This window comes from Alligator mississippiensis, chromosome 3 (assembly GCF_030867095.1).
Source record: "Alligator mississippiensis isolate rAllMis1 chromosome 3, rAllMis1, whole genome shotgun sequence".
NCBI lineage: Eukaryota > Metazoa > Chordata > Crocodylia > Alligatoridae > Alligator > Alligator mississippiensis.
In genome coordinates this window covers 238,447,893-238,592,071 of record NC_081826.1, presented here as the reverse complement: position 1 = coordinate 238,592,071, position 144,179 = coordinate 238,447,893, and the positions used below count along the sequence as shown (strand labels likewise).

Genomic DNA, 144,179 nt, shown 5'->3' with positions numbered 1-144,179 from the left:
GCCAGGGGAAAAACAAGTTTCTGAGCAGCAGGCAAACCAGTAACCACTCTCACAAGCAATGAGCTTTATTTTGTTAAGTCTAAGGGAAGGAGAAGAGGCAAGGACACCTGCATTGCCTTTGTTCTTTCATTTGGAGATAAATCACTAAATGAGCCTGCAACACTGCAGTATGGTATTTTTGTGGCGCTGGTCCAGCTATTTACTTTAAAGTTTTGTATATGTTGGCATAGATTCAGTTTTTACTTTTTAACTAACCATAGGGGAAATCCTGCCCTTGATGCACAACCTTGTAATCATCATATCCACTGCAGGAGTTATTTATGAGCAGGGTGGAAGGAATCATTCTCTGACTCAATTGCAGAGGGGCAGCGGAGCCCCACATTTGACAAAATGACTGCAGACATACATTTTTGATTGGCCATGTAGAAATGCTGTCCCTGCTTCATGAGGGGAAATGGCTCATGGGAATTTGTATCAATCAGGAAAATTTACAAAGCTCCAGACCAGCATTTCAGGTGTGCTCTAACCCCTATGCATATATAGTCATTCTCATCAATAGTAATTTTAGCTAAACACAGACATCTAGGGAAGGTTATATATTTTAGCTGCTACATAAATATTAAATAGGAAAACTATCTGAAATTCCCTGAGGAGTCTAAGTCAAATGGAGATAAAGGAGTACTGATATTGCTCTCATACAAATTTAAAGGACAATAACATTTTTAGTTTGCTAAGCGTGTTGATTGTTTTCTCAGTGTTGTGTCAATAAAATTCCCATTTGCCTTAGGTGGAATACTCATTTCCTTGTAGTTTGTTGCCAATTACTGGGGAAAGCTGATCAATAAAGTAATATGATAGGGTACATTAATTTTAAAAAGCCGTACATAATTTACAGACTATTCTTAATTCTAATATCTGAAGAAACTGGCTGCTATAAAACTGGACAACTTCCACACACAGCAGACTTTAGGACAAGCAAGTCAATCTACTGTAGTTGGTTAAGTATGGAAATGCTACCATTCTGATTTTTTAAGCAATCAACAGTGGTGGACATGGCCTAAGATTTATGACTGTGATTATCTTTTTGCTTGCTGACGTAAATTAGCCTTCTGGGAAACCTAAGTTATTTATCAATATGCTCTTAATGGTCTGAGTCAGAACTGCAGATAATCTCTCTTCTGCAAAGGATTTATAGTAAAAACAAATGAGAAGTTTGAGAGCTTCCGTTGCAAGGGCTATAGAAATTGGGCACAGAAATATTTCATGAGTGTGAGGTCATCCTCCAGCATGTTGCAGGTGCTGCTCAGTAAACGGGACTCTAGAGAGTTGACTTTTCCAGGTGGTTCAGACTAATGATCTCTCTGTAAAGAGGGAATTTTACTAGGCTGCAGGTTGACAGTTCTGACAGAATCCTAACAGGTTAATGAAAGCTTCCTTTGTCTAAGAGCATGGACACACATAATGCTTAGAATGGTTTAAACACTGTTTAAACATCAAGCTGACATATACAAGCTTGTTGAATTGGTTGACATCACCCTGGAATAGGTCAAAAGTGTACCTGGAAAGTCTGGTAGGTCCTCCAGGTGTCCCACCCTGCATGGCTCCTCACTGCCTCCAAATACTGCTGCAACTGGCTGCCCTGGTACACGGCCAGAAATCTACTGGCCATTTTTCCCCTTTTGCTGGCACTTTTTACCAATGAGCTCTCTTGCATTGCTTGTTCAATAAAAGCCATCTTTCTAACAACCAGCTACAACCTCACTCCCTACTCGACCACAGCCTCTCCTCATGCCCCCCTAACCCCTGGGAACCAGAAAATGTGGGTCCAAGCACTTTCCCCCTTAATTTAGGCAAACACACTGCAGACTTTACATAGTTGCAAGCTACTGAAGTTCACTGAACTCACGTTTAGGTGAGGAGAAAACAGAAAAGTTGAAATGCTGACAGGTACATGTCACTCATCCCCTGGGACCTCCAAAGCATTTGTGCAAACCATCCCCTCCACTTGACCTCTGCAAGGCAAACTGGGCTGTTTGCTTACTCCCACCCCACTTGTCAGAGCCACAGCACACAGCACACAGCACACAATGGTAAACCAGTTCCCCATGATGGTCATTTGGGAACAGCTCAGGTATGTTTGGCTGCACCAATGTCCCACAATTGTGACCCAACTCCCCAGCGGTGATATTCTGGAACAATTCAACTGTTGTATGTGCCTGCACCCTTAGGCATTACCTGTTCCATACTAATTAATCTAAGGGGCAGAGTAGGTGATGTGCTTTCATATCCTTTCTGGAGATTTTAGTATGCTGAATCTGCTCCATGAGTTTCTGATCTCAGAGGCAAGAATTCTTGTGGGTGATATCTTGTACTGGACCAACTCTGTGGCTGGGATAAATATAAGCAAGCTTTCAGGTACCACAATACCCTTCTTCAGGCTGAAGGGTATTGCGATATGTGTGTTTATGTCTACATAGTCCAACAAACGATAGCATCCACAAGAATTCTTGCCTCTTGCATATTTCCTGGACTATCATAGCAACAACATCACTTAAACACTACTAAAACATGGATGATATTTGACCTCAGGGCATTTCCTAAGAAGCTGATGTCCACATCACACAGAGTACCACCACAACAGCTACTAAATAACATACTGCTGGCAATTTTAATAGACAGAGAAAAAGACCCTAACTAATCCTTTCTTCTTCAAAAGGTTTTTCTTCCAAGTCAGGATGATTTTTGTCTGCACTGATTCTCATAAGAAAAATCTGGTAAGTAACCTCATTTTCCAACTCTGTCAGGCAGATATCTTTCCCAAACACCAAATTAATTGTTCTCTTCCTGTTGCAGGAGAGGTGGATGTTGCACTAAAGAACGTAACATTGTTATGGGGTGCTTTGTGGCTTTGTTGTCAGAGGGACTAAAATGGATGTTCTTGTGGACCCCTTTAGACAAATTTTTACTACTGGTTTGCCTGGGATGGATGACTCAGGTGGTTACTTCTTGCCCTATGTCCCTAGGAACAATGAAAACCAATACTACGGTGTACTTATTTAGTAGTGTCATCTTTTTACCAGTCAGCAACTGACCACAAGGGGAAAAAAACACCTAGCTAGTAGACTATATAGGGCCTTGTTACACAGTGATTTTGGGTGGCTCCTGGAGCTCTTAGTCCCTGGATTGTCTGCACATTAACACCTTAAAGTGGTTTTAAGCACTCATTATGAAGCTCAAAATTATGCCACTCCAGGGCAGGGTTATATCTGATCTGCACTATCCAGCTTCTGTTCCATAAGGCATGGCCACTCTCCATGGATGTGCCGCCCAAGTTGAAATTCTCCAGTCTTCACACCCGTGTCCATGGAGCAGGGATAGACCTGTAGCTGTGAGTTGCTCATCAGTCCTCTGTTGGCAACTCACAGCTACAGCACCTAGTCCTGCCCCTGCTCACCAGGCCTTTAGCAGCAAGTCACAGCTGTGCAGTCAGACAGTCAGAAAAGGTTTCTAGGCTACGGGTGTAACTGCACCAGACTCCAAGTTAGCACTAACTCCAATTAGCATTTGTGCATCTCGCAGCATAAGGTGTAACAAGGCCCGTAGGGTGCCTATACACAAGCAGTGCGGCTGCTCTGATGCACTGGAATTCCAGTGCATCAGAGCAGACTCGATTAATTGAATAATCTTGTGCATCAGCATCCCCATGTTTCAAAATGGCAGCAGGAGTGCTTGAACTAAAGCTTGTTTGATGAGCTTTAGATCAAGCGCCCCCATCACCATTTTGAAGCACGGGGACATTGATGCATGAGAGGTGGCAGAACTTTAATTAAATATGCTCTCTGAGCTGTTCTAATTAAAATGCCACTCCTTGTCCCCAACCCCCCAAACATGTGTAAAAGTGCCCATAGTCTCTGCTCAGGGAAGAAATAGCCTGTAAAAATGACTCTGCCCATCAGATGCAGAACTGAAATGGCAAAATTGCTGGGGTAGTTTCCAGAGCATTTGTCTAATTTATGCTTCAAACCAAGCAGTACTGTTAGTCTCTTGCTTCACACCATCTTTACAAAGAAAAGGTTAATGGAACATTTTCAAGTCTCAATTTGAGGCCGGGCAATCTGTGAGTCCACTCCCTCACTGTATTGCCACTGTGGAGTTTAAGGTCAGCTAAATTGCTAATTGGTTAACTCTTCAGCATAATCATTTGGACTATGCATTGGGAGCCCTTATATTTGGGATGCCATCTGCTAACCACACCATAGCAACAATACAACAATGAGCTCTCTCACCTGGCAGCTGGTTTCTTGGGAAAGCTACATTTTCTTTACCAGTGATATTGTTGCACCAACTCTTGAGATACTTGCATGCATCTGGCTGGCATATTGTAGTCCCCTTCAAGATCATTTTTCTGTGATTCATGCTGGAGTGAACTGTAGGTCTCTAGATCTGCCACCCAGAGCAATATAAAGAATTTCCTTCTTTCCCATCTCCCTGTTATATGGCTTACTTCTAGGAAAATGTGGAAGTGTTACATCCAGCTTCTCTAGTTCCCTGCTGTATTGCTTTTCAAGCTGAAGATTCACAGGTGCTTTCCTTGCCCCCTGTCTGTGAAAAGATTCAGTTTCCTTCTAACACCATATAATAAAGATATGAAGTATAGGCATGCTGAGAAGAAGCTGAAATTTATGTCCTGGCCTCAGTTACCTTGCTTGATTCAGGGTTATAAGTTAATACCTCTTTCACATGGAAGCACTCATTATCTGCTGAACTCAGGGCTTACTGTTACAGAAATGGATTCTGCTATGCTTCTATTAAACTAACAAGGATTAAATAAGGCATTCATATGCTTGTACTCTGGATTCTTTCCCACTCTGTAATAATATTCTCCTTTCCTGTTTCTTGTTTTTAATTTTGTTCTTAGAAAACCTTTCAATTACTTCAATAGCATCAAGATTGGGTTCATTTTAAAACTTTAGAACATTAATTAACCAATTTCTAAAATGTGTCAGGAGGTTTTTTTTGTTCCATGTATGAGGTGTGTAGCACTTTTTTGTGCAGCTGACCTCCTGTTGTTCTGGCAGTTTTTCCCTGTAGACAAAGTCTGCATGTGTGATACTGCTGTAAAGCGAACAGCTGATATGCTCCACAAATGGAAAGAGGTCACATTTAATAATTCCAATGAGTAAATGTATGTGGTAGCTTACTACTCCCCCTGATGGCCACTAGTATTATTTATGATTTTTTTGAATGTTGATTATTATTTATATGAATAATTAATCATATATTTAATAATATTTTCATGATTATTTATTATTTTTTCAAGTTTGCAAATAACTCACAAAAAGCAGGAAATTTAATGAATAATTGGAACTTAAGTCTTGACAAATAAGCTGTATAGGAAAATTCTTCCTACATAAGAGACAAATTTCTAAAATTGTCCTAAATTATTGTTATAAATAGGCACTTATTATATACGTTCATATACAGGCAATATATTGTATCAATGTAGCATTCAGTCTCACTAATGTGGGTATTTTAATCTAAAGACAGACAAAAAAATCATAATTTAGTGGGGATTTTGTGAAATCAGAATAAATCCTGTAATAAGGACTGCCTGTGCTAATTAAAACTAATTTTAAATAGTCAGTAAACTCAGCAGATATGACTTGGAAGAAATATCCAAAGAAATAATTGCTCTGGCAAGGTAGCGTTGTTACAGAATAATGTTTCTGATCACAAATATAGATAGGCTTTTATCACAGATAGTAAGTGCTGGAAAAATGATAGCTAAATGAAGAGGGGCCTAGTATAATACAGCATAAAGCCATGGATTTTACTCTGACAAGAGTAAAAATGACAAAAGAACTAAGCACTTTCAGAACTAAATACAAAGCTTATTTGGGTATTTAGCTAGGCATCTACATCTCAGTGTGCACATCTACACATGCAAATGCTGCTGGATGGGTTTACTCCACAGTAATTTACTCATGGGTGCTAGCCTAGGAGCTGGCAAGGGGTACAGGGCCAAGAGACAGATGTCTCCTGGCAGGGGCTGGGAAATTGCTCCCTGCCCTCAGGAGCTGCCTGCTGCTTGGGTAGGCTCTTTTGGCACAGCCCGGGCTGGGACAACGTCCCCCTGCCCTGGCAGCAGGCAGCTTCCAGTCCTTGCTCCCCAGTCAGAGGCAGGGGGCTTGGAAAGAGCTGTGGGGGAGGGGCAATCCCAGTCCCCTGCTCCAATCCGCCAGTGGGGCAGCTAGCAGCGAGCCCCAGCCGCTCAGTGCTAGCTGCCCCACCAACAGATCAGGCAGGGGGCTGGGACCTTATCTCCCCTACAGCTCCTTCCAAACCCTGTACCCCAATCGCCTCAAAAGAGCTGTGGGGTGGGACCTGCCCTAGACTGGGAAAGTTCGTGGCCAGCCCCGGGCTGCACAGGGAAGTCTACACATACAGTCCAGAGCTTACTGGGAACTGTCCCATTTTGGGCAGATAGCAAATTAACTGGGGAAGACGGTAAACCCTTGCCATTCGTGGCTTCGAATATTTGCGATGTGAATATTCGAACCCACGCTCTCTCCCCGCATGCTCTCCCCGACTCACTCACTCTCCTTATAGCTTTCATTAAGCTTTCATTAATTAACTGCCTTGCCGCCACAGTAATTGAGGGAGCGCAGCGGCAATTAACACTCGTTGTGGATCAGGAGCTCCTCCGAGCTCGCACATTAATCGATCTGCTGCCCCGTTTCAAGGGAAGTTTTTCTCTCAAGATTAGTCTTCAGTGGGTCCATCCAGCCCACTCCTCCTCACTCTTCCCTCCCCCGCCACCGACAGCACCAGCGGTGTCTGTGGGAGCTCTGCGCTTGCCACTGCCAGGCTCCTGCCGCTGCTGCTGGGTTCCTGACATATTCGTGGATTTCACCATTCGTGGGGATCTCTGGACTGTGAGTGCAAGGATCTCCTGTACAGCAAATTACTGTGCAGTAAAGGTCTGCATGTATAGATGGTGATGCTTACTGTGCAGATTATCCCCAACACCAGGGAAAGAATACTACTCATCCCTGCTTCACTATGGAATTGGGATGCCTAGTACTTTGATCTATGCAAGACTTGGAGAATATATGGAAGCAAACAAATTTTGTTTATCATTAGGCATTTGAAACACTTGAGGCAAAAGAGCATCAGATAGGGCCAAAAGCAGAAGGCACAGCAAGAGATCAGGCAGAGGAAAGGGATCAAAGTGGCACTCAAGGGGCGCGTCTACACATGCAAGCATGTGTGCTTGCAGCAGCTCAAATAGAAGCGGTGCAAATTTGAGCCAGGCCTTTTTGCCTTAGCGCACATGCTCGGACATGCACTTTGTTGTGGAGCAAATAGTGCCACTTGGGGCAAAATAACCCTGTCTGACTCCTCCCATGCCAGGGGGAACTAGAGCCTGGGGCCAGCACCTGTCCTGTCCCCAGCAATACAAAAAGCTGCTCTATCCTGGCCCCAGCAGTACAAAAAGCTTCCCTGGCAAGTAGCTCAGGGCTACTCGTTCTCGGGAGCTTCTGAGGCCCAGCCATTTGGTACCTGGGGACACTACCCCTTGTGCCAACCAGACTGCTGAAGCAGCCCTGAGAGTTTCCTGCACCCTTTACCCACTGCAGCAGTCTGGCAGTGAGGGCTGCTGCCTGGCTGTGACCTGCTGTGCACCTGCCAGACCGGGATGAGGCATCTGCCCCTCTGGGTCAGCTGCCAGTGGGCTGTGGCTGCAGGGTTGGCTTCAGTGCAGCACTACTGCCATGTGTGCCCCCTGCCACCTAGGCATCTATTGCCTGGAAGATATTCTGGGTGTGGTGGCCTGCTTTGAACTGTCAAAGCATGTCCTCCTGGCCCCATTTGGCCAGGAGGTCAGCCACAGCCAGCTGGGTCCAAGGTGCCAGCTCTGAGCAGGCAGGGCCCTGCCACTGACCTCCCTAGCAGGAATTCTGGTGTTCCCTATTGGAAAACTGAAAAATACCTAATAAAAAAAGTCCCGAAGTCACTCTGTAAAATACCCCAAAATCCATGTTCCTTCATAAGTAAAACAAAAGAAAAGAGAGAGAGAGTGAGACAGAGACAGCAATCAGTTGGGCAATGTTTTATTGATATATCTACAGTGTTAAAGCACTGGCTGTTGGGGGACTATGGCCACACAGGGGTTATGGCCCCGATAAAGGGGCTATGGCCCCCCAACAGGGGCTACGGCCCTGCAAGGGCCAAAAGGCCCCCACAGGGGCTACCACCACCCCCACAAGGCCTACGTGCCCCACCCAGCCTCACAATTGCTACCCCATCTGGCCCCATCCCCTGCCAGCTGCTGCAGCCCCCCCAATGGCTGCCCCACCCAGCCCCACCCCCCAGTGCCCCAGACCTCCCCAATGGCTGCCGCACCCAGCCCCATGCATCCCCACCCCACACTCGCACCCCCAGACACCCATGGCTGCCCCCCCAACCCCAGCCACCATCACTTCAAAAAAAAAAACAAAAAAAAGAAAAAAACTCAGAAAAAAAACCTGGAAAAAAGCCTCACCCTAGAAGCAGGGGCTGGTGGGGGGCTCCAGGGCCTCCTGGCAGAGCCCCCCCCCACACAGAACAGGGCAGGAGGGCCTGGGCTGGGGCCACTGGGGCTGTCCCTCTGCACTGTGCTGTGTGGGCAGGGCCCCAGTGAGCCAGATGGCAGCTCCAACTTTTTTTGTTTATTTTTTAAATTGAGGATGCTAGGGTGGGGGGGCAGGGAGCGGGGGCCTTGGGGGGCTGGGAGGGATGGGGCCAGGCAGGTCAGGGGTCGGGGGCAGGCAGGGGGTGGAGCCAGGCACTGTGGGGATTGGGGAGGTTGGGTGGATAGGTGGGGGAGGTGGACACTGTGGGGATTGGTGGGGGTTAGGGGGCAGGTGGGGGGAGGGGCTGGGCACTGCCGGGATCAGGGGCCTCGGGGGTAGGTGGGGGCTGGGGCTAGGCAGAGCACGGCTAGGGCGGCTGGGGGTTTCATTCCCACACATGCCTCTTGCCCTGTCCCAAAGGGTTTGAGACAGGGCAAGAAGCACGTGCACGCTTGTCTGGATGCGCCCAAGGAGGGTATAGGGCTAACTTGTTGCATGCTTGCTCAGACCCTACATAAGGTACCTTGGGTTCCTTCAACCCATCCCTGGTCAAAGTGAGGCGTGTTGAAAGCCAATGGTGGTGTACCTGCTTACACCACTACTGATTCTTGTCCTGAAGTTTTGATCAAATCCATGGAAGGATCAGTGTTATAAAACTGCCAGTGCTGGCTGGATAAATTCTTTTCATCTGTCTGATTTATTTTCAGACATTTGGCTGGACATATGATGAAAGAGAAGCAAACACAGCTGCCCTTTTCTAGCAGAAAAGCTGTTTGCTCATTATCACGTCTGAATTCAAGGATGTCACAATGATTTTGAAATAATTGTGTTCCTTGACTGATTTAAAATAGAAAAGTTAATCATATAACCTTCAGGCCAGTTGGCCAACCTGATTAAACAGAGAGTGGTTTGTGGGAAATAGTTGGGAAATAAACCTTTGGGTTGAGTTGGCATGTTCCAGAATGCTGGTGTGTGTTCTGTTACACGATGAAAATGCCTGCTGATTAGAAGAGGAGAGAAAAAGGAAGACTAAAACTACTTTTGTTCTTAATTTGTTAACATGACTTGATTTCGCTTTGAAGTAATATCTTCCTGAAACTGAATAAACAACAGCAGCCACAACAACAAGAAAATATATATTTCTTCTTGCTCTCCAAGGAGTTTGGGACAGTCCAGAGCAGTATAAAGACAAATATATCAGAATACAAAAAGGAAAGGACTTTTGTGGATGATAGATTTTATTGGACCAACAGCATGGTTGGGATAGATTAGAAAAGCTTTTGAATACGGTGCATTCTTGTTCAGGTCTGTCTTATTTTTGTATTCTTTGAATACAAAGTAATAGATCACGAGCAACACATGAAAGGAGCTTACATTAAAAATGGTGTGGGACAGCTGAGGAGGAAGTACATTAAATATAAGATGAAGGAGTCATTTCAAAGAAGCCTTTGGGGGAAAAGTAGGTACAGTAGTCATATTTTAGGACAGGGTAAAGAATAAAACAGGAATTTCCAAGTCAGATGCTCAATTGACTTCAGAGTTGGTGGAAGCATCCTAGGGTCAGTCTGCAACTGGGATGCTTCTATGAATTGCAGAGGATAGAGCACTCCTAACCAGAACTTTGAATTGGCAAATTCAGTTATTCTACTTCATGGTCAAGACTAAATGCATTGCTACTGCAACAGCTTCATAGGAAAAGTGCAGCCTACAGACCATATACTTGTAAAAACAAATTTACCATGCTTGTCACCTTGCTTTCCACCACTGAAGAAGAATCGTGAAGAATTCTTAATCTGGTTCTGTACAAACTGCCTCAGCAAGCTGGGTCACAAAGGAGTAGTGGATTTCTTTATCTTAATGTCCTCATTCCAACAGCTAGACTTCTGCCTTTCATGAGTGAGACTCTACTGCCGTTGCCAGGTAGCAATATCACTCAACCATTGCCCCTGAAGGGAGAATATTCAATAGATATATAAATGCACACCATCAGCATGATACCGCAATGACAATTTATTGTGTTTAGAAATGGGCTAAAAAAGACCCCGTATATACTTAAACGACAAGGGAAAGGCAATATAACCTTTTGCAGATGACACATGTTCTTCCTTACTAGTTTCTGTCCACTGACTATGATGGAAGCCACTGGAATGACCTGGACCCAAGAGCAATATCCTCTAGTGTAGTAGTTCTCAACCGTTTTTGTACCAGGACCCATTTGAAAACATGAATGACAAGTTCTGACACAGTAAATAGTTTAAATAGAAAACAGTCCCCTGGTCCTGTTGGTGCCCCTCAGTCCCAACCCACTGCCCCCCACCCCCCACAGTGTGTGGAGCAAGAGGTGGGGGGGGCAGGGGGCTGGGGGGTGGGCATGGGGGGGGCATGTGCCTTTCCAGATCTGTGCACCCACAGCAGACATGGGGCTGCAGATTGGCCAGACTGGCATGGGCAGGAGCTGCCTCTGCAGCCCAGTGGGCAGGATTTGGCATGGGAGGGCAGAATGGGATGGTGAGACTTGTTGCTGTTTCCACCGCCATCAGGACCCCTGCACCAACGATGCTGCCAGTGATATGAAAAGTAAAGGGGGGAGAGGGGAGGGGATCCATGATGTCCTCACTTCCTCCTTCCGCCAGCTGCTTGCATGCTGGGCCATGGCTCTACCCACTGCCATGGCCTGGCTGTTGCCACCATCACCAGTCCCCTCAGCCTGCCCATGCTGCCTGCCAGCCCACATCCCCTCCAAGGTAAAGCCAGAACTCTGCCATCCTACAAGGGAATATCCATGGTTTCTCACATTTTTCTCCTTTAAAGGAGAAGATCACGGATCCAAAGAAAAACTTGGATTTTCTCCTTTAAAAGAGAAAATCATAGATTGTAGCCTTTAAAGGAGAAAATCCATATTTTTCTGTGGCAAACAGAAAACACAGATCCCTGTTTATTAGTATGTGCAGCACTAACATATGGTGAAGCACAATACGCAAAATAGGATCCATTTTTAAAGTTTGTTTATGACCCTTTCATATATTCTCGTGACCCACTTTTAGGTTGCAACCCACAGGTTGAAAAACACTGCTCTAGTGTTCATGAAACAACAGTTCATGGCCTATCATGTTACATGGCAAGGAGATATCCAATATGACCAAAATACCACTTGATCCTAATCTAAAACCTCCCAAAGATAATTATAACTTAAACTAGTATAGTGCCAAATACAGGCAAGGAAATAAAGGGTGCAGAGAGAAGAGCAGCTCGTGCTGTCACTGAGAATGCTTTGCAGGAAGTGTACTGAGTTACAACAATTCCCCGGACCAAACAGAAGTTCACTGTGGGTTCAGGGGTGGGGTAGTAACTAGTTGCTGCTTGCCAGCCTGCAACCAATTTCCTCTAGCAACAGCCCCACCTCCCTGCCACACTGCGCTGTTTTCAGAATGGGAGGGGGGAAATGGGGCAGAGCAAGCTTGTTTTTGGGATTCCCCAGCTGACGACGAAGGGTGGAGTTGGTGAATTGGACCCCCCCACACACCTCAGGGGGGCTTTAATTTACCCGCCCCACCTTCCAGCCAGGGCTGAAAAACCCCAGACCAAACTCCCTCTGCTCCCTTTCCCCCCTCCCATTCTAAAAACAGCATGGAGGCAGGCAGACACAAGTTACAGATGATGCTATGTTTTGAAATGTCTTAATCTTTTTGCCAGATCAGTCATTTTTTAAGCTGTCTGCAGCTGTGCACTCATGGTTGTTCATGGCTATAGACCGCTTTCTGTGGTCAGATTGGGCGAAAATTGTCACTTCTATTGGCACCCAAACTGGATCCTACCTATGTTGACAGTTGTGTCTAAGTTACTCTTTTTGGCTGGCCACTGCTTAAAATGTTCCGGCCAGAAATATGTTACTTTTGTGTTAGTGCCACCATCAACTTAAAATTATTAAGTCTTCTTATTTGAAAATGAGCCAGTTAAAGTAATTGCAGGTACTACACCTCACCCTGAGACCTCTCCCCAGTCTTTGTGGATCACAATAATATAATTCTATCTATCTGCCAGGAAAGTTCTACACTGACATAAGAAACTGCCTATGCAAGAAAACCATGATGATAACTCTTACACAGCATTTTTTCAGATGCATGTAGCAAGCAAAGAAATAAATTAATTCTTTTCCTCTCTTATCCCTTAGTTATTATAATAATGTATGTAACATGTAGTAATAATACTTAAAATTGATTTCTGACTGAAGTGTGGTGTTGACTGAAGAGTTCCCTTAAAGGTACATAATGTCATGGCAGTGAATACAGCAATTGCAGTTTGTCAGGGAAGAGTGAAACATGTTTCCCCATCCAATTCATGCTAATGAAACATTCCTACTGAAATGACAACACAGCAATCAGAATGCTGCCATTCTATTTGCCATAATATTGAAGCCAGAGCCAACCTAAAAAACACAGTGACCGGCACTGAGTGCTCTCCAAATAAAAGTTCACTGCCTTTAATTTTCCTAAGAAGCAAAGAAGGGAAGGAAAGGAAAACCAATGACGAGGAAACTGTACTTGTTCTGTTTTGCCACTAAGTGTCACCCCTTACTCTACGTGTTACTTTGCTAGACAGTATTTCTAAGGAGCTAGAAAACTGAAAGCAGGAGCCAGGTTCAGAACTGATAATGCAGCATGGAATGTATTGAATCTTAGTGTAAACTAGTTTTAATCTTCAGTGTGTCTTCTCCTTTCTGCTCCCTATCAAAAAGCTTGCCTAGAAAGATATACAAACATTAGGAATGTAGGTTGTAGCTGTGTTGGTCTAAGGACATAGGCAGACAAGGTTCCTTGGGTGAATCTGATATCTTTTATTAGACCAACCCAAATAGTTGGAAAATAATTATTAAGCAAGCTTTCGGGTTCAAAAATCCTTCGTCAGGCTAAGGAAGTTTCAGCAGTTGGTGTGTGCTCTTCCTGCATGGAATGAAAAGTAAAGAAGCCAGGGGCTGGGCTGGTATGCATACAAGACAGGTAGTCAGTGAAAATGTAGATTGAGGAGTCAATGGGTGTGAGACAGGCGGGGGGGGGGAAGAGAGAGAAGGGGTATGAAAGTGGAGAGATACCTGGGGAGTCAGATGTCAGGCAGGTTATAATGTGTCATAAATCCAATGTCTATATTTAGTCCATGATTTTTACTATCCAGGAGGCTGATGAAGTGGAGTTCATAGGCTCGTCTCTGGGAAATGTTTTGTAAGTTTCCTTTGAGGATCAGGACTGAGAGATTGAAGAGAAAGTGGTTTTCTTGTGAGAAATGTGCCCCCACCGGTATTTGGGTATTTCTGTCTTTGATAGATTTCCGGTGCGCATTCACTCTGGTGCGCAGTTGTTGCTTGGTCTCTCCTACGTATTTTCCATCAGGGCATTTGGTGCATTGGACCAAATGCCCAAACACACCAAAAGCCCAGAACACACGAAAAGGATCCAGACTGTGCCATGACAAGAAATGCAAAACCTGCCAACACATCTCCACCACCCCCACTATTACTACACCCCACAACAGAGCCATCAGCATTCCTGGATCTTACACCTGCACCTCCAGAAATGTAATATATCTCATCCAATGCACCAAATGCCCTGATGGAAAATACGTAGGAGAGACCAAACAACAACTGCGCACCAGAATGAATGCACACTGGAAACCTATCAAAAACAGAAATACCCAATTACCAGTGGGGGCACATTTCTCACAAGAAAACCACTCTCTCTCCAATCTCTCAGTCCTGATCCTCAAAGGAAATTTACACAACACTTCCCAGAGATGAGCCTATGAACTCCACTTCATCAACATCCTGGATAGTAAAAATCATGGACTAAATATAGACATTGGATTTATGACACATTATAACCTGCCTGACATCTGACTCCCCAGGTATCTCTCCACTTTCATCCCCCTTCTCTCTCTTCCACCTCCCCCTCCCCCCCCCCCCGCCTGTCTCACACCCATTGACTCCTCAATCTACATTTTCACCGACTACCTGTCTTATAGATTCATAGATTCATAGATGTTAGGGTCGGAAGGGACCTCAATAGATCATCGAGTCCGACCCCCTGCATAAGCAGGAAAGAGTGCTGGGTCTAGATAACCCCAGCTAGATACTCATCTAACCTCCTCTTGAAGACCCCCAGGGTAGGGGAGAGCACCACCTCCCTTGGGAGCCCGTTCCAGACCTTGGCCACTCGAACTGTGAAGAAGTTCTTCCTAATGTCCAGTCTAAATCTGCTCTCTGCTAGCTTGTGGCCATTGTTTCTTGTAACCCCCGGGGGCGCCTTGGTGAATAAATACTCACCAATTCCCTTCTGTGCCCCTGTGATGAACTTAAAGGCAGCCACAAGGTCGCCTCTCAACCTTCTCTTGCGGAGGCTGAAAAGGTCCAGTTTCTCTAGTCTCTCCTCATAGGGCTTGGTCTGCAGGCCCTTGACCATACGAGTTGCCCTTCTCTGGACCCTCTCCAGGTTATCCGCATCCTTCTTGAAGTGTGGCGCCCAGAATTGCACGCAGTACTCCAACTGCGGTCTGACCAGCGCCCTATAGAGGGGAAGTATCACCTCCCTGGACCTATTCGTCATGCATCTGCTGATGCATGATAAAGTGCCATTGGCTTTTCTGATGGCTTCGTCACACTGCCGACTCACGTTCATCTTGGAGTCCACTAGGACTCCAAGATCCCTTTCCACCTCTGTGCCACCCAGCAGGTCATTCCCTAGGCTGTAGGTGTGCTGGACATTTTTCCTCCCTAAGTGCAGCACTTTGCATTTCTCCTTGTTGAACTGCATCCTGTTGTTTTCTGCCCACTTGTCCAACCTATCCAGGTCTGCCTGCAGCTGTTCCCTGCCCTCCGGCGTGTCCACTTCTCCCCATAGCTTTGTGTCATCTGCAAACTTGGACAGAGTACATTTGACTCCCTCGTCCAAGTCACTGATGAAGACATTAAAGATTATCGGTCCAAGGACCGAACCCTGCGGGACCCCACTGCCCACACCCTTCCAGGTCGAGACCGACCCATCCACCACGACTCTTTGGGTGCGACCCTCTAGCCAATTCGCCACCCACCGGACTGTGTAGTCATCCACATCACAGCCTCTTAACTTGTTCACCAGTATGGGGTGGGATACCGTACCGAAGGCCTTTCTGAAGTCTAAGTATACGACATCCACCCCTCCTCCTGTGTCCAGGTGTTTCGTAACCTGGTCATAGAAAGAGACTAGATTGGTCAGGCACGATCTGCCCACCACAAACCCGTGCTGGTTTCCCCTCAGCATAATTTGCCATGCTGGGCTCTCACAAATGTGAGCCTTGATAATTTTTTCAAAGACTTTGCCAAGGATGGAGGTGAGACTGACTGGCCTATAGTTGCCCGGGTCCTCCTTCCTCCCCTTTTTGAAAATGGGAACCACATTAGCCCTTTTCCAGTCCTCCGGGACTTGGCCTGTGTGCCACGAGCGTTCGAATATTCCCGCCAGTGGCTCTGCAATGATGTCGGCCAGTGCCTTCAGCACCCTTGGATGGAGCTCATCCGGGCCTGATGACTTAAAGGCATCCAGTTCTTCTAAGTGACTCTGCACCATCTCAGGATCTACACATGGAAGTCTGGCACCTTGCTGCTGCCTCTCTACAACCCCAGTGAGAGACTTGTCGTGTCCCTCACTTAGGAACACTGAGGCAAAGAACTCGTTGAGGAGTTCAGCCTTGTCCCCCCTGTCCGTCACCAATTGTTTCTGCCCATTTAGCAGGGGTCCTATTCCTCCCTGGGCCTTCCTTTTACTCCCTATATATCTAAAAAACAATTTCTTGTTGTCTTTTACTTGGGTTGCCATCCTCAGCTCCATGGTAGCTTTGGCCCGCCTAACTGCCTCCCTACAAGCACGAGCAGAGGAGGTATATTCATCTTTAGTGATCTCACCCTGTTTCCACTTTTTATGTGCTCCCCTTTTGGCCCTTAGGCTGCCCTGGATTTCTCTGGTCAGCCATGGAAGCCTCCTGGCCCCTTTCCCTTTTTTGCCTCGCTCGGGGATCGTCTTGCTTTGTGCCCGAAGGATCGTTTCCTTAAGGCACAGCCACCCTTCTTGGGCTTCCATCTCTTCAAAACTCCTACTCTGCAGTGTGTCCTTGACTAATCGCCTGAGTGCATTGAGATCAGCTTTCCTAAAGTCTAGCACTTTCACCCTACTAGTTACCTTCCCCACTCGACTTCTTATGTTGAATTCTATTATTAGGTGATCACTGTCTCCCAAATGGCTACCGATCTGGAGGTCCCCTATCATGTCATCCCCTGTTGCCAATACCAGATCCAGTATGGCATTCCCCTTAGTGGGACCATGCACCTCCTGTGTCAGGTGGAGGTCCTGTACACAGGTTAGAAACCTGCGTGAGCGATGGGACCTTGCTGTCTGCGTCTCCCAGCAGACGTCTGGGTAGTTTAGGTCCCCCATGATTACCGCCTCTTTAGCTTTTATGGTCTCCGAGAGTTGCCTCAGGAGCCCTGCATCTATTTCTTCCCCTTGGTGTGGGGGTCTGTAGCAGACCCCTATCACCAAATCCCTTTCTCCTTGCCCCCCATGTAGCCTAACCCACAATCCTTCTACTTCCTCAACCTCGGATTCTGTCTTGATGAGGGTTGATGTATATTGCTCACTGAAATAAAGTGCAACCCCCGCCCCCTTTCTTCCCCAACCTGTCCTTTCTGTACAATCTATAGCCCTCAATATGTACCGCCCAGTCATGGGATGAATCCCACCAGGTCTCTGTTAGCCCCACTAAGTCATAGGTGTTTAGTGCAAGCAGGAGTGCTTGTTCATCCTGCTTGTTCCCCATGCTCCTAGCATTAGTATATAGGCACTTGAGCCCTGCGACTGGTGCCTTTGCTGCCCCCCCGCTCCGAGTCCCAAGGGGCCCATTGTTTCTTACCTTCTTGTTTCTTACCTGTTCTGTAGTGCTGGTCTCCCCATGGCTTTCAGGTTTCCAATGTTCTCCACCTTCAGGCTGGGCTGTCCTTGTGGGTGCCACATGGTTTGGTGGTCCACAGCTTCCCCTGCCCTCGTACTCCCCTCCCTCCGACGAGCCTAGTTTAAAGCCCGCCGGAGGAGATCCGCCAACCTAGTAGAAAACACACGCTTACCTTTGGGGGACAGGTGAAGCCCATCCCAGCTGAGCATGTCCCTTGTTGTGATGTGCGGTTCATTGTCCAGGAAGCCGAAGCCTGCCTCGAGACACCTCTGCCGAAGCCACCAGTTGGTTTCTCGGATGCAGTTCTCCTGCCGTCTTCCTCGTCCGGTCACTGGTAGGATGGAAGAGAAAACCACCTGTGCACCGAACTCCTTCAGCACGCTGCCCAGAGCACTGTAGTCCGCCATCAGGTGATCGGGGGTTCTCCTGGCCGCATCATTAGTACCCACATGGACTAGGACCATGGGGTAGTAATCGGTGGGCTTGATCCTGGCCTGGATTACCTCCGTCACATCCCGAATCTTTGCTCCAGGGAGGCAGCATACCTCTCGTGCTGAGGGGTCCTGGCGACAGATGGGTCCTTCCGTACCTCTCAGGATGGAGTCGCCTATGACGAGCACTCGTCGCCTCCTCCTCTGGGTCCTCGTGGATCTCTTGATCTGTTCGGAGTGTGAAGAAAGTGGTGTTTCTTCTTGCCCAAGGGTTTCCTCCTCCCCTTCCATCTCCTGCAGGGTCGCCAGGGCCTCGTACCTGTTCACCAGTCGGACTGGAGAAGCTGGTACCGGTTCGCTGCGAGCTGCTCCGGTCCTGGCTGTGACCGTCTGCCACTCTGCTGCGGAGGGCACTCCCCGGGCTGCTTCTTCCTTGGGTGCCTGGGCCTGTATCTTGTATGCATACCAGCCCAGCCTCTGGCTTCTTTACTTTTCATTCCATCCAGGAAGAGCACACACCAACTGCTGAAAGTTCCTTAGCCTGATGAAGGGTTTTTGAACCCGAAAGCTTGCTTAATAATTATTTTCCAACTATTTGGGTTGGTCTAATAAAAGATATCAGATTCACCCAAGGAACCTTGTCTGCCAAACATTAGGAAAGCACTCAAAATCTCTGACAGAAATACAAGCAACGCTCCCCAAGTCATTCAATGGAATTTTAATAAAACACTGGGGACAGGAGGGATGGTGGTGGGGGTGGAGGGGAGCGTTAATATTTTGGGCCACTGCAAATTTTCTTCTAAAAGTTCTAAACAGAAAAACTAGCATCTGACTGCACCAAGATGGCTGGACTGCCAAATATATGCAGCTTATAGTGACACATAAATTTTATGGTCATGGCACACCCAAATCTGTAGTGGTTCATATTGGAGGGCACTGTTTCCTCACATACAGATATTTCGCACAAGTCATACTAATTCCTATCATGCTTGGTCTCTATCAACAGCTAACGGTAAGTTCACTGGTATAACATATATGTTTATGAAATGTGGTATTTGATATAAATGCATCTTTATATTTTTTTGTATTCTGACTTCAAATATTATCAGTCTGTTTATGGTCAGCTCTGATGACAAAGTGCTTCTCAGTGGCAAAGTACATATCCAAGGGAACATATTAAAGGAAGCTCTATTAATATGGGTAAGAAGCAAAACTCTGGGAATGTTTACATGGAATAGAATGTGTATGAAACAATGGTCTGGTGCATATTAAAGAACATAACTGGTGCACTTAAGCAAATGCCAGATCTTAGAGGGAAACCATATCCCAGAATAAACATGTACCCCAAGAAATGGAATGGAGAATGATAGATTAGGAGATTATAGATACTGGGCATGTCTACACATGACACTACTGTACAGTGGTTACTTTACATTTATTTAGTACATGTATAATCAAGTACTAAATAAATGTGCAGTAACTGGAGTTACTGTGCCATACCGCTGACCAATGTCTTCCAAGTGATACTCCTGCATAATAGCCTAATAATACTGTTCAGTAGCGTACTGCCACTATTAGTGCTTTGATGCTCTACTGCACAGTGTTATTAGGCTACTGCACAGTCAGCATCTCATGTAGACACGTCTACTAATGAGTACATTTAAAAGAAGGCTTTTGGGGAGAAAAGAGGAAGATGAAACCCAGCCAGCAAGACTGGAGGGTCATTGGAGAAGTTAGCAGGATCTAGCTGCTCAAAACAGGGAATATGGGAAAGCTGTTTCAAAACAAAAATACTTCACTGCTACTTTCTGTCTCTATGCCAGGACAGCTGGCAGAATCAGGCATTCCATTCCCATGAGGATGGCAGCTGACTTTCTTTTGCAAACCCAAAGAACCCTCAGGCTGTGTCCCCACATGCAGAGGCATGCACTTGCAGCAGCAAAAAAGTAGCCGAACAAATTTATGCCACTACTTTTTCATAGATTTCGTAGATTTCATAGACATTTGGGCTGGAAGGGACCCCGGAGGATCATTGAGTCCAGCCCCCTGCCCCAGGGACAGGAAGTCAGCAGGGATCATAGGATCCCAGCAAGATAAGCATCCAAATGTGTCTTGAAGGCGTTCAAAGTGGGTGCTTGAACCACCTCCAGTGGCAGTCTATTCCAAACCTTGGGGGCTCAAACAGAAAAGAAATTTTTTCTTACGTCCAGCCTGAATCGGTCACAGTGGAGTTTGTGACCGTTCAATCTTGTCATCCCTTGGGGCGCTCTGGTGAACAGACGTTCCCCCAGATCCTGATGAGCACCCCTGATAAACTTATAGGTGGCCACCAGATCACCCCTGAGCCTGCATTGTTCCAGGCTGAATAGCCCCATGGCTCTCGGCCTCTCGTCATAAGGTCTGTTTTCCTGACCTGTGATCATGAGTGTGGCTCTCCTCTGCACCCTCTCAAGCTTCTCCACATCCATTTTGAATTGTGGAGCCCAAAACTGGATGCAGTACTCCAGCTGCGGCCCCACCAAGGCCAAGTACGAAGGGAGAATGACATCCCGGGATTTGCTTGAGAAGCATCTATGGATGCAAGCCAGCGTTTTGCTCACTTTACTAGCCGCAGCATCACACTGAAGGCTCATGTTCATCTTGTGGTCAACCACGACCTCCAAGTCCCTTTCATCTGTAGTGCTAGCCAGCGTAGCACTACCAAGCCTATAAGCATGCTGCAGGTTTTTTCTCCCAAGGTGCAGAACCTTGCATTTTTCGGTGTTGAACACCATCAGTTTCTCATCTGCCCATTTCATGAGTCTGTCCAGATCCACCTGTATCACCCTCCTGTCCTCAGGTGCGGATGCTTTACCTCAGATTTGGTGTCATCGGCAAACTTGGCCAGTCCGCTTCTGACACCAATGTCCACATCATTGATGAAGATGTTAAATAGTATAGGCCCTAGGACAGAGCCTTGTGGGACCCCACTGGTCACAGCGCACCAAGACGATTGGCTCCCATCGACCACCACCCTCTGGGTCCTACTGCGGAGCCAGTTCCCCAGCCAGTGGATCGTGATGACGTCAAGGCCACAGTTAGCCAGTTTAGCCAAGAGGTGATCGTGGGATACCAGATCAAAGGCCTTTTTAAAGTCAAGGTATACAACGTCGATCACTTCCCCCTTGTCCAGGTGATAGGTCACCTGGTCATAAAAGGAAATGAGACTGGTCAAGTAAGACCTACCCGTAACAAACCCATGCTGGGTATCCCTCAGGATATTGCCTTCAGCTAGTCTGTTAAGGATGGCCTCCTTGATAATCTTTTCCAAGACCTTCCCCAGGATAGACGTCAGGTTGATAGGCCTATAGGTTGCCGGATCTACTTTCCTCCCTTTCTTGTAGATGGGCATGACATTGGCCCTCTTCCAATCATCGGGCACTTCACCAAAGCACCAAGAGCTCTCAAAGATCCGTGCCAGGGGCTGAGCTATGATGCTCGCCAGCTTCCTGACTACCCTTGGGTGTAACTTATCAGGGCCGGCTGACTTGAAGGTATCTAGCCTGTCAAGGTGTTCCTTCATGAGGTCAGCTTCGATGGAGGGCAAGGAATCTCCCTCACCTGGGCCTCCCTGACCCATAGTGGGGAGGGCTGTCCCATGGAACTGGTGAAAAACTGATGCAAAGTACCCATTTAGCAAGTTCGCTTTTTCCTGGGCATCAGTTGTCAGTTGTCCTATCTGGTTTAGCAGGGGTCCAATGTTGCCTTTGCTTTTCCTCTGGCTCCCCACATATCTAAAAAAAGACTTTTTATTTTCCTTGATATTTGTAGCTAGCTGGAGTTCCATCACAGCCTTGGCTTTCCTGATTTGCTCTCTGCAGGTCCGGACCAGAGCAGAGTATTCCTCCTTGCTGGTGGTTCCAGTCCTCCACTCTTTGTAGGTCTTCCTTTTATGACGCAGGAGGTCCGCCAGTTCCCTGGAGAGCCAAGGGGGCTGCTGCGCCCTCTTGCTGCCCTTCCTCCGAGATGGGATGGACTTTGCTTGTGCATCCAGGATCACTCCCTTGAGGAGCAACCACTTGTCCTGAACTCTCCTCTCAATTAGGTTGTTGCCTTTTAGGGCCTCTCTGACAAGCCTCTTTAACTTGTCAAAGTCAGCTTTCCTGAAGTCAAGGACTTCTGTATTACTGACTGACTTGCCAGCTTTATGGCAGATGAAGAAGGTGATCAGTTCATGATTGCTGTCACCCAGCTTCCCTTCGATTGTTAGGTTGCTGATTAGGTCATCCCCGGTTGCCAGTACGAGGTCGAGCAGCGCTTTACCTCTTGTTGGCCTGTAGACTTCCTGCATCAGATAGAGGTCATCCACACATGAGAGAAAGCTTTGTGACCGCTCTGATTTGGCCAAGCTCTCCTCCCACGAGATGTCTGGGTAGTTAAAGTCTCCCATGACAACCATACACTGGGATTGTGCGGCCTCAGCCAATTCCCTGGTGAACTCCTGGTCAAGGTCATGACTCTGAGTAGGGGTTCTGTAGTAGACCCCCACTGTAGTATCCCCTGTGCCGTGTTCCCCACGGATTTTAACCCAGAGGGTCTCAAGTTGTCCACCATGGGTGCCAATGTTGGCTTGGAGGGACGCGTAGCTTTCCTTGACAGAGAGAGCTACGCCTCCACCCCTTTTGTCCACTTGATCCCTCCTGTACAGGGTATAGCCATTTATACCCATGGTCCAGTCATGGGTGAGTCCCACCAGGTCTCCATTATCCCAATGACATCATAGTTATTTGCATTTAGCAGGAGAACAAGTTCCTACTGTTTGTTCCCCAGGCTCCTGGTATTTATGTATAGACACGCAAGTCCTTAGGGGCCCTTAGGGGCCCTTGCCTTGCCTCCATTTTGTTCCAGGGCTGGGGCTCGGGTGGGATCCCTTATGTGCCTTGGCCTGCTGGCTTTGCAAGGGCCACTCAGTGGGGCCAGCAGTGGCAGAAGTCCCCCCATCCCCCGGCAGGCTTAGTTTAAAGCCTGGTGAAGCAGGTCAGCCAGTCTAGCTGAGAAGAGCCTCCTCCCCAATGGAGAGAGGTGGAGGCCATCCCTTCCCAACAGCTTGCTGCCTCTCTCTCTGAAGAGTGGATTGTGGTCATGGAAGCCAAAGCCTTCCCGATGACACCAGTGCCGTAGTCTTTGGTTGACTACCTGGATCCTCCTCTCCCTCCTCAGCCCATAGCCCAAGACTGGGAGGATCAAAGAAAACACCACCTGTGCCCCCAGACCCTTTAGCCTCGCACTCAAATCCCTGTAGCACCTCATGACCCAGCTAGGAGCACTCCGAGCCATATCATTGGTGCCCACATGGATGAGGAGCATGGGATAGTGGTCTGTGGGCTGGAGAAACTTAGGGATCTTCTCTGCAATGTCTCACATGCGGGCCCCCAGGAAGCAGCAAAGTTCCCTGGCTAAGGGGTTGGGGCAGCAGATTACCCCCTCAGTCCCCCTCAGGATGGAGTCTCCCATGACAAACACTTTGTGTTTGGTCTCGGGGAGAGCAGGGATGGTAGCTACAGTGTTCTCTGTGTTGCCTGCGGTAGCTGGCAACTCAGCAGGCTCTGCTGGGGCTGCAAGATGTTCGTACCTGTTGCAAAGCTCCAGCAGGGCAGGGGCCTTGATGCGGCGGGCCCTGGGGCCCTTGACCACCTTGGTCCAACCCCATGGCTGGACAGAAGGGGAGGTCCTTGGGTCCTCTCTTGTCCTGGAGGGAGACCGTGGTTTACCCTCTGCTTCCTGGGGGAGAAGGGCCTGGCAGTAGGAGTCTATCTCCTGCTCACAGTCCCTGATGGCATGCAGTCTCTAGACTGTGTCCTGGAGCTCATCCAGCTGGTGCGCCAGAGACCCCAGTAGGGAGCAGACCTCACAAGGGGAGGTGGCCATTCTCCCGGGCCCCAGATCCTGAAAAAGGGACAGGCAGCCCCCACAGCCGAGAGCTAAAGGCTCTGTCTGTGTGAAGCCTGGAACCATGGTCTCCGTCTGGGTGGCGGTCTCTGAGGTGCCAGAGTGGGGCACTGCAGACTCCTTGGGGACCCTTGGGGTGCAGTGCATGCCCACCCGTGTCATGCTGCTGGTGGGCTGGCTAAGCCTGGGACTGTCTATTCTGGGGGGCTCACAGGCAGGGCCTCGGGCCATCCCGCTCGCCCTCCTATGCAAACTCCCGTGCTAACTCGCGCACCGGACCCAGGAGCATGCCTGTTTGCGTGGCCTGTTCGCGAGGCTCTGGTCACACGGCTCCCTGGGGGGTTGGGCACAGTAGGAGCCGGGGGGGGGGGCGTGACCCTCCTTGGCCCACTTAGCCTGCTCCCAGCTGACTAGATCCCTCCCCCCACGGGCCCCTGCTTATCTCCCGGCTGGCCAGGGCTCATCAGGGGGTCCTGGGGTCGCTGCTAGGGTCCCTGGGCTCGTGGGGGCGCAGTGGGCTTACACTGCAGCTCATTTGCATGTTTGCTTTGGTGTAGTGCAAACTGTCCTGCTCAGGCAATGTGCCCTTTCCCCACTCCTCCCAACTCCCAGTGTTCTGGAGAAGCAAGGGCACAACTAAAGGAGTGGAAATGCACCAGCTGGCAGCCAAAGCATCTCCTTGGAGGACCAAGCCTCTGTGTCTGCTGGTGCACACCCCTGTCATGTACACAGTGGTGCTTTTTTTCTTACTGGTTTTATTTTTGCTACCAGAATTTTCTGGTTGCAAAATTTGCCCCTGTGCTGCAAATTTGCAGCACAGGTCACATTTTAACACTCTGGACATGCGGTTTGTGGTGCCACAAACAGTACTTGCCTGTACGTCCAGATGCAGCCTAAGAGTCTATAAAATTATCTTGCAGTAATCTGTAAGGTCTGGTCAAGATGCTGGTTAGACTGAAATTTGCTGGGGGGAGAGGAGTCTCTCAGGAGCATGATCTAATCCAAGACCCAAGGATATGCAGGAAAATAGCAAGGAGAGCTCTGGGGTCAGACAAGGGGATTGCCACACCTATCTTGTGGGCCCTCTGCTAACAAACCAGGGGGAACTCCTAACCAAAGATGCAAAGAAGGCAGAGCTGTTCAACAGCTACTTTGCCTTAATCTTCATTAAAAAAAAAGCTGCAGCTAGACACCTATTAAGGATTATCTAGATAAGGAAGTGGGCAAGCTGAGGGAAGAGATAACAAAAGAGGCAGTCAGAAGCTTTTATTGGGTACAAATTAATTGAAGTCAGCAGGGCCAAATAAGCATCATCCCAGGGTCCCGAAGGAACTGGCAGAGTTGATCATGGAGCCCTTGGCAATGATCTTTATGATGTCATAGCATACAGGCCAGCTACCAAAAAACTGGAAAAAGGTCAACACAGTATCCCTCTAAAAACAGAAAAAAGGAGGATCCAGAGAACTATAGACTGGTTAGCCTAACCTCAATACCTGACAAGTTACTGAAGCACTCCAGTAGCCTAAAGAAGACTATTTGCAAGCATCTGGAAAGGAAAGGCAGATCACAAGCAGCCAGCATGGGTTTATGAAAAATGAATTACGTCAAACAAACTTGATCTCATTCTTTGACAAAGTAACTACTTGGGTGGATGAACAAAATGCTGTGGATATAGTGTATCTGGGCTTCAGCAAGGTTTTTGACAAGGTCCCACACAACCTTCTCATAAACAAATTGGAGAAATGTGGACTAATTGAAACTACTACAGGGTGGATAGATAACTGGCTCAATAGCCGCAAGCCGCAGGTAATTATTAATGGGTCATGTCAGAATAGCAGGTGGTTTCAAGTAGAATCCCACAGGGGTCTGTCTTGGGCCCAGTGCTATTCAACATGTTTACTAATGATTTCTGTGCTGGCATAGTAAGTTTCTAGAGCAAATTTGCAGATGAGACAAAACTGGGAAGGACTGTGAACATGGTGGATGCCAGGGCAATTCAGAAGGATTTCGACAGAGTGGAAAGTTGAGCTAGAGCTAACAGGATGAAGCTCAAAGTAGACAAATGCAAGGTGCTACACCTTGGGAGGAATAATCAAAAACACAAATACAAAGTGGGGGACACCTTGCTGGATGGCAACACTATGGAAAAGGATTTGGGAGTCTTAGCAGATCTCCAACTCAATAACAGTCTGCAGTGTGACGCAGATGCACAGAAGGCAAATGAGGTTTTGGGATGCATCAACAGAAGCATTAAGTGCAAAACACAAGAGGTGATAGTGGCTATCTACTTGCTGCTGGTTAGGTTTTATCTGGAGTACTGCGTGCAGTTCTGCACTCTGCATTTTAAACGGGACATGGAGAAGTGAGAGAGGTTCTAGAGGCAGGTAACATAGATGATCAAGGGCTTGGAAGGCAAGTCTTTTGAAGAGAGGCTGAAGAAGCATGGCATGTTCAGCTTGCAGAAAAGGCACCTAAGTCTTCAAATACTTAAAAATATTTTAAATACTTAAAGGGCTACCATAAACAAGAGGGAAAGTACCTTTGCTCTCTTGCTGCTGAGAGGAAGACATAGACCAATGGCTTGAAGTTGCAGCAAAGTAAGTTTAGACTGGATATCTGGAAAGGTTTATCAATGTGGGCACGTCTACATGAGATGCTTTGCACAGTAAACTAATTCTACTGAGCATTAGTGTGTCACGGTAAAAACAGTGCCAATGCACAGTAGAATTACTCTACTGTGTATCAAGCATCACAAGAAGACTGTGCCATGGTTACTGCGCATTAGCACCACCTACTTCTCATTATCTATTACCTTATATTAGAGGTACTAAATTTAATGTGCAGTAACAACAGCTCATTAATGCACGTGTACATGCACCCTGTTAGAATAGTGAGGCAGTGGAATAGACTGCCTAGGGAAGTTGTGGATTCTATCACTGTAGGTGTTCAAGAAGAGGTTGGACAGCTACTGGTTGTGGATGATCTATCTGTAGCTATGTCTATGTTCTACTATGGGTAATTCCCATGCTTCTTGCCTTTGCTTGTTGCTCCCACCTCGCTCCCTTTCTGTTTCATGTGTCAGAATATTTTTAAGCCTCCGTCAGAGGCATTGGGTGTCGGTTACAGGCAAGCCTGTGGACTTTGATTTGGGAGTGCCAATGCTCCTGCTGGGGCCAAAAGCTGGAAGTTCCTGGCTAGAGAGTCCTGCCCCTCCACTCAGGGTCAGACCGATCACCATATGTGGGGCCAGGAAGCAGTTTTACACAATGGTCAAACTGGTATGGACTATTGGGGGTTTTACTCTGTAGAGGTGTGACCCTCTACCAGGGATCTGTTGAGCATATATTGACAACTTTTCATAGAAGCAGGGCATTGGCTGTTGTGGTGTCCCTGCTTTACCTGTGGCAGGTTAGGGTGTTAGGGCTGTGTTGGGTCAGGGTTGATGGTAGTCTTATGTAGAGTTTAGAATATAGTTTGTATGGGGTGGTTTGGATAGGGATGATCCTCCCTGAGGCAAGGGGTTGGACTAGATGACCTCTGGAGGTCCCTTCCAGCCCTACATCTCTATGTTTCTATGATCTGTGCTACAAATGCAACCATAGTATAATCTGGTCAAGAGGCAGTGCCATCATTAAAAGGTGAAGCATTTGTAATAGAGATTGAAATGGCCACTTTGAACACAATGGTCAAAACCACTGTAGTTTTAAGAAACGACTAACTGCAAATATACATTACCTCCTAGTATACAGCATCCAGGACTTTCTGTCATTCAGGCTTCTATTTTGTTTGGACATAAAAGGAAATGGATGTTGGCAAGATTTTCTCAGAGGAATGTCCTTGGGACAGATGGGAAGAACTATCTTGATAAGATTTGGTTTAGGAAATACTTCCTTTTTATGTATTATCTAATGGTGATGCTGCCTCAGTATGCAATATTCTGTTTCTGAAAGAGTGCATACATGCTTGTAGCAAGTAAAGTGAAGAGCTCAAACGTCCCTCCTGGAAAACACATTTTCTCTTTGATTTTGGAATGCTGCCCTTTGAAACAGGGACAAAATATCTGCATTGTGTAACCTCTTGCAACTATATTTTCTTTAAAGTAGTCTTTTTACAAATAGCACATTTTGTGCTGGTGAAACTGAAGACTTTTTCAATGGCATCTGGCTTGCAGCTATTGGAAGTTAAGGCTATTTCATAGATTTTATAGACATTAGGGCTGGAAGGGACCTCGGAAGATCATCGAGTCCAGCCCCCTGCCCCAGGGGCAGGAAGTCAGCAGGGATCATAGGATCCCAGCAAGATAAGCATCCAAATGTGTCTTGAAGGCATTCAAAGTGGGTGCTTGAACCGCCTCCGATGGCAGGCTGTTCTAGACCTTGGGGGCTTGAACAGTAAAGAAATTCTTCCTTATGTCCAGCCTGAATTGGTCTTGCAGTAGTTTATAACCATTCAACCTCGTCATCCCTTAGGGCACTCTAGTGAACAAACATTCCCCCAGATACTGGTGGTCACCCCTGATAAACTTATAGGTGGCCATCAGATCATCCCTGAGCCTGCACTTTTCCAGGCTAAAGAGCCCCCTGGCTCTCAGCCTGTTGTCATAAGGTTTGTTTTCCCGAGCTCTGATCATGCACGTGGCTCTTCTCTGGACTCTTTCAAGCTTCTCCACATCCTTTTTGAATTGTGGGGCCCAAAACTGGATGCAGTACTCCAGCTGCAGCCTCACCAAGGCCGAGTAGAAGGGGAGAATGACATCCCAGGATTTGCTTGAGAAGCATCTATGGATGCAAACCAGTGTTTTGCTCGCTTTACTAGCCGCAGCATTGCACTGCAGACTCATGTTCATCTTGTGGTCAATAAGGACCCCCAAGTCTCTTTCTTCCATAGTGCTAGTCAGTGTAGCACTGCCGAGCCTATAAGGATGCTGCAGGTTTTTCCTCCCAAGGTGGAGAACCTTGCATTTTTAGTGTTAAACACCATCAGGTTCTTGTCTGCCCATTTGCTGAGCCTGTCCAGGTCAGCCTGGATCACCCACCTGTCTTCTGATGTGGATGCTTTGCCCCAAAGTTTGGTGTCATTGGCAAACTTGGCCAGTCCGCTTCTGACTCCAATATCCACATCATTAATGGAGATGTTGAACAATATGGGTCCCAAGGACAGAGCCTTGGGGGATCCCACTGGTCACAGGGCACCATGATGGTTGACTTCCATCAATTACTACCCTCTCAGTCTGACCACAGAGCCAATTTCCCAGCCAGCGAATCGTGGTGGACCCAAGGCCACAATTGGCCAGTTTCGCCAAGAAGCAACCATGGGATACCAGATTGAAGGCTTTTTTGAAGTCAAGATATATGACATAAATCTCTTCTCCCTTATCCAGGTGATAGGTCACCTGGTCATAGAAGGAAATGAGATTGGTCAAGCAAGACCTACCCGCAACAAACCCGTGCTGGCTATCCCTCAGGATGTTGGCGTCAGCCAGTCCATTAAGGATGGCCTCTTTAATAAACTTTTCTAAGATCTTCCCTGGGATAGATGTCAGGCTGATGGGCCTATAGTTTGCCAGATCCACTTTCCTCCCTTTCTTGAAGATAGGCATCACATTGGCCTTCTTCCAGTCTTCGGGCACTACACCAGAGCACCAGGAGTTTTCAAAGATCCATCCCAGAGGTTGGGCTGTGATGCTCAACAGCTCCTTGAGTACCCTGGAGTATAGATTGTCAGGGCCGGCTGACTTGAAAGTATCCAGTCTCTCACGGTGTTCCTTCACAAGGTCAGCACTGATGGAGGGCAAGGGATCTCCCTCACCCAGACCTCCCTGTCCTGTAGTGGGCATGGGCGTCCCATGGGACTGATGAAAGACCGACGCAAAGTACCCATTTAATAGGTTGGCTTTTTCCTGGGCATCAGTTGCCAGTTGTCCCATCTGGTTCAGCAGGGGTCCAATGTTGCCCTTGTTTTTCCTCCGGCTCCCCACATCTCTGAAAAAGGACTTTTTATTGTAGCTCTGAAACGTCTTCAGATTGCTACAGGTGTACTTGACAGCAGTAATGATACTTATGCAAGGCACTACTGCTAATGACTATAGGTTGATGGGAAATGCATCCTTTTTAATTATCTTTACATGGGTCAATGAATATCTTCTGAAGACTGAGACTATATGAAAAATGAGCAGTTCTGTGACAAGGGCAACATTTGCCTGTAGTTGGTGTAATAAAGATGTGATACACAGGAGTTCTAGTAAGATACTAGAAGATACTAGACCATTTTGTAGCCTCTGTCATGTAATATAGTTACAGAATGTTTTATGCCTGTCACAAAGACCAGCTGGTCTTTGACTCCTGTGGCTACTGGCTCAGATATGAGCTAGTTCATTTGTTTACTTCATGAGAATTAAGCAGCGAGATGACAGAAAACATGAACATCTTCTGCTATGCATAGTAACACTGACACCCACATCATCTATAAAAAGACACTTCTGTTTTGAATAATATAACATAACTCAATGAATTTTGATCTATTTGTTTTGCTAACACCACCTGCTCTTACCCAGACTGCCCCCTGTTTTGCTGAGGGCATGTAGATCTGGAGAGATTTGTCTGTTTTGTTTTTATTAACAGAAAAAACAGAATTTGGTGTCAAATCTGGTACTTAAACAGACAAAAACAATTTGTACACAGTGAACAGTGTAGATCTGAGCTTACCTGAAAGCTCTTTACTTTATTTTTGTTAAATCACCTCCCACAGACAAAATTGACCTCTTTAGCAAAACTTAAACGGCTGTAACTTCACTAGGAACCCGAGTTATACAACACTGAAAATGTTTTTTGAACCAAGAGGAGGTCTGCATATTTCCTAGTTTCATAGTCGTTAGGGGCTGGAAGAGACTTCCAGATCATCGGGTCCAGACCCCCTGCATTTGGGCAGGAAAGACTACTGGGATCAGATGACCCCAGCAAGATGGGTGTCAAGATGCTTTTTGAAGATCTCCAGGGTAGATGACTGTACCATTTCTGGGGGGAGCCTGTTCCAAATCCTCGGTACTTGACTTGTAAAGAAGTTTTTCTTTATGTCTAGCCTGAAGTGATCCTCAATCACCTTGTGCCCATTATTTCTTGTCTTCCTCTGGGGGGTCTTGGTGAACAGATGCTCCCCCTCCAGCTTGTTACCTCCTTCAGATGTCTTCAGAGAACACTTCCATGTGATTCTACATCATTTTATATGCAAAACCTGTTCTGTTCATCTCTTATTAATGAGGAATGATGACATATTTGGAATCTTAAGCTGAACAATTCCATTAGAGGAAGGCTATCACGGTAACACAAAAGATACATTGGAGAACAACTAGAATCATATGGGAAATAGCAAGCAGTGCTAGTCCTCCAAAATTGTTAAAAACACCCAAGTTCTCAAGTCCATACCCATTGAAATTAATGAATTTTCTCTTGAAGCAGCCCTCTGCAGCTATTAAATTTAAAATAGACATTTTGTCTAACTTAGTCACCTAATATGTGACCCAGATATAAATGTCACAGCAATAGCTTATGAGGTGTTGTTGTAATTTATACTAGCTGCAAATCAGCAAGGGAGAAACAGTTAACATGGTATGCTTGCTACTAGTGGGAAGTTGCCATGGCTACAAGGTGAGTCACTTATGAAAAATAAAAAGATGAACTATGACTAGACTGACATTCTGTGATATTCTTTTATTTTAGTTTAAACCACAATGCTATCTTGCGCAAGACTGACAAAAAGGAAAGAGGCCCTGACCTCTTTATTTATAGTTGCAGCAGAACTGCAACTCTCACTTGGCAAAATTTGAATTTCTGCATGCAAATTGAAATCAGATTTTCTTTATTCCAAGTTCCTTTATATACACTTAGTAGGCCTTGAAATAAGGAAAACAATTTAGTAAAATGAATGGAAAAACAGCATATTAGCAGCAAGGCTACAGAATTTTCCACATGATGAACTACAGAAGTTATGCTGTAAATACCCCAAAAACGGCTCCTGTGCTCTCCCAAGGGATACAGATTTCTAAGGTACAATGAAAGTTTTCTAATCTGAAAAACTGCCCCTAATTTTCTCTCACAGAAATTTGAAGATAAAATTAAAAAAAAAAAAAGAAAGTTTTCCTCTTTTCACCAAAGCATAGATATTTGTTATTTCTCTCCTGGTGAGATTTCTTTCCACAGTTCCAGTTACAAATTCTGATTCTGACCTCGGAAACATTTATATACATGCAAAACTACTTCCCGTTGATGAACGTAGGACTGCTTATAAGAATAAAAATATGCATGTCAGCACATAGAAATTATGCTGTAAATACCTCCAGAATAGCTTCTATGTTTTCCTCACCAGGTTACTAAAAAGATAACTTTACTTTCAGCTTCTAAGCAGTTCTTCAGTGTTGTACTGTTAGAGTTTTGCAGGTTTTCAAACACTTTTTCCCTGAATTCAAATGATCTCCTGTAAGTGTTTATGTTGAGTTTAATGCCTCTTCAGTGCAGAGCCTTCAAACTCTGTATTCTTTTCTAAGCAATGTCACTCACACGTTAAATGCCATAGGTGCAAGTAGGACATCAATTAAAGCTGATGGAGTCCCTATCAATTATAAATAAAGCTACAAGCCTGAAGGGTATAGTGGCCTGAAGAAGACTGCCTTATATTAAAAAACTTGTCTAGCTTTATCCCAACTATGCAGCCCAATAAAAGATACCAACCCCTCAAAAAACCCTTGCCTCAAATATAGCTTATAGTAATTTTAAAACTGTACTGTATGCCCACCCTAGCATTGCCTCTGCACCATACCAGAGCCCCTTCCTTTGTGACCTTTGCATCTCAATTCCTTGCTCCTTCTGCTACAGGGTTGAATCTAATGAGCCACAGTTGCCCCCTTAAGTCAGCACTAATTAAGCCACAGTTCCCTGCAGGATTCGAGTCCCCTCCTGATAGAGTGGAGAAACCAGCAAATGCAGTCATTTGGTCACAGCAACAGATCAGTAATTAGAAGAGAAAAAAAAATACAGCCACCGATAAATGGCATGTAAGGGCCAAGAAACCATACAAGGTTGCTGAGATTAGAAAAGGTTTGCAGAAAAGGATCTCAAAGCCAATTACCTACCAGAATCAAAGTGGACAAAGCTTTAGGAAACCACTTCTAAGGAACACATGTCCTAAATCAGATCCAATGTAGTCCAGAACTGTGTCCAGTGGCCAGCACCAGATGTTTCAGGAGAAGTAGCTAGAATAAATCAATCAAATCAGTCTTTTCTCCCCCTCCCAACTATACAGGAACTTAAGACAGCCATACAATTTGGCACTCATATGTGATCAAGTTGTTATCAAAGGCACCTACTGTTTGTGTGCCTCCCTTCTAATCAATTTCTTCAAAAAAGGGAACCTTTCAGAAGCAAAACAATACTATGATTTTTCTAGCAGCCAGTGGTCAAATAACCATGTACGTATGGAAAAACCTTGCCCAACAGTTTTGTCCCGTTGATTGAACATATCATGATTGCTTTCAACTGACAGCAAATTCAATAGGTGTTGAGGTGGCTCAGTCAACCCCACCAAGTTTTAAACCCCAACTTTGTCACTCTTCTTTTCATATTTGCTGGCTTGGATAAGTTATCTTTCTCATAGGCTTTAATTTGCATATTCAATTAATCATACGCTGTCTTACTGGTCTCACTTGAAAAGCTTTATTATGTGTCAAATTAAGAGCTATGTAAATTTGTGTCATGCTCAAGAACTTTTCAAACAAGATGTATTTAATTTTTCTTTCTACAAGAAACTAAATAGCTCTTACTGAATACAAAATGGACAGAAACAAATAAATTATCATATTAAGAGACATGATGGCAGGCAATGAAAGAATTAAGCTTGTCATCCAAGAAAACAGAATCTTAAAATATTAAATTGCATGTGATTCAATTGGATATCAGTAGCATTTTTGAACCATCCACACTTAGAATATGTTAAAAGCACACACTATATCAATGCAAGATTAAAGTAGTACAGTAAAAAAAAGGTCACAAGGACTCACAAAATAAGGAGTTTAAGATTCAAATATTACCTTTGTTTAGGACACAATCTTTAAAATATTAAGAGAAGATTAAGCAGAACAAAGGGAATAGAAACTACTACTTATGTTCATATGGACACAAAACACAATAAAATACAGTAAAAATTGCAGATATACTATAGAGGCAAGCACTGTACTGCTTTCTCTCTCCTTAAACATTACAGGCAATACATGCAAACTTTCCCTGATGTACCTGCCAGTGTGGAGGGAGTTTGGGTTGCTGGACTTTATCACACTTAACAGGAAATCTCAAGAGATTAGTCTTTGTAGGATTCTAGGTAACTCCCGGTTTTGGCTAAGGCTCATCATTAGTTTCTAATGTGTTAGTATGCTAACTTTCCGGCTTTTTTTAAATGCTCTGGGTCCACCTTCACTATAGACTTAAGGACTCAACTGTTGCTCCTAACCTCCCTCTATCTGTACACAAAACCTTTTATCTGAGTGCTCTAGTGCTTTGGCTCTAGACTTGGCTTGCCCTGAGATATTAGCTAAAGTGCAACTACCACCTATGCTCAGGTTCATAACCAATCCACTATGGAGCAACTGAGTGCTGATGGTCCTCCAATGTCTTCTCACAATTCTCCTGCATGGCCTAAGAAACTGGACAAGTTTTCCACAATCCACTGAAAAAGTATTATAGAACAGCTTAAGTTATTGCAGTACACAGAACCATGAGATATGCACCTAGGATACCTGCTGACACAATTGGTGACTAGAAGTGGAGCCTGTCTGAGAATATAACTGGAACAGAACTACAAAGGACAGCTGCCTACTCCTGGGTGAAGCTGACCTGAGTGCAGATCACTTGAATAACTACCCTCTGGGCACCTCTACACATGTAATGAACGTGAAGCAATAAACTTCATTTATTGCTCCTGGGCATACTGTTTGAATGTACACCCAGGACTGTAGCATGTTGAGTTGGGTTGGAACAGTCCCAGCTGGCAGGGGGACCCAGGATTCAGCCTGTCAGCCCAGAGCTGTTCCCCACCAGGGCTGTGGAGGGACTGGCTGCGGCACGAGAGTGCTCTAGTGCAGGGTTAGTCAGCAGGCAACCCCTGCACTAAAGCACCCTCATGCCCCAGCCAGCCACATCAGCATCTACACGCCAGGGATAGTTTTTAACAATGCATTTTATAATGCACCTCAAAAAATACCAAATAGCAGCAGCATCTGTAAAATCAGTATACTTTGTAAGGAAACTCAATTTGACATAGAAAATTCAAGTAATAATAATAATTAGGTGCTATCCTCACTTCACAAGATCTTTTCTTTGATTACATAATGCTAAAATCAGTACTTCACTTTGGCCAAGTGCTCTTTGCTAGAAGAATGGAAAGCTGTGATCATGTAAAAATGTTATTTTAAAATAGAATCAAGAGTGCTTCCAAGAAGATAATGCCACATATCTAACATAACATAATTGATTCTAATCAGTTAATCAAATGAATTCAGTAACATCACATGCAGCTATGCACTGGAATTTGCAGTCACATTTTAATTAAAATCATACTTTTTAAGTCTCAAGTGTTTATGGCCTCATCTACATTTTACACTTAAGGCATGATTAACCAGTTAATCATATCTAAAGTTTCGACCCAGACATATATTCAGTCAATTAATGGCATGATAAAACAAGGAATAAGTCACAAAGTTATTCCACAAAAAATGTGGAATAACTTTGTGGCTCGTTCTTATCGCACCATTAATTAACATGTGGCCAGATGTTACCTTGTGACTGGGAGCCCCATCAGCTAACAATGCTACCAGTCACAGGGGCGCACCACCTGCTGCCCTGGCTGTGAGCCCTGTTGTGATTGCAGGCTCCCCCTGCATTGGCATTAAGAAGTAATTGGATCTGATGCTGGATCTTACAATCACGCTCCTATCACACAAATGTGGCATGGCAGGAGGCATGACTCTGTGGACCATGAATCAGATCCTATCACACCTTTATCTGAATATCTAGAGGGGCCCTATGTCACATATTAAACAAGCACAACATGGTCAATTTATTTTTCAAATTACATGTCTTTGTCAAATAAACAAAACCTGAAAATAAAGTAACCTGTACCAGAAATTGAGAAAAGGATCCCCGATTTGGTTCTCGTAATTATCAGCTTTCTTTAACATTTGCAAACCCTGGAACTTACTGGAAAGCCATCTTCCTTTAATGCTGTCAAGTGTTATAGCACTACCAGGGGCAACTAGATATAGGTGATACAAAATGTCAAAAATTGTTTCTTCCAGGAACAGACAAGAGGCTTGCTTGTATGAAAGCCTGGTGCATTGCTTATGAATAGTGTTCCGCATTTTTGGGTTTTAGTTAAAAAAAAATCTGGGAATTTTTCAGGGTTTATCTTCGAAACACAAAAACTGGGATGAAATCATGGTAAAAGGAAGAAAGGGGAAAAAATCAGTTTAAATCAGGGAAAAAATTGGTGGTGAGGGAGGGAGTAAGACTGGGACTAGGGAAGGCACGGGGGAGGGGCGTGGCGCAGCCCACTGGCTGCTCCCAAGGCTGCAGCAAGAAGCAAAGCAGGAGAACTGTCAGTGAGTGCGGGATGTGGGGCGGGGGGCTGTGGCTCTTGTTACTATGCACCCCCTGGGAGGGCTGTGGGCTGGGGGGGCTGTGCCAGGCTCTTCCCAGCACTCAGGACAGGGGGCAGCACCAGGAAGGGGGGGACCTGACACCAGTCCCTGCACTGGCACCTCCTGCCCCACCTGTGGTCAGAGCTGGGAGCCCCGCGGCCCTGGGCAGAGGCTCTATTCCCCATGGCCCATGCCAAGAGCCCAGGTGCAGCTACTACTGGGAGCAGGGCTGGGCTTTCCCGCCAGCTCCTGCCCCCAGCAGGGGTCGGGGCTCGCAGCTCCCAGTGCCTGGGTCCAGGCCAAAGCCAGAGCTACCAGGGTGCAGGTGGGACCCACCTGCCCCGGGAACAATTCCTACAGCCTGTCCCGCCCTGCCCAGGGTCAGAGCCGGGGGTCCCATGCCCCCAGGCAGCAGCCACCCTCCCCCAGCCCCCACTACCCCCTTACCCCATGCACCTGCCGCCACCCCTCATGTCCAGCTGGAAACCTGTGCCTCAAGTAACTGGCACAGCTGCACTTTTAGCTTACTGGCACCACCAATGGGGCCATTCCCCACTCATGCTGATTAACAGGGATTTGAACTGAAAAATGGGTGTAAATCAGTAAAAACTGAATGACTTAAAAAAAATCAGGGAATTTGTCAGTGAAAATCAGTAAAAACTGAGAATGTGGAACACTGCTTATGAACAAGGGCTTCTGGAAATAGAAAGTTGAGTTTTTATAGACATTTTGGTTTGCATCCACATTCCATTATTTCAGTGCAATGGGAATTTATTTCTTTGTAAAGATATATTGAAATGTGGTTATTGTATTACATAGTTCCAGCCCGTACCTTTCCTAAATCCCTAGTTTTCTCATCCGTACAAAGGCTTCAGCTCTTTAAATGGAACAGTGCAGGTTATTAGTCATAAACACCACTACCACCCAGAAGGTTTGGTCAGGAAGTAATGAATGTCTTGTCCAATTAAAAGTACAGAACTACTCCACAAGCTGCAAAGAGGGAAGAAGGAAGGAACTTTGAGGCATTTGGAAAATATCCCATTGTCAAGAAAAGATGTGTTTTTATGAACATTTAGTATGAGAAGAATATGCGAGGGGGAAAGGAACTGACATTTTTTGTCCTCAAAAGTCTTCAAATAAGAATTATCCTAGAGTTCCCTTAGGCCAGGTTTGGCCAACCTGCAGCATATGTGCCACAAGTGGCACAGGAAGCCTCCGTACATGTCATACAGCAGATCAGGGAGGGATCAGGCCGCACACCAACAGATAGGGCACAGAGCAGAAGCTGCATAATAGATAGAGTAGAGAAGAATACTAGAGTGACAGCTGGGGAGGGCTTGGGCTTAAGTTGAATCACTCCTGCCAAAAAGGCTAGCTTACACTGTCCTAGACCCTTTTCAAAAGGAGTCATTACTTAGCAAAGGGGGAAGATTAACCTAGCATAAATAGGGTGTGCCTTATTATCATATTATCCCTTCTAGTGCTAAAAGACCAAATACATCTTAACAGGGCAGCTGGGGCTTCCACAATATAGCTAAGACAATTTACTCTGCTAGAAGGACAGTCTTGATATTTCACTTATCTAAAGCAGATTTTTGCCAAATTTTTCTCCTTGCAGCTCCCACTCAGGCCTCCTAGCTGGGAAAAACATGCTGGCTAAGATAGTGAAGAGTTGACAAGAAATTTAAATTATTATGTTTGCATATCAAGAGCAAATTGTATCAAAACATTTAGGAATTTGTCTGTCTACTTTAGTTTTGTGCTAGTAGATATTTGTCCTCACCAGGGGAAAAGAACCCCAAACAAACCATGGATTAGGAGGCTAAGACCGAAACAGTAAACATTTCACAGCTGAGGTTGTTTCAACATACCTTAATTTTATCTCTAGCCCACACTGCTACTTTCTTTGTTATCATCAAAAGTTTAAACTTCACCTCACAATGTAGGGGTTGTAAAATGCACTGTCTCTGGTTTGGGACAGGATCTTGATATTCACACTGGAACACTACAAAGAGAGATTACAGGATTTCCAGCCACTGAACAACAGTCTTGTTTAGCTCTGCATTCAGACATTTGCAGGGTCACACCACAGGACAAATTTAAATAGACATCACCCAAATGCACAGATTGCTTTTTGCACATTTTACACAGCCTAACATCAAAAAATCAAAACGAGATTTGCTCACTTCAAAAAAACAAATTACAAAAAAATATAATTACTGTGCAGTGCTGGAAATGTGACAGCAATTTGTGTTGTCATTTCATACACAATGTCAGAAACTGCCTCTTACCCTGTGCTGTATTCCTGATTGTAAGCAGCACCGAAACTGGGGCACTCCAGACAGCCAGTCCACATTTTGACCTGCAAGTCATGGTTTTATGACTGCAGTGCATGCACACTAAGGTTTTATGCTAATCCAGTTACATTAGAAAGCTACACTAATACAAAATCTGCCAATTCCCCCTACTGGCAAAAAAAAGAAACAAAATAAAGCAAAACAAAAACCCTATGTTGTAAACAGGGCCTTGGCCTATTGTTCCTATATAAGGTTGTATGCTGAGTTGCTGGGATGCAGGAAAAGTAAATGTCTCACACATCACTCAACAACTCTCTGGCCAGCTAATGAGCAGCACTGAGAGACTCTGAGAGGTTCTCTCTAATCCAACATTTCTAAAGGCCATAATTGAAAGCCTAGAGGAAGGAGATGAAAAATGAGGATTTCCCCCATTCCAGATTTCTACAGAACCAAGTCTTCTTTCTAAGAAGAAAAACATCCCAGCTAAGACACAGGAACTGGAATTTTAGCTTCAGTGCTTAATAATACTAAATGATTACAATAATTGTCCTAATAACCATATTGTATTGTAGTCAAATGTATTAATTCCCCAATTACACACGTACACAAAACAAAACGCAGCACCAGATACAGCTGCAAAGAACAATACAGTTGCAAAAGAAGTTCATTACTCAGTTTTATTCCTGTCAGTGAATAAATAGGTATTCCTGTACTGTGTTAATGCTTGACCCGAACTACACCTATGGTATGGTTGTACATAATTGTGGTGGAAAGGAACGCCTATGTCCACTCGAATCCCCAAGAGCCCCATTGAACTCTGAGAGGATAGGGTAGAGAAAACTAGGGGATTGGGGAAACTTGCTGGCAAGGGAGAGCGAGCCCAGACCCATGTAGGGCATGACACCACTGCTTTTTAAGCATGCTGTTGGTCTGGCTCAGCAGCACCTGACTGATGATGTCAGCCCCAGGCACCACTGCAGGAGATTTAAAAGGCACAGATGATGCCGAAGAGAAGGGGGAAGAGGTAGGGACCTGGCACTGGGTAGACTGAGCCTGGGTGCAAGAGATGCCATGAGGCGTCAAAGCTCTGGGGCACCTAAGCTGCTGGGTCCCCACTGAGATATGGACAGGAGAAGGCAGGGCGCTCCTGTTTTCCTCTTTACCCTCCCTCATCTCCTTTGCTTCTGCCTGGAAGAGAGACTCATATGGGAGCTGGTCTGCTGGGGTTTGTCTCAGCTTTTGAAGATAGCCCCTTTGTTGTTTTATTTTCCTTTTGCCCATGGTGTTTTTTGTTTGGAGACCCACTGGGTCAAGAAGGAAGGGCTGCTTGCCAATAGGGGAAGGCCCAGAGCTGTGAGCCCAGGGACAAGGGTTGATGCCAAGGGGCAAAGAGAATGCCAGGCACACCCTCACCGTACCCTGAGTCAGCCCAGCGGAGGGCTGAACGTTGGAGTTCCAGCCAGTAAGAGGCAAATGGGGCTGGAAAACCAAAGCAGCTACTGCAGACCATAAAGTCTTGACATCAGTGGTTGGTGAGGGGACAGGGTGTAGGGGAGGCGGGGCCCCAAGTCAATCACAACCATACTGTGAGTACCCCTATAGGCGGCCACTAATTATAACACTGAACCCCCCTTTTTTTCTTTTGTAAATCATCAAGACGTGGCAGAAAAGTTGGGGAAGGGCCCTGCCCAGGGTATTCATGTGGTCATTCACCAGCCAAACCATGGCATAACAATAATCTATTAATGCTCTATTAAATACAAAGGTGTGTGCACCTGATTGTGCTTTTTCTGGAGGTTTTAGAACTAAAGAGATTAACTGGTTTCTTAATGAATGCTTCTTCAGTTTATGCAGAAGCTAGCCTGAGCTCTGCTTTTTTATTGTTATTAGTTTCTATTATGGCCCAAACTGACAACAGACCTCTAAGTCTCCTGCTAGAATATTTATGGGTGCATGTGCAAGATCTGATATTTGTGCATGAAAATGAATACATGTTTGCTGACCACATGTGGAGTATGGCAAATAGATGTAGTAGTACATTTTCTAAGGAAAATAAATATTTCTTGTACCAATAAAAAGCCAAAAGCCAAGGTTTAAAAATATTATTTATGTCAAATCAATTAATACTACTTAATTTTAAACTTCCTACACTATACATGGTTTACTCTCACTATTAACGTGTGTCCATTTTAGGCCTTTGACAACTGAGAAACTGAAGCTGTGTGACATGCCAAATATGATTTTAAAAGGATAAAGTTAATAAATACAGCCCTTTTGCTTTCAGCTTTAAAAACAGAATTTGACCTCAATTGTTTATGTTGCTAATGTGCCTTCAAAAAGACATATATATGCATTACTGCCCAGTAGATGGCACCAAAGACCATTGTTTTGGTTTTGAAATAAAGTTTGTAATCCTAATCATAAACTAGATTTTAATTTATATTAATTGTTGATGAATGCAATTTTAGTCTGTTCTGTTTCTTTTGTGGCATTGTTCATGTTGCCTTTCTGCATACTTATACATCAACAGCTTTATGTGGCATTATGTGGGAATCATTGTAATCTTGGAGTTCTATTTCAGCCCCTCTATATTCTCCCTGTAGAGCATCACAAAAGCATTTTGTGGAGATAGATGTTTGCAAGCTAAAAAGAAACATCAGGATTTAAGGTGAAGCAACTTTTCAAGATAATTTTTAATCATCTGAAACAAACACTAAAGCTCAGGCTGCAGAATACAGGATGAAATGAGATTACAAAAGGAAATGACTCACTGGCCTACTGAGAGAGGAAGGGAGTTCCAGAGAGCTGGGACAGTAGAAAAGGAGTTACTTATGACTACAGAGAGTCCTGTGAAAAATGAGCCAGTGGAGTACAGACAGAGAAACAGGTAGTTATAAACTTAAGGAGATACGGTAAAGTCAGTCATGGAATTTAGAAAATACTGATGAGATTTTAAATGGCATTCATAAATTAGGAAAATAGTCTGAAATTAATCAAATGAAATTTAGCAAGGACAAGTGCCAAGTTGTACATTTAGGAAGCAACAATGCCATACACAAATTCAGCATGGTAATTGAGCAGTTAGGCTGCACTACTGTACTGCAGAAAAGCATCAGGAAGCATATGGAGGTTACCAGCTAATAAAACAATGTTATATTGCTGCAAAAAGAAGCACTAATGTCATATTGGGATGCATCGACAGGTGCATTTATGCAAAGCCCAGGGAGCAATTCTTCCACTCCATTCAGTGCTGGTGAAGGTCTCAACAGGAGTACTTTCATGTTTTGTACTTCAAGAAAGATGTGGCCAAATAAAAGAATCCAAAGGAGAGCAACAAAAATTACTGAAGCCTAAAAAAGTGACATGATGAAAGGCTGGGGAAACTGGGTTAATTTAGTCTAAGTAAGATTGAGTGGAGATTTGATAGTCTTCATACACAAAAAATACTGTTATAAATAGGATGGTGATCAATGTCAATCTGTACCCACGGGAGACAGAACAAGAATTAATTTGCTTAAATTGCAACAAAGGAAATTTAGGTTACATGTGGGAAGAATGTTCCAGCTATCAGGGTGGTTAAGTACTGGAACAGATTACCTATCAAGCTGGTGGAATGTCTGGCCTCACAAGTTTTTAAATGCACGGTAAATAAACACTTGATGTTTTACAGAATGATCCTTCCTTCAGCAGGAGGTTGGACAAGATGACCTCCTATAATCCCTTGCAGCCCTATTCTTCTAAGATTGCATAAAGTAAAAAGTGGCACTCCAGGTATCTCATTTAATTTTACAACATTATCAGTATTCTCTTTACTAACATTCGGCCTATTTCTGAGGAAGTCTGTCTAGAACACACTAGATCATAAAGCCGAACCCAAGCCTAAATGGGTGGGCTGCATTTGAAAATGTTAAGAATGTGTCCAAGAGGAAGAAAATTACACATAGAAAACACTGTTAACATTGAACTTTCTGGAAGAATTTATACAAGGTACTACCAAATGTTTTTACAAGCTCCTTCATCAGCTGTTCCTCTCCACTCATATACCCATTAACAAACAGAAACTGGACAGAGTGGAGAAGACTTGATTTTCCAACTTAGGGTTGAGTGTTTGTATCCACTATCAGACAGGAATTTGTTTTCAGGCGGGATTATGCTCTCCACTCCATCACATCTTTTGGGAATCTCTTTCAGGACTTAAAATGCATAGAAAAATTGGTCTTGTCCAATAGTAGTTATGGCTTCCTAAGGAAAAGACCATTATTCCATTATGGAATGTGAAGCATGTTCAGTGCCCTCAAGTATTAAATCACATGCTTTGGCAGTGGAAACTGAGGATATGGAAACAGTATTCATTCTGGCATCACAAACTTTGATGCGGGCACACCAGCACTTAACTGTTTGTTTCCCATAAATATCAACATATTATCTATTGGTTGCAGACATCTTTCTTTGAGAAATGGCTTAAAAGGTGTATCAATGGAAACTATTGTCCCCTCAGCCATCTGTGTCATATACACCATTAATGGGAGTTATGTTTATGTCAATACATCTTCATTGATTTATTTCTTCACATCAGGAGTTCCCAAACTGTGAGCTATATGAGCTGAAATGATGAAATTCCCACAAAATAGGTTAGATGGTAGCTGCCCCATCCTTGGGGTGTATAGAAGACAGGTTGGAGGTGTCAGCACATAGTACACCCTTCAGAACTGTTCAGAACAAAATGAAAAATTTCCTGCTGGAAGCTGTACTCCATGCAAGGCCATAATAAGGATGACAGCAGCCTTCACCTATGTTGTAGGATACTGTATATGATGTGCTGCTTACCCCTGCCTAATATCTTCAAAGAAAGGAAGCCCTAGCCCATATCTGAATTCTGCTTGTGTATTCACAAAGGTCTGAAACAAGGGCTTTTGTTGCATCTTATGGATAATGTTTGGTGCCTGATGTGAAACTCCCTCAAGTCAGTAGAAAGCCATTGACTTCCTCTGCCTTAAACAGGTCTTTGGCATCCACCAAGCAGCCAAAACCTCCATGTTACTATGTCAGCAGTCCTGGTGAGAGTTTTTGCACATATCAAAACCAAAACACCATTATGCTTGGAATAGATGCTCATAAAACCAGGAATTAAGCACCATCATTTGATTTATAAAGCACCCTTATTTCAAGGGCTAGATACAGACAGTCAAAAAGCCCAAGGCTGAATCATAGAATCACAGAAAGTTAGAGTTGGAAGTGACCTCAGGAGGTCATCTAGTCCAACTCCCTGCTCAAAGGAGGATCATCCCCAACTAGGTCATCCAAGCCAAAGCTTTGTCTAGCTGGGTTTTGAAAACCTCCAGGGATGGAGCTTCTGTCAACTCTCTGGGTAACCTGTTCCAATGTTTTACTACTCTCCTAGTGAGAAAATTCTTCTTAATATCTAAACTTCCCTTGCTGCAACTTGAGACCATTGCTCCTTGTTCTGTCATCTGCCACCACTGAGAACAGTCTAGCTCCATCCTCTTTCAAACTCCCCTTCCTGCAGTTGAAGGTAATATTAAGTCCCCTCTCAGTCTCCCTTCTCTAGGCTAAATAAGCCCAGTTCCCTCAGTCTTTCCTCATAAATCATGTCCCCTAGCCTCCTTATCATTTTTGTTGCCCTCTGCTGGACTCTCTCCAATTGGTCCACATCCTTTCTGTAGTGAGGGGCCCAAAACTGAACACAATACTCCAGATGTGGCCTCACCAGTGCTGAATAGAGGGGAATAATCACTTCCCTTGACCTACTGGCAACGCACTTACCAATGTAGCCCAGTATGCCGTTAGCCTTCTTGGCAACAAGGGCATACTGCTGGCTCATATTCAGCTTATTATCCACTGTAACCCCCATGTCTTTTTCTGCAGAGCTACTGCCAGCCAGTCAGCCCTCAGCTTGTGCCGGTGCATGGGATTGTTCCGTCCTAAGTACAGGACCTTGCACTTGTCCTTGTTGAACCTGTTGAGATTCCTTTTGGCCCAATCCTCCAATTTGTCTGGGTCACTGTGAATCCTAGCCCTAACCTCCAGTGTATCCACTACCCCCAGCAGCTTGGTGTCATCTGCAAACTTCCTGAGGGTGCACTCTATGCCATCTTCCTGGTCATTGATGAATCAATTCAGTCTTTGCAGGTTAGTCTAAACTGCAGAGATTAAACTGAGAAACAACTGGACAGACATTCACTTTTGAGTCAGGAAATGCAGCCACATACATGCAGTGGCTCAAGTGAGAAGCCAGGGGATGCTAGAGCATGGCTCTCCAACACATAGCCAGCATAGGTTGTGTGTTCACTTCCTCTTCCTGTTGCCCCTGAGGTCTCTAGGATTTGCAGTCCAGACTCACAACAGCAGGACTCTGCAGAGTTGTTCATTACATCCTGTTTCCAGGTGCCTCTGGGATTTGTAGTCCACAATTGCAGCCAGCAGTAAGTTTTCAGCAGAGCAGGGCAAGGCAGGGCAGCTCTGTACTCAGCGGAAGGGAAGGTTAATCCCCCTCTCTGGTTCCAAACCTCAGCTGGGTTTTGCCCAACCTCCAAAATCTTCTCTGCTGGAGCAGACAGCACAACCCAGCCCAGGGCTGGAAAGCATGCTGATGTGCTGGGGTACTGTGATTTAGCTTGAACTAGGAAGGGGTTTGGGATAGAAGTTTCATAAACCAGTTTGACCCAAATCAGTTACGTCTGATAACTACATTTAGCCAGGTTTATCTTAAACTAGTTTCAGACATTTTGAAACTGGTTTATGTGCACTAAACTTCTGTTCTGTTACAGGTTTAAACCAGTTTCTGATCATTTAAACTGATGTAACCCAGGTACACCCAAGGGTGTGCTCTATTTTCAATTGAATAGGATGGGTAGGCAGGAAGGGGTGCTGTGAGAGGGATGTCAGAATTTCAAGCAGATCCCTCTTTCCTCTATAGAGTTAGCGCAAGCCCAAAGTTCTTAACTATATACAATGTATTAAGTAATAATATACATAAACATAAAATTAAATATCATATATATATATATATATATATATATATATATATATATATACACACACACACACACACACACACACACACACAGAACACTAACCAATAGCCAAGGTCAAACCCTAAGTAATGCTATTTACATCATCACAATACAACATTTCAATTACAAAATATAAGGCGCAAACATGAACAATCTTAATAACATCTATTCCTTAATATAATCCCTGACCCATGGCAAGAGATAGTTCTCCTTCCATGAGGTCCCTTGGGGGAGTGTCCAGGAAGCACCAGGGACCCCTCCCCTTAGGGCCTTGACTAGGCAGGGGGCTGCTCACCCAGCCCCTTCTCTGGGTTTGCTCGCCCCAAGAGTCTTTCCCCCGTGGGACCCAAGGGCCCAATGACTCATGCTCCCTCAGGTGGCAGTGGTCAGGGAGCAGCTCGATGGGGTCTTCTCTGCTGGAGCGCCTCTCCAGGCCACTCCTGCACCGCTGGGCTCCTCTCCACCCTGTGCCCCGCTCTGGGCACTGAGGGCTCAGCTCCTCTCAGCTGCTGCCCCACTGCTGCTGGCTCCTGGGTGCTGAGCCTCACACTGCAGCACTACTACTTCCCTGTGCCTTGGCTCGGCACTGAGGCCTCTCTTAGCACAGGCTGGGCCCTTCAGGCTCCAGCCAGCCATTTTCACTCTGGGTGGCTAACCCAAGCAGACTCTGCTGCTCCGTGGTTCCCAAGGCTCAGGCCCCTGCGCCACCCTGCGCACCGTGGGACCTGGCCACTTGCTGGGAGATGGAGCCTGAGCTGCCTCAGTGCAGCCCCCAAGGCCCTGCTGGGGTTGTAGCCTCAAGCTGCTGCTTGCAGCTCCCAAAGACTGGGCTCCGTGCACTAAACTGTGCACCGTGATGGGCTCGAGCAGTCTCACACCGCTCCCAGGGCCAGGTCTCTGCACACCGTCCCTGTGGTCTCGCACTGCTCCCAAGGCTGCTCCTCCAGTGACAGCTTCAGGAGCCTTGGGTCTATTGCCTGCTGGGGGAGAGCTCCCCAGCTTTTCTTGGCTCCACTATTAAGTCCCTCACTGCTTCTGCCTCTCATGCTGGCCATGCAGCTCCTTTTATACACTCCAGGGCTCTGCCCCTGAAGTCTTCTGGACCTGACCGCTTACAGTCTTCAACCAGGTCCAGAAGAGCTCTTCTCCCCCTCCCCTCAGGAAAAGGGTGTGACTTTATTTCTCCTGCTGCCTCCTAATTGGTGGGTGGGCTCCACCAATCAAAACAGCAGGATCTCAAGCCTGAGACTCAACCCAAGCTCTGAAAGGTGAGCCCACTACACTGGTTTGTGTGTAAGTTCTGTCCCTAGCCCTGGTGCTCAGTAGTGCTGTCCAATTAATAAAATAAAAATCAACAGGAACAACTAGACAGGTATTTGGTATAAATAACCCACAACAGTCTATCAGATGAGAATGTTACTCGTGCTTTTCTTCTGTGGGCAAGGGCAAGGGCAAGGGCAAGGGATATGCTTTTGTACTAATATAAGATTTGTATTTAATGTTTTAGGATGAGAGCTCTTGTCTTACTTCCCTAGTGTTTACAATGCTCCTTTGGATGGGTGAGTATTTACTTCCTCACTTGGGGCCATCAAAATTTGCCATGTCAAATAATTATCCACTTATTTTTTAGATTGTTTCCCAACCCCCTAACACTGTTTTGCAATTGGCCTGTGGCCTCTCAAGAGCAGTGCAGAGCAGAGCAGAGCAGATTTCTCAGCCAGCATTTGTTGATGATTCAGAATAAAGGTATGAAGTGACTAATATGCTTCTAACATTGCAGGCCATGCTGTATAAGGGTGGGGGAGTTTAAAACAAATGAAAACAAATCTAGGTCCTCTAGATTAGTTTCTATACTATATATTGAGGTTCAGATTCTGGAAATCAGTGACCAGGTTGTCTGTTTAGAAAGAGAGACACAGATATGAAATCCAAGGCCCTGAAATATCTGAGGTAAACAAACAGGTCACAGCTTCTACAGGTAAAGAGTTTGTCAGCATTGTCTACAGCTTCATTCATATAGGTGGTGGGATTGTACAGACAATGCCCAGTGGTGACTTCACCACCACACACGCAACAAACCCATTTCCTCCCTTCTTCCTGCACAGAATGCAGCATTCTGCCCAGATTCTTGTCTACATTCTTCCTGCTGCCAGTGCACTGAAAATATGGCATGTTTGCTAATTAAGACTGCCCCTGAGAGTACAGTGTAGCACAATGTTTAGGTTGCAAGCTTTTCCAGACAAAAATTGCCTGTATTTTGGGCCTTAGGCTGCACCAAGCATAATGTGGTTTAGAAAATAATAATCTATACCTTGACTGCAAGTAAATTGTCTACGTGTTTGCTCTGTTAAGAGAATTCAGAGCAAACTACATTTGGTATATCTCAGTGAGCCAGTGCCAAGTACTGACTTAACCAAGTTCCTATACTTAGTGGAAACATGTCTCCCTGCAATGCAGGGCTATCCCATAATATGGCTTAGGAAGCATGTGAAAGCAATAGGCAGTTTGCAGGCTCAAAATAGAAATGAGAAGTACTTCCAGGAGAGAGTTCAACAAATTAAGGGGCTCTAATCCATTATTTAAATCCATGTATGCTGCAGCAGTTTACACAGGAACATAACCAGAGCAGAAAGATCCTAAACTCTTGGACATACTAAAGAACCGGGCTGCTGAAACTGTAACTTCCAAACAGTGCACGGGGCTGAAACATTCTAAGCAGAGAAAAGCAAGAGCCAACAGGCCTTCTGCAGAAAACAGAGCTGGTATGTTGGAAGCATTACTACATGCTGAATCATCCTTTGTTGGAGCTGCAAGCAGAAACGGATGCAGCAGTGCTGTAGTCAAAGAGACATTGCATTACTGGGCTATGTTGTGGCTACAGAATAGTGATGTGCAATCATACATTGCAGTATATGTGATTAATATGGAGCAGAGTGAAACTTGTCATCAAAGGCACAGTCAATGTTGGTTGCTTAGATACCTTTAAATGTTGACTAAACCTGTACTGGAAAACCTCGGAGCTACTTTCTAGCATTGGCGTAAGGTAAAGATTTGATTACTGAAGGTAGTACCCAGTGCTTCTTATAGGTATTACATTTTTGTATTTAGATTTCATAGGCACTAGGACTGGAAGGGACCTTGCTAGATCACTGAGTCCAGCCTCCTGCCCAAGCAACAGGAAGTCAGTTGGGGTCAGATCACCCCAACAAGATTTTCAATTAAATAACATGTCTGCTTCTAATCCCAAGGGGCCAAGAAGTATTTAATGTTAAACCTATCAAGGATCTTATACTTACTATTGCCTATCACAAATCTCAGTTGGAGTAACGTGGGAGGAGTTCAGTATTTATCCAGACAAGAATAGAACATTTATCTGGTAAATGAAGATCACAACGAAAAAAATAGTGTTCAGGGATTTGGAATGTTAGAATTAATCCCAGTGGAGATGGATTAAGTAGGTAAGTAGTAGAGTGGTCAAAAGTGCATGAAAAACACTTTCAATTGGATTTTACTATTGCACACAGGCTCTTACCATGTGTACCTATTGTACTCAATTTAGAGTGTGGATAAAATACAAAATGTTTCAGAAAGATCTTTGTTCTAGTGCTAATGATTTTTTGTTGAGTTTGAGAACTGAAACTGCATTCATAAAATGTCACCTTCCCATTCATCTCTTACACTATCCTTAAAAGATTCTCTACCTGAAAAGTATTCATATATACAACTAATGTAAAGCTCTCTTAGAGAAACAGGCCCAAATTTTGTTCTTACTTATACGATCACCAGTTTTAAATGCATGAAAGTTTTCCTCAGTTTATAAAGATATAATTTGGCCCACCTTCCTTTCTATTTAACAGGATTACTCTATCCTCTTGAGAATATATTTCATTACAAGGGGTTTTTTTTTCTCCTTTTTTAAAATAAAACAAAAGTTGAGCAGAAGGTTTTCCAGTTGGTATAATAAAATGTATCATTTTGGAACCAAGAGTTCTAGTTTTTTGTACAGTAGAAGGATAGACACTCCTTCATGATTACAATGTTTGGAATTTTTTGGGTGACACCCAGCTTGTCAAATCAAACATCCTTTTTAAAACCATCTTGCAGCCTTAACTCTTTAATTGTTTGCCCCTGTATCACAGAAATCCCATTATTTTGTCAAGAGCTGCATTCAGATAACAAAAAACCCTCTTAACTCTTGGATATGAACAATGTTTCATAGTCCACAGTTGCAGCTATTCTTGGCAAGTTGTGGTTTCATTCACAGTTTCTCTTGGTAGCTCTACATTGCTCCCAAAGTACTCTCCAGTCTTCCCCATTCTGCACTGGTTCATTCCCACAATAGAAACCAGTTGGAGAAGAGAAAGGTAGCCACAGTGGGGAAAAAGAAAGATCAATTCTGCAGAAGTTGTACTACTATTCCCCCCATATCCATGGAGCAGAGGTGTAACAAGCAGGATTTGTCCCCTGGGCAAACCCTGTGGGAGGGCAGTGGGCCATATGGATTCCAAGAGCATGTGGGGGGGGGGGGGGGGGGCAGAAATCAGGAGTCTAAGCCATGCTGGGCGCTCCCAAGCAGTCCCTGGTTGTGCTGCTGCTGCTGCTGCTGCCCCATGCTTTGTCTGCCCTGGCTCTTACTCTTAAAGCAACAGCAGCAGAGAGTCTATGTTGCAGGGCTGCTCTTGCTGCTGGGTCATGAACTCCATGGGAGGGAGGGACAATTCTGGTACCTGTTCCTACATTAGCATCCAGGCCTAGAGTCCCTCTTACCTATCCCTACCTACACTACTGTCATGGAGCCTTGTTATTTGGCCTGTGCAACTCCCCATAGGTCTGGAAACCTGGCAACATGGCAGGCAGTGACAATGCTAATTGTTGCGGCTCCCAAACCTAGAGTGCAGAACTGCATCATCTGCCCCCCAGGCCAGAACTTTGGCAGTGGGAAGAGTGGTGGTTGTCATGGCTCCAGAAGCAGTGACATTGCTGCTGCCACCAATTTTCAGCCCCCCAGGTCAGATGACACGGCCCTATGCTCTGGATTCAACCCACAGACCAGCATCTTGTTTCAGATCCAGCCTGCTAACTGCCCCCATGTTCCAGATGTGGGACTGGGTGAGTCAGACACTGCTGTGTTAGATAGCAGGATGGAGTCAAGGGGATCCTGTAGTCAAAGGAAAAGCGGATGTGTAAATTAAAAAGAGATACAATTTCTGAGATCAAACATAAATTTATAGATGCTAAAAATACAGGGTTGGAAACATTGTTTAACAGCTGCATGGATAATATAAAATACTTTGTCATTATCAAAAAGTGATACTTTTACAAAGAGCATATCATTTTTTGTTTCCTGAAGACTTTGTAGAAAATAGTACACAGAAGAACAGATTAAATGCTCTTACTTACCTCAGTTGCTGTTGTATTTGGGTGTGGTTGTATACTATGTGCCAAAAACCTATGGGAAGGAAATAAAAGTTAAAAACAAAGGAAGAAAGAATACCTTCTGCAGTCTGTCATAAATCAAACATTTTACATGGGAGGTAAGTCTTGGAGCCTGTACACAGAAGAGTGTTCAGTAAATGCAGAGGGTGCAGAAGCACTTAGAATAATGCTTTGATATCAAAATAGGGCAATGGCAATCTCTTTCCCAGACTCAAATATTGTTACAACTCAAAATTATTTAGTAGGCTGTCTGTCTACCCATCCATAGACCTAGTACAACTGCTTGTCTACTTTTGAAGATGAATATGTAAATGTTAGTCAGTTCCATAACAATCAATTCTTTTGGTTTAGCCCAGCATAAGACTGATGCTAAATGTAATTTGTTCACTGATGTGTTAGAAGATAAACTGATAAAAATTCAGTTAATACAGCTAAAACTTCAGTTAAAATTATGTTCAAAATTCAGACACAGTATATGCTGCTAGTAAGGAATAACTCAGGAAAGTAATGAAAAGTCTTGGAGAAACCGCAAATGATCAAAAAGTCTGTATAATACTAGATAACTTCAAATCTTACTGGCCTATGTTCAAGGTCCACATAAGAGTAGCTACCACCCAATTTCTGCCTTTCAGAAAAAATCCTTTGGTACTAGTTTAAATTCCTTGGAACGTTTCCCACTGACTTTGTATCTGATCCTGCCCCCACCTACCCACTGTAAGGTACTATATTTCCCCAAATCCAGGATGACATTGTGCAATGGCTCTGGCTCTGACTCCAGCTGTACTCCTGGCAGGACAGCAGTGGCAGGTCAGGGACACAGCCACAGCATTTTCCCTGTGATTAAGTGGACTCCCCCACATTACCCCTACACTGTAAAGTTTCCCCACGCTTCTAACCATGAATGCCACATACTCCCAGTGGCTGGGGGGGCACGGCGAGCTCCCACAGGTGACTGTGGTGCTGTCAGCAGTGGGAGCGGGGCAGAGGCAAGTGGGGAGCTGCCACAGTGCAGTAGGCAGTGGGGGAGAGGGGTGGCAAGTGCTGACCAGTGGTTGGCAACCACGCGCAGACACTGTTGGAATTGACCAGCGGTGATTGTGGACTGCCCGCAGGTGCTGCCAGCAGTGTTGGCAGCGAGAGGGGAGTGGCAAATGGCGACCACCCACAGGCGCCACCAAGTGTGGATGCCTTTTCGCAGGGGGTGCTCCACCACGCTCAAGGGGTTCACGTTCACCTGCGTGCACCCCCCTATATATTGCCAATGCTTCTACCACTGCATGCTCCCTCCTCTGCCACATAAGCCCCCTCGAGCCACTATGGCTTTGCAGCAACAGTGACAGATCTGACCCTGGCTTGGGGCAGATGGTGGTGTTGGCTCCAGCTCTGCCTCCTGCTCCAGCCCCAGAATAGGGCTGTAGCTGCAGGCACCACTGCCCTAGGCTAGTAGTTGAGTCCAAGATGAGGCTTTCTCCCCCATGTTGAATGGGGGAGAAAACCTCATCTTGGAATCAAGTAAATACAGTATCTCAGCCAAGAAGTAGGGTTATTGATTAAAATGTATTAGGATAGGAATATTGATTACCAGTATATATGCTACTATAGTGGATGAACTAGAATTTGCAAAAAGCCCAACAGCCATAACACTATACAGTCTTTTTAACTATTACCTAAGTGGAATGAAAATTCTACTGCTTTATGTACTTACTAGTGGCTGCACTAATGTACTGGCTGACACTTGGGACACATTCGGAAATAAAACTGTGCTGCCATCATTGTTCAGTCTTTGTACAGAGAGTAATTTTTCCTACAAGAGTAAGAACACAGGGCATGGTAAAGCCTGTCAAAGAGCATAATGACTCTTATCATGTCTGAATGTCTAATATCCAGGTACTAGAAATGTTAGCACTGTCCTGACCCAAAGGGTATGATTTTGTGTGTGCTTCGGCACTGCAGAATTATTTCCCGCCACGAGGAGCTTTCTTTGCACGGTGCAATTTTCAGTTGCATAGAGACAACCCCGGTGCAAAGGAGTTCCCGCCACCCGTATGTAAATTTGTGTCCCACTATTGGCTGTTTCTAAATTATTCCCACATGGCGGCTAGCAATTGGCTTGCTAGCCGTTTAAGAGGCTTGAGCGGTTTCCGCCCAAGTTGGAGGAGGAGAAGGAGGACTTCACATCTCGTGAAGAACTCTAAGCACGCTGTGGAGCTTAACGAACCCAGCGTGTGCCTTAAGAAGGATATAGGGGCCTGATCAACCTCTAGCCTCTCCCCGTCGCCTCCTGATTCCTCGATGTACCCTTCCCTGCGCGCTTTCGTGGAGAGTCACCTTTCGGACTCTCATCGTGGTATCCAGAGCTCTTCTCGGGTTATTTCATCTGGTTGATTTGACGGGCTCGTGGTTCTAGAGCTCTCAGCCGGCCTTGGACCAGAGTTCGTGGTTAGAACTCTTGTCCGCTCTTCTTCTTTTCTATCTGTAACTGCAACGCAAGCAAGTTTTCCTGCCTGCACCGCGACCATCTACGGTGTAAGTAAAATAATCTTTAATCAACCGCTACACATCCGTGCCTAATTCTAGTCCGCCGTGCCGAATTCCCCGACCCAAAGCCTCGGACTGCTCCCAGCCCGCACAAGCACCTGCAAATCTGGATTTTTGAGGCTTTTGGAACTATATTTTCATAAAGTCTCTCTACCACCACCCTGTTTTTATACCTAACATACCTATTTTTTCAGTTGTCTAAGCTTTTGTACACTTATGGGTATAAACTGGCTATGAGTAAATTTAGGCCAGTAACTGAAAGGTCTTTAACCATTAAAGTACTGATACTCTTTAAGAGCCTTCCTGTACTAGTAAGGACAATACCACCTAACTAGTTTGAAGATTGAACTTGATCAGTGTGACAGGGCACCTAGCATCCTGTCACTTCAAGAAGAAAAGAGGCTGTTTGGGAAATAGTCTTCAGGCTATTTGGCATGGGCCAATTAGAGTGTTACCTGACCAGGAGGGGGCCAGGCTTGCATATAAACAGCATATAAGCCCAGGACCTGAGCTGGACAGGGATTCTGGCCCTGAGAGCCACAGAGAGAGGAACTGCTGGGTAATAGCTGAGCTGGGGGTAAGCAACTGGTGGTTTGTGCAAGGAACTAAGGGGAATTACGGTGGTCCCAGCTGGCCCAGAAGGGAGAGAGGAGCCAGGGGGCCAGGGAGCCAAGAGGTTTATACTCCCGAAAGGGACAAGTATCAGTAGGGCCAGGGAGCCCAGAGGGCTATAGCCCAGGAGGGGTGAATGTGAACCGGACCAGGGCCTAGAAATGGGCTGAAGGCTGAGGAGGGCCATGGCCAGAGACTGGCAGGGCCAGGGGATCTTGTAGGGATCCTAGTTTTCTCTGTTTAAAAATCCCAAAGTCTCTGATTTTAAAGGGATCCAAAATCTGCATTTCCCTGTGATTTAAAATGAAATGCCACTATAAATATACAGATAGACAAAATGTTTTACTGATATATTTACAACTTTAGAGCAATTTCGAAACCTACCAGTGCCTCAATCATTATAGTGAAATAGATTTGAAATGCCTATATATTTTGTTTTTTTATCATGGAAAATCAGAGCTCCCCCTACCCCCTTTGCTCACTAGGACATGGGTCCAGCTGCAGCTGTCCTTCCCTCCCCCAGCTTTCTGGTGCTGAGCAGCCTTGATATGCTGGTGCCTCTCACTCCCAACTCACAGCCCTGTGTCCCTGCCAGCACTCTCAACCCATAGCTACACCAGCCCTGCTGGTGCCCCTCACTCCTGACCTGCTGCTCCCTGCCCCCAGCCCCCCTCAGTGTGTGAGGAAGGGAGTGGGTGTGTGGGGAAGGGGGTGTGTGGACACAGGCGATGCGTTGAGGGGGTGGTGGTGCCCCCTGCAGATTTCTGTGCCCTCAGCAGGGTGTAGGGCTGCAGCCAGGCCAGGCCATACCAGAGCAGGGCAGGAGCTACCTCTGCGTCCCAGCAGGAGGGACTCAGTGCAGAAGGGAGCTCAGCTCCACCATAGCCACCAAGGTGAGGCGCAGCAGTGGCAGCAGTGTGGAGTTGTGCTCCCCACTGCTGCCAGGTGGGCAGGGTGCACCTCACCTTGGTGGTCAGGGTGGTATGGCACTTCCTCCTATGCTAAGTCCTGCTCACTGGGCTGTGGAGGTAGCTCCTGCCCAGACCTCGTCCAGCCAGGCTATGACCCCATGCCCCACACCTCGCTGTGGGCACAGAAATCTGGCAGAGCACATGGTCCCCCCCTGGCCCCTGCCACATCGTCTATGCCTCTATGCTGAGTTGCCTATAACCGCTACCCTACTTCTGCCTCCCTCCCACCATGTTGCCTGTGCCCCCCTGCCCCTCTACACATTGTCTGTGTCCTCCCACTCCTGCCTGCTTAGACTTACCTGGAAGGAGCAGCTCTCCACCAGACTGCCTGGCTGCCACGTGCATGTGTGTGTGTGCACATGCACATAGCACTCCCTGCCCCCTGCATCCTGCTCCCTCCAGCTCCAAGAAGCCCCTTGCAGACTGGAACTCTGCCAGCCTGCAAATGGAAACCCACAGTTTCCTGCATTTTTCTTCCTCAAAGGAGAAAATCTGCGCTTTTCTCCTTCAAAGGAGAAAATCTGTGTTTCCCCAAAGCAAACGGCAAACCCAGGTCCCTGCTCATGAGTCCTGACTGGCCTAGGAGTAGGGCCAGGGCCCAGAGAAAAGGGCCAAAGACTAGGAGGTCACAACTGGGGACCAAGGGGGCCAAGGTACTTCTAGTATGAGAGGGGTGAGAACTGGGGCTGGGATCACATAGCCCAGGAGGGGCACGTGACACTCATTCCTCCTGACATATGCTAGGTGTGAGTGTGGTGTAAGGGGAGGTTGGAGCCATGTAATTAGCCCTTAAGCCAGTAAGCACAGAAACCTAAATTCATGAGATGAGATCAGGCTTGGGAAGCCCTGGGGCAGCCTCCCTTTTTCTAAAAGAGAATAACATCAAGGTGTGGCAGGAGAGAATACCCAAAGACAGCCAGACTACACAGTGGCTAAGAGGGCTCCAGGGGCATTGCAGCCACCCCTAGAGTGGAACCCTGTTACAATCAGCATATGAAAGAGTTTCTAGGTTGTATTTGCTTGCAACAGCAAGGGATTAGATTTAATCATCAGAACCTGTCCAGTTATAAGCATAGTTAGGGATACATAACTGTACTTAGAAAATATACATTTGTATTGTGCATATAAATACTGTTTTACCCAAACACATAAACAAACGTATGAATACCATTTTAGTTATACAACTTTGGAGGTAGGTTGAGATCTATTTGAGTAACTATTTAATGAACTGGAAGGCTCCATGGGCTCTCTGAGAGATGTCTGACTATTTACATACACATCTAACTTGTCAATGGGATTGCTCTAATGCTTAGTTAGGCATGTGCCTAAGGGATTTGCACTTACATTGACCACTCATCAATAATTGATAGGCTAATGACCTCAATTATTGGGGTTTCTCATAGTCTTGCCTTATCACATGGTTTCAGTCCTAGAGCTCAAATTTCAGCTATCAAGAGCAGGGCAATACAGGGTGTGGAACTGAAGCAGGTTCTGTCCTCTTCCTGTAGTACTGTGCTAGCAGGGAGTATCCTATGCACTGCAGCCTCAGGAATGCAGTACAATCTGTTAGACCTGTTGCTGTGACCAGTTATTTTTTCGATGAGCACACAAAAGATTTATGTTAAATTCATATATTAAACTACTTATAGACATCCCCTCACCTTTATCTTCTCCTTTCCATCCCACCCACCATCCTATCTCTGCTGCATACTCAAGCTGTCTACAGTTTAGACAGGGCATAATTCTTGCTTGTGGCTAGTTTTTACTATGGGGTGCGGTCAGAAGAAGGCCCTCAGTTTATTTGTACATGGGACTTCCCTGTCGACCCCCCCCCCCACTTATATTTCCGCCAGTATGGTTTGGTTTTTTGTGGACTTTACTGACAGCCATTTTTAGCCTGATGTTTTACTGACAGTTGGCAACCCTGGTTAGCAGCAGCTTAACTGCAGAAGCAGGGGGTGAGAGAGATACTAACCCCAGGATCTAATTTAGATGGATTTGGTGCTGGAATGGTAACTTCTCCCCAAGACTTTGCTGGCAAGAGCAGTCCATGCCCCTGGCTGTAGGGGCTAGGTGCAGGGACATGGCAGCAGCAGCAGCAGCAGTCTTTGAGTCCCTGGAGTAGGTAAGACTGACCTTTTTCCTTTCTTTTCTCCTCCAACCTCAATTTCTGGTGCTCAGAATCTGACAGCCACCCAGGGACGTTTTGCCCAGTGTGCAAAACTTGTTAGTTATGCTCCTAAATGTTAATCAAGCTTTAAGACTCCAAGTGCCAAACTTCAGATCTGAGCAAGGAGGTTGAAGGATCACCCCAGAAGTTGGCAGATTGCTAGCTGTTTGAAGCAGAAGACCAGGCAGCTATTTCAAGTTAAAAGGGAATAGTGAGGCATTTCTGTTTTATTTCTGTATTTTTGTGTCCAGATCTTTTCCCTATGTTTTTCTCTTAAGCCCCTGCTACACATTACTTATATTATGCAATTAACTGGTTAATTGCCCAATAAATTTAGACTGGTCACCTGTGCAAAGCAAGACTGGCCACAAGTGCAAAGCAGTTATCACACAATTAACTGGCAAATGGCACAATAAATTTAAACTAGCTACATGTGTAAAGTACTAATCACACCATAAAAATGAGTCTCCACCTATAAAAAGAGCCAACCAGCTATAAAGATAGTGCTTGAAACTGTGTGACAGCTCTGTAGTTAGTTTCTATCTGGCTTTAATTTGAATGTGTAGTAGGACTTGCAGGCAATAAACCTGTGGTTTCAGGGGTGTAGGTTGTAGCTGTCTTGATCTAAGGACATAAGCAGACAAGGTTTTATCAGACCAACTCAAATAGTTGGAAAAATTCTTCTTAGTTAGCTTTTGGGCACAAACCCCCTTCGTCAGGCTGAGGCAGTATGTGCAGATGGTCTCTGCTTTTCCTGGATGGAGTGGTAAAGTGACCTCTTCATTCACTTCATCCAGGAAGAGCACAGACCATCTGTAGATGCTTCCTCAGCCTGGTGAAGGGGGTTTGTGCCCGAAAGCTTAAGAAGAATTTTTCCAATGATCTGAGTTGGTCTGAAAAAAGATTTTGGATTTACCCCAAGAACCTTGTCTGCCTATAAACCTGTTGTGGCCTTTTCCTTTTACATTTTGTCTCGAGAGTGATTCTGCAGCAGCAGCTGGCAGCAGCAGATGTTTTGGTCCCTTGGGGCCAGCAGACCTATTTTCACAAACCCAGGGAACCCCAAGGCCTTGCTGGATCTCCTTCACAAACTATAAGGTCTGGTCAAAGTGCCTGTGAGCAGTGACAACCCTAGAAGGGTGCAGGACCTAGGGAATAGCAGTCTGCATGGGACCTAGATGTGAAGAAGCTGGTGGTGGCAGCGGCGGGGGGTGGCAAGCAGCCGGACATGAAGCAAGTGGCGGCGTGGAGTCACTAGCACTAGGCGGGCCCTGCAGGAGGAGCCATGGCTGCTCAGCTCTGCGTGGGCCCCCCAAAGCATGGGGCCCCAGGCAGTTGCCCCGATTTGCCCCCCCTAGGGACGGTCCTGCTGTGAGATTGAGATGTGCTGGCAGGAGAGATCTCCCACGACCAAGAGCTGGTTCAAGCTCTAGCAACACAAAGCAGAACAGCGCGGAGACAGCCTGGAGCTGTGGGGTTACCCCACAAGTCTGAAGTTAGGGGCACGTTATGCTTGAAAGCTTGTCCAGCATCTTCCCCCAACTACTTTCCAGCCAATCCAATAAAAGGTACCTGCAAAAAAACTCCTGGCTTCTCACAAGAAGTTTTATGTCAGGATTTCCACTGGGAACTAAATCTGGAAAGTGCGCAAGAGATGTAAAACCTGAAAGAGTAACCCTCTCAACATCTTTTTTTTCCCTTCGAAGTCTTGAAAAGAGTCCAAGTTCGGTCTGAACTCTGGGCAGAGATCTAGTTTTCCTCCTGTTTTTAGAGTGATTTTGGTACTTTAAAAAAAAACACGGACATTTGGGGAGGTGGGATAGGAGGAAGGAAAAGCGATCTTCTCGGCAACGTTTCCCTAAAACTAGCCAAGATAAGTTTCTTTCCGAGGTGAGGCCAGGCCTAACACAAACCAGCCGATCGGATCCGACTTCTAGGTTGGTGAGTTGGGGGCGGGGGTGGCCTTGTGTCATGAAGCCGGAGCTTTGTCTCAGAGAGAGGAGGAGAAAGCAACAACTCCTGTCCCGTCTCTGCTAGCGACTGAGGCCGGCTCTCAGGTCGCCTAGCGGGGAGCTGGTGTCTTCGCCAAGACAAACCGCCAGCGGGCATCTTGCCCTCAGCCACATCCCTCCCCCCCCCAGCCTGGTGCGGGCGAGGCCCCGAAAGAGGAGTGGTGCGGAGCACCCGCAGGAAGAGGAGGGACTAGCGGGGAGCTCTGGCTCGGGGCGCATCGGAAAAACCGCTTCACGCCCGGTGGAGCCAGCCCGCCGCTTCCTCCTGCCTCGCTCCGCCAGCGCCGAGACATGTCCCAGCCGGGCCGAGGGAAACGGGGGCCCGCCGCCGCGCGGCCGCCGGGGGTGAGCGGAGCGGGGCGGGGCGGGGGGCGCCGCGGCGAGGGGGCGTGAGGCGAGCCCGGCGACGCCCCCATGCAGCCGGCGCAGGGCGTGAGGGGGAGGACGACCCCGGCCCGTGGGGCGCGGGCAGCTCCGCCCCTCCCCTCCCGCAGCCATAGCGACGCGCGCGGCCCCACCCTGTCCGTGCCCTTGCGCCTGCCCCTGCCCTGCATAGCTGTGTGAGGCGGGGCGGGGCGGGGTAGCGCCGCGCCGCCCGTAGCTGCAGGGCAGGGCAGGGCAGGGCGGGGTGGGGTGGGGTGGGGCGGGCCGGGGCTGGGCCTGGGCTCCGTGCTCCCATTGCGGCTCCAGCTGCGAGGACGATCCGGCGGGCGGCGATGGCTTTCGCACGCTGGTGGTACGCCACGGTAAAGACCCGGGCTGCGCTTTGCGGGCTGGGGGCGGAGGCCGCCGGGGCACACCTAGGCCGCAGGGGAGGCGGCTCCGTGCCAGGAGGCTCGCGATGCGGCGCGGCGCGGGCGCCTAGTGCCTGGCTCCGGACCTGCGCCCAGAGGAGAGGCCGCTCTCGGCTGTCTGGAGCCCTACAAAATGAGGGCTGGAAGGGACGTCGGGAGGTCTAGTCCAACCCCCTGCTCTCAGCAGGACCAGCCCCAGCTAGGTCATCCCAGCCAGGGCTTCATCTACTCGGATCTTCAAAGCCTCTGAGGATGGAGACTCCCAAGCTCTCTCTGGGTAGCCTGTTCCTTCGTCCTCTTGTCTTTCAAGCTAAAAGCCGATGTTGAGCGGGATATCTAGCAGCTCGGAAAGGATCCTGCGGCTCCAGTGCCACCGTTTTGTCAAGCGTAAAAGGGGCTCAGGTGCAGTTTTCTCTTCCCCCCCACCCCCTTTTGTATTTGCCATGGCTTGGTTTTGCCAAAGGTCCTGCACCTATTTTGGGTAGAAAACCTGTTAAAGTTGGGTCTTGTCTTTTCAGAGCCCATGAAGTCTCACGTGAGACTTTGGCAAAGACCTGTCACATGAAAAAGATTTGTCTTTACAAGTTTTGCTGCTGCTTTTCATAGCTTTATAACAGAGCTTGCATTCATTCTCTTTTAGCCCAAAACATTTGGGAAGCCGAAATAAATGAGAGATCTTGTTGTTAAGGCAGAGTTAGTTTTGGGTGGCTTTTTCTGAGTAAGTTCCTGCGTGATAATAGGCTTCGTAAACTTGTTCCTAACTGTGGGGAGTTCCTTGATCTACAATGACTCTTTCTATCTTTCTGGGACCTCCCTAGGTAAACCACAAGTTTTTGAGTTTTGGCATAATCTGTATTCTGTACTTAAGCATCCAATGATTACTCTGACTAAACCTTCAATTACATCTTCCAAAAGGCCTGCTTTTTCTAATTTGATGTCAGTCACAGAGGGAAGCAGTTGTAGGGTGTCTGTGCCATCAAACATTCAATTCACTAATTTCCTAAAGTAAAACCTGCAACCATTGCTGATCCTAGGACACATTAGATGTGCTTTGCGAAGAGTTTGCTGGAACATAAATATCTAATTATACAGTTATAACAGTTTTCAGCCTCAATCCTAATTGTGAGTCAGAATTCAAACCAGTTAGCCAGTGTCAATGAAAGGTGGTTAGAACTGTGAGTCCCGGTGTTGGGCTGGATGTTGGGTTGGCTGTTATAGCTGGATTTAGGTGCAAGTATTGCATTAAACTTTGTGCAATGCTAACACATGCGGTAAAATCCATACACAAAACTAGGAGGGTCCCTGCTGTCCTGAGTCACTGAGTTTTGGATCTAAAAGCAAGCAATCTAAAACAAACTAAGCATGTGTTTCAGGGTCAGAAAATCACTTGCACTCATGTTTCATGGGAAATCAATTATCAAAAATATTTGCATCACAGTACCCTTAATGACTCCAACTGAAATTGGACTCTTGTTGTGTGAGATATTGTGCAGTCCCCTAGTAAGAGAGAGTTCTTCCCTGAAGACCTTATAACTTAAGTAAGGAAAGACATACAAAACTTAGAAGGGGAATAAGCAAAAGGCATGAAGTAGTTGTCGTGCTGGGTTTTAGTTGGTAACTGGTTCAAAAAAGAACTGGGCTTTTTGAAGTGGATAATAGATTTTTTTTTTTTTCACTAGCCCCTTGCTTTGGGACTTCCTCCCTTTTGGGCTTATATTAGATTTGTTGTTTATTGGTTTCACTGTTAGCATGTTGTCCTTGAGCCTGGAGAACTTTTTACTTGGGTCACTTGTTTTTGTAAATCTTGTATATCTTGCTGGTTGAGAAAGTAGAGTTGGTGAGTGTGGCTACCAAAGAGCATGTTTTCTGGCACTTTCGTACGCTGTATAGAGCATGTTAAAGTGATGAAAGTCTTAAACTGAAATTGTACACCATGGGTATCTCTTCTCTTTGCCTACTTTGCATAAATTCAAGGTAAATTGTAAAATGAAAAGTTTAGTATTTTGCTTGCTGTATTTTTTTAACTTTATATATAGTATAATATAAAAATGTTATGGGCTAATGTTAGACTTCATCCAAGACATTAAAACAATTAAAACAGCTGTAAGTTAGGTGTTTGCTGTGTCCTCCTTTGACAGAGTTGGAGTTTATGAATACAGTATATAACCCTGATTAAGAGGCTGTTTATTGCATGAATATGTTGGTATAATATGGAAAGGCTGGTTCAAGGTAAAAACTCACTTGGCAAAAACTAGAGGGTTGTAAAGGGAGGATGTGGTAGATATTAGTTCTGAGGACTCTGGCATTGGTATCCTGTTGAGCCTACTAGGCTGTTTTTGACCTGAAGGGCTAAAGCATGGGGGCAGAGTTAAGAACAAGATAAGGGTACTAAAAACAGCATTAACAAGTGGTCTCTCTTGAGTGAAAGGAACCAGACTAATGACAGAGATCCTGATTTTCTCTGTTTAAAAATTGCAAATTCTCTGATTTAAAGGAACCCCCCAAGTCTCCAATTAAAAAAAAAACCCCAAGTTCGTGATTAAGCACGGATTTTGGGTTTATATCTATATTTCAGCTGAACACAGTATTTTATTGATATAGTTACAATTTTAAAGCCATTTGGAAGCTTACCAATGCTTCAATCACTATAGTGCACTATTTATTATAGTAAAATAAATTCTAAATACCTGTAACTTTGGGGGTTTGATTTGGGGTTTTTTATCGTGGAAAATCAGAGCGCTCCCTGCCCCCTTCACTCACCAGGACATGGGTCCACACTGCTTTGTGGTGCTGATTAGCCCTGATATGCTGGTGCCCTGCCCATGCCATTGTCCCTCATTTCCAAGCCACATCTCCCCCTCTAACCCCTGCTGGTGCCCCTCACCCTCTGCCCCCTCCACCTCTGCCAGAGGAGACCCACAGCTACCAGGACTACAGGGCCAGGGACTCAGGTCTACAGTCCCCTGCCCCCACAGCAGCTCCTGAATCCTGGCTGCTGCCCACAGGAGGTGGTGGCTGCTACGGCCTGAGCGGTGAGTGGAGTGCGGAGTCTGGCTCCCCCTCTCTCATGGCCATTCCACTCCCCACCTGGCATTGGTGATGTGTAGGGGGTGCATGTGGGTGCACGTGCGTCCCCTGTGAGAAGTGCTGCCGACACTCCTGGTGGCGCCTGCGGGCAGTCACTGCTCATATCCCCCCTCCCCCACCCCTTCCTGGTGCCAGCACCACTGTGGCTGCCTGCAGGAACTCCTCGCTTGGCCCACCACCACTGCGGCTGCTTGCGCGAGCTCCCCGCTCGCTGCTGCCATGCCCCTGCTGCCAACACAACCACCTGTGGGTGGTTGCCGTACCCCCCCCAGCCTCCAGGGGCACGTGTCGTTCATGTCACCTGGGCTTTGCAGCCACGCGTGGCCCTGGGTCCCAAGCCCCACATACTGCCTGGGCTGGGCAGTAGCCCCAGCCATGCCCAACTCCCTCCCTCACTATGAGAGTCTCAATCTGCATCCCCCCCACCCCCGCCCTCCGCCAACGTACCTACAGCTGCCTGGTGACCATGTGCCTGTGCACATGGCACCCCCTGTGCTGACTGTTCTCCTCCCCCCAGCCCCTCAGTAAATTGGAACTCTGCCAGCCTTAACTTGAATTTTTCTTCTTTAAAAGAGAGAATCCAGGTTTTTCCCCTTAAAAAGAGAGAGTCCAGGTTTTACTGTGTTTTCCATTGTGAACGGAAAACCTGGATCCCTGCTAATGAATATGAGACATGGGACATGTTTGAAGAAGTTTGGGCTTTCCTTCAAGTGATGGAAAGTCTTTAAGCAAGATTAGACATGACTCTTGGTTGTGTTGAGATCCTTTATTCTATAAGGGATATTTAGACATCTAACTCCCTTTAGTTATGAATACCTAAATATGTGGGAGGATTTGGGCTTTGCTCCTGCTGTTAAAATAGGTGATGTTTTGGGCATTTAGAGACTAGAAAGGGAACAAATGTGAAATTAGCTTTGTAACTGTGACAACTTTAAACAGTTAAAATGCATACTGGGCTTAAAATCTGTAATATTGCTTTTACAGCTTTCCCCTCCCAAAATACAAATAAGAGCAACAAAACACAGATGGTGTACAATAAAGCATGCAAGAGCTATCAGTCAGCTCTACTGTGAACTGATACCGTATCAGATAAACTAGCTACATTCTGGCATTGTACATTTGCATGAAGAATTTCCAGGGATGTCATGGGACCTGCACATCTAGATTCAGTGCAGCATATAGTTTTTAGAGTATCACATAGCTTGGGGTAGATTTATAGTACATCAGTTTAAGACTACATAGAATCATTGTTTGCAAGGGACCTTAAATACCAATTCCTGGCACAAATGCTGTAATGCTTCTCTTAAATTACCGTGTCAAATACTTATAAAGCCTCATCTTGAAAACCTCAAGTGAAGGAGATTTTGCAGCTTCCCTGGTTAGTCTATTGTATTCCTCTGTCTTCTGTTCTAACAATAAGGAATCTTTTTCTGAGACCTGATCCAAATCTAGCTTGCTTGCTGCAATTCAATTTCTCCACATCTGTCTTAGAATGTGGATCTCATTCCTGTTCATCATACTCTTGATCAGGGCTGTCCAACTTCTGAGTGGCCAACAACTGCTGGCCCCCTAGTCATGTTCCGTAAGGATCACATGCATCTGGGCCTTATGCCACATGGACCACCCCCTGCCACGTGATTTGCATGTGTCGGTGGCCCCTTCCCCCTACCCACTGTGCCATATGCCCCCTTTTGTGCTGTGTGTCTGTTTCCACCATCCGTGCACCATGCAGGCATGTCTGTGTAATGTGGAGTTCTCGGGGTCCCCTCAGTCCCCCTGGCTGCAGGCTTCTTCAATCCAGTGGGCTGTGCCATGGTACACCCTGGGGCAGGGGTAGGAAGCAGAAGCTGGAGGAGGGAGGGGAGCTCAGAGACTCCAACAGCAGTAACAGCTGAAACAGTGGGGAGAGCTCCCAGTGGACCAGGAGCCCAGGGTCTGTGGGTTAATCCCTTAGAGGCTACATATGTTCCACAGGATGCCAGATAGATAGCCTTGCTCTAGAAAAGGCTTAACTACTGCCAAGTAGAGTAGTACTATCAGTTCCCATGGCTTAATGCTCTTGCTGATACAGCCTAAAACTGCGTTTGTTCTTTGTGTGTGTGTGTGTGTGTGTGACTGTCACCTAGCTGACTTTTGTTAAGTTTGTGATCCACCAGAACCCCTAGATCCTTCTCAGCAATGTTATCTCCCATTCTGTGCGTGTGCTTTTGATTATTTTTTCGTAGGTGAAGCACCTTATCTTTCTCTGTGGTAAACTTCATTGCATTGTCTATAGTCAGTTCTCTATTTCAGAATTTTGCCAACATAGGTATATGGGTTAAGATGCGAGAAAAGTGTAATGCTTGACTGACGTAACTGTGTCAGCAGAAAATCTTATTGTGGATTTCATTATCCTTGGCAATACCTTAGCTATAATATAACTTAACTCTTTGTGTGTGAGAAATTAGTATCCTGGTACAAAGTGCAGATTTGCTGGTATAAAACTGCCACCTGTATCAGCGCTATGTGTTTGTTATGATGTGTAAAGACATTAAATTTGAACAGGATGATGAACCTTACAGTATGAGATTACCAGGATTCCTGGTTTTCTCTGATTTAAAAAAAAAAGATTGCAAATTCTCTGTTAAAAAAGGCAAAATCTCTGTTTACAAACCCAAAATCCATGAAAGGCCACTATATATAGGTGTCATTTGAACACAGTGTTTTATTGATATATTTACAGTTTTAAAACTGTTTGGAAGCCTACTAGTGCCTCAATCACTAACATAAAACACATTCTAAATACCTATATATTTTGGCACTTGATTTGGGGTTTTTCATCATGGAAAATCAGAACTCCTGCTGAGACCACTCTGTATACCCCAAGGACTTCTGCATGTAATTTTGAATTTTTCTGTGCATAAAAGAATTACGCAAAATTAATTACTTCTATTTATTTATTTTTTACAAATTAAACTAAATATAACATTATTTGAACCCTTAGAAATATATGCAGGAACTTTCTATATATATGCAAGTACTGGGTGGGCAGGTGTGGGGTTTGTGGGGGATTGTGAAGTGGTGTTGGGGTGGGAGGATTGTGAAAGAGTGTGGGGTTTGTGTGTGGGGGGGGGTTGTATGGGTGGGTGTGGGGTTTGTGGGGGGTTGTGAAGGGGTGTGGGAGTGTGTGTGGGGTTTGTAGGCTGGTGTGGGGTTTGTAGCACAGAGCCCCCACTGCTGGCGGATCAGCAGCAGCAGGCAGTGGGCCCTCAGGGCGCTCATGCCCACAGCAGACAGAGCTCCTGGCAGCACGTGCCTCTAGCTGAGTCCCATGTATGCGCTGGCATGGAGCCGGCCCAGCCCACTGGTGCGCGCCTTCGGACCAGATCGGGCTGGCTCCGTATCAGCACATGTAGAGCGCAGCACTGAAGGTGGGAGCAGTATACAAAGGGCCAGGCTTCCATTGGTGGCTTCCTGGTGGAGTGCTGGAAGCCCGTTGTGGAGGCACGAAGCTGGCCGGCCCAGCCCAATGATGTGTGGATTGGGAGCCACTAGCCATGGGCCCAGTTGGGCTCTGTGCCCCCACGTGGGGCTTGCAGCACTCCAGCAGAAGCCACATACGGAGACAAGCAGGAGCCCACCTGGCCCAATGGTGCACAGCTCCCAGTCCATGCCCCATCAGGCTGGGCTAGCCCTCCGTGTGGGGCTTATTGCAGACACCACCCACACACCCCCACCCTCCCTTCCACTGGCCCTGCTGGCTCTTCTTGCAGCCCCCCAGCCCCACCAGAGGGGGCCACCAGCTGGGCCCTAGCCTTCTGCAAGCCCCACTGACCTCAAAGGCTCCAGGAGGGAAAGTGAGTCTGAGCCAAGGCCTTGCTGACTGAAAGTCTCAAGCCCCTATCCCTGCCCCCTCTCCCTTGGGACAGGGCTTAGGGTTTGCTGCCCTTTTTGCAAGAAGCTCTTGCAAGCTGGAGCTCTGCTAACCTCAAGAGACCTTTGTAAAAGTGGAAAATCTGCAGGTATTTCCGTTAAAATGAAAAATCTGTGTCTTTTCTCTGTTAAAAGGGAAAATCCACAGTTTTTCCTGTTTTTTCCCAAGGAATGGAAAACCCAGATCCCTGGAGATTACATAGGTACCATGTGATATTACATTTTTAATTAAAAGGCACATCAAACTAAATATCACATTTTTACCTGATTTTTTTTAACCGACATTTGGTTACAAGCACTGCCTCCCTACTGTAGCTAAGAGATGGAGAGAGACATTTTCCCTCACGTCTCAGGTTTCCTTTGTGCATTTGACTGCATCTTATATATAGTGTTTCCATTTCTCCACAGCGACTTAAGCCTTGAATCCTGCAAATTGATTGTAGATTTCTGCTGAAATCACTAGAGGATGCATGCATATTAGTTTGCAGGATTGCTCTTCACTCCATGTGAAGTAAAAATACCTTTCCTATGAAATTGAGTTAAAAAACCATCAGTTTTGATAACACAGTGGGAGCAACCTGTATAACTGATCATCTGACCTGCTGCTGCTCAGTTTCAAAAGAAAATGAATGACTTTTTTGAAAACTGCATGAGTGTCACTTTCACAAGCCAGTGGTTTTGTGAGTTTCAGACACTATTTATTGTAGGGGAAAGAAAATAAGATAAAGGGTATAAGAGCTGCTGGTCAGAGTTTATAAATACTGTTTGTCCACCTCTTTGTTAGAATTGTTATCGTGGTGCAAAATGAAATCCCAGGTATAGTTAATTGCACAATGCATGAAAGCAAGCTAAACATCAGAATAAGGGGGCTACCTACAGACTTAAAAGGACTATGCAGGTGTAATATAGTATACCATCATCCATGCTGAATTCAGTCAGCTGAAGGGGGGGACCTCAGGCAAGAAACTGAAATTAAGGTTTTTGAGGCTGAATTAAAAGGCAACAATGGGAAAGATGAGATCAGGTAGCTGAGATCAGGCCCATCATCAAATTATAGGGTTGGATATGTAGGTCTTTTCACTGAATAAAAAACCCTTTTCTCTTGTTTCTACTGTGTTCCCACACTGTTCATATTAAGCAATCTTTACTTTGTAAAAACTATTTGGGTTGCTGTGTTGTTCACAGGTTGCAGCTTTGGCTTATAGGATCCAAACTCAGCTGGGGATGCTGAGTAATGATGATTGTTAGGCTGTGCGCTACATTTTTAAGGACTCAGTCAAAACTGGAGGACTCAACTGCAGGGAATATGAAAGCAAGAGGCCTAACACCTGAAAAGAGTGGGGGCAGGGTCCCACTAAGCCTGGGAGGGGCTGGAAAAGAGCCTGAACTTTGGCAAAGATTATTGCTCATATGCTAACAATACAACTCCAGAAATCACAGAAAGAGTTATCGTTTGAGATAAGGAGGGCTAGGTATGGTGAGAACTGTGGTGGAATATCTCCAAGAAAAACCTAGGGAATGGAAAAAATAATTATGATTGAGTGAATAGCGCTGTTTCCTCTAAAAGCAGTATTCAGTTCCTAATGAAATCATTGGGAGTTTGGTCAAGACTTAAGTTGCCATCAAACCTATGGCCTAGCAGTGGGTTAAAGAGCATCCTGATGTAAGAGGATGAATTGTAGAATAGGTATTAAGAGAAGTTCTAGCACTTTTTGTAAGAAACATAGTGTTAAGCCAATCAGCTGAGCCAATTTCTGCCCCTAAAACTAATTACATTTTGCCTATCTAAATTCTACCTGTGGTTTCATTTCATGCTTTGTGTCTTCTAGATCTTTGGCTGTATTCTGTTCGTGAACAAGAATAATTGTCATGTTCCACACCATTGTAGCCCAGTGGGTGAAATGATCCCCATGTGTAGTGTCACAAGGCTTGCAGAATCCCTCTGAATAGAAAATTCAAGAGTTATGTTACTAATAACATTTTTTTTTTAAATCTTACAGCATGGGGACAAGAAAAAAAGTGGAACATCTTCTAGACCAGGAGATAAAAAAGGATCTGAAGCAGCAGAGGTAAATGAAAATACTGCGTTATGATAACCTGGAAAGTTAGTAGCACAAAACATTTGCCCAGTCATATTCTGTACCAGTGTGGTAGTGTTTATTTTTTTATTTTTTTGAGATGGCAAGATGGTCACTTGAAAACTGACTGACTGATTGATGTTGACTAATGCAGTTAGGTATTTTTCCAAAATAATATGTATCTTGTTCTGTTCAGGGTAAGATCTCTGCAACCAATCTAGGCTTCTGTGTAGAGGACAATACATATAATAGCAAAAATGCTGTAATAAAGTTACCAAATCTGTTTGTCTCCAACGATCTGAAAACTAGCATTTTGTCATACTGGTGACCACCTACTGACTCTTTGTTAGTTTTGCCTTTTGAAAGGTTCCGGATGAATGGCAGGTTGCTTGTAACATTAGCTGTTCTGTCTCACTAAAGTTGGTTTGAGCCAGACGGCTAAATATGATACTGTCTGAAGCAACAATGGTTACTATAACATACCCTCTCTGATTCTGTCTCTGTATTCTTTTCAGTGACCACATCTTTCCATCCATTTGAATAAAGATACTCTTTTCTGTGCTTGAGTCCTCATACTAGGAAAAACTAGAAAGTCTGAATCATTATTTGCAGTTGATTCAGGGATGCCCAATTATACCTAAATCAGACAGTGCTATGTGGTTTATTTTGGATTTTTTTTAAATGTAAACATACTTTAGTTTGCAGCTTAAAACACTGTAGGATCATTTCTCCTTTTTGTAGGAATGAGCCAGTATAGCACTGGGGACTTGGTTAGACTGGGGACATAACATGTATTACCATAAAATGGGGAAAATACCTAAATTTTTTCTTGCATACCACACCCCCTTCCCCACCCCTAAATAAGAAACAAATTTTGGTTTTGGAGGGCAGAATGTAGAGAGAGAGATTTTTCAAGTCATGGCCAAAAACTAACTGCATTCAGCAGCTTACTTTCTGAAAGCCAGCTCACTATTTTTTTTCAGGCAAAAGCTGTAGGCAAAAGCCAATTTGGCAGTAGTTGGAAGAGGGTTAAAATTGGACTCTGTGGTGGGAGAAACCTCCCTAAGGTCCGTTGTCTAGCTGTAATTTGATTGACAGACAACGCGGGTAAAGAAAGACAGCTGTTTATTTGCTCGAGCAAAGACCATAAAGCCAGCAAAAGGCAAAATGCCCCCCCCTCAAGGGTGAGGCGATCTTTTATACTTCTTACAACAAAGCAAGACTATATGGTTAACAAAAAGCAATACTTGGGGCGGTGCTTTACAAATCTTTGTAACAGCATATTTCTATTAAGCTGAACTAGCACTTTTTAAAAGCTAAAAGTTAAGTAACAGTAACATTATGTTAGCAAAACCTTACACAGTAGAAGATACTTCTCAAGGACACAACCAGTAAGCTCAAACAATGGTTTCTCTGTCTTATCTTACTTCTTGCTGTAGCTGATTTTTTTTAGCACACAGACACAGATTCACTTTTTAACTCAGAAAATGCTTGTTGCAGTTAAAATGATTACTTGACACAAGCAAAGGCCTAGCTATCATTCTGCCTTGTGGTCAGCTGCATTACTAGGCCACAGGTCATGCCTTGTATTCAGCTGTAAAGCTAATACTTCTTAAAAATCCAAATTATTGTAAACCTAACAGTATGCTTTCAGAAAACTATTCTATTTCAGGGCAATGACAAACCTGCGGACTACAACTCTGCCCCTGCTGAGCATGAGAGAAACAGCAGGCAGTATAGCACAATGTCATTATGCTTCCGTTCCTCCATGTTTCTCCTCTGGCGAAGAAAATCAGTTTCTCTGCTTGAGACGTGCTACCCAAGTTCGGAAAACTGATTTTTGGGGGAAAGGTGCATGTAGGCGAGTAGATGCATATTATGATTTAACATGTTACAAGTTCACTTTCTGTTCCAGATACAGGTCTCTTCAATTGGAAGGAGACATTAAATATATTTCCTAAGTAAGCAAATGCAGAAGCATAAATTTATCCGTGTAGATAATGGATGATTCCAAAGGCCTGCTGAGTAATAGAGAGACTTTGTCCAAAAGACTGAAGTGTAATTGAGCATTGTCTTGGTTAGACTCATTGGCCAAGTACTTGCATGCAGGATCTAACTGAAAACTACAACTGGGGGCTGCACACAGCATTGGTGTGTGGCCCCAGGCTGCAGACTGCATAGGCCATTTGCTGTGGGAGCAGTCCCCCAGGATCTCCCCCCAACCTTGACAAGTGGGCAGTGCTGGCAGCTGTGTGGCCTCCTGGAATCCTCTTTGCCGTATGAGCTGGACAAATAACGCATGTTATGAACCACCTCCCTAGTTCACCCTTCCCATGTAGGGGAGAGATGGTTGCAGGGGCCTGTGGGCCGCATGCTACCCCATTGTGGGGCCACCAGTTGGACAGCCCTGGTTTAACCCAAATTTATGGCTGCTTACCAGATTACAGTGCCTGCTTCCTTATTTTACTTTCTCAGTTCTTACTTCTACAGTATCCAGGTGCTGATTTTACTTTAAGTAATGAAAATGAGATATGGGTATAAGAGGCTGATTGTGGCTATCTAGACCTCAGCAAGTAAAACAGTGTTACTTGGGTTGTGGAGTGTTCCTCCAGAGGCTAATTTAAATTGATTGCAGCAGTCCTTGTACTATAGATTAGGGGTTGGCAGCATTTTTGGCTGGAATGCCAAAAACACCCCAGTCTCCACCCAAGCCTCGACATGGTGTGCCAGAGGTGGGGGAGCTGTGAGGAGCCTGTTCCTCACTGCTGGCAGTGAGTGTACCTATGCCTCTGGATGGATGAATGGGGTGGAGCCATTCCTCCTGTGTGCGATGAGGCATGCAGGCACCTGCTGCTGCCCTGAGCTCTGGGGTCTGGGGCTCCAGCACAACTGTTTGTAGGTTTCTGGCCACCTGCTAAAGCTGCTCGGAGCCCAGGCTGGCTGTGGCAGGCAGCTGGGAGGCTGCAAAAAAATGCACCAGCTCTGTTGCAGTGGCAGCTGGGCGTGTGCCTCCAGGCACATGGCCAGGAAGAGGCCTGGAGCTGTGTAACCCTGGGCCCTCCTCTGTCTGCCCAGAGGTATACATACAGGCACTGCAGCCACGGAGTCGGTGCTAGGCTGTGGAGCCCACCACAGTTGTTTGCAGCCTCCCAGCTATAGTTGGCCAGGGCTCTGGGCAGCTGCTGCCTGCCATGGAGCCTGAACTGCCAGCCGCAGGGCTTGCGTTGGAACCTCCTGGCTGCCTACTGTAAGCAGCCATGGCTCTGTGGCTGGCAGCAGCTGCCCAGAGCCCAAGCTGGGTGTGGCGTGCCAAGGAAAATGGCATGCACGTCAGGGGTTGCTGATCCCTGGTATAGATGTATCGTAGGCAATTGCTTTTCTTTTCTTTCTGAATTTCAGGAAAGAATTGTGCAGTGTAAGAACAGATTTTTTTTCCCCCTTTAGGCTTGTACAGATGTTCAGGTTTTTCTGCAGAATGTCATTCTACCTTCTCAACTTGATGCCAAATTCCTCTTCAAATGCTCAGCTTGATGGTAGATTCCTCAAATGAATTCTGTGCTTTTAATTTAGAAACTATGACCTCTTTGTGGTAAAGGTGGGAGCTGAGAGCCTGTAGTTTAACTTGTGGTGTCCTTGGTCTGTTGGGAAGTTCTATTTCTAGCTAACTAGACTCTGAAGGGGAAGGCTACTATTAAATTTGTTGTCTTGAAGAAATACTTAGCAGGTTTTGAGTCTAAACATGTTGGGCAAGTGTTTTTCTTTTGGGGAACTTGGCATTTGGCTTACTCATTAGCTCAAATTTGTTCTTTTCCTGATAATTAGTTTGATAGCATTTTAAAATGAAGCTAGACCTTAACATTTCATTTTTTTCCCATTAAACTGTTAGTTTTAACATTAGTAACCGCTACCTCTGGAATTTTGCAATAATATTGGAACTAGTAATAAAAAAAAACTATGTATTTCTCTTTATGAGTCTGACTGCTATATTTCAGTAAGAAGGCAGGAACAGTTTTTGGGCTACATATGCAGAAGTTTCACATTATGGACCAGAGAGTTTATAGTTCTGTTCTGCAAGACTGTGGTCAACTCAGCCTAGAATACTTATTTTAGGTCTGGGCACTTAATTACTGGACAGACACCAGTAGTGTACAGAGGAATACAATGAGAGTGAAACTGTGAGGGGATATAAGACTGTTTGCTAATTCTTGTGAAATGTAAATGCCATAGAGTGATTTAGACTAGTAAATAGAAAAGTAAAACCGTTTAATTTTCTCCCATAAATAGTAAATGGACTATTGAGACTGAATATGAAGAAAACCACTCTGAGCTCTGTTAAGATGCGGAATAATCTCCCAGTGGCATTGCTGAAAGCCTTTTCTCCCGGGATGCTTAAAATCAAACTTGAAAATACCCAGCAAATGCACTGTGGAGAGCAATCCAACCTTGATATGAAATATTTCTACATAGGTTGGAGGTAGAATAGATGACTTGGACTTCTATTTTAGGCATCTTCTTTCATGATTTGATCAGAGTCATGCTGGGAGTTAAAAGCACCCAGTTTGATGATAATCCTTTTAATCATATGGTAGCTATGGAATATATGTAATTATTGCAGAGGGTTTGTGTGAGTTGTGACTATGTAAAAAAGACAGCAGCTGAACATTCATACAGAATGAAAGAGAAGGTTCAAGTCCTTTTCCTTATAAATGTTACCAAACTTAATCACTAGATAAATTTTATCACTGCAGAAGTATAACTTTGCCTTAGATCTTGCATGCCCTTTAATAATACTGTACCTCCTTCCATACCATATGCCTCCCTATCTTTGGAAAGTAGAACATAGAAATTTTGTGGGGGAGTCATAGCTAAGAGGTGACTGCATGCAGCAGCTCAAACGCTCGTAGCTGGCTCAGTGGTTGTTTCAGGAAGAAGCTGTGGGCAAAAGCCAACTGTGCCAGGTTGGCAAAAGGCCAATTTGGCAGCAGCTATGAGAGGATTGAAACTGGTCTCAGCCCCTAGTGTTTACTGGGCAGGAGAGAAGCAGCAGCAGCCAGTATAGAGCAGTGTCTTTATGCTTATATTCCACCATGTTTCTATTCAGATGAAGAAAATTCACTTCCTCGTGTCAGACATACAACCCAATTTTGTAAAATTGATTTTTGGGTAAAAGGTGTATGTGGTATGCAAGTAAATATTGTAGTAAGAAGTATCTGTGTACAAGTAGTATTTAAAGACTGGCCGCTCCCACACTCAATAACCTGAAAGCTCTGCAGTTGCTCAGTAATTATACTACTGGCCTCTCCTGCAATGCTTTTCCTCTATGGATCTCGGAGCATTTTACAAAAGAAACTTACCCAAATCACCTAGCAAGATAGATTTCCTGAGGTCTAGTCCAGTACCATCTCTGTTAGACTGGACCTTCCTCCCCAACTTCCCTCTTTAAGTAGAAGAGCATTTAAACTTCAGAATTGAGAACAGCAGCCCCTTGAAGTCAATGGGAATTTTGCCATTGATTTTTTTTTTTAGGGGCAAGGTTTCATCCCTGAAGAGTCTTTCTTGTGCCGTACCACACATTTCGCGTAATTAGCCACTGAATATACAAAGGACTTTTTTCTATTGGGCCTGATTAACTGGTTGCTGAAATAGGAAAAGTATAGCAAGCAGCTGAGCATCTAAGCAGAGCTGTTGAGCCTTGCAGCAGCAGGCTATAAGGAGCTGTGTTCTGCAGGCTTTATTTCTTGTCATGGAAAAAAATGGGGTACGACACTCTTGCTTACCATGGGGGACCATGCTGTTCTGGAAGGGGGTTGAGTCTGTCCCCTGTATCTTTGTGATCAAAAGAAAAAGTTGCACACAATTTGAATGATCTCAGATGCTTCCTTTGGCCCGACATTATGTGTCTGGAGTGAAATCCTGGGGTTGTCTTGCCATGGGGATTCTCAGTGTTGGGTGGGAGATGAATGTGTTCTCTAGGTTTACCGATGGGTAAGTGAAAATATAAATGACATCCTATATGTAAGGGCCAAGAAGTTGTAAACCAGGATGTAAAATTTAGCATATGTGGTATGGGTTTTTCTTTTTGTTTTTCCTTGGGGATAGTGTTTGTATGGCAAACCGGTAGCCCCTCTTCAGTGTAGTTCAGAAGCAGTGAGAGTGTATATGTTTACGACTGCATTGGGAACTTGCTCGAAGAAGACAAAGTTAAGGTTACGTGGACAGGTACCTAAACTCTTAGTGTTATGATTTTCAGAAGTTTGTGTTTTAGTAAACTTGATGTTATAGAAGGGCAGCCTAATTTCTGCGTTAATAAAGTTTTCAGTCATTATATTATCTAGGTTGGTTTGTATAGGGGGTATTTTTATAAACGAGCAGTGTTTCTTGTAGGTATCACACAGGATCACAGGTGGGATGCCTAACTGATTCCCAAGTGCTTCCTTTTTCTCCCCTCCCCCCCTCCCCTGTTGCATACTCGCACTTCGTAATAATGGAATGGGGATTATGGTCATGCACTGCATTCTTGCTAAGAGGGGAAAGTAAGAGAGATTGCAGACATGTTCTGTGTCCCAGACTCTTGACAGTGTTGTTATCTGCTAGTTGCAATCAGATTAAGTAAATAAAAAAAGATTTATATGGAGTTTTCTTCCTTCACACCCACCTCATTATCACTTGAAATACTACATGGTTCCTTTCCTTCCTAACATGTTTCTCATGTATCTCTATCTTTCCCATTCTGTTAAGCCATTAGTATTTTAGATGTGATTGGAATATAAGCACTGGTTCCTGGCTGTCTGGCACCCACTGCTGCAGTGTACATTTCTCATAGCTGCAACTCACTGGAAAGTCATATAGTGTGCATAAGATCATGCTCTGCACCTCCACTGTCCCCTGTCTCGCGTAAGTTCCATGTTTCTGTTTTAGCCATACTTCCCCAAGGCATTCCAGGGGCCTACCCAGTCATCCACCTCTCCATGCTTCATTCTCCACCTCCACCCAGCATGTGGGAGTGAAGTATGCCTTAAGACTGTACTTACTGTTTTTAGAAGTTTTTAAAAACATTTCAGGGCCTCACATTTTCTTGATGTGTAAGAAGACAGAGAGAGGTGCATGGACCATGCAAAGAAATATTGTTAGACATTTGAGTAGAGGTGCACCAATACATTGGTCTGATATTAGATTGGTACAATTATAAAGAAAATTGGCTGTATGGGAAATTGGCCCAATGGGGCCGATAATTTGGCTGATAAATGCCCGTTCTGTGCGCAGCCACAGCGCAGCACTTGGGCAGTGAGGCGCAGAGCCGGCAGCATGGAGAGTTGCCTCTAGCTGGTAAGTCCGGTGTAGTGGAAGGGCAGGGGGGAGGGAAGGGGTGTGGTGTGGGGACAGATCAATGCCCCCCGCGTTGAGGCGGGGGGCAGGGGCAAGTGGAGGCGCTACCCCGCTGGGGTGGGGTGAGTGTGGGATGGAGCCGTGGCTCACGAGGGGTAGGGACAGTTCCTACCACTGCTTTGACCCTGAGAGGGCACGAAGGGGGGGGCGGGGCATGTGCCCTCGGATCTGCGTGGGGCAGGTAGGCTGCAGTTGCGGACTGGAGCCAGGGCTGCACTGGGCTCTTCTCGCTGGGGGCTGGGCTTGGAGTGGGCACTGGCGATGCTGGGAGGGGGCTGCAGCCCCAAATTTCTGTTCCTAGCACTTCCACCGCCAGCTGCCCAGCGCAGCCCTGGCTGTTCCTGGCGCATGGGTGGAGGCAGGGCATTGAGCCGGAGCTGCTAAGTCAGAACATGGACTGAGTGAGGTACATACTGGGCACATCTACACATGCAGTTAATGCTCCTGACTTTTCTGCCCCTGCCCTGCTCTGCCCCCCTGCAGCAGCCAGGGGGAGCTCCAGGCTCCCCTGGTATCAGCCCTGAGCTAGCAGGAGGTATGGGGTGTCAGTTCTTGGCTCTAGGGCAGGTGTGTCCAACCTTTTTGAATGTGGGGCCAGATCATGAACTTTTTATCACCTAGTGGGCCAGTGAGCCATATTCAAAGACCTCACAGGAAGCAGTATTACATCACCTCGTCCACCCCCCCCCCCCCCCCCCGCAAGTGAAAGCACAGTGTTTACTTTTGTTTCCTGTCGCAGCACCTCAGGCCTCAGAAAACAGCTTGGACGGCCGTGGGCCGTATGTTGGACAAACCTGCTCTAGGGAGCGTGGTGGGAGCTGTCTGAGAGTGGGGGACAGCTCCCAGCCACATGGAACTCAGGATTGCAGCCTGGCTCAGCAGCACTGTCTTGGGGTGATGCCCCTTGCCCACGCTTAGGGGTAAACAGCACCAGGACTGGGAGGGAAACATGGGGTATCAGTGCTGGGACCTGGTGGGGGGAGATGTGGGAATCAGTGTGAGGACTTGGGGAGATGTTGTGGGGGGAAGCAGTGCCAGGAAATGGGGAGGGAGATGTGGTGCTGCTTCTCCCTCATATCTCCCCCCAGCCCAGTTCTCAGTGCTGCTTCCTCTGTACCCTGCATCTCCCCCCTGGTCCCAGTGCTGCTTACCCTCCATGTCTCCTCCCAGTGCTGGCACTGCTCAGCTCCTGGCTCCCCCCAGGTATGGGCGGGGAGCAGGAGTCAAATAGTGTGTATGCTGCATGGGCAGCAATAGGGCTGAGGGGACAGGGGACCTTTCTGTCCCCTCAGCCCTGCCACTGTCTGCGCAGCACATACCTTAGTTGGTCCTGCTTCCTTCCCTATGCCTGCGGGGGACTGGGAGCTGAGCAGCACTGGAATCACAGACAACTCCCCTCCACCCTTTGTGACCCCCTACTGCCTAGGCTGACTGGGAGCAAATTGTACATGCTGTACTATGCAGTAGCTAATACACTGTTAATCTAGTACCTGTGTGTGTTGGTACTAGCAAATAGTGCATTAGCCTAATTTTCTGTGCAGTAATTCCCACACGTGTAGATGCTGCGCTTTATTGCACATTAGATTAGTCTAATGCACAGTAAAGCATCTCATGTAGCTCACCCTCTGAGACAATTTGCGGCCCATTAGAACTATGATTTGATTTCACAGGCATGCACAAAAAAGTCGACAATGTGTCAACATAAAGAAATGCTCGGTTTTCTTTGGGTAGGGGAGAACTGTAATTCTTCAGTTCTCTAATCCTACATTTCCCAAGTATGTAGGGAGTCCCCCTTGTGGTGGTGGTGAGCACTGGTTAGGGAATTAGGAGGTCATTAGTGGCTAATTTTACTATGTTGGGGTATCCTTCCTTTTCATGTCCTTGTGACAAGGTATTTAGCAAATATTGTTTGAATTTGACAGGGTCATTCTGTGAGCCCTTCTGTTCTGAACTCTAAGATGTAACCTCTGGGTTGTCAACCACGTGCCTTAGCACCTGCACCCTCCCAGCCCAACGGTGGTGCCTAAACTGACTGATTTTGTGAAATGCAGCTCTAGTGAAATGATATTAGGATAGTAGGTGTACCTGGTACCTCTTTAATGGGAATAGATGGTCTTTCCGAATAGCATCAGACCTTCAGGTCAGTTTGTATGTGCTGCTCTACATGAGCAGTTATGTAAAAGACACAGTCAGTTTGTTGTGGTTGACTATGTAATGTTACAAATATTTACCTTTGGGTTCCCTTCATTAGTATTATGTATTCAGTCAAAATATTGGTGCAGTCACAAGTATGTTTTCTTAATCCTTTAATAAATCAATTTGTATTTTAGTTTTGACAACATTGAATGACTGATCTTAAAATTTAGGGTAAAATAAAACCAGCATAATATATCAGAATAAGAATATTTTTAAACCAACAGTATTCATATAGGGAACTCTTTAAAATTTTCTGACTTGCTTCAATAGGGAATTATCTTTCAAAGAAAAAGTCTTATGATTTAGAAGGGTGGAACTGGAATAGGAATTTAGTGCTTTGTTACTGTAGCAGGGATGCAATAGAAGTGAAAGAACGGTGGTCAAATGTAAGGTCATGTGTGCTTTGTGCCTAGAGGCTGGAACACTAATATCAGAATGGTAATTCTAATCTTGATCCAGTTTGTAAGAAAAGTATTCAAAATTACCCCCCTCCCAAACCGTAAATCAGTTTAAATGAAATTATAAAGTTAACTGTAGAATGACTTTTAAGAGTACCAGGGTTGTAATAGTGTCCTGTTTTAATAGGTATAATTCATGACACAAATTGGAAAATATGCCTTTGTGAATGGTTTATATCTGGGTATAGAATTTGCTCAGACACTCCTAGTGTGTATGGCATTGATTCACATAAGTTTGTTTTGCCTTGCATGGTATAATGAACTGTGCATCTTTTAGAAAAGAAATGTTATTCTATAAAATGAAACATCACAAATTTTGACATGGCAACAAAATCTAATCTCTCCATCACTATGCTAGCTAAGTACCAAGCAAAAATATTAAAGGGAGCACAAAATTGTTTCACTGGCAGTCAGAGGTCCCAGCTAAGACTGAGGTCATTGTGTATAGTAAGTCAGTCCTTAATTTGAAAATCAAGCATTAAGTTTTTAAGCAATTTAAGTGACTGTCTGCTTCTAACTTTTTAATTAACTAAACTGAATTGTGGTATCAAAGAAAAATAAGAAAAACCCCTGGGCTTTTTCTTGAAAGGATTCTAAGGATACTTGTTTTTTTTTAAAGTGACTTTCCTTCAAAGCTGCTTATTCTGGTAAACCTTAACTTCAAAAGCTTCTTGATGCTATTGCTTTAACACCAATACTTAGGGCATCAATTCTCTTTTCCAAGAGCAACATCAGATTTCCTGTAGGTCCAAGAAAACAGACTTAAACAAACATATGAGGGTTGGCAACAGCTACTTAGGATGCCCAGTAAGGCAGTGCATAAGGACTTAACTTGTTTAGTTTGCAAATGGAAGTAGTCCATTGAGAAAAGACTACCTATATGAGATCTTGCACTTTTGTATTTTTAAGTACCTTTGTACGATGCATATAAAAAAAATCTAGGTTGTATTATTTTATTGTCCTTTATAGGTACAGAACAGGCTGCATACATACATTCAGATAATCTGGGAGAATTCTCCTATGTTTGTTCTCCTGGTAGAAAAACTTATCCAAGCTGCATGTACAAACATTTGAATGCTGAAGCTCTGAAGAGTGAAGAGCTTGAGAGCTTGCAGTGCTGATGCTGTGTAGCTGGGGGTGGGGGAGTGGGGAAGAGTGCCCTGCAGGCTCCCTTAGTCTGCCTGGTGACAGATGACAGCAGTACATAGAACAGATCTGATTAGCTGACTGAGACTGCCCATAGTCAGCCTGTGTTACCCTGGCAGCAGAGTGTGGGGTTTATGAAGTGGGCATGTTCTGCTCCCTGCTGGAGCAGCAGAGCCCAGTAATTGACACTCTCAGGGGGTGGGAGGGGTGAAAGATGCTAGAGAATTGTTTTCTTCTGGGAGAAACCATGGCATGTACAGACATTCACTCTCCCAGGCAAGTGAATGTCTGACAAGGCCCAAGTATACTATGTAAATCTACAATCAGTATTTGCATTAATAGTTGCTTAGTCTAACGCTTGAAGTTTAGTTTTCTTAATAATCTTTTTTCTACTATTATGGTGTTAGAAGATTTACACTGTTAATGAAATTTCACACAGCCTTTAAAAAAATAAATACATGAAAAGATCAGGCAGTTATAAACACATGCCATTTAGGTAATGTTATTAACCTATAAGGTATTTTTATATATGGCCTTTCTGATTATTATTTCTCTGAATGCTCATTCCTCATGCCATTGGATCAAAGTGAAAGATCAGACACTATTTTTCTACAGATGCTGAAAGGTTAGAGGCAACAATTTGGCCAAAATCTGTAAGGTTTCAGAACTTGGCAGACTGAGAAGACGTCTCTCTCTGCATAAAGGCTAGAGTTGAAATATTACTTGGAGTTATTGCAGATATTCTAAGGTAAAGTTTGCATATATTTTTCTTCGCATAGTTTCCATTTTTGTCTTCAATGCAAAATTATAGTTTGATTGTTTTTACTGAATATTTTATTATGATTTTGCATTGATATGATCCCATAGTTTTGAACAGATAATGAGTATTTCCAACAGCCAAGTCGTGTTGCGTTTCTCCATTGCAAAAAGCCTAGCAAATATGCTACTGATGGCTAAAGAATTTGGGGTTTGCTTATTTCTGTTAAACATGTAGAAATTAGCATTCCGTTATAGGGTTGAATTTTTTTCTCCTTTAATTGAGGTATCATTCATCAAAATGTCTGTTAGCCCTTCTGCTCTCTAACACATCAGTATGTGTGGGTCACTAATTCTGCTAATTCATTTCACAAGAGGCACTCATTTTTTTTTCAACCAACTCTATAGTTTAGATTGCTATTGGACAAGCTTTTGGGTATTTCACCTGTGGAAGGGCACTTGATGCTTGAAGGCTTGTCTGATAGCTTCCCAATTATAGAGAGTTTGTTCAGTAAAAGATACATATGCAAAAAAACCCCTTGCCTGGACATTTCCTGGACTGTCATGGCTGCAACAACTCTCCAACTTCATTTCTCATGGAAGATTGTCTTTGATAATTTACTAGTTCTTTTGTTTACAGGCTAGAAAATCGGGTTTGATCACTACAGGACTAGTAATTTTTCTCTCTCTAATTAGAAGGAGAAAAGATGAATATAGCTAAAATACCAGGAGGGATCTTTTGGGTGAAGGTATGTAACTTCATTATTTTACCAAAAGTAGGAGTATTATTGGAGGTAATCACCCCTGCAATGAGCGTAGAACAGTAATGTTGTTATTTTGCCCATCTTCAAACATTAAGGGGTAGATACCGAGTTCACACCAAAATCCATGATTTGAACAACCTTGAAGTATTGACAATTCAGTTCCAGGCGTCTGGATCATGACCTGACCCAATGTCTAGAGAGAAGCTGGGATGGGATGTGCAGAAGCTATATTCTTTTAACACTGCAATAAGATATCAAGTTTATGCTAATCTTAGGATAGTACACTAGATTAAAACAGCTTACATTTTGTGTTGTTTTGATTTTGAAGAGACCCAAAGTAGAAGTATAAGCCGGCTACATGCCTTTCAGTAAATTAATTACCATCCTATTTAGGCCAGGGTGGATTTGATTTAAATCACTGGTCAGGAAGCCTCGATTTAATAATTTCTGTACCCTCCACTCCAATCTCCTTCTCCTGCCTGATGTGCTGTTCTACTTCCAGCTGTGTGCTCCCTGCCCAATTCGCTGTTTTACTTTCCGCTTCCTGCCCTATCTGCTATTGTATTGCTTGTCCCCTCCCTGATCTGCAATGTGCCACGCACAGAGGCTGCCTGAGTCACTTGTGGCACCCATTCTACAGGTTGGCCACCCGTGTCTTAACTGCTCTGCCACTATGCCCCAGTTTTCTTGTGTGCCAGATGTAATTTACTAGACTTTCATGCAGAAGAAATTTGTAACTCCTTCACCTGACTATAGAAAACACTGTCCTTTTAATCCTATAGAATGACGACTATAAGGAGGAAAGAGCAAACATAGAATGATCAAATGTTCAAGTCTTATTATACTAGCAGCACTCCTGGGGCACATCCATATGTGCAGGCACGCATGGTTTGTGGAGCTGCAAACCACTTTGGGGTGCCACAAACGGCAACCCCAGAATGTGAAAATGTGCCCTGCACTGCAAAAACCGCCGTGGAAAAAAAGCAGCATTGCACATGTGTCCATAGTGTGTGCTGGAACACGCAGAGGGTTGGCCATCCAGAGCAATACTGGCCAGACTCCTTGCTCCCGGATCTGCACCCCTGCTGCACACACCCCTCCAAGCACAATTTTCTGTGTACCGAAGTGCATGTGCAGGGGCATGCAATGGGGCACAAAGCAGCTGTGCAAATTTGTGCCACTGCTACTTGTGACATAGAAAGTACATGCCTCTGCATGTGGGGGTGTTCCCTTGGTTTTTGGTATGTAATGGCTTAGTTCAGATTTCATTTTTTCTCAGTATGCTGAGAGGTCTCTGACGAAAATATGATGAATATTCATGTCAGCATATGTACTGTTGGGATGTGCATCACTTTTACCCATACGCTTTGACTAAGTTAACTAAGTATAGAGTTGGTTTAGTCTTTGTACTTTTGTTTTCTTTATAGGAGCAAAGTTCTTTCCTTTTGTATTGTGTCTAAGAGCTAAAGTCAGAGGGGAAGCGCGTGGCAGTTTCTTTATGAAAGAGAACTTTTGTTTCCATCTGAGGAGTCTAACACATCATAGTCCCTTATGTCTGGTATGAATGCTGGAATACTAGTATTTCTGGATTTTGTATAATAATTTGTTTACTGAGACTCTGAAATAGCATTGAGTAGGTTTCTCTGTGTTTAGAACAGGATTCACAAATCTCAGGCATCTGCTTATTAGAGAGAGCGATTAGGTCTTCTCAGTCTTTCCCCATCCACAAATCCAACTTTTTTTATTTTGTGTCTGTCATTGATTTCTTTTTCCCTAGCTTTCTCTGGATCTGATTTCATCATTAAACTGATTTACGTGTATATCAGCACAACTTGACTGATAGCAGAGCAGGTAGATGTGATGTTGGTCTTGTCATTAGAAACAACGTATCATGTTTTTATTGTCATGTATCTCTTTAAGTGGAGTCATGCTGGCATAAAATTAGTCGCATACAGAGCACTATGTTTGTGTTCTCTGCAAATACATTTGTTTACCATCAATTCTGCCTTTCTGTAACTTTATGTACTGCTTCTCTGCCTAACTTGTGTGTTTTTTCCCACTCTGCTGTGGTATGCTTATATACAGAAACCCTTTGACTTGTCTGCCTTGATACTTAGTCGTGGATGTTTTTTAAGTGTGTCTGTTTATAGAGATGATTTTCTTCAGTAATGTTTCTGTGGAACAATTCAAGTAGCATGTGATGGGACTAGGGCATATGCGTAATGCCAGATAAAAATTAATAGCATATTTTTAAAGTTTGCATTGTATAGCTTTCTTTTTAATTTAAAAATCAAGCCCTTATTTGATTTTTTTTCCTTGACTTTTTAGCATTTACTCTTCCTAGCCTGTCAGCTAATAAATTATTATAGTTGGCTTAACAGTTTAGTCAAAATGACCATATTTTATTTTATAGAGATTCATACATTATTTATGCAGGCATGCATATGATTTCAGCCTGCATTGACTTGCTCTTCTCACAGTGAAATGATGTGAAATTATTTTTTGAGGTTTCTCAGTTATTGACATTATAAAGGGGAAAATTGTTCCAGGAGACTTGGAAAACAGATATGAAATATAAATGAATGTCGGTATCTTTCATGAAATAGTCTGCTAGACAGAACATCAGATCATTTGTTTTTAATGCAGTATTTTAATAGTTTTCACTTTTCATATTTCTGATGTATTCATTCTGTCTTGTCCCTTTCTTATATTTTTGTTTTTATTTCACAGAAGAAACCAGCCAGTGTTGGTGTCAGTCAGACACCTAAAACACAGAAAAGTGGAGTTGCTGCCACCACTAAGGTAAAATGCAAACTTATGGAAATTATACACTTAAACTATGCAGCTGGGGATCAATACACATGGAGGATAAATAAGCAAAAGTATTATATATCCTCTCCCTATAGTAGTGATGCAACCACACATGGAATATTATATTTATTTTTAAATAATGTCAGAAATGATATGGACAGATGGAGGGAACTCAAAGAACAGCAACCAAAGGTCTCAAGGGACAGGCATGCCATAAAACCCAGAAGAACTAAATCCTGGCTTTGCAACAACTGAAGGGCAAGAGTTTATGAATACTAAATAGGTACAAACACAAGAGGAAGAAATTTATTTAGAATAACAAAAAACCCCTATACATAGGACTATTAGTACTATTTTAGGGACCTCCATTATTCGTGTTTGCCTGTGCTTGGTTCCCAGCTGCAATCCTGGTAATTCAAGTATCCTACAGTTCTGTACTCCATGATGTGGAAAAAACTATGCATTTGTCCGGGAATAGTATTAATAGTTAGAAGCCAGTACCCATTCTCACTGTCTTCTTGTTATTCTTCATTCCTTGTATCTTTGGTTTCTTGCTAGAGAAATTCATTACTCTAATACTTTGTTGCCTCCCTGAAGCTTACAGGCCCAGCAGGCTACCATTTATCCCTGTTTCTGCTCCTTTTGGTACAAATCTCATGTAGATTTTACTTAACCTTATCGTGTGATAGAGCAGGAGGAAGAAGTGGTGCTGTTTTGTCTGATTTGTTTGGTATCTGGTATACAGTTAGGTATTTCAAGAGTATTCAGAGATTTGGATTGCCTCACCATTTAGAAGTTGCTTTAGACCTGAGTCTAAATTATCAAGTAGATTTCCTTCCTTGTTTCCAGTCCACCTTGCTTTTTTCTTCCCCGGAACAACCTTACTACCCTTTCTCTATTTCTTGTTTGAACTTTAAGGGAACTTTTTACGTGTGCTTTGGGGGTGGGAGGTGACGCTTTAATTAGAGTGGCTCAGCATCTCATGTATCAGTGTCCCTGTGCTTCAAAATGGCAGTGGGGGTGCTTGAACTAAAGCTCATTCATTAAGCTTTAGTTCAAGCACCCCCACTGCTCTTTTGAAGCATGGGGACTCTGATTCACGAGACGTGGAAGGCTGCTGGAGCATGGTAATTGCCACACTCTAGTAGACTTGATTAATCAAATCTGCTCCAACACACTGTAATTACAGTGTGTTGGAGCAGCCTATGCACTCATGTACATTCTCTATCCAGGGTATTTCCAGAGTTTAGAATTCTCAGTCAGATTGCTTGAATCATCTCATTATTTCATTCGATTTACAGTTACCCTGGAGCTAAAAAGTAGCTAAACAATGTTAACTTGGGTTCTAAACTAAGTCCTTAAATGTAAGAAAATACTAAACCCAGAGAGTGTTATTGCCCTTTTTTAAACTAAACATACAGGGTAGCATCTCCATGTGCAGGTATCAAATGTATGCCTGGTTAGTTACTGCACAGTAACACATGTGTTGTAGATGCCTTACTGCTCAATAACACTGTATGTGGACCAAGTCAGTTCACACACAGCACTAATGCACTTCAATGCCTGTACATGTAGACACCGGCCTATACCTACTTACTGCTCAGTAAATTTAATCTGGCATAAATGCACGTGTAGATGTGCCCACTGAGGTGGTCTCTGATACTGGTTGGAGAGGGTGTCTTCTTGGTCCTCATTGTCATTTTGTATACATAGTGTTTGTGGGATCCATCCCTCCTTCAGTTCCTTGTTGGACTGAGCTCTAGAATGTTGATTTTTGGCCATAAGGATCAACTTCTGGTGTGGAGAAATGCCAAGTTTTTTTCCCTCCATTGCTGCACAGATACCTTCCTGATTTTTCAAAAGCACTGCATACTCAACAGCTTCTTTGGGGTAATTTGTAACTGTTGGTACTCAGTATGCTTATCAGAGAGTTTTTTGAGAAATGGTAAATACAGTGGTAAGTATAAATACATTCTTGTTTGCATAGAATAAACATATCCATCAAGTAGATGACCTTTTAAATAAATGGGTGTGTATTTTTTGTATTAATGTTGCATCATATTTTTGTATAATTCTTATGTATACCCTGTTGCTTAATTTCAAGACTTTTCCCCTCAAAATTTCAAAATATATTAATAACTTTAAAAATATTTTTTTCCTTTATAGATTGGATTAATTTATGTTAATGGAATTAATTATTTTAAATTAGTCAGAAGTACATGGTGATAGCTGTGGTTCATACTGGATATGGACTTTGAAAGAAAAAAACACACTCGTTTCAAATGCACGTACCTTTTTTAAACTTTGACTAAATTTAATGAAGGGGCTGTATTTCAGTTTAGTATAGCAAAAAATAATTAGCTCAGGTATTTTTCACATGGTGTAAGAATAAGCTATTTATAGTTTATGGAAATACCGCTTATTCAGGACTTAAGATCTGCTTGTCACTAGTGGATAACAGACAGTCGGAGTGGGATGTGGTTCATCAGTTACTGCAGAAGTTGAGGTTTCTTTTATGAAAATTAAATGTCTTTCACTCCAGTCTCTTAACCCTATGCATGGAAACACAGTAAGAGTGTAGTGAAGATAACTTAATTGTTGCTGCCTCCTGCAGTTTTTCTGTTAGTTTCATCAGATATTTTTCTTAAGGATATCTATAGATATATATCTCTATATATGTTAAGAATCTGGTCTTCCATTTTTTAAGAAAGTGGACAAGTTACCAGCCTTCATGCTTGCGGAGGGAAGTTAGAAAACTTGATTCAATTTTAGACCATCACAGAAGGATAATTTAAAATAATCTTAAGTGTATTCTTTTTTTAGATGTATTGCAATTCAGTAAGGCAGTCTTATGAGTTTGTGGAGATTTTCCAGCACCTAGTATTGAATAATGCTGCAGTTTTCCAGATGTGAATAAATTCAGAGCTGTTTTCCTGAAGCCAAAGACAGCATTAGTGCTTCTGTTTTCCTACTTTTTTTTCTATGTTAACCTGACAAGACTGAGTTACTCAGCATCCTGCTAGCAATTCCTGTTTACTCAGTGATCATCTGGACCAGAATATCTTATGGTCCATAGTTCCTGTGCACCTGACTGAAAATTCTGTGGCAGATTCAGATAAATGAGAGAGAAAAATTGAGGCTTTTGCTGAACATAGTTCATACAATCAGGAAATATTTTTCTGGTTGTTTTCATATTATATTCACTATTATATTGAGTCATTACCTATTCAGTTTATAATTTGCAGTAGATTTTTGTATGGACAGAAATTTTCAGGGGAGTGAATACCCAGGTGAATTGCAGTTTTAAACTCTTGGCATCTGAGAAGTTCTGGAAGTGATTTGGATTTGTGATGTAAATATATTAGCATATTTACCTGAATCCAAGATGACTCTAAATTTAAGATGACCTCCCTATAATTAGATTCTAGACATGGAAAATTGATAAATTTGTTATAGTTCTCCATGTCTGGAATCTCATTTTTTGAAGTCAACTTATATTTGTTTCCCTCTCCACCACCACTGTCGTGGGGCAAGCAGCAGCAGGAGGGCAGGTAGGTCAAGCGGCCTGTTACCTGGCTTCCCCCTGCTGCCTGGCCCCTCTGCTTTGTTCCCCTTACCTGTCACCCTGCAGCTTGCCTTCCTTACAACTGGTATAATAACTTAAAATAAATTTACTTTTGGCATCCTTCTCCTATCCTTTTGAAGGCATCTTTTAAAGCTACCAAATTGCTATTTGGTAGTATCTATTATTCAAATGATCTAATAGTATCTATTATATCAAATTAGTATATGTTACTAAATAAATTTCTGATGTGTCAACAGAATAGTCTGAGCTGATGTCTATTATGCTTAACTGGATGTCTGTTAATCAAATGATATCCTGATACTTGTGTTTTTGTCTGAGGGACTTGAGCAGCCAATCAGAATTTGAAGTTTTGCATAATGATTGTACGATTTGTTTTTGGATTGCTGCATATTCACATAGCAAATCATTTTCCTGTGATTCACTTCTGACATCTGAACTGCTTATTTATATACCTAGAGTAAACATTGCCTCATCCTTCTTTTTTCCTTTGCTGTCCAAAGGACCTTCTTTAACTTTCCCCTACTTTTCATATCTGTGATTAATTTATCTTCTGAATTCTGCTGCCACTGGGAATAATTTAAAGACCCTTAGTCCCTGCCTCCTTGCCACACAAAATCACAATAGTAGTAACAAATATTTTTATTAAAATATATATATAAAGCAACTATTCAGTAATCCTGCAGTCAGGATTGTTCCTGCTGCTACTTCAGCAGCAGGTGGGGCTAGACTGCTGAGTTATGTCGCTGTTGCTCAAGGGGATAGTGAGGAATGCTTTATAAACTGCTAACAGCAAGATCCCAAAACAGCACTGCTGAGGCTAGTGTTTCAGAGGGTGAATGTGTCTTATTCTCTGCCACTAACTCAATAACAATCACGCTGACTGGGGGAATCATTTGTGTTGTGTAGTTTAGTTAAGTATTGTGGGTAGAAGTGAGGAGAGAGGAAGAGCTTGAGGAAAGAGGGAGGATTGAGGGTAAAGTAAACTGTCTCTGCATTACAAAGTATTTATTGTACATTGGTCAAGAAACCTGTATAATCCACGTAATATTGTGGGATCAAGTCACATCTCTTGACTACCTTCAGTAATGTCATACAAAAATCAAAGGTGAGGTTTGTCTATTGTCACTCATTGTAACAAGCCAGAGGCACAAAAGCATACATATTCCTACCAACAGCATTTTCTGATTATGCTCTGGATTAGATACTCTAGCTAGGAAATCTTTATGCAGGGACACTTAATTGTATGCTAAAAAACCCCAGGAAACCCGGAGGTGGAGCAACAGAGGTTTTCCTGGGTGGAGAATATTTCCATGTGCTGTTGAGACTAGCTGTGTCATCATCAAGTGAAGAGGGAGTTGGCCAGGACTTCATTAAAACTGAAACCAAAGACGTTTCAGCTGAAACAAAAACAGCCTTATCGTAAGGATCTTGCTGGAAGTGTATAGTCCAACTGTACAAAGTGAGTACTGTTTTCTGACTTGCTTTTCTTTCTTGCAGCCTGTGCTTTAGGCTAATAGTGTTCTAGAGTTTCTTATCACTTCTTTCCCAGCAGTTCTCTGAATTATAGTAACATTAGCTGCTGACTTCACAGGCTTCTGACATGTTCCTTTTATCTGAGCTGAAGCATTTTAGAAACTGGCTGTGCATGTATAGTGAATCATTTCTAAAACTGTTTTAACATGTCTAATAATCAAATACGAGAGGGGAAATCTTTCTGGGTAGGAATGCTGTTTGTGCTTTATGTTTCCCCAAATGTTTGCCTTGTGAGTTGGGGGGTGGGGTGTTACAGAATTGTCAGTTCATGAGAAATGAGCGAAATCCCAAACTTGGGAGGACAAGATATTTCACTAATGTCTTGGGTCACTGAAGCAAGCTTCTGCTTCAAACACCTGTGTGTAAAAATGCAGAATTTAGCATAGCTGTTGTAAGTGCTAAATGTTGCATGGTTAGGGTGGGGTGATCTGTACAAAACTTTGTTCCAGCATGCTTAAGTATAGCTATCCATAACAACTACAAGTGTGCTGAATGTAAATAATACATGCTAAAAGATCAAATATTTACAGAAGAAATATAATAATACTCCTTGTTTTTATCACTGTTTCTGTAGTAATAAAATTAAATATATTATATAGGTTTATACTTTAATATTTTATATGAAAATATTCAGTATAGTAATTTTAAAACATCTGATCCATTATCACAACTTCCTTTGCTTGGCTCAGAGCTAAAAATACACAGAATGAACTAAGAAAATAATCTTTTGCCTCATGTTAGGGTTGTCAGTACCTTTATTATCCTCTTCTTTTTTCCTGCTTGGAAAGAATGAAAACAGACCTTATGCAGCAGAGCTTCTAGAACAGGCTTTCAAAGGTAAATTTTACTGGACTTTTATTCAGTAATATTGTTTGAGGGTTTGTTTCTTTCCTTACCACATTTGTGTGGAAAAATATGACTATTTATAAAAATATTGGCTACTGCTTCTTTTTTTAAAATAAAATTTAGCTTTATAAATTGAAATTACACAACTTTGTATACTGTGGAGCTATAATATGTAGAAGGAAAAAGAAGTAATTGAATTTGCACTTACATTAAAATTCTTTCCTGAGTAGAGGACCAGTACAATGTCTATGTACCTCTTCTAGCCAGAGTGTGATTTGAATAGCATATAAGCCTTTAGGTGAAGGTCATGTTTGTTTAGGTTGTATTGGCATGTATTAAGTGCTATAGCCTTGCAAGTTTAATAGGACACAGTCAATTTGAAATTTAGGCAAAGTTGCAATGAGTTAAATGTAGTCTCAAGTATCTGTGTTTGCCAGTTAGATCCCCTGCCAATTTTATGGCCTTGTTACATTTATCCTATTTTTATAAATGGTTTTCTTTCTTCTGCTGTTTGTTGCTTCTCTCCTCTCTTCTTTTCCTCTCCTGAAGTGAAAAGGGAAGCTGGCTAAGACCCCAGTGCCATGCTGGATGTGGCTTCAGAGGTCCATCCTCATGGAAATAAATTGCAGGACTGGAACCTAATGGATGGCATGTGGGAAATGACCTTAAATAAACCTACTGTCAAACGTGTAACAAATAGGAAAAAAATAAGGGAGAGTTAGGTGTTGCTGGTAGCTGAAGTGCATGAATGTTTTTTAAACAAACATGCATCGGTTAGTTTGTTTTATACCTAAAGTAGATGGTTTATGTAATCTGTAAAGGGTGCATCTCATGTAGTACTAGTTGTCTTGTGTAGGTTAGGGAAAGAAATTGCACATAAACCAGTATAAGTATTGGAGACCAGTTCAAATCTGTAACATAACAGAAGCTCAGTGCATATAAACCTCTTTCAAAATGGCCAAAACCAGTTTAAGATAAACCTGGATAGATGTAGTATCAGACTTAACTGATTTAGATTAAATTGGTTTCTTGAACTGCTGTCCCAGATCCCCACCAGATTCAGGTTAACTCACAGCCCCCAAGCATCCCAGGATGCTTTGCATCTCTCCTGCAAACCTCCCCTTGCAGGGTGGGCAGGCTAGCCTTGGCCCAAGCTGTCTGCTCCAGCCAAGCAGGGAGGTGTACTTTAGCACCCCTGGCTTCTGGCCTAGGCCACTGCAGGCTTGTAGCTGCATTTCCAGAATCAAAAGTGAATGTCTGTTCACTTGCTTATCAGTTCAATCTATGTAGTTAGCTTAGACTAACCTGTGAAGATTGAATCGATTCATACTTGGGCTTTTTGACTGTCTGTACTTAGTCATAGAGAGCTGCTACTATGCATCAGCATCATCCTCAGTATTACAGATGGCCTGGAGTTAGAAATATATTACTTGGTACCCCAGTACAGCTGGCACCAAAGATGAGCGGTCTTATTAAGAGATCTCCTGCACAGTTGCATCTTCGTTGTGGAGAATCTACAACAAAATTTCAACGTCAGTTGAAGTGGATCTGATCAATCTAATTTTACTTGTAAACCAAAATATTGTGTTCAGAAATAATATATAGAAGATAAGATTTTGAGGAGAGGGGAAGAAGAGTCTTGCAGGAGAGAGTGCTGTTTCTATGGCATCATCGTGATTTGTGGAACTGCTTCCACATGGTTTTTGCTTCTGGGGAAAAGTTGTGGGGCACAAAGATCATTGAGGATGTGGGGACCATTCTCTGTCTCATCATCTTTCCTTTTCCTCAAAGCATCGGGACTCTTTTTGGTGAGTGCTGACTATGTCAGTCTCAATCTACTTGCTGTCCTCCTTCCCACTCTGAAACACTCCCTGAGCTGGAGGAAAATGGCTGTAAGAGACCACCTGACAATGAGATTTCTACAGGCTGCCTACTGCTAGGAGGACCGAAGAGCTAAGGCCTTTTAGAAACAGGCCTGTGACCTGAGTCCTTGCAAATCTGTTGAAAGGTCAAACTCTGGTACTTTTGCAGGGCTGTTGAATCTTCCTTCCTCTTTACTCCAGTGGAGAAACGTTTGATAGCAGTGACGGTGAAAAACTTGAGGTCCCCAGTCCCCTCTGCAAAGAAGCCCATATCAGGCCTGATAGGGGCCAAAACAGAGAGAGACTGGTTGATCCAGCATTGGGTTGGATAATAAAGGTGCAGTAGACTGATAGCATGGCTTTTTGTTACTGAGTTTGTTCTGAGGCTCTGAGCAGGTCACTTCATATCTCTGTCTCAACATAACCGTCTGCAAATAAGGATAACAAAATATATACATCTACTTCACAGCACTGTTTCATAGGGAGTGTGGTGGAGATTAATGAAACAAATGTGTTTAAAGTAAATTGAACATGTAAAACGCTGTGTAGTGACTTTTAAAAATTATTTGCTATTGGAACTGCCAATCTATTGAATTGACAAATACATTGATATGTCCTCCCACCTCTTTTTCATACATACATGCAAATAAGCTAGTTTTTATGTGGTTAAAAACTTTTCTAGCTAAAAATAATTTATAATTATATTGAAAGGGCAAACCTTCTTTAATATTATGTATTAAATTCAGTAACATGTAAAGTACACGAGGTACTCACTCCCTCAGTGAACTTACAATTTACAAGGAGAGAAACACAGACTTTGATGAATAAGGACAGGCAAATTAACATGTTACATAATAGCAATGTGCACTGTTCCTGGTTGGCAGCATTTGTGATCTAAATTTGATTTCTGTGCTTATGTTAGATATATAGTATATGTATGTACTATACCATGTACAATATGTATGTGTTTAAAATGTCTTGTAGCCTACTTTAGATTAAAAAATAAAAACAGACTAAAGTTTGAAATAGTATTATAGGTATTTTTTAAAACTAATAAAAACCAACAACACTGAATGTTTTGTCATCCTTTGAAGTGTTTCATTCCGGATACTGTCAGAGGCATAGGTAACCCCTGGTTTGACTACAACATCTGTTGTGAGATTTGAGAAATGTTATTTTAAAGAAAGCTTCAGAACAGTGGCACCCAACCTTTTTCTCCCTGGGGCCAGATGGATGTTACTTAGTCCATCCAGAGGGCCCAGTCTGGTATGTGGGGCGGTGAGGCAGGACCCAATCCAGTCGCACAGGGGAGAAAGGGGATATGGCCTGGCTTGGCCCAATCTGGACCCACGGGGCTTGGGGATTTGGCATCGGGGGAGGATGGCAGTATTGTTATTGCTTCCCCACCACCAGATTTCCTGACTCAGGGGGGACCCCCTTAGTCTACATACCATGGCTCGGGAGCATTTGGCTCATGGACTGGAGTTTAAGCACCCCTGCTTTAGAAGAATACAGTGGTGCTAAGCTTTCTGATTAAACAAAAGGTAATCACAGTTGTTGCTAATGCAGTTACTGCATAGTGGCAAAAGCAGTTTCCGCTTCTCACCTTCTCTGTTATTAGTTTTCTCTTGCAGTTTTGTTCAGATAATCATTTTGTGAAGTTTTACTTATCTTTTGCTGTAGGTAACAGGTGTCTGTCATCTAGGCTATGTACATGTTTGTATTACCTCACTAGTAGCACTGTCCTAATTCTATACCAAAGAAAAGAGTGCCACAAATTAACAGCTCTAGATTTTGCCAAACTTGATAGGTTTAAATTGCAAATTTAATTATTAAAGTAAAATTGCTAAACAGGTTTCTTCAGAAATCTTAGGTCTTAGGATATGTAGTCCTTTTTTCTTCAACTGCCTATTTATTTGATTAAGCTTTCCTCTGCAGAACACTCAGTTTTTCTCCAGGAATACTTAATGAGGACTGAAATAAATATGTACTATTACTGACTTTTTGTTCTGTTCTTTAGCAGTACTTCAGATTAATTGACCTAATCCCAGCAAAATTCAGTGGCTGTGTATGGTATTCAGCTGGTGTTTCCCTATAGTAAATTATTTTACCTATTTGCAATTCACTACTGCAAATAGCACTAGAGAACACTGGTGTTAAAAAAAAGAAATTAAATAATAGTGAATTATAAATTATATAAATATTTAACTGCTTTCTGTAGCTCACAGTGACTTGTACTGTGCTCTGATAGTAATGAAACACAGGTACTTACTTTTTTCCAAAAGGGAATATATTGGAATGATAAGGGCAAGAAAACTACATGAGAGAACTGCTCCCAAAATGGAGAATTCAAACTTCTGTTCCAACAGGAAATTATTCTCACTCCAACTCCCCTAAGAGCATAGCATGTTGGTGCAGTCTTTAAAAATGACATTGCAACTGGTATAGAGAAGAAAAAGGGAGAAATTTAAAATACAAAATTCCAAAGATGAATGAGCAGAGAACCCAAGTCTCCTACAGACTACAGTATTCTGCATGAAAGGTCAATCATGCTTTTGGAAAAGACACTAACATAGGTCTCTTAAGGCAAATGACTCCTTTTGTTATTCTTTTGATCTCAAAGGAGTTATTGTCCGACTTACACTTAAAAATTTGGAGAGAGGATATCTTGACCCTGAATATTTCTTAGGCCCAAATCATAGGAACTAATATGTTGTGTGTGGTCACAGACTCTGCTAACCAGTTTTTTACATCACAGTTAATCAAAATGGCAAGAGAAAAGGAAATCTGTGTAATAATGGAATAAAATGCATAATGAAATACTTAAGCATTCTCAAGGAACAAAGGGGTATATTTCATGGTGAAATGCAGAAAACTGAATTTCCAATGCTAAAAAAGTATGGTTGAAAGAATTGGGTCTTTGTTATAGACTTCACTTCTAACCCCACTTTAAGCACTTAGGACAGAAGAATCCCATGCACCCATACAAATGAAATGTATGACCTTCCATATTAGAGAAGTGGTTTATAGGCATCAAGTGGAGTACCCCAGGGGTCAGTCCTAGGGCTGGCTTTGTTTAATGTTTTCATTAATGATCTGAAAGATGGGATGGACTGCACCCTCAGCAAATTCATGGATTACACCAAGCTGGGGGATGTAGTAGATATACTGGAGAGTAGGGCTAGGGTTTGGTGTGACCTAGATAAATTGGAGGATTGGACCAAAAGAAATCTCATGAGGTTCAAGAAGGACAAGTGCAAAGTCCTGCACTTAGGACAGAAGAATCCCATTCACCGCTACAGCCTGAAGACTGACTGGCTGGGCAGCAGCTCTGGAGAAAAGAACCTGGGGGTTACAGTGGACAGTTAGCTGGATATGAGTCAGCAGTGTGCCCTTGTTGCCAAAAAGGCTAACAGCATACTGGGCTGCATTAATAAGAGTGTTGCCAGTAGATCGTGGGAAGTAACTTTTCTGCCTTACTCTGCACTGGTGAGGCCACATTTGGAGTTCTGTATCCATTTTTGGGCTGCAAGATAGAAAGGATGTAGACAAGTTGGAGAGAGTCCAGCGGAGATCACAAAAATGGTTCAGGGGCTGTGGCACATGACTTATGAGAAGCCGAGGGGATAAACTGCGCTTATTTAGTTTGGAGAAGAGAAGACCGAGAGGGGATTTGATAGCAGCCTTTAACTACCTGAAGGATGGTTCTAAAAAGGATGGAGCTAGACTGTTCTCAGTGGTAACAGATGACAGAACAAGGAACAATGGTCTCAAGTTACAGCAAGGGAGGTTTAGGTTGGTATTAAGAAATAACTCTCACTAGGAGGGTGGTGAAGCACTGGAACAAGTCATCTAGAGAAGTGGTGGAATCTCCATCCTTTGAGTTTTTTAAGGCCCAGCTCTGGCTGGAATGATCTAGTTAGGGATGGCCCTAGGGTTGGACTAGTTGGCCTCCTGAGGTCCCTTCCAACTCTAATTTTCTACGATTCTGTGATTTTTAAACTGGGAATAGTACACAATAGTTCACTGCACTCTAGATCACTTCCAGGGTACTTCATGTTAATTATGAAGCAGGTTATAAAGCCCTTAAGGAAGAGCTGTAGGGCAGAGCTGTGTTAAATCCTTAGCTACAGTAAATTTAGTTTAAGGTTAGGACTTAGTTTAATAACATTTTTTCCCCTTCTCTTTTGAGTTTGTCAGTACTATGGAAATATGATTGCCTCCCCCTGCAAATTTAGATGAGATAAAGCTTTTGTACTTCTGTACATGGCATATTCTGTGATTGGCTAGAGCATTAATTCCCAACCAGGGTGCCATATCATCCTGGGGTTCTTTGAGATCTCTTCAAAAGTGTCACAGTGTGCCATGCAACATTAGCACTGTTAGGTGTACAAGCATGAGTCACAAGATAAACCCAGAGATTTGAAATAGGAATCCAGTGTGTCAGTATCATTCAGATTTATTGTGGTCTGAGTCCTTTGCAGCAGAAGATGCACTTACACCAGTATAAGCGATCAGAAATTGGTTCAAATCTGTAACACAACAGAAATTCAGTGTGCATAAACTGCTTTTAGAATAGCCAAAACCAGTTTAAGATAAACCTGGATGAATGTAGTGTCAGACTTAACTGATTTAGGTTAAATTGGGTTATTGAACTTCTGGCCTAGATCCCCACCAGATTCAAGTTAACTCAGTTCCCCAAGATGCTTTGCAGCCCTTTTGTTAACCTCACAAGATGGGCAGGATAGCCTTGGCCCAAGCTGTCTGCTCCAGCTAAGCTAGGAGGTGTGCACTAGTGCCCCCCAGCTTCTGGCCTGAGCCAAGTGCTGGTATGTGCCTGCATTTCCAGAATCAAAAGTGAATGTTTACTTGCTTGTTGGTTCAGTCTGCACAGCTTAGACTAACTTGTGAAGACTGAATCGATTGAGTCTCAGGCTTCTTGACAGTCTGTACTTACCATTAAGTTGCATTAAATTCTTCATGTTCTTAATCAAGAGAGAACTGCATATATTTCTTACATCCTTCGATGTCTTTATTCTCTTCTGTGTAGAACTGTTACTTATTTACCTTGCTTGCTTCTTCATACTTTCATCTTTACTTGCCTGTATAAAATGATGCTTACTGTAAAAACCATTTTATGGTTTGAAGATTGCTCAGGGAATTAAGTTTTAATGTTTGTCTTTGTCATGGCAGTGATTCCAGATTTTTCTTCTGGCTCAGTCCTGCACAGATACTGAGTTCTATGCTAATAGTACTATTCCATTTCTCATTTCTTTGATTCACTACACAGGACTTTTTTTGATGCTTAGAAGAATGAATGGCATGAACCTATCAGATGTACTTGCATTTGTTTACAGTGACCACATCTACACATGTGCTTTACTGTGGAGTAGACCAATTAGTTGCAGAGTAATGCTTCACCATCTATGCATGCACCAGTATAAGGCCACAGTAAACTAATTGATGCTGCTGTAAGATTGTCCTGCCAGAGCAGTACTGTCTTATTCCAGGGTAATTAACTGCGATTTAACTGCATGTGTAGATGCTGATCGCAGGTGTAATTGCACCCGGTAAGCCCAGCCAGCTGGGGGCCAGGTTCCTGCCTGTCACCTAGCCACATAGCTTCACACTTTCAGCACCCTTATGTCCTAGCCAGCTCCTCTGACGCCGCCACCTGGAGCCTAGGGCTGAGCAGCCCTGGTGTAAACTGTTCCACCTCTGCTCAAATTGCTACTGTCCTGGGCACATGTGTAGATGCTACACCTGGGAGTAGTTTACTCTAGCTCAAACTGCTCCAGAGTTTATTATTACTTTGAATTAATTGCATATGTAGACACACCTGGTATCATATATGAGAATAGATTGTCATATATTTTGAGACTACCTTTATGGCTGTTGTCCAAATCTTATGAAAGACTGGAATATGTTGATTAGAGTATAGACAAATGTACTTTTAGAGCTGTTTCAAAAGAGGAGCTACGTTTGTATTGTTGTCATTGTAAGGTATTGTTCATATTAGTTTAGCTTTATAATGAATGTTTACGTAGCATTATAAGCATAGGAAGTACATGAGGTTTCAAAACCTAATGGGCACCTATACATGTGCCGGACGCCTACTCCAACACGTTCTAATTAAAATGATTAATAGAGTCTGCTGGAGCATTCTAATCCTATTCAACCATCCCCACATTTCAAAATGGCAATGGGGGTGCTTTAACTAAAGTGCATTGAAATAGCTTTAGTTAAAATGCCCCTGCTGACATTTTGAAGCCCAGGATGCTGCGGGTGTTTTAATTGAAGTGGTTCCCAAGATCTGCTCCCATTAAAAACGCCCCCTCCCCCCCCAGAGCATATGTAAAGTTGCCCAGTGTGTTTAGAGGAATTTGTTCAATAGGGCCCTGATTCAGCAAACTTCCCTTTGCTATTTTGTGTCCTTGTTTGACAAGGTATTTAGCAGAATTTGCAGATTTATTGGAATTTAACAGAAGCACTCACAGCATGGCCCTGTTATGGCCTCAAACTTGTGACCTCTGGGCTGTCAACTGTGCATGCCTTAACACCTGCTCCACCACAGAATCAAATGGAAAATTTTGCACATATCTTTTGAAATACAAAATACTAAATCAGATACTGACTACATTGTAACTGATATAATATAGAGATTAAGTACCATAGCTGAGGCCATGCAGGACAACTCTTGTACCTTTTATTTACTGTGCCAGGTCAAAACATGCTATGTGTGCTTTTTTATTTTTCCCACCTGAACCAAAAATATAGCCTCATTCAAGTGGCACTGCACCTAGGATAAGTGGTTCTAGTGAGTGAGTGTCTGAGCCAATTTGCTTGCCCTGTTTTACATTGTTAAATAAGGGATCTGTATTAGGGCTGTGCAAAGCTTCAGTTGCTGAGTCAATTTGGCGGAGATTTGACCCGATTCGGCAGCTGAATCTGCAAATCCAAATCAAATCAGGAGACCCTTTAATCTCTACAAATCGATTTGGAGAGATTCAATGATTCAGACAGACACGGCTTTAAATGTTTTGTCTACATATCTCAAGGTACTGGGCGGCTCGTGAATGCTGAGATGGTGGGGCGGATACAGCGTCCCACAGGAGCACAGGGATGTCCCCAGCACTCCTGTGGGACGCTGTATCCGCCCCCACCATCTCAGCATTCATGAGCTGTGCCTGGTACCTCGAGGTATGTAGAAAAAACATTTAAAGCCGTGTCTATGGCCGAATCACTGATTCTCTGAATCGGCATCAAATCTTCAGATTCAGGTTTGGCTGAATTGAATTAGGGCAGTGATCCAAATCAATGAATCAATTCACTGTCCCCCGATTCGAGCCAAATCAAAATTGAATATGGCCCATTTCGCACATCCTAATCTGTATGCATTTTGTTTTCCTTTTTAATTTCTAACGTATTTAAATAACACTTCTTTTGTGTTCGTGTCCCATCCTAGTCGTAACTCATTGTTTGCCTTAGCCTGTCTAATTTCTTCTTAACATTTCATTGCTTGTTCTATTGATTTATACCAGTGGTTCTGAACCTATTTGTCATAGTGGGCCACATCTGCACCTTGCAATGTGTTATGTGTGCTGCACCCCACAGCTGAGGGGCCCTCCAGCTACCAGGGCTATGGGGCCAGGATCTGCAGTGCCCAAGCCCTGGCTGCCACCCATGAGAGGCGGCAGCTGCTGAAGCTGGAGCAGGGCATGGAGCCCTGCATCCCCCACTCCCCTATGGGTGGCACAGTTGGAGCAGAGCCCGCTGGGGGGCGGGGGGTGGATGTGGGCTGCCTGCTGTGGGCTTGGGGCTCCCCGCCCTTGCTGCCCTCTCCCTCATGGCTTCCTCAGCCCAGTAGTCAGGACCCGACACTGGTGGGCAGAGAGGCTCATTGCCGTTGCCAGGAGTCCCATGGCAAGGCACCCCCTTCCTTCTCAGCAGTAGCGGCAGCACGGAGTTGTGCTCCCCACTGCTGCCAGGTGGGCAGGGTGCACCTCACTATGGTGGCGCAGCCAGCATGGGGCTTCCCGCAGTATCACCAAGCCTCCCTGCCCCACTCTGCTGTGGAGGCCCCTGCAGGAGGGCAGTAGGGCAGGGAGCCTTGAGCCCACAGCAGGCAGCTCACATCCATCCCGTGCACAAATCAGGAGGGCACGTGCCTCCATATGCCTCTCCCTCCCCAGGAGTGTGCACAGCGGCAGGGAGCCAGTCTCCCTGCTGCCCTGCAGATGAACCATCTGTGGTTCTGTCCCGCTCCCCGGCTGGGCCCTGCGGCTGCACATTTCCCACCCCCCATGCACCACCTTGGCTGGGCAGCAGCCCCAGCCCTGCTCTGCTTTGCTCTATTCTATTCCCTGTGTCTCACTGCGGGGGCCTCAGTCAGCCACCTCCTTCCCCCCCCCAACATAGACTTATCTGGAGGGAGCTGCTTTCCATGTTGCCTGGCTGCCACGTGCATGTATGCATGCGCACATGCACATGGCACCTCCTGTCTCCAATCGCCTACCTCCTGCTCCCCGCAGCCCCTTGCAGCCTGGAACTCTGTCAGCCTGCAAGGGGAAACCCACCATTTATCACATTTTTCTACCTGATTAACAAACTGGGGGTGGCAATCTTTTACTTTTTCTTTTTTTTTTTTAACAGGATATCACATGGGCCTCAGCAGCATGATTGGGCTGCATGTGGCCCATAGGCTGAGGGTTGAAAACCACTGTTTTATACTCATCCTTTGTTCTTCGTGATTGTTTTTACTTATACAATTTCTTTTTTCATTTTCAAATAATTGAAAAGTACTTTATACAGCCATTTTGATCTCTTCCTGCACTATTGGTCTTCCCTCTACGTCAGGATAGTTTGTCATCAATTATTTATTGTAGTCTCTGTAACTGGCAACTCTTCTGCAGTCTTCTCTCTCTCAGACTGTTTCCAAGGAATCCTACCTACTGGTTCCCTGAGTTACTGAAGTCTTCTATTAAGTACCTGACCCTTATGCCACTGTTGTCCTTCTTTTTCTTAGAATAGTGAACACTAGCATTTCATAAACTCTTTCACCTAAATTGCATTCTACCTTTACATTCTCAACTAGTGTTCCTTTTATTAGAATAAAATCTAATCTAAAATTGCCACACGTGGAAAATTTTTCCATTTGCCAGAACTAAGAGAGAGTTCCCAACATGTTCCCAGGACTTGCTGGGCTGTCTGTGTCCTGCCATATTGCTTTTCCAATACAGGTAAATAAAACCCTCTTATACTACTAGGTGTTGCTATTTGGATGTTTCTTTACTTGATTAAAAAATAATCTCATTCATATCCTTCCCCTGACTAGGTGCTTTACAATAGACTCCTAATATTGCTTCTCCTTTTTCCTTCCCTTCCTTCAAAGATTCAACAAGCTTGCCCTTCACAGCTTCCATTAACTTCAGAGCAAGCTCATATGCTCATGCAATACTTCCTCCCTTTTTTCTCTGCTGTCCTTGAACAAACTGTATATTTCCATATCACTGGTCCAGTCCTATTGTTGCATCAAATCTCCAATAAGTTTGATTTAAGTTGTAGTTAGGTCACATACTAATCCTCCCTCAAATTCTTCCTGTTTATCACCACTTCCTGTTTAGATAGTTGAGAGGTTCACCATGGCACAGTTTTTCCATCTTGTCTCTCCTAGGGCCATTTTGTAATTCTCCTATTCCTTTACTCCCTTAGTCAAATGGCTATAATCTGGTAAATCAGTAACTTGGTGAGTCATTTTTCTAGGATGCTGTTCCTTTCTTCATCACTTGCACATCACCTCTTCTTCTTAGAAGTCCTTCTTGAAAAAGTGTCTGCTTGACAAGAAGATTTTGGCTTTCTGAATACCATCTCTGCAACCCATGTGTTCATCTCTAGTATCCAAATGACCATTCAGGACCATGGTACCATCATTAGTGTCCAAGTGGATAAGTAACATGGGGTAGTAGTGGTCAGGGCCAAATGAGCCTTTCCAAGCTCTCTCTCGTATCTCAGATTTTGGGCTCAGGCAGACAGCACACCTGGGGTGATGGACCAGGCCATCAGGTGGATATCTCAGTGTCCCTCAGAAGGGGGTCTCTAACAACAACCATCAACTTTCATCTGTCCCGTGTTGTAGGCTGGTGTCTTTGAGCCTTCTGGTCTTGAACTTGTGTTCCCCTTGCTGTTTTAGGTCTACTTACCTTCTCTTGGTCCCAGGATTATATAGCACTTCTTGAGTTTGATGGTTAAAATTACTTATGTGGGGAGAGCACTCTGCTGCACAATACAGCTAGCAGTCATTCATTTTCCTGTGAAGAAACTTTCTTCCTCCTGTAGTGCTGTTCCAGTCCTCTTAGCCTGGCTAGCCTTTTCTGCTTTGAAGGTCTCTCTTGTCATCCTGTTGATACTGAAGTCTTGTTCTTGGATGTTTCACAGCCAAACCACCTCTTCCTGCAACTCTCATACCTGTTTCCTGAGGGATTCTGCAACATACTATATTGTCCTTTTTTGTTCCTGGCCACATTTCCAGCAAGTTAAGACTTGGACATGAGTGGAGACGTCCAGAGCCAAAACTCTTGCCTGGACAGCAACCTCATGGGGTGCAAGGAGAAGTTAATAGCAGTGTTGTTGAAGCACTATTTTTCAACTGCTGTGAGTTCCTCTTTCTCTTGGATAACACCACAAGAAAAACCTGCTTCCCTGCCTTTGTCTGCTAGTGAACTCAGCTGGCTAATACTCTTGTTCCTCCAACTGCGTAAGTTTCTCCACCCATGAGTTCTTGAAGTCATGTTGAGGCTTCATCCATTCTTGCTTTGTGTTTGAACATTTAACCTTTTTGGTATGGCCTGTTTGATACTGGTTAACAGGGTGTGTTTCTAAACGTGTACAAATCTCTCCAGCTTCTTTTTAAGCTATGTGTCAGTTCACTGTTGTGCTGGTTACTAGGCAACGCTTTAATATTTATCTCCTAATCTGTCATGCATTTGCTTGTTGCATCAGAGGACAAAACTTCATCTGTTCTGTACTCAAATTGTGGTGAACAGAGAATACCATTTTTTAATAACTGCATGTTATTGGCTAAAAACAGTAAAAAGAAAAATAAAAAATGGTCTTTTTGTAAACATTCAAGTTGTTTTATAAGCAGCACAGTAGCATAAAAGCCCTACATTTTTATTTATTATCTGCTCTCTTCACCTTGAAGATATAGAACCAGATTGTGATGGCATATAGGTGATAATGCAGGTCTCCACCTCTTCTTGAGGCCTGTACCAAGGGTAGGCTCGGGCATTTGAGGACCCTGAGCTCTGGGGAACAGAAGCCATGACCTTCCAAGCACTCTGCCCTACATTATGCCTTTCAGTAGGGTGACCATAGGTCCCAATTTGGCCAGGACAGTTCTGGACTTTGTAGGTTCATCAGAAGTCCTGGGCTGGAGTCTGGCAGGGAGACAGAGCAGCAAGGTACGCGAGGTACCACAAGTCTGAAGGCAAAATGGATTTGCTTACATTAATTATGCAGAACAGCTCCTATAATCAGTGAGGGGTTTTTGTATTTTCTTTTCCACAAAAAAAAAATATATTTGAAGAAAGTAAACCTTTTTCCAGCGTGTCAGGGATATGAGCAAAAGAGTGGAACACAAGCTTTCTGCATCTGTTACCTGTGCAACCTAGCCCTATGTGGACCTTAAGTATCAACTTAACAGTTAGACTTTTGCTAGAGATGCATATTTGCAACAGTTTTTACAAGTAATAACTGAGAGCCTTGTAACTATTCATTTTCTTCAGTTTGTACATTGTGATGACACTTTTATGTACATGTAGTTTAATTATTTCTCTTGTATTGTTATTCCTCTCCCATGTGGATCTTTCTTGTAGCCAAGAGGGGTATAAACATAGACTATATAAGTTTAAAGCCATAAGAGATTAGCTGGAGATATGATTGCTGTAATGCTTGGTAACTCATATTTTAAAAAATCAAGTAGATTACATGTTGTTAATATCATTTAGCTCGATTTAATGCTGCCTAGAGCGGGGTGGGCGGGCTGGACCCGATGATCTGCAAGGTCCCTTCCAGCCCCTAACAATCTGTGAATCTAGTTCTATGGAATTTTGGAAAAACATAATGTGTCACATTCATGGTTGACTGACCTAACACTTTATTCTTCCTTCTTGAAAGTGGAAAACCGTTCATATATTACAAAGGCAGGTTGCCTTATGTGAGGGAATTGGTATTGAAACTGGATTTATTTGAATGAAATGCATTTTAAAGTAATGCCAGACCTGGCCCGCAGAGCCATATCATTTGGCCCATGGAGTTCCCCATGGGTCTGGATACTTGGCAGCAGGGGAGTGGTGGCAGTGTTAATTGTTGCTCTCTTCCTGCCAAATTTCCAGACCTGTGGAGAGCCCTACTGGCCAGATAATGTGCCTGTGTGTGCAAGATAGCACTAGAGCAGGGTTGGGCCAGTGCTCAGGGCTGCTTTCAAACCAGATGTGGGTATGTGGGGTCTGGTGGACATGTGGCCAGATGTAGGTATGTGGAGGTGGGTGGGTGTGCAGTTGGATGTGGGCGTGTGGGGTCAGGTGAGTGCACCGTTGGGCACCACTGGATAAGGGGTCATACTAGATGACCAGATGAATAGTATGGTGCTGTAAGACTTCTAATGTAATGCCAGCAGATCAAGGAAGGTGATTTAATGATTATTCTTTTCTGTTCAGCACTGGTGAGACCACATCTGGAGTACTGTGCCAAGTTTTGCCCTCCTGCCCCCCCCCCCCCCCCAAAAAAAAAAATAAAAAATGGATGTGGACAAATTGGAGGGAGTCCCACAGAGGGCAACGAAAATGGTTAGAGGGGTAGGACATGTGACTTACAAGGAGAGGATGAGGGAACTGGACTTATTTAGTCTGGAGAAGAAAAGACAGAGAGGGGATTTAATAGCAGTCTTCAACTACCTGAAGGGGGTTTCCAAAGAGGATGGAGCTAGGCTATTCTTAGTGATGGCGGATGACAGAAGAAGGAGCAATGGTCCCAAGTTGCAGCAAGGGAAGTTTAGGTTAGATACAAGTTAACATTTTCTCACTGGAAGGGTAGTAAAACACTGGAACAGGTTACCCAAAGAGGTGGTGGTATCTCCATCCTTGGAGGTCTTCAAAACCCAGCTATGCAAAGCTTTGGCTGGGACAATGTAGTTGGGGATGGTCCTGCTTTGTGCAGGGGGTTGGACTAAATGACCTCCTGAGGTCCCTTCTAGCCCTAATTTTCTATGATTCTTGGCTGTGCAAGCAGAGGAATATGAAACAGGAATGGGAAAGTGGTCCTACCTCTGTACATAGTATTGAGATTCCTACTGGAATATTAAGGCCAGTCCTGAATGATGAAGCTAGATAAATCTAGAATGGAATTCAGGCACAGATTTTAACTGTGAGGTTGTAATTAATCATTGGAACAAAGAGTTGGATATATTCTGCATCACTTGATATTTTATACGCAGTGTCTTTCTAAGCAGCTTGCTCTAGTTCAGCTTCAAGATGTGAGATTGTTACAGAAACTGTTTGGTGAAATTATGTGGGCTGTCTTATACAGAGGTTTCAACTACATAGTCATGATGATTCCTTTTGCCTTATTGCTTATATAATTACTAGTTCATTATTACACATTTTGATTTGGTAACTGAATAAATCCAAAATGATACTTTTTGATGTGCTTGCACACAAACATGTTTAAGAATCCTGTTTTTAAGTGGGTATTTCTATGTTTCAGTATCAGAGAGAAGCTTTTTACACATTTCAGGGCTCAACAATAAATTTACTTTCTGCATACTTCGGACAAGAGTCTACTTATGAAGCATACCTTTAGAGGTCCTGTCTGTTCACAGAGATAAAGAGTAGATATGTCCATGCCAGAAGATCATAATAGCAATAGATCTGATTTTCATTAATCTTCCATTCTCAACTGACTCTTAAGCTTGCATTCTAATAAGGCTATTTAGTTGCATAATAAAAAACTGTATTAGTACTTGTTTAACATATTAACTAAAAATGAAATTTGTTTTTAAGCACTTATCTTTTTTTTCCCCTAGACACAGCCCTCTTCTGCAGATGTATCAAAAGCATCCACTGCAAAGCCATCTGAAGTAAAGGTATGAAGTCCTAAGTATATTAATTTTTGCAACTCAAGCACTGGTTTAGAAGGCATGAGATTAAGTCAGAAGATCTGAGTCTTACTTCACACACTGCTACTGACTTGCATTCAAGTATAACTTATTCAGAATCTCTGAGATATGTTCATAGGTCCTGATTCAGAAAACAATAACATGTAGAACTTAATTTGCATGCATAGTTTCAGCCTAGGGTAATGACCTTAGCATGTTGTCATTAGTCTACTGTCATACCTTCCTGTTGTCCTTTACACTTGTTCTGTCCTGTCTCAAGTTTGTAAGCTTCTCATATCAGTGGTAATGACATTTTAATTTTATACTACACCTAGCACAAAGGGGTCTTATGCCTAATTTGGGCTTTTGGTTACTATCATAGATGATAAATATAAGAAAGATGCTGTTCTTCCCCTCTGCCTTGGTTGTTGCACTCCTACTTGGGAGCAGTATATTGAAATGGACAGAAATCTTCTACTCCTCCTTATATGTTTTTCAGTATTCTGGCAGCTCACAGAATCAGATAAGACAGGAAATGATGTGGGTTAGACAAGATGAGAATCTTGCCAACACTACATACTTGTGAATCAAAAACGGGTATGTTTAGTTATGGCCATGACACTTCCAAGATGACTTGTAGTATCATCAGCCAGTTTACACTGTAATTAGCATTGCAAAAAAAATCAGCTTTATGAGCATTCCCCAAAATAGCAATCTTTGCTATATGTGATTGTAGCTCAGGTTTGTTCTGAAATTATTCCAAAAGTAATGCAAACTAGTGAAAATACGTATGATACTATATTCCCTAAAACTCTACAAATAATGAATTATACCTAATATTTATAATCTATAGAACTTGAAAATATCCAACTTTTACCTGAGTATCAGTATATTTCTTAATAAAAACAACTCTGCCTTAATTTCCTTTTGTACCACCCACCCTTGGTGATATTAAGTATTATTATTATTATTATTTAAAATCAACAAGTAGATTTCTGATTCAGCTGAAATAGGGACCAATAAATCTAATTTATAAATGTTAACCTGACCACACATCCATAAAACTACCCACCTAGCAATAAACTAGACAATTATTTAAACCATGCATGGTCATCAGTACTCATTTAGAAACAGGGATTTGTTGTTTGTTCGTCTCCAGTTTCAGATATGTGCTTCCTGAGGATGACAGATTAACTCATTCCTAACATGTTCTTATGCTGTTCTCTACATGATGACAGTCAAATGGGCATCTATAAAAAGATGTAGTCATTTTTCTATATATAGATCCAAAATTACACCAAGAAGAGGTTGCTAAATTTCCTTTCTAATCAGACTACAGAAATCAAGTCTGCAAGAAAAACAGAACCACAGACATATATCTAAGCCATATAATTATTGATAGCTCTGAGCAGTAGGTCCCCTGAAATGTGCTGTTCTTCCATTGAGCAAACAGTAAAGAGGTTCTGCTGTACTCCTATAAGTATCGTTTAACGGGGATCACTGGCTATTGAGAAGACTTTTGCTTGGGTAAGAAATAGTGTTGCTGAGGATCATGGCATATTCTGGGAAGCCATCTTCTTCTGGCCTCCAGTCCCCAGTGAATCACCTCATTCTTTCTCTCTTCTATTCCCTCAGTGCCTCAGGGACCTATTTCCTAGTTCTCCTCCTCTTGTATCTCCTCTTCTCTTGCTGCCTACCAATAAAGATCCTTTTTAGTTCTTTCTTTGCCTTCAAGGCAGAATGTGAACCCTTGTCCCCAAAATGTTCCTGGCTTTGCTTTATTCAAGGATCCTCTGAAATAAGTGGGAGCCACTGCAGTTGAAGCAGCAATAAAGGTCTGTTGTTTTTAAGTGGGAATCCAAGTCATCGTGTGAACGTGGTTGGTTGCCTCATTGAAGTGTCATGGCCTTGGCTGGAGGGAGCTGGGTGCGTGGTTGTTGTGCTGCTAGGAGAAATAGAAAGGTATAGAAAAGGGAATTGTCTGTTTATAGAATGTACTTGGAAGTTGTGTTGAGGGGTCCATTGTGAATCGTAGGGTTGGAAGGTACTTCAAGTGTTATGTGATCCAGCACCCTGCATTAATAGAGGAAAACCATTCCTGGATTATCCTTGTCCAGTGCTTAGCCAGCCTCCAAAACCTCCATCCTTGGGTGGACTCAAACAACCAACATCTTGATTAACAGCCAAATATAATAACTAATTGTGCTGCAGACCTATACTATTCAAACCATTACACCTTTGGTCCACTGTTACTTGCTGAAGAAATCTGAGTGGAGTTCAGAGCTCAGGTTGGGTTTGCAAAATGAAAGACTATCTAGTATTTATTTTTCTCAAGGCTTTACATATATGGGACATTCAGGAAACTTAAAATCAGCTGAAAGTGTAAATGTACGCTGCTTACAGACATGGCCCACCCTCTCCCCTCCCCCCACCCCAAAACAAAAAACAAAACAGGGCTTTACTTTCAGTTTAGCATGCCCCAACACCAAACGCTGCACATGCCCAGAAGAGGAATCATATCAGTTTAACCTGGCTTGCCTGGAGTCTGTATAACTCAGGCACTTCAGCAGGCCTTTTGGTGCTTTTATTTAAAAACTGATTCAATCAGTAATTCAGTTGGCTATTACATAAAAGGGCCAAAAAGCCCCGCTGATGTGCATGAGCTATACAGATGCTGGGGAGCTGGGTCAAATTGACGCAATTCCTCTTCCAGTAAAGCACTGGGGTTTTTTCCCCCACATCTGTCATCAGCCTTCATGAATATCAATTAAAATATATTAAATTTCTCTGCAGGCTGTCATTTATGTCTGAAGTACCATAATCCCAAAGGTATCTAAAGTTACTTTGTACCAACATAAATGCTTAGGAAGAGGAGATGCTTGTGATGTGGCCTTAATTTTCTTGTCCCTCGTCTTTTGTAATTTCTGCTAAGTTGTTTTAATTGAGAAAAAAATGTTAGTAAAATACAATTTCCTTTTTCACAAAAGCCCTTTCTTTGCTAACCTTTCCTTGGAGGTATGTATTAAAAAAATGAGTTTGTACTTTAACACTAGGCTACTGCAAGCTATAAGCAGACCAGCGGACAGCAGTCTCATGGCAGGAAAAGAAACAAAACCAAGGTGAAATGTGATTCACTGTGTGTCTCTCTGCAGTTATTTGCAGTCACACCGTCAGCATGTTTTAACCACTTACCACTAGGGCCCCAAGGTTTGAGCTAATAATCTTCAATTCCAGGCTTTCTTTTTTCATATGCTTATTCACACTGCAGTCTTCCTGATGTACCTACTATACTTTGGAGATCAATCATTAAAACAATTGTTTTTTTGTACTCTCACTTCTGTAACACTCATTGTCCCAACCATCAGCTAAAATGCATCTTATGTTTAATTGATCATTCAGTAATGTTGGAAAAAATTCTCACTTCCACAGCCATACAATCACACCTAATCTCCCTGGATCAGAGAACCAAAAAAATTAGGATTACCTGCTTTGATAATTAATTGATTTGATTGATGCAAAGTATGTGTTTGTATAACATCAGGGTTGTATGATTCGTATGATTCATTGGTGTGAATGTAATATATATGTGACAGTTAATGACAGTATCTCAGAAACCATGTTTCTGGATCAGCTTTGACCTGAATGGAAAATCCAGAGTGTAGTAGGTTTTAAAATATGATCCAAGAAGTGGGGGGTGAGTTACTTTTAGTGGTATTCCAGATAATTTCTGTTCTTTCCTTACACACATATTTTTATGATTTTATCTTAGCCTGCACAAACAGCAAAAATGGACCCTGAGAAAATACCACAGTCAGCAAAGGTAAACTACTACTTATTCACCTATGGTGAATCCTTGTACCTTTTTCTCTGAAGAAATTTGAAATGATTTCATAGATTTCATAGACATTAGGGCTGGAAGGGACCTCGGAAGATCATTGAGTCCAGCCCCCTGCCCAAAGGGCAGGAAGTCAGCTGGGGTCACAGGATCCCAGGACGATAGGGTAAACTCGTTGGCCACTAGTGGACCAGGTGCTAACAACTACTTGCATTGTACTGAAGGCAACAAGCTAATACAAATGGGGTAGGAACTGTTTCTCTGCATGTTGAGAGTGAAAGTAGGTCATCTCTGGGAAGCAGCCAGTCTGAACACTCTCACCCCTAATTTAGATTTCTAAATAGGATGCAACACTGTATCTAGTGTGCTGCTTTTGGAGCATATGTGAGGAGAATGAATGGGGAAAAACATCATTCATTTTTCAGGAGGTAGTTATCAAATGTGTTGAAGAGTCTGGTTTGCTTTCTGGCTACATCAGAATCACAGGGAGAAAGATCTGTGCTTTTCCTGTCTACTACTTACTCTCATGTATGTTTTTCCTAGAAAGGGCGTAGGCTCCCCATTTGCAGAGTAAGTTTCAGGGGTTTTAAAATTAATCTTTTCTTTCTCTCTCCTAAAAGAGAAGGAAAAAACCTGCTGAGGACTAGTCAAGAAAAAAAATTCAAACAATATAACAACCCAAAGTTCTTCAAGGATCTTTCCTTAGAAACTATGCTATAATTCAGTGGCATGAAGAACATTGCTGTAAACCCTAACTATACTCTTCCTCCACATGTGGTCTCCGGCTATAGCCAAACCATCCTCAGCCAAACTGAGTACAAATTGCAAGTGACCTTGAAAATATAATCTAAAAGAGAAATTGTCAGCATCAAAGAAAACTAAGAAATGGACAGATAATAAAAAGTCCATAAATAACTAAATTGAAATGTTTTGACAAGTTCTTAACAGGCCCCATCATTTTAAAGCTTCTTTTAGATTATTTTAAGTCTTTGCTTTTCCCTTTGTAGTGTAGTAATCTCTATGCAAAGAAGTGTTCACAGGACTGTGCCTTTAAAATGTATACTCTACTAGAGCCAGGAATTGTATTTTTATTTGTTTATGCAGTCCTGACTACACAGATCTTCTGAAAATATTAGAACTAATTATTATTATTCTATGTTACTGTTTCTTAAATTGTGGAGTAGAGAAGAAAAATATCATGTATATTTATTAAACTAAATTATTGATACCACTGTTTACTGATTGGCAATTTTTTTCTAATATGTATATATTGTGCTATTTTAATTTTGATAGCCAGATGACTCTCAAACTAAACACCCAACCAAGGAAAAGCAAAAGGAATCTGGTGGGGTAAGTTATTGACATTTTATTCTGCTTGTGCATATATATACACATATGTAACTATGCTTAATTAAAATGGTGATACTGAAATAAAATCTGTTGTATATAGTAACAGCACATTTACATTTGTACAGGCAAAAAGCCCAGGCAAATCTTCTGTGGCAACAGGGTCCAAGCAAACTACTATGGGAAGAGCTGCCACGGGTCCAACTAATCAGCCAGCACAAGCCACATCAATAGAAGAATCCAAGGTAAAACAGAAAAGAGAGTCCCTTTGTTGTTGTTTTTATTATTGCAGGAGATAGCAGCCCCTGTCATGGACTAGGACTCTGTTGAAATTGGTTCTGTACAAACAAGAGAGTTCATTTCCCAAAGTTCCCAATACAGGGAAATCCTGTGACTGCCATTTGACAATGTGTCGCAGTCTTTTTGTGCAACCATTATATTCCACTCTGCTTATTGACAGTTTTACGATTTAGGACTTCATGGGGCTTTGAACTTTGCCTTTCATGACCTCTTTGAAAGAGCTGATGAGAAAATTAATATATAATTATCAACAGAGATATAACTTAAAATGTTGGTGCTTGTAGCAGCACACAGATGGGGAGGAGGGGAGCACTTACCTCTTTACCATGGGCTACTGCTGCCTCCATTCAAGCTCCCCCAACATGGGCTGCAGCAGTGACCTAGGCTTTATGGGGACTGTCATGCTAGTGTTTCCTCTGAATTTGTGCCTGGGGCTTGTGCCCCAGTCACCTCCACCCCCCTAATTATGCTACTGTTTTCAGTACTGAAGAGATCCTACTGGAAACTGTACCCAGGGGTATGTGCTCATTGATAATGATATTCCCCATGGCCAACTTCAGGCTGCTTTTAGTTTTGTAATGTTCTGGCTGTTTCTTAAGGTAAACCAGACTACGAACATGTGGCAGTTGTAGACCTGCTGAAGCTAGCAGTGCTTCCACTCCTCCACAAGCTGTGTATTGTTTGAACTCAAGCCAGTCAACAACATTTTGTTCACTTGCCTTGAAATGCATGAGCAGACAAGGAAGGTTAGTGTCAACCAGAGATGCACTCTTTGCTCTGTTTGACTCAGAAGCACTGCCATAATTGAAACCTGGTTCCCTTCTTTTGAGAGTATTTCAAGCAGATTTTGGAGCACTGTCAACTGGTCTGATGTGACAGAGAAGAATGCAAGCAGTTGACAGAAGTGCAGTAATGCTTGTCTCTCAGACAGAAGAGTGCTTAGGTGAGGACTGTCAAACTCATTCAGCCTCACAGGCTGTATGAGAAGCTTGGGACTCATTTGCAGGTTCGGTTGGGCCCCAGACCAGTCCTACATTCTGGATCTAGCTTGGGTCCAGGAGTGGCTGGAGTGGGTGCCACATGCAGCCGAGTCCTGTTCTAGCCAGTCCAGGACTGTGGTGCACAGCTTGAAGCCCTGACACCACCACCGTTGTAGAACAATGCTGCATGGCCCTGAGTCTGCTGCTGCCTCAGGGTTGTGCTGCACATGGCAACTCCATTAGTCCAGGATGTGAGCAAGAGCTGGTGCTGTGTGCGGAGACATCCAGCATACCTTGCATGCTGCCTGTGGGTCACTCAGGCTCGCAGGCAGCACTGGGGGCTGGATGATGTGGCTCTGCAAACGGCATCTTTGACACCCCTGGCTTAGATGGTGTCTGCTACCATAGATTTCCCCCTGCTGTGGCAAGGGGGGAAGTGCCTATCCACTCCTGAATACAGCTGGAGCTGGAGTGTAGGTTGCCAACACTTGTAGTAGATAACTGGTGCTCAAAGCATATCAGTGGTATGAAAGGAGTATCATAAAGTTGCACACCTTCTATCAGCACCAAATGATCCTTTGTTGAATTAATAGTCTTTTTCTTGAAATGTGTATATGATCATGTTCTACCTTTTGCAGAGGTGGCAAGAAGGGCAAAAGTAATATACTAGAATAGAACATCTCTATTGTAGTTTGTCTATCGAATTTTGTATAGTCATGTCAGTAACACACTCCTTGTTTTTTTGTTTCCCCCCACCCTTAGCATAAAACTGAAAATAAATCCCTAGCTGGTGGGGCAGCTGCTGCAACTGCAGGTGCAGTTGGTGCCGTTGCTGCAGCTGGTTTGGTTGCTCCAGATAAGCCAAGTGCTGAGGTTGGTAACTACAGTCTTAACACATATCAGTTATATGTTTACATCCAATTGTTTCATGATGGCTTACAGCAATATTTTTACCTTTTTTTTGCAGAGTAAAGAAAGTAAACCAGCAGCCCCAACTGCTGAAGCTGCAACTACCGTGTCATCTGAAAAGGTAGGTAACAATACAGTGATCTACAAATCATCTTATATAAAAACAAAACTTCCCCTGTTCTTTACTTCTGCCAAATCTAAGACTGCTGTCAATAATTGGTTAGTACTTGTATCTTTGTAACAAATATTTACAATGACTCAGGAGAAGCGGGAAATACAGTAGAGTGCTAAACAACTTTCTACTTCTTACAGGTCAGTTTATTTCCTTCTCTCAAAGTTTTATAAAGACTTCTTGCTCCTCTTTGATAAGGAAATTTTGAGAGCTTGAAAAATACCTTCCTAAATTCTTTTACATGTTAATAAAGTATTTTAAAATGTAACCTCTGACTATGGACAAAGGCTACCTTTTTAACTTCTTCAAAACAAGAGAGTGTTACAGTTCAGTATCTGCAACAAGACAGGTGATCTAAATTGCTGCAGATGCAACCCTGAATGGTTCAAGTTGTAACAGTCTGCTGTACTATCACTGCTTGGGGGCATGTAGATGTAAGAGTTATGCATGTTTTCATAACTGCCTAGGGTTCATTCCCAATCTTGTAGGGGCCTATTTAGTTCGTGATTTCGTGGGTTTTGCAGAAATTGTGAAAGCGGGCATGGTCCATAAAATCAGGGAATGTTGCGAAATCCATGAAAAAATACTTAATAAAAATAAAATGCTGGCTCCCTAGTGGGAAGGGAGCAGCTGAGATGGCAACTGCCCCCTCCCCTCACCGCTAAGAAGGCTGCCTGTCATGTGGCCCTGTCCCTCTCAGGCAATCAGTGGTGTGGGGCAGGGCCACGTGATGGACAGCCCTCAATCAATCAGCGGCAAGTGGTGGGGACACGAGGTCCCTCGACCAATCAGAGGTTGGGGGCGGGGGACACTGTGATAAACTGTGAAAATGGAGGCCAGCCACACAATCTGACCACAAAATTGATCCCCTGCCACCTCAAATTTGGTAGGTCCCTACCAATTAGCACAGTTATTTGATATTCTGCTATTTTCTTATTCAAACTGAAAGAGTTTGAAAATCATTTTCTTTGGAAAGACTTATTTACTGCTGAACTAACTGCAGTTATTCACAGCAATTTTTTGGGTTGGTTTCTGGGATGGATCTGGACCCTCATGTATATCTCTCTCCTTAAAGATCCTATGTCAAATTGATTATTTTGTTTTTTTTAACTAAAGGGAACATAAGTCTCCTTTTGGAGCCTGCCAACCCTGTTTCTAGGTGTTGAGCTTCTTTGACTAATGAAGGCCTCGATGCAAGTTGAGTAATTCAGCTCCTCATATGAATGGCCCCATTTAATAACAAAAAAATCTCAAATTGCTAATGATCGTTCCATCTCTACTGGCTGCCTAGGTATTGCTTTGTCTTCTTGGGCTTATGGTGGAGCATGAATCTTAAGTTTGGCAACAACTCTGCCAAACTGTAGGTGTCCATATTAGATTGTTTTCCTAGTTGTAAACAGAAATACTGAGTCTCTTTATGTTTGTAGCTTTCTGACTGTCTCTGCACTATATCGTTGTTTTATTTGATCCTCTGACAAAATGAATAAAGATTAAGAAAAAAATCAAACAAGCTCAACTACCTTCTTGCTTATTGGAATAAAAATTCAGTTGATTCTGCAGTCATCAAATAGGAGGTAATCAGAAAGTGTGGAGGTAAAATAGCTTTGCACTGTTTGTTAAGGTATCTCACTGAAGCAGATTCCGCCTTTGGATACCCTGTAGTGGGGGCGCTGTGCAGCTCTAATACCTTGCATATGCTGCCTGTGGGTCACTCAGACTCGCAGGCAGCACTGGAGCCTGGATTATGTGGCTCTGCAAATGGCATCTTTGACGCCCCTGGCTTAGATGGTGTCTGCTACCATAGATTCCCCCTGCTGTTGCAAGGGGAGAAGTGCCCATCCACTCCTGTACAGTTGGGATTCCAATTATGAGAGACGAGGGAGACCGTCAGAGGCGTTATATTCATCTAATCACAATTATGATACTTTTTCATAATCACTTTTAAATAAATGTAGTGTGTTAGAACACAACAAACAATTGCTTTGGGCCTGCAAAATGAACAGTGTAATCCCAGGCTCATACATGAACATGACAGTGCTTCCCTTTGAACATTAGCTGAAGACAGTTATCTAAAACTATTCTTAATAATTTCAGTCAACTCCTTCGTAAACATGGAAGGAGATGACAGGCTACATACTTTTGTACTTGCATAATATCTTAAAAAATAGACTTGGTTGTTCATTTTAAGGTTTGTTCTTTGCTTTGATGTGTGTGGGGTTTTTTTTGTTTTTGTTTTTTTTCTTTACAATGTCACAGTAATGCTGTGACTTCAGGGATAGATCTATATCTTAACTTGTTGGATTCTCTACTTTTTTTCCAGTCTGACATTGATGCAGCTTTAGATAGCTTAATAGATACCCTTGGAGGACCTGAAGAAAATGCACCCCCCTGCCCAGTGTACACTGGTCCAGAAGTTACGGTACTGAATTTCATGTGTGAAAAATAGACTTTCCCGTAAGATATGTTCCTTGTTATTGTAGGAGCTCAATAGTTGTCATTTTTATCTCATAACATCATAAATATTTAATGTTTCTCTGTAACACATACAATTTGACACTCATGTAATTTAGTACCATGCTTGGCTGTGAGAAAATATTGCGTGTAAGTATGCTGCAGCAAAAAGTAGTGAAGTGTCGACAAACTGAAAGAAAAGCTGCTCTGTGAATTGGTTGCCAAGTATTTGGTTTTCTGACCAATTTAAAATGACAGCGTATTTTTAATCAAAACATCTAATGAGGTAGATTAAAAAAATTGTGGATAGGTGAAGGGGATTTTTCTGGTTACATTTTTACTTGTACAAGAGTAAAAGAGTTAACTCAGATACTAGCAGTCTAGCCTTGGCAGTCTATACGGTCTCTGGTACCAAAGTGGCTTCTTTAAAGGTAATTGAAATATCTCTTCACTACACTGTACTCTTTAGTGTAAATGGACCACTTATTGTATTCTGCCTTCACTTGTTTCACCACCATCACTAGTGGATAGATCACTAGTGCATTTCATACATTGGCAATGCGTAGGGGGTGCACACAGGTGCACATGCACCCCCTGAGTGTGGCAGTGCACCCCCTGCAAAAAGGCACCACCAACACCTCCTCCTTACCTTGCCACCGCTAGCATCTGTGGGTGGTCCACGATCGCTGCTGGCTGCCGTCAATGCTGCCAGCGGTGTCTGCGGGTGGTTGCCAACCACTGGTCAGCACTCGCCACCCTGCTGCTGACAGTGCTGAGGCTGCCTGCGGCAGCTCCTCACTTGCCTCTGCCATACTCCCACCACCAACAGCAGTGTTGCTGCCTGTGGGAGCTCGCTGTGCCCCACCAGCCTCCAGGGGCATGTGGCATTCATGATTTCATATATACTTACCATTTTGCGTTAGCAACTTCCATTTTTTTCGGTAAGCATTAATGCAAAAATTGACTCATTTTCTGTTGCAGGATCCATTTTCTGCTGAGTATTTGGAAGAACTGGGAAAGCGGGAAGGTAGTCTCCCTCCAGAGTACTTAAAGTTATTGGAGGTAAACAAGATGAATAATATTACTAGGTTGCAGCTGTGATTTTCAGTTTGGTGAGTTGATATATTCCATTCACCATAAAAAATATATTTTTTCAGGGTAAAGGAGATGGCAAAGCTGCAATCCCTCCAAAAATAGAGGAAGAATCTCTGGTAAGGTTAAATTTGTCTCAGAACATGAAAATGAGCCTTCATTCTCATAATTTGATTTGTATTAACTTCCTAGCATCAAAAAACCTGAATTTCAGAAGGTACTAACTTTATGCAGTTCCCACTGAAATCAGTGGGAAGCAGTAGCATAACTAGGGCAGGGAAAATGGGACAGCTGCCCAGGTTGTCAGCTTGGGGAAAGTGGAAGAGGCTGGGGGGGGGGGAACCTGCCATCATAGCTGCACAATCATGTTAGCAGCATGGCAGCAGCCAGAAGTCACCACTCCCCTCTATATTGTGGTTGCCCCCAGTGCCTGGCTACATTGTCACACCTTTGAGAATACTACAAATAGTATTCTTTGCTTGGCAGTATTAAAGTAGATCTCGATAGTTTCATGTGGGATTTCTTTGCTACCTTCCATAGCAAAGAATGCTTGAATCCTTGTGCTTAAGGTAATTTCTTAGGATGTCGACAAACAATCAAATTGTAGGGAGTAAAAGGGGGGTAGGACCTTACCTCAGAACAGATGCTCCTATCTGCAATGGGTAAGCTTAGCTTTTGCCTACTGCAGGTGAGGCCAGGCAGACAAACAATATGGTGGAGCAGCTAGCTGAGATGTGTTAAGTGTCAGTCCCTTTAACTCACTGAACTTTGTCCATATCTTTAGAATGTACTTTGATTCCACTAGAAGTTCACCGTTTCAGGAAAACCCAAAGCTGAAGTTTCTGATGTTGGGTGTACAGAGAAGTGTAGGATTAACCTTTTTTTTGTTTTGTTTTTTCCTGTGGCTGCCTTGAGACAATATGAAACAATAGTGTGTTAGGCATATGTTGCTATTTAAGCATACAGTTACTGAACAGTACATAAGGTTTGGGAGTTTTTGAGAGCATTGACCTTCAGACTTCAATGACTATAACTTAGCTGCAATTTCTGTTTAGAAACCAATGACAGCTGATGACATTGCAGATGCCCTGTCATCTGACTTTACTTGCAGTGTTCCATCTGCTGAGGAGAAGGTGACAACTCTGAAAGAGGTACTGATTTTTCCCATCACAGGATTTTTTTTTTTTTTTTGGTCTAAAATTAATCTTAATATTTTTACCTTTTTGTTACTCGTTTTTGCAAATTTGCTAGTAACAGACTGTTTGTGTTTTTGTCTTTCATATAGAAGCCAACAGAAGGAGAAATTGTACAAGCAGAGGCAACAAGTTCAGTCAGGAGTTCAGCTCCTCCAAAGGAGAAGAAACCAAAAGCAAGAGAGGTAAAGGCATCTCTTCTTTGACTGATGATATCAAAATGATGTTTTATCTACATTAGTATGGTTATGCTCTTCCAGGATGCTAAATCTTATTGGCTGTACTTGAAATCATGTTATATGTACTTAGTCCAATGTGTATTGCAAGTGCTCAGGACCTGATTGGCGGTGGTCTTCATATTACAGAATTGGGCTCAAATATAGGTTGAGTAATTCTGCTCCTAAAGGGCATCCACAGGGCTCCTATAATCCTTAAAAACATTAACATAAGTAGGTTCTAAAATTATCTCGTTTCCTTAGCTCTGTAGGGTATTTGTAAAACCAGGATATAATTTCATTTCCTTGTACTTGTAAAACTGCTTTTTTTTTCCCGATACCTGGAGAGAAAGTGTGTAACTTCTGACTGTGCTAATACAATGCAATACAAATGTTGCCCTGTGTGATGTTGTGGTCTCTGCTCTCCTCTCTCCTTAAGGCAGGATTTATTTTCATTAGGGCCTGCTGGTTTAATCAGAGACCCGATTACCTGCTACCTCTTGATATTAAGGAAATTGGGCTTAGCCAAGCAGAAATGTCTGGCTTTTTATTCACTTGAGCCCCATGCGCAGTGTAGAGGAAGAGGCATGTAGGATAAAGTGTTTGTCATTGTATGAATAATCACAATATCATTTATAAACATTCTTAAAATACAGGCTGCAATTAGTGATGATGCGCTGGAAGCCCTTGCTGATACCCTTGGTGCATCAGAACCTGAACCTGAGCAAGACCTGAGCTCCATTGTAGAGGTTGCAGAGGTATGATTATATTTCTACTGCGACACATCTCAAAATTCCAGTGAGAATCCTGGTTCCCTTTTCCTAAGTGCTCTGCAGTCCAAAGAAGAGAGCAGTTCATGTCCTAAAGAACTTAACAATCTAAATACAATAAAAACAGATAAGGAGAGCAGAAATAAGGTGTAAGGTGTAACGAAGTAGCCGGGGAGATGACTAGTGTGTATCTTGCCAGTTGAACTTTAAAATCTTCTGCTTTTTCTCTCTGTCTCTAATCCTAGTCGGTGTTTAAAATCAGTAAGAGCCTTTTTAAGAAGTAAATGGAATTCCTGCTTTCCTGCTTAGTTTTAGTCTTTTCCATGTGCCTTTAGTTACTTTCAACAATGTACCTTTTATTAAACTGTTATGTTTAACTTGTGGCCTATATTTGTATGTAATCCTTGCCTTTCTGAGATTTCTTATATTTATATTTAATTCTTGCTTTATTAGCTTTGTGATTTTTATCTCTTCGCTACTTACAGTAGTGATACAAAGCAAGTGAATGTCAGAGGGGGATGCAAAGTCAGTTGCTCGTGAAAGTGTCTAGGGCCTCATTTACATGTTACACTTAAGAGGTGATTAACCAGTTAATCACCTCTTAAGTTTGTGACCCAGCCACATATTCAATCAGTTAATGGTGTGATAAAACAAGCAATAAGCCACAAAGTTATTCCACAAAAATTGTGTAATAATTTTGTGACTTGTTCTTATTACACCATCAATTGAATGTGTGGCCAGGTGCTACCCTGTGGCTGAAAGCTCCATAAACTGAGGGGCTCCCAGCCACAGAGGTGCACCAGCCACTACCAGCCTCACATTTGATGAGGCTCATAACACTGGCAGCATCCCCACACTGCCCCTGCTGCGAGCCCCATAGCTGGTGAGGCTCATGGAAGGGGGGCAGCATGGGTAATGCTTCCCCCAATGCAAGACATGTCAACTACAGGGCTTGCAGTGGGGACAGCATGGGGAATTGCTGCCTAATGCAAGCCTCTTCAGCTGTGGGACTTGCAGCAACGGCAGCATGGGGAACACCGCTACTGCTGTGAGCCTTGTCAGCTGTGGAGCTTGCAGCAGGGACAGTGCAGGGGAATGCTGCCCCTCCTGCAAGCCTCATCAGCTATGGAGCTTATGGTAGGGACAGTGTGTAGAACTCTACCCACTCTGCAAGCCCTGTCAGCTGCAGGGCTCACAGCAGCAGGAACCGGCGTAGGGGGAGCTTGGGATCATGGCAGTAAGGTGTGATTGACTCTGCTGGGTCCCACAATCACGCCTCCTACTATGAATGAGTGGCATGGCAGGAGGCAAAGTTGTGTGGATCGTGCATCAGGTCCTGTCATGCTTGTCCCTGAACATCTAGATGGGGCCCTAGAATGCTACTTAAAGTGGATGTTGAAAAGCCTGAGATGATGTCAGAAAAGCAGATTGGCACAGGAGTCTGGAGTCAGGGAGAGTGAATGTCCAGAGGAGCTGGGAACATGTGGAAACCTAGGGATGTATTGCCCAGTGCTGGAGGTGGCAAGGGAGCAAAGGCTGGCACTGTGTATTTGAGGGATCCAGTTAGCAAGGCATGCAGGCCTGTTCACCTTTTATTTCTTTTGGCTACTGGTGTGGCCAGACTGATGGCAACCCCTAGGAAATCTGGGGGCTTTGACCTGTGCTTCCTAGAAACATTTAAGTGTATGAGGTACTAGAGTTATATTTGTGTCCCACTTCTCTGGGACTGTATTTCTCCAGAATGCATAGCATAAGGCATCACTGTGATATGCACTGTCAGTTTCAAAACAATATTTATTTCACATGTAAGTGTCATACTTACAACAAAAGCCTGCCTTAAAAAGGTCATGAGGGTTTGGAAATGTGAGGTCCTCAAAGCATAGAATAACTTTATCTGACTTGTGTACCTGTAGAAGTAGCAGCTTAAATTTAAGTGATCTTTGCTACAAAAAAAGAATATTGGTGTTGTTTTTTCCTTGAATTTCTGTAAATGTGTATTTATATTCTTTTCTTTAGCCAAAAGCCAAAGAGAAAAAAGAAGAAAAGGTTGGAGAACGTGAGGACACAATCCCTCCTGAATACAGATTAAAACCAGCATTGGTAATTTCTCATCTCTCCTTTCTTTGCATACATTAGAAGTGTCTGACTGTTTGTGGTTTTATTGCAGATGGGGCTGAAACTGGAGAAAGGAAATGGTGGATCTTTTTTCTAGCATACTCCCTTTGGGTGTTTTTTATATCCCTGGTCTCTTTCCTTTTCCCAGTGGACATGCTGAAAATAGTCCTAAGGATTCCTGGCATCTTATTGATTGCATTTAGGAGAGGAATGTGTAGCCTGGGAAAGTGGTGGTATTTCTTTTGGATTTGTCTTTGAGGAAGCACTGAAAGCACCATTTTATAACTGGCCAAGCCACTGGAGAGTATTTATTTTTCATTTTTGCCCATATTATTTATATCTTTTTGCCAAGCAGATAGGTGAATGTTCTTGCAAAACTTTACCAGCATGTTGTGACTAATGTACAGTACAGTGTTGACATTTGAACTGGCCTTGTTAGGTTTCATTTTGAACAGGGCAGTTTTTACATGTGGAGAAGCAGTCCTATGTCAATCAAAAGTCAGATTTTTCTTCACAACTACCAGGACTATAAAACTGGATCTATATTACTTCTGATTTAATTCCTGTTTTTCACTGATCTGACTGTATGCCACTGTAAATCTGTTATAGGCCCTATTAGTCAGATTCTTTGTGGTGTTTTGGCCCCTTTGTGCCACTTCATGGTCACTGAGTGTTTGGAAACCAGGTCTATTTAGTCAACTGAGAATTCTTCGAGCCTGGGGGAGCTCTTGGCTATACCAGAGCTATACCCCATCCCCACATCACCTCTTCCATCAAGCTCTGATGTAGGATTTGGTAAAAGGTGGATGTTTTTGTAGAAAGTAACTCGGGTGTGGACAAAAGTACACTGTGCTCCTGTTCTGCCCTGTTCTGTTTGATGTATGGTTCTCTGGGCATCATCGCCAGCTCTAATAGAGTAGAGTAACCCTATTTCTCTCTGAGCCAATTTAGGTATAGGCAATGTATGTTGAACCTATGGTCAGTACAACTGTGCCTTGAGGCTTAGGAAACGGTAACAGGCTCTCTGATTATCTCCCTGACCCCTCAGTAAAAATTGGGTGCTGGAGACTATATAAGAATGTTTTCTGTAAGCAAAAGCTGAAGTGTGATATCAGTTTATGTAATAATACTACTGAAATGCTTTCTGGCTTAACGATTTTTATGCCTCATTCTGGTGCCAGCCCCTTCTGCATGGGAATGGGAATGTTTTGCTACTCCCACACAGTACAAGAAAGATAACACAATGTTTGGGAAATCTACGTTATTAGCGCTTGTAAACAAATGTGATGTGGCAGCATTCTTTTGAATGCTTGTTTTCATGTAATTGTTTTTGAATTTTTGAATGTTTATGGACACCTTTCTCATTGTAAACATCCTAAATTTGTCCTTGGTAGCAAGCATTATAAGCCAAATTTTGTAGTAATAAAAAAACCTATTAATAATGTTTATATTATTTTATTTTCAGGATAAAGATGGAAAACCATTATTGCCAAAACCTGATGAAAAGCCTAAGGTAAGAAAAATAACAATATTACAGGATTGTGAGTAGACACACATTTTTTTTTCACTTTGTCCATTCTTTCATACTTCAGTTATATAGTCTCTGAACTTGTTCTTATATTTACTGATTCACATGCTGTAGGGGCACAGCTTGATGTTCTTGAGTGTCAAGTGAAAAGATGGAGCTTTTCTCTGTGGCTGTAGGGCAGGGGTTTTCAACCTTTTTAAAGGAGTGTACCCCTTCTGGGTACACTTCTGGCAGTGGGGGTGGCAACGGCCGGACACAGAGTGGGGTAGGGCTTGCACGTGGCAGCAGTGGTGGCGGCGCGGGGTGGTGGGTGGCGGTGGCCAGGTGCAAGCTCCCCCTGTGCTGTGTCTAGCTGGCCAGGCGGCGCCTGTGTGGCTCACAGAGGGGAGCTATTGTCCTCACCCTCTCCTCCCCTGTTTCCCCCCCCAGCCCTGCTCCTGGGAGGTGGCGGTGCAGGGTGGTGAGTGGTAGTGCGCCATCCCCACCTGCCCGTGCATACCCTCTAGCCCTTTTCCAAATACCCCTGGGGGTACATGTGTCCCTGGTTGACAACCCCTGCTGTAGGGGACAGGACTAGGAGCAATGGAGGCTGCAGCAGGGGAAATTTAAGTTGGAGATGAGGATGAATTTCATAGATTTCATAGACATTAGGGCTGGAAGGGACCTCGGAAGATCATCGAGTCCAGCCCCCTGCCCAAAGGGCAGGAAGTCAGCTGGGGTCATAGGATCCCAGCAAGATAAGCATCCAGTTTGCTCTTGAAGGTGTTCAATGTAGGCGCTTGAACCACCTCCGGTGGCAGGCTGTTCCAGACCTTGGGGGCTCGGACAGTAAAGAAATTCTTCCTTATGTCCAGCCTGAAACGGTCTTGTAGTAGTTTATGACCGTTTGACCTAGTCGTCATCCTTTGGGGCGCTCTGGTGAACAAATGTTCCCCCAGATACTGGTGGTCACCCCTGATAAACTTATAGGTGGCCATCAGATCACCCCTGAGCCTGCGCTTTTCCAGGCTAAAGAGCCCCAGGGCTCTCAGCCTGTCATCGTAGGGTCTGCTTCCCTGACCTCTGATCATGCGCGTGGCTCGTCTCTGGACTCTCTCAAGCTTCTCCACATCCTTTTTGAATTGTGGAGCCCAAAACTGGATGCAGTACTCCAGCTGCGGCCTCACCAAGGCTGAGTACAAGGGGAGAATGACGTCTTGGGATTTGCTTGAGAAGCATCTATGGATGCAAGCCAGCGTTTTGCTCGCTTTACTAGCCGCAGCATCGCACTGCAGGCTCATGTTCATCTTGTGGTCAATGATGACCCCCAAGTCTCTTTCTTCCATAGTGCTAGCCAACATAGCACTGCCGAGCCTATAAGTATTCTGTGGGTTTTTCTTCCCAAGGTGGAGAACTTTGCATTTATCGGCGTTGAACACCATCAGATTCTCGTCCGCCCACTTGCTGAGCCTGTCCAGGTCAGCCTGGATCACCCGCCTGTCTTCTGGTGTGGATGCTTTGCCCCAAAGTTTGGTGTCATCGGCGAACTTGGCCAGTCCGCTTCTGACTCCAGTGTCCACATCATTAATGAAGATGTTGAATAATATGGGTCCAAGGACAGAGCCTTGGGGGACCCCACTGGTCACAGGACACCATGATGAGTGACTTCCATCAATTACTACCCTCTGGGTACGACCACAGAGCCTATTTTCCAGCCAGTGGATTGTGGTGGACCCAAGGCGACAGTTGGCCAGTTTCACCAAGAGGTGATCATGGGATACCAGATTGAAGGCTTTTTTGAAGTCAAGATATATGACATCAATCTCTTCTCCCTTGTCCAGGTGATAGGTCGCCTGGTCATAGAAGGAAATGAGATTGGTCAAGCAAGACCTACCCGTGACAAACCCATGCTGGCTATCCCTTAAGATGTTGGCATCGACCAGTCCATTAAGGATGGACTCTTTAATAAACTTTTCTAAGATCTTCCCCGGGATAGAAGTCAGGCTGATGGGCCTATAGTTAGCTGGATACACTTTCCTCCCTTTCTTGAAGATAGGCACCACATTGGCCTTCTTCCAGTCTTCAGGCACTACACCAGAGCGCCAAGAGTTTTCAAAGATCCGTGCTAGAGGTTGGGCTATGATGCTCGCCAACTCCTTGTGTACCCTGGGGTCAATTTTTTGACAATGAGGGTGTTCAAGCATTGGAAAAGACTACTAAAGAACATTCCTTGGAAGTTTACAAGAGCTGTTTAGACAGACACTTGGCTGGGATGGTTTAATCGGGGATGATCCTGCCTTGAGCAGGGGGCTGGACAAGATTACCTCGTGAGGTACCTTGATTATTATTCCAGTAAGAATCGCCTTTATTCATAAGAATGTAAATTATGAATTATGGAGAGAATATTTTTAGTTTTGTTTACAGTGATCATGATTAATTTAGGATACTCACTATATTTTGAAATTCAGAACGGTTGCCCAGTTGTTGGCTGAGAAAGCTTGTTTACTTTCTGAGAAGTTGGTGTGTTTTTGCAAGGTATCTTTTATCTTGTTTTTTCAAGATAGAAATAAATTAGTTTATACTACACTTTCCTTTTAATTACAGCCTTTGAGCGATTCTGAGCTCGTTGATAAATTTTCGAAAGAATTTGTCTGTCCAGCAGCACCTGCAGCACAGTCCAAACCAACTAATCCCACTAATGCATCTGCCGTAAGTCTTCTGGGATCTTTTAAATGTGTATATTGCACTGGCACTGAAGAGAGAATTGTAGGATGGCGGGTTTTTAGAAAATATCTGTAGTGTTTTTCATAATATTGTCCTGGAAATACTTGTTCCTCTTTTGCTAGTTCTACATTATTTTTCATGTTGTCTGTGGTATTGCATACACTGTTTATACACAGACAACAGTTAAAATATTTTTAACATTTGGCTGCAGGTTTTACTCAAATGTATACTTCTGCTTATTAATTTTTCACTACATTCAAATAGTCTTGCAACAATCATATTCTGTTGTATTTTTTGTGGGAGAGGGAGGGTTTCATTGCTCTTTTCTCTGAGCAAGTTAAAGGTCCCTGTATTTGTCTGTATCAGACCCCTGTGGTTTCGACCCCTGCAAAGACCCCTGAGGTTTCGACCCCTGCAAAGACCCCTGCGGTTTCGACCCCTGCAAAGACTACAAAGGAAGAAGTCCCGCGTGCTGCCATGCGCACAGTGCAATCTTCAGCTCCATCAGCAACAACTTCAGTGAGTAATCTGGAGAGAACTAGAATTGGTGCTCAAGTAAAAGTTCACTGCTGCTTCATAAAAAGTTGGAGCACGGGTTTCAAACTAGTTCTTGTTCATTACTGATATATGTAATGTCGACAGAGGCACTCAGCGGACTTTATCTATACTGTGTTAGTTGTAAAATGAAGATGATTGTGTTTATAATGTGTGGTGATAAATTCAAGCTCGTCTTTCTGAACACGTCACTTTGAAGCCAGGGGAATATCAAACTGCAGCTGCATCTCACACAATAACATATGTCTTTACAGGTTGGCCATGTGCCAGATGAGGCAGTTGAAGCATTGTCTGGTAGTCTAGGAAAGAGAGAACCTGACCCAGAAGAAAGTAAACCTGCTGTGGATAAAGTGAAGGTAAAACAGGAGCTGGGCCTTGAAAAGGCACTTTGTAAATGTGCTTCTGTTGACATATGCTAGCTTAGACCAGAGTAGTCATGTTTTGGCTGGCTTGATTACTGCAAATTTTATTAATTCCATGTATAAGTACAATGATACAAAAATGAAAAAATGCCTTTATTTAGTTTCTGAAAGCTACCCTTAAGCAGAACTGAAACATATATAAAACTTGCCCAGAAATGTTCTGTTGTCTTTTCAAAAGGAACTAAACTTTAGATGTTGGGCTGGCATATTGTTTAAGCTGCCTCTTAATATTGTATGTGGCAACAAAGTTAGAAACACAATGTACAGTAGTTATTTTTATTAAAGGTGTGCTGTCATAGAAAATACATAGTTCAGCTTATTATCAAAAAGAACTGTCCAGTCTGTTTTAGGAACTATGCAAGTTTGCAGTCTGAATTATTTTTTTGTCTTCTAAAACTTGGAAACTTTGGGCTAGATGGTAATTATCATGGACAAAGGTAGCCAGTGGAGAGGAGAAGTGGGGAAGGCTCTCCTGCCTTCTCTCTCAGCTGTCTCCTTAACATGAGCTTGTGTACACTGAATCTTAAGCGTGCTTCTTTGAAGCTTTAAATTATACTGGAGTCCAGTGCTCCTGATCAAAGTCCCAGGAGAATAATGCTCTATTTGTTGCTGATTTATGCTTACTCTCTTATTTGCTTCTGTCAATTTTAAAACAAAATTGAACTCTATAGTAAGAAATAGAGTACTCCTGATTTACATTAAAGGAACTGAGTGTAAAATCAGGTGTATTAGATATAAATTAAAAATCACCAAAGGAAATATCAGATTTTTGCCTAATAACTACAGTACTATCAAAATGTTGCTGCAACATCAGTAGTCTGCTCACGTGCCATGTTTCAAGCCTTATGACAGTGGTTTTTGACCTGTGGTCCGTGGACCCTTGGGGTCCACAGGCTATTCTAAGGGGTCTGCAAAAGATGACTATGATCAGTCAAAAGTAGGTGAATACCCCTGCTTACAATTCTATGGGATTTGCACCTCCATTCTACATTTTTTTAGGAGTCCATACATGAAAAAAAGGGTTGAAAACCACTGCCTTATGACATTTCTGTTGAGAGATGCCCCACTGTTTTCTCTTAGGAGAAAGCCAAAGAAGAAGAACGAGAAAAACTGGGTGAAGATGAAGAAACAATCCCTCCTGACTACAGATTAACTGAAGTCAAGGTAATATCTTGTAATGTGCTCCTTTGTCTCTGTTTATAGGTGTGTATGGATGTAGCTACACCTGCAGTTCATATTTGAAATGACTTTGTTGCTTTGGGCATTTTTTAAATATTAAAAAAAACCCATGTATTCATTAAGATTTTTAATTCATCAGCATATCTGAACATTAGGCAGTTTTTATTTAAAAGAAAATTTGGTCCTATATAGCTTACCTTGTGGCACCCAAATATGAATAATCTTAGGTAATGTGAACTGGATTTCATTATTGCTTGTTTTAAAAGAACTCTGTTAAAATCAGTTAGTTACATCTGGACAATGCCATTGGAGCAGATGGGTTTTTTACAAGTTTCATCAAGGACTGATATTGACAAGGAGACAGTTGGAAGCATGTGACCAAGGCCTTCACAACTTGTGTTACCGAGCTGTTGCATGAGAAGGACTCTGGGTCCTGGAGTGATGATATAGGGCTCCAGATTAGGCTTTTATTTATAAATTGAGAAAGAATGAACATGTGCAAGATTTTACTTTAAACTGCTGCAGCATTATTTGTCTTTGTGACTTCACTAGTAAATTGCAGAGGTTCTTGTTAGGTAAATTAGTTGTGTAATATATATATTACACACGTGTATATATACACTATATATATATAATTTAACCATTGTTTATTACAACTACTGTTATCCAAGCCTTGTGTTTCATGGTCATAACATACTGTATTATAAACAGAGGAGTGTTTTTTCCTTTCCCATTCCTGCAGGATAAAGATGGAAAACCACTCATGCCAAAACCTCAAGAAAAACCTAAGGTAAATGAGTAAAGATTTAGACAGTCCTTTACTATTCCATTTGGTATACGTTAAACAGGGAACAAAACATTTCCCAATCTGTGCTTTAAGAGTCAGCTATGATCTTTATGATCTGAGTAAGCAGCAGATTTTAAAGGACAAAAGGGTTACATTTGTGATTTTGTTCCTTTTCAACTGTAGCCCATGAGTGAAAGTGATCTCCTTGATGCATTGTCAGAGGGATTTTCCTGTTCTGCAGCAACAACTGTACAGTCTGCACCAATAACCACTTCAAAAGTAAGATATTTGAAAGCACTTGATTTACAGTTATTCAAATTAAGTAATTTGGATTTTGTCAATTTTTTTAACAATGAATTTTGAAAGAACAGAGACCCAGACTTTCCTAAATAATAAGAAAAAATCAGATTTGTTTGTTTGTTTTTACTTAAATGGTTATGCGAGAACCTTAGTGATTACTTGGAAAAATCTCTGCGATAATAGACATTGCAATTTTTGCCTTTTGACTTTGTGGCCAGGATTTCGCCTGGGAAATGTCTGGATTCCTTAGGCCAGCTCAGTGCCATAATGAGCAGAGTTGGGCAAACTCTGCGGGTTGAAGGATGCACACTTCTGTGCATGTAGGGTGGGGTGGGGTGCAGCATGCAGGTTTTGAGGTTGTTGGGGAGGGAGGTGGGGAGGAAGGCTGCAGTCTTACCTATGCCAGGACCTCCTAAAAATAGTCCCTAGCTGACAGCACCACTGTTGATCTTAAAGCAGAAGCTGGGGACTCTTGAATATACCAGCATGGAAATGCTACCAGGATGTAAACTCTGTGGAGTTTGAGAAGGGGGGGAATTTGGTGTCCTTCCTAACTCGATGCTTGGAGCAGGTGCTCCTTTTGCCCTCCCTTAGTTGTACTGCTGGGTGTACTTAAGCAAGTTACTTCAGAGATATAGAACTTTAAAACACCTAGACAAATTGAGAGACATTAAGGACTCTTATAAATAAAATAAGTTGGACTGAAATAGGTATAATGTTATAAAATTGCAGTCTTAAAGGACACTACCAGGAGGAAAAATGTTGCCTGCCGTAGAGCTGTGATTTCTAGTGTCTGTTTTCTTTTTTTAGTGCTGTTCGCAGATCATCATGTTTCTTTTTATTTTAGGAAGCAATGGAGGTTAAAAAATCTTCTGCTGCACCTACTGAAGATGCTGTTTCCTTTACTGCAGCTTCTGCAGTGCACTCAGCTGCTCCTCCACCTGCTCCTCAAGTAAGCAGCATGCAAGTTTTTAAATGATGAGGATATTTGTATTAAAACCTAATCAAGGAAGGAAAAAGTGATCTGATTAGAAAAGTTTTTAATCATGAAGCCTACTGTAAAATTAAACTCTTTACCTTTTAAGACTGGCTAGCAAGCTAATTTTTCTGTAGAAAAGAATTCTAGGCTCTAGATGTTAGGTACAGTTTCAGCTGAATGTCCCAGATTCGATTTTGATGTTATTAGAAGCTCCTGGTCACCAACAAAAAATGGTGTGTAATTTCCAGAGGCCTCTTCTGGTTCTTCCAAAAACCTGAAGGAAAACTTTACAGCCTAAGATTTACGAGTCAAGACGTGCATAAAGGAAGACCCAGTTATAGCCTCTGGGTATGCCCCCATTTCTGTTGTGAGTCGGAAGAGATTTTCTGATGGGTTTGTGACTAGCCTTCGCCATAATAAGGACACACATTCATGTCTATTTTTGTAGCATGTATATGCACCATAATGGGGTCTGTTACATCTAGCAGAATTTAGTTGACAAAGAGGGAGAAATAAGCTAGATTTGCATGGTGTATCCCTAAGGAACCATGTGCTTACTACCATTACTAATATTAATAAGTTATTATTTATTTATTTGGTGTGGCTTGTCTGAAACAAAATTGCAAGTGAAGGTTGAACTCCCCTTTTCTGTTACAAGTAAAGGGAAAACTATCTTTGGCTTGGATGCAAAGTGCTTTTGCACAAACTTCTCACCTTTGTCAATGCAGGGAAAGCTCCCCCTTCTGTTTCCGTTTGCTGTTACAACGGAATGTGGGAACTCTTCTGGCTTATGCCCGACTAAAAAAGATTAGTGGGAGAAGTTGATGTTTCAGTGGCTAAAATCTATACAAGCAAGCAAGTGACAGCACTTTCTGGAAAATAAAGTTTAAAATGTTAATGAGAAACTGTGCCCATGGAAACATTCAGCTGGCACTTGCTTAGCAGCTGATTGTGACCTTGGTAGAATAATGTGGCTCCTGTTAGTAAAGTTAATCTTTTTCAATTTGTCACCAATAGATCAGTATCAATTTTACTTGCAGCAACAGAAAGCAAAAAAAAATTACTATTTCACCTTCTACTCCTAAATCATTCCCTCCCTAATTCTTAACACCCGGGCCGTGTCTACATGAAACACTGACTGCACAGTAGCCCTGCATGGCAGAAATCATGACACGATGCTACTGCACAGTAGTCTCGGGCTACTGCACTGTTAGCAATGTGAAAAAACTCATTCAGCGACACTACTGCACAGTAATTCCTGGTTACTGCGCACTCATTTAGTATTTGTATAAGCAAGTACTGAATGACTGCAGTAATGACTGCCCAATCAGTGTCTCATGTAGACACTCTCAGTAACCCTCTGTATGTTGTTGTTTCACTGAAGTTAACTTTGTTTGTGATATTATGGAAGCAGAATAGATTTTTCAGTGTTTAAAAAAGTTAACAAGCCCTGCTTTAGTGTTATTTTTGGCAACATATTTGTTTTCTGTAACATATTTATTTTGCTAGGGTGGAAAGGAGCTAGACAAAGCCCTAGATCTCCTCTCTGATTCACTGGGACAAAGAGAGCCTGACCCTGATGAAAACAAGCCCATCGTAGATAAAGTAAAGGTAATGAAAGATATTCTGAAACGTGTGGTGTCAGAAAAAAACTGGGACATCTGCTTATCTTGATACCTTTTTTATTGAAGTATTACAATGTGTGTACATAGGAGAGAGAATGGTATACCATTTTCAGTCATGTGAATTGACTTTAAATTTTGCATGTTTTTATTCAGTTACAGTTTAATTAACCAATTCATGTTATCTTTTAAACCTTTTACAACCACTTCAACAACTACCAGTATATTACAGCTTTCTTTTCGAGTCTTTTTTTCTAAAGTGACTTCTTCAGTTTTTTGGATGTTAAATTGCATTTATTGCTCCACAAAGAGGAAATCCATCAGGAAGCTACTAAAGATGAAATTAAAAAAAAAATCACATACAGCTATTCCAGTTTTGAATTTTGTTGCTGTTTTTAGTGGTGGTGGGAGCAGGTGGTCTTTCTTACTACTGAGTTCTATTTTTTTCTGTAAGACTTTTTACCCCCTTGTTCACCTGTTGAGTCTTTATTTTGTAATAATATTTTGATAGATATGTCGGCGGATATTTTATCCTATGGTGCTCCTCCTGCTCTCTTTTTTCCCCCATTGGCCAAAAGTGGTCAGGAGAGAACAATGGAAAATTCTGCTATACGCCAAGCCTGAAGAAAAAGTTGTATCTGTACATAATGTTAACATAAACACCAGGGAAAGGTAAAGAGCATCAAAGTTAAAAGAACAGTATTGACACAAGGACAAATGTGTATAAAGTAGCCATGAATAAATTTGGGCTGGAAATAAGAATAAGCATCCTAACCATTAGAGCAGTGAGATTATGAAACCGTCTTTTAGTAGGAGTAATTGAGGAAAACTGACTAGTTTTAAGTAAGACTGTAAACAGTTGATCCAAAGGATTATATAAATCTGGCCACCTGCCAGAGCAGGGGGTAGGACTTGATGATCCAAAAGGTCCCTTCCAGTTGTGTTTCTATTGTGGTTCATGTGTGTTTAACTCCTGTATTACTTTTTAGGCATAAAAGAAATGTTACCAGATTAGGTTTTCTGTCATCGTCACTAATATTTTGATTATAAATTTGCAGATGCTGAAGAACACATTCATATCTATTTCAAAGGTCATATTTGTATACTAAAAACTAGAACTCTTGGTTCCAAAATGATACCTTTTATTAGACCAACTGGAAAATGGCAAGAAAATTGTCCTTCTCTGCGAGCTTTTGGGATCAAAGTCCCTTCATCAAGCTCTGGGAAAAGTGTAGATGGTACAAGATGGTAAAAAGTCCCCATAGGTTGGAAATAAACTTCATTTTGCACAGAGGGAGCTGGAGATGGAAGTCTGTCCCTCTAGGTCCATGAGAGTGTCTTTGTGAGCTATGTTGAGTAGCTCTTTGATGTGTTGATCAGGTAGAATTCCTTCCCTGAAGGTGTCAGATGGTAGGTAGGGAGGCAAAAAAAAACCCAACAAAACTTCCTTGTTGTTCTGCAGTGAAGTTTAAAATCCAAAATCAGCTGAAATTCAGCATCTTCCATGTTTGTATACTATACACAGAAATTAGAACAACATTCAAAGATAACTGTAGACTTCTATTCACAGTACATTATTGAATGCCCACTTCCATTTTACATATGGTGTTCAGGAACCTGTGATACCATATCCTCTTCAGCATATTTAAGTTTATAAACAAAAAACCCATATCTGGCTACAGACAGTTCAGGCTGCTTTCTGAGAGGCCACTTTTACTTCATTGTGGCATTTGGCTGTTAAGAAGCTTTTTTATCCATTCTGACCATGTTCAAGGAGCAGCAGCCCAAAGCTACGGTATTGTAATGTCAGCCTTTTGGTTTAAATGAGGGCAGCCTGTGGATGGGTTCTAAAACAGAGGTATCAAATATGGAACTTTTAGTAAACAGGTATGATCCTGAAAGCAGAGCTGAAAACTTACTTTAAATAAGTAGCATCTATCATCATGTTAGGCCTTTTTTACTTATTACAATTGTATATTTGTCGAGGGATAGCAGTTTTTAAAGCTTTAGGCACTAAGTGCAAGTTTCACAGTTAACCAGAAATATAGCTGATTGTACTGATCCTGAAACTGTAGAGTTTAAAAGTGCTGTTGTTCTCATACAGAAATATTTCACTTGATACTGAAATAGTGACTCTTAAGATCCTCCTAACTAATAAATTTGGTCCCAAGTTTCAATTCATGTGGGCCATCTATTACATGATATACTATTATACAAGCAACTGTAATGAATACCAGCTGTTGTAGTTAGATTCTACAGTAACAATGAAGGAATAGTAATGTTTGTTTCATGCTTGTAGGAAAAGGCTACATCTGAACACATAGACAAACCTGGAGAAAGAGATGATACAATTCCTCCCGAGTATAGAGAGCTTTTGGACTCAAATGAACAGGTATGTAGAACAGATACTTCACCAGCTTTTTGCTTGTTTGTTTTGAACTTATCCTTGACTGTCTTAATACAAGTTTATGTATATATAGGTCAGCTTCCCCTAGTAATTGAATAATGTGAGTGAACATTGGAGATAATGGAGTAAGTTGTCTGTGACTAACAAACAATATGCTGTATATTCTCAGAAAGTAATTAAAATGGAGGATCCCTGAGATTGCAGGGCATCTCACATTAACATGATAAACAGATTATAAAGTGCCTTTACTCTCAAACAGTAGAAATTAAGTGACTAGGGACAGCTCAGTGCCTTAAATGTTGCAAATTTATATCTTTTAAATGATGACCTGTGTAAAGCCTATTTTATTTTTCCAGTTTATCACTTTGAAGTAAAGATTCACTGGTTTGCATTTATTGTATATATCTTCTTCCTTTAAAGGGTAAACCAGTAAAACCAATGTCAAAAGAGGACGTGGAACCCAAAGAACCAAAGGTAAAAGTCATTACTGTTTTGTTCTGCATTGACCCCATCCTGACTGTGCTCATAACTGAATGCTGATCTTAGCAATGTTATCTTTCATTTTAAGGCATTATATGGTTCAAATCTCTTTAAATGCTATTGAATAGATGAAGAAATATTGAAAGTGAAGTCCTCCAAATGCATAGCACTTTATAGTATACATGTTACAAACATATACAATAGGCCTGTGCGAAGTGGCTAGTATTCAATTTGGATTTGGCCGATTCGGGGGACAGTGATTCAATTTGGCTGAATCTGATTCAGAGATTTGGCTGCTGCTCAATCAGCCAAATCTCCGAACCGCACAGGTCCCATCCCCTGCCCGCTCTCGATGGCTGCCCAGCCTGCCCCAGCTCCTGGCTTTTTAAGAAAAAGCCCACACTCACCAGCTGCTGCCTAGCGGGAGGGGGGGCAATCCTTGCCCCCTCACTGCCCCACACCACGTGGGGGGGCTCTGCCATGAGCCCATTGACCCCTGCCTGCTCTCCCAGCTGCCCTATGGCTGCCCCGCCCACCCCTGCTTCTGGCCCTTTGAAAAAAAAAAAAAAAAAGAGAACCAAATCCCCAGACTCACCAGCTCCTGCCAGGCGGGGGCGCGATCCCTGCTGCCCCCCACTGCCCCATGCTGCATGGGGGTCTCTTCTACGAGCCCCCAGAAGCCCTGAGGCCAGTGCAGAAGCCAGTGAGTGTGGGGTTTTTGGTTTGTTTTTTTAAAGTGCTGGGAGCTGGGGCAGGCGGGGCAGCCATGGCGGGGGCTGGGAGAGCGGGTGGGGGTTGGGGCCTCGTGGCAGAGCCCCCTACGCAGCGTGGGGCAGTAGGAGGTAGTGAGGATCGGCCCCCCCCCGGCAGCACTCCGTGAGCAGGGGCTTTTTTAAACAACCAGGGCCTGGGGTGGGCAGGGCAGCCATGGCGGAGGTTGGGAGAGTGGTCAGGGAGTGCTCGGTGGTGGGGGGTAGGCAGGCAGGGGATGGGACCTGGCAGGGGTCCCCCCATGGTCCCCTCCTCCAGTCCCCACTCCCCCACCCCTCACTTACCAGCATGGAGTCCAGCTCCAGCTCCCTGCTGCAGCCAACAGGGACTGCCCAAATCGCCAAAGCTCTCCAAATCTTTTCCAAATCGATTCGGAAAGCTTCAAATTGATGATGCAGACCTTTTCATTGGTCCCCTGATGCGATTCAGATTCGGAGATACAGCCAACAAATTGGGCTGACTCTCCTTCGAATTGAATCAGCACCCAAAGCTTCACACAGCCCTAATGCACAATCCCAAAAACCCAGTGTTCAAAGGTTTTAACATTCATTGCTCCAAAGTTATGAAAATACAGAGTCAATGTTGCCTGTGCAGTCTGGAACTTGGAACTAAACAGCATTATCAGCTCCAGGTATAACAAATATATGGGGCCCAAGATTTTAAAATCTGGACCATTTAAAACTGATTTAGACTTACATCTGTAACTTGATTTTCAAAAAGTTCCAAGCAGTTAACTCCTGCTGACTTCAAAATAGCATCACTTTTTTGGATATCTGCCAGCAACTGTCCCAGGTGAATCGTATGGCTGGGGTGAGGACTGACTCTTCCATTCATGCAGCAAGCAGAATATAACTCACAATGACTTTGTCTTCATTAATTTGGTACTCATTTGCACTCCCAGTTTAATTCTCACTCATTTTGGGATGGGAACAGACTCATGGAACGGTTACTATGCTTTAGCTGCTCCACAATAAGGTCTGTAAGGTACACAGCTTCTATAATATGTCTGGCCGTACAGACTACTACCAGGCTGCTTTAAATATAGTTCTTTTTTAAAATGTTGGGCACAGGATTAGAGGTTGTAGTATTTACATGGGGAACAGAACCGTGCTGCCTAAAAATATGGCTGTGGACTGTGCAACAGTGTGACTTGTTTGTCTTGATTTTGCTATATTTGATAGTTTTAGAATCCTTTGAATTCTTTGCTTTCCGTACTTTGAGTGATGGTAATTTTGTTGCAGAAGCCTGCAGATGATTCTGCAGCTATTGATGCCCTGTCAGGGGACTTTGATGCCTGCTCAAAACCACCTGCCAAACTACAACACTCAGAGGTAGGACATTCTCTCACTAGTGACTTATAAAATTATCTGTTTTGCATGTGGGTTTTTATCCTTTTTTGTACTGGTTTTATTTGGCTTTTAGAAATACTTCTCCTGTTCTTTTATTGGCAATGTGTAATTTTAAAGGGTACTATCAAGATATAGTACTAGTCTGATTATATATCTGGTTAAAAAATATCCAGAAAGGTTGTTAAGTTTTCCTTCTTGGAGAAAGAAGGAAGATTGGCAGGAAATAAGAGCAGAACTGTATGGGCCCTTAGAGGCATCTGCACTTCAGTAATGTAATGAAGGAGGGCGACGGGGGCATTGGCCTTGGGTGTCATCCCTGAGGGGCACAAAAATTACCATATCCATTGACACTGTCCCATGTGGCACTGCTGTCCAAGCCACTCGCCTATCACATTGCGTCTCTGACCTTGATTCAGAAGGAGCTAGAGGAACTATGCAATAGGTAGTTTTGAGAGGGGTAGACGTGCTCAGAGCAGTGAGAGAAGGAGGGAATTTCATTAGTAATATTTGTATAGGTTGAGTGGAGAAAAATGTCCTCGGAAGACAGAGAGCTGTTTTGTCTTTATTGCTGCAAGCACTGCTGTGACGTAGCGATATGCTATGGCACAAGAGTGGCTGTGTTAGAGGTGTGGAAGAATGCAAGTGACGGGATTTAATTTAATCTGGCATTCAGAAAAAAGCAGTCAAATAGTACTTCCTTCCTGCTTCCCCTCCTCCACCTCCCTACCCAGTGTTGCTGTCATAAACTGTGCCCAATAAAACTTATATGACTAAGACACGCTCTGTGAACTATTATTTAAAAACCTGATACAGTTTGAAATGGTTGAGCTTTGTAACTAGAGCCCCCTGCGAGAAGCGAGTGGCTATACATGCTAAAATTCCTGAACTGTTAGGATTTCTTGAAGTTCTCAGTGCTAGCTAAATGAGTCTTCATGACTTCAGTGCCTACTGTATGTCCTATGCTCCTATTTGTAATGGTAAGAGGAAGGCAGCAAATAACTTCTTCGAGCTCCCTTGTCCAGTACTAAAAGAAACCCTTAATTTAGAGCAGTGGTTTTTGGCCTTTTTGACCTCAAGGCAACCCCTTCATAGCTTTTGTGAATTGAGTGGCACCCTATCTAATTGATATTACAGTGCTTATCTCCTTGCAAAGGGGATGTGCTGTGGGTATGGGGGATCATTCAGGCAGGAACAATCTTGAGCCTGAATTTAATTTTATCTGCTTATCTCTTCACAACTTGCTTATCTTCACATACCTCATAGCACCCTTCCAAGGACCTGGCAGCACCCCAGGGTATCCTGGCACCCTTGTTGGGAATCACTGGTTTAGAGTCTCAGCTGAGTGGGTAGAAAGCCTCATTTTGCACTGACTTGATGTAGCTGAAGCACTGTCTCCCTTCCCTGCTGCTGACCTCATGCCAGTTCTTCCCTGCCTCACTACTGGCTACCGGATAAAATGCCTCCACTGCTTGTTTCTAGCTTGTGATCCAACTGGAAACTGGCAGCAGTGGAGAGGTGCCATATTAGGAGCATGACAGGACAGGCACTCCCAGGCAGGAAGAATAAAGTAGAGTCAGAACTCTGTCTTTTGAATTCTGACCCAGCCTGGTGTCTACTCATATTTAACCCATATTATTTCTTAATAATAAGAAATGCTCAGCTAAACTGAAGAGGATAAACAAATGCAGTTCCATGATAGGATGGTATTACTATTTCCAAAAATCCCTTCTGACTAAATCAACTTTACATTTCTCTGTTTAGTCATTCATGAGATGCATAGTATTTAGCTATATCCTTTACAGCACTGGGGGTGTTCTCTTTGGATTCCCACACCACTGTAAGAGAATGAACAGTAGATTTTTCTTTGCTATAACAGTTCAGCCTGCAACTTTGCTGATTACAATTAAGTGGAACTATATTCCTGAACTATAAATCCTTATTTATCAGTTCTCATCACTACTTGACAGTATATCCTGTTTTGTTTCCTCTTCATAAACCCTTTTTTTCCTCTTTTCAACAAAAGAATTGTTGGTTGGTTTTTAGGCTCCCTCAGAATCTCTTAGCAGTTGGTGGCAATATTTTCATGACCGTGTTCCCAGGATCATCTAGCCTGACCCATTTAACCACAGTTTCTCTTATTAAAATATCTAAACAAACAGCACTTATTCACTGATGGATGAAGGGCCAGAGGATTGTGGCTCTGCCCCCCATGCTTTCTGCTACCATGAGGCTCCCCTGCACTAAACCAGGATGAGGCCCAAAAATTTTCACCTCCGCTTGCCTCAGGAAGGCAACTTATTTTTTTCTCTATTTGTTTCTGCTTCCAAGAGTCCAGGATAAGTTATCACTGATTCCCTGATCTTTGGAGTGAGGTGGCTGGGCAGGGGGATTCCTCTTCTCATCTGATCAATTTGTAATTGTGACTTTTTTTTTTTCTTTTGAGTGTAGGACAAAAGTGGAAAGAAACCTACGACCACGAAAACCACCACAAAAGATGACGGGAAACCTAGAGATACCCAAAAGGTAGAAACCAGTTATAATGTGCACAGTACTGAGTTGCTGTATCTATGAATGTGGAAATGGGGAATTTGAATTTAGATTCATTGTCTGGACTCTAGAATTTGGGTGATGAGTTATGAAATAGTAGATCCAACCTGATCTATTTCTGTAAGTATGTATGAGTGAGATGTACTCACTTATATCAGGGGTTGTCATTATGCCTTAGCCTAAAAGGGTCCATTCATAGAAGGTTAAATCTCCTGTAGCAGGCCAGGTGGATGTGGTCTGTGAGTGTCATTCCTCATGACACCCAGGTTCCTCACCCTTGCCTTCTGTGCTCTTTAAGACTCTGCCCTGCCTAACATCTCTGTCCTTGTCTAGCACTGACCCCTTATCTCATCACTTTGTGTTTCCACTTGTGATTCCACTCTTTTTTCTATTTCTATCTTGGAGTTTCTCTTGCCTCCTGTATTCAGTCTCATCATTTTCCTTTATGCCCTCTTGAGACAAACTACTTCTAGGTCCTTTGATCCTCTGCTACAACTTTCAAATCAGACTGCCATGAGTAAATGCAGTAACTGTTTTGAAAAACTGGTCTAAGTTGACAGATGAAATGGCTGCAATGCAAAATTCTCAGTTCTAAAAAGGAACATAAAATGCTTTCCAGACACCTTTTCCTCTTCTTTCCTTTTTGGCCACATATGTTTTAATAAATCAAATTAAAAAAACCCCTCCTTGTATGTAAATATATATTCAAAATGAATCTAGCGAAGAAAAAAATAATTACTTATGAAGTGTGTGTCTAGAACTGGACAAGTTCTCCCTGCCCCCCTCCCCCCTCCCTTCCTGTAGACAGCTCCCGAGGCGGGGCAGGGCTGGGCTGCATCAACCCAGCTCCATTTGAGACAGATTAACTCTAGGGAACACAAGTTCTCTAAGGCACTCCAAAGTGGAGCACCTTCAACTAATCCTGCATTTGATGAGGATTAATTAGTTGCGTGATCCACTTTTTTAAAAGCACTCTGTAGCCATGCATGTATGCCATGGCATGGCTATAGAGTGCTTTTAGGGGGCCGATCATGCAACAAATGTAACTTCTGTCTGCACTCAGAGAGAGTGGGGAAATCAGGCCCAGATGCTGAAGTAAAATATGAAATGTGAAGAAGCAGAAATGAACACAAAAGAAGTTATGATTAACAATTTTAGCCTTTTTTTTTCTTCCTACTCCTGCTGACAGAATTTGCCTCAGACGCAGATCATTTAGAAGCTGTCATTATCACTGTCAGAGTGCTTTGGTGTTTATTGCAAAACGGTTAACTACAGCTAATTCATGTGTTGGACTTTTTCCCCCATTTAGACGAAGGAGCAGTCCTCCAGCGGAAAATCTGAGAGACAAAAAACAAGCTAAACGCTAACATTATTGGGTGAGATTTTCTTTTTAACCAAGCCTCTTAGGAATGATTGCTAATGAGTTAAAAACCTAATTGGAACCAAAATCTAGTTCACAAGAAAACAAACACTATTTAAAAGACTCGACATTAGGAAATTCTAGACAAAAGAGGTCTGATGGTTCTTTTAGTTCACGCACAAGTTCAGAGCTGCTTGCTGCACTTAATTTTGTAGAGCTATGTAGTAGTTTAATTTTGAATATTCCAAGTCATGACACTTCTCCTGCTAGCCTTCTGAGACCATTTTGACTAATTAAGATCAATCACAAAATTAAAGATATTCAGTCTGAACTGTTGCTGTCTGAATCTTTTTATTCTTACAGTTTGTACCATCGTGCATTATTTTTTCTTTGTTAATTTACATCCTTAAAATGTGTGGGAATTATATGAACTCTTAGTCATTTTTTAATTATATGGTGGGTATGTATAACTATTTCCTCAAAACATAGTTCCTCAAATTCCTAATCATGTTTGTTGCTCCTCTCCAACCTGTTTGACTTTGTGGTGTTTGTTTGCCAAGAAGAAAGCACAATATTTTGTATGTAGGTCACATAGAGTAAAATCTCCAATATACGGCTTTAGTCAAACTTCAGTGGAGCCAGGATTTCTCAAAAAAAAATGTTTCACTATTTCTGCATTTGCAGGACTGCATTACTTGGACTTTTATTGCAGTATTATATTGCAAATGTTCATACCTAAATCACTCTGGTATTACTTCTTCCCAGGTTTCTTTCTCTCACTGAACACCTGTTTTGTATTATTCTCCTTAGAGAAATTAGCTTATGTTTTTCCAAGTTGAATTTCTTTTTGTCATAGTTCACTGAATTTTTCTTTTCTGGATTTTCCCTTTCAGGTTATTGGCATATAGTGTAAAAAGTCATCTTTCTGCTGGTGAATAATTACTCCTGAAGAACAAAAGCTGATGCAAATGCATGCATTTATTTTAGGTGGTTTTGTACAGTGGTATTTGTTGGAGGTTTTACACACATTTTTTTCCAGGAATGGTTTCAATTTGTTTTGTTTGTTTTCCTAGCCAATCATTTTATTATACCTTTTGAAACTTTTTTTTGTGGGTAATTTTCTTAAGTTCTGAGGGGGAAAGGATGCTTTATATTTGTAAGAAATATATTTCATATGAACTTAATAGCAATGCCAAAAAAGTCTGCAAACTTTTGCACATAATCTCCACATAGTGCCTGTAAATCTCAGAAGAGTTCTCTAGATATGCGCAAACATTAGTTTGTAACATTGCAACGAATGCATTTAGGCATTCTGGAATGTAATGGGTGTTTTTGGTTATCCTCAGCCTTCTTAAGTTGGCTGTATAATGTATATCCTTGAGCAAATTGCTGATGAGAAATCATAGGTCAACCATAGGCATATAAAAGATGACAGATTGAAAGATGCATCATCTCATCATGGGCTTCTGCTAATAAATTATCTAAATTTTGAACAACGGCTGTACTGCCGCTTAAAAAAATATATCAAACGTCGCAACAAGCACCTACATTGTTATCTGCTTTTTGTATCAAGACTTTCATGAACAAAGATCTTAATGCAACTCACCTTGCACTCAGGGCTATATCTTACTACAAGATAGGGAAAGGAAGCCCAGGAGACTCAGCAAGGGTTAAATAAATAGGAATTTGAGATTAGCACAAGTGCATTTCTGCAATGGCACCCAGTTTCTACTTCTCTTTTTCTCCATCAGCACTCCAAAAGTGACCACAGGAGCAAATCATAAGCTAATGCTGCATGGAGTGGCATTAATTTCCATGAACTAGATATTGTAGGGCCTTCAGGGAAACAGGTAGCAAAGAGCAGCTGGACTCTAGTACCTGTGCTGCAGAGCTGAAGCTGACAGTGTCCTGTGATCTGTGGATGTGCTGAATTTCCCAGTTTCTCTTGGTTTCTCCCTTTGTTCCTCATGGCAGAGGGAAACGTAATACTACATGTCTGGTTCTTACTCGCACTGAGTAACTCTCATGAAGAATCTCAATGACTTCTGTGGATGGAGTGAGATAGTGGTGGAGGCAGAATAGTAAAGGATATGAAAATCTGGTTCTGACTACCTACTGTTCCAGACAGCCTTCACCCAGAGATTTAATATGGAGGATAATCAGAATTCTGGCTGTACTTGACAGCCTGTAAAATTCATACTGTATTTGACAGTCTGTATTAAGAGCTTGTGTCACTAATAAAGTTTTTAAAATGGATTACTGTGCATGTCCTATCTTTTTCGTACTTATAACTACATATTATTTGAATGACCCTCTAAAGACAACAGAAGTGTGTGCATTAGAAATCATTCAAGAGCAAACCTCTGCAATATAACTCTGTAATATGTAAAAGCAGGTGGAATGCTATGTATAAAATCAGTAAAATATTTATTATTTGGTGTCTTGAACACCCAGTGTATTCAAATTAATTTAGATATAGTTACAATTTTTTTTCAAGCTGCTTTTAAGTGGTTACAGAACGTAGTTGATTAGAGCCATCTTTCGAGTCCCTGAACTCCATTGGTTTAGATTACAAAAATGGAGGAGCCCACCTTTTTGGCAGGCATGCCACAAATTAGCCCTGTTTGCTCCCCAGGTAGTACCCTAGTCCCCTTTCTCTGCTGTTCTGCCACCTTCTCCCTGCCCTACATTCCCTGCCTGATTTTTCTGCTCTGTTTTCTGCTTCTTCCCCTTTGCTCCCTGCTTGATCTG

General features: G+C 43.3%; 1 protein-coding gene across 8 annotated transcripts; it reads left to right on the top strand.

Moving 5' to 3' along the window:
- Nucleotides 1-59,879: 59,879 nt before the first annotated feature.
- CAST (calpastatin) lies at nucleotides 59,880-143,684 on the top strand. 8 transcript variants are annotated; one of them, XM_059724998.1, is made up of 32 exons: nucleotides 59,880-60,038; nucleotides 69,487-69,555; nucleotides 85,001-85,072; nucleotides 106,989-107,048; nucleotides 110,114-110,179; nucleotides 110,830-110,880; nucleotides 112,189-112,245; nucleotides 112,371-112,487; nucleotides 114,285-114,395; nucleotides 114,490-114,552; nucleotides 116,924-117,022; nucleotides 118,036-118,116; nucleotides 118,212-118,265; nucleotides 119,202-119,297; nucleotides 119,432-119,524; nucleotides 120,211-120,312; nucleotides 122,341-122,424; nucleotides 123,905-123,952; nucleotides 126,551-126,655; nucleotides 127,037-127,189; nucleotides 127,480-127,581; nucleotides 128,728-128,811; nucleotides 129,569-129,616; nucleotides 129,797-129,892; nucleotides 130,761-130,865; nucleotides 132,402-132,503; nucleotides 134,814-134,906; nucleotides 135,342-135,395; nucleotides 137,414-137,503; nucleotides 139,965-140,044; nucleotides 141,378-141,444; nucleotides 142,322-143,684. In XM_059724998.1, the coding sequence occupies exons 1-31, from the start codon at nucleotides 59,985-59,987 to the stop codon at nucleotides 141,433-141,435; spliced, it is 2,547 nt and encodes an 848-aa protein (XP_059580981.1). In that variant the 5' UTR covers nucleotides 59,880-59,984; the 3' UTR covers nucleotides 141,436-141,444; nucleotides 142,322-143,684. The 8 variants fall into 8 exon arrangements, with proteins under 8 accessions (XP_059580981.1, XP_059580986.1, XP_059580982.1 ...); XM_059724999.1 differs by having other exon boundaries at nucleotides 59,882-60,038; nucleotides 139,970-140,044; XM_059725001.1 differs by lacking the exon at nucleotides 59,880-60,038 and adding an exon at nucleotides 60,336-60,439.
- The last annotated feature ends 495 nt before the right edge of the window (nucleotides 143,685-144,179 follow it).

What these genes read in the sequence shown, in the direction of transcription:
- CAST (XM_059724998.1), top strand. Translation starts at nt 59,985, where the DNA reads ATGTCCCAGCCGGGCCGAGGGAAACGGGGGCCCGCCGCCGCGCGGCCG. An exon ending in GAGTTGCTGCCACCACTAAG is followed by an intron (nt 85,073 to 106,988) that starts GTAAAATGCAAA and finishes TTTTTCCCCTAG; the next exon opens with ACACAGCCCTCTTCTGCAGA. An exon ending in AAATACCACAGTCAGCAAAG is followed by an intron (nt 110,881 to 112,188) that starts GTAAACTACTAC and finishes TAATTTTGATAG; the next exon opens with CCAGATGACTCTCAAACTAA.